The sequence below is a fragment of the Dermochelys coriacea genome, chromosome 24 (assembly GCF_009764565.3).
Source record: "Dermochelys coriacea isolate rDerCor1 chromosome 24, rDerCor1.pri.v4, whole genome shotgun sequence".
Taxonomy (NCBI): Eukaryota; Metazoa; Chordata; order Testudines; family Dermochelyidae; genus Dermochelys; species Dermochelys coriacea.
Window position 1 is genome coordinate 4,551,347 of NC_050091.1, and position 127,722 is coordinate 4,679,068.

Below are 127,722 nucleotides of genomic sequence, written 5' to 3' on the forward strand. Positions count from 1 at the left end.
AAGTTGGCCCTTATTATTACCTAAAGTAGTATCTAGATGCCCCAGTTTAAGATCACAGTCCTACTGCACCAGGCGCTGTCTGTCTAGATCAGTGATGTTCAGACTGAGGCCTCAGAGCCAGAAGTGGCTCTTTAATATGTCTCCTGCAGCTCTTTGTAGCCCATATTAAAAAACTGGTTAATGACTTAGATTGGTTAATAATTAAATTACCCAATCAGGATGCTTCTACTATGTTATTAACCAATTGTAGTTGATAAAATAATATTTGGTCATTTTGCTGTAAGAAAAATTGTATATATATAAAAATAAATAAAATGAAACAATGCATTCACACTACTGCAGCTTTTTTGGGTAATGTTGATCACTTATTCAGCACCTGAATCACTGATATAAATTGTTTCCCCTTTGGCCAGCTTATCGATTTAGGTTATAAGGCAGGAACAGAGGCACAGAGCAGGGAAGTGACATGCCCAGGGACACCCACTAGGCCAGTGGCAGAACTAGAATTCAGGTCTCCTGACTCCAAGGGCCATGCTCTGTCCCCTACACCACGCTGTCTCCTGCTCCAGATTTGGTCTGTAACAAGGACAACTTAACTACCATTTTGTCCACATACAGACGTTTATTTAGCATAAACCGAGCAAGGCGTGGGCACAGAGAAGGAAATGGAGATTCAAATACAGCGGGCACAAGCCTGGAGAGGCAGGATTAACACACTACGTACAGCAATTGAATGACAAAAAACAAAAACACAAAACAGACAAAAAGAAAAGGAGTACTTGTGGCACCTTAGAGACTAACAAATTTATTTGAGCATAAGCTTTCATGAGCTACATCCAATGAAGTGAGCTGTAGCTCACAAAAGCTTATGCTCAAATAAATTTGTTAGTCTCTAAGGTGCCACCAGTACTCCTTTTCTTTTTGCGAATACAGACTAACACGGCTGCTACTCTGAAACCTGACAAAACAGACAAAAATTCCTTCCAGGGACATAGGAACAGAGCTCCAAGACAGACAGACTTACAGTTCCCCACTTAACGCCTCTGAGACAAAATAACCCAGAGCAGCAAGACGAAACCCTGAGGGGAGTTACATGAGCAAATGTATTGGTGTGAGGGTCTGATTCTCTTTCACACACAGGGCCCTTTGCGCTGCACTGGCCAGGTAATGGAGACTTAGATTCAATATAAGTTACAGTTAAAATAGAAGACCCCAACTGTAATTTAGACTCATTTGAAGCTCCCTTTACACGGCCAGAGTGGTGCAAAGGTGGCCTGGGTGTAAATGAAGGTCAGCTGCTTGATTGCTACCAGAATCTCTCGTTAGGACCCTGTTCTGCGCGATCCCCAGCACTCACTATCCCTACTGACGTCTACTAAACCAGTTCTGCTCACCATTGTTTCCCTCTAGCCGTGAAATGCTACCGACTTCTGCAGAGTTATTCTCAGTTTACTCCAATGCAAAGAGGAGCAGGATCTGGTCTCAAGGGAACGGAGCATGTGCAAACCTGGCAGGATCAGGCCCATGTGGGGGGCTGGATCCTGGATAGTGCAGAGCGCTTTAGCCCCCATTAAGCATGGCCAATAGCCCCATTCACTTCAATGGGATTAGTCACTTGCTTAGCGGTTAAGCACGTGCTTACGAGCTTTCCCGAATCAGGGCCAGCGCACTTAGCACCCCGCCGGATTGGGCCCTAATAGAACAGGTGGCAATTGGTTGACTGTAACATCACTAGACAAAAAGGGCGTACAATGTTCTTTGGTCTGGGTTAAAATCCAACTGAAACGGCCCTTGGATGTGTTAGGCCTTTTCCGGCCATTGGGCTGGCCAGAAGTCTAAATCCAAAATGTATTATTGCATGCAAAGCAGCCGTGACAGGTTTAGCTCAATCCCTGCCTAATTATGCTCTGTTTTAAAATGGATTCCAAACAGCATCAGCTCTAACTCTAAATAACTAGGAGAGCAGCAGCCAGGCTGGATGGGTGAGCATCTCCCTTTTAGGCCACGCAGTCAGAATCCTGACGGAGCACACGTTTTGCTGTAGATCTTGCGTTTGGCCAGGTTTGTTAGCCCATCTAGCACCATCTTCATTTATATTAAGGCCTCTTTAAGAGTCTTTGGTATTGATCTGCCTTCCAGTAATGTAGTACCCAAACACCTTGCAATCTTCAGTGCACTTAGCCTCACACCCACGGGAGTGTGACTGGTTTACAGCTGCTTTAAGGCTTCTTTATGCTGTCCCAGCATCATAAAGGGAACGCGAATCAGGCCCTGCAATGCTTCAGCCTTGTGGAGAATTTCTGAGAGTAAATCCCCGCCCCACCCTCCTAATTGGAGAGCCTAGCGGTTAAGGTGCTGGACTGTGACTCAGACCGGGGTCCTCTTTAATTCCCATCTTCCTGGGTGAAAGCAGGCTCGATTCTGTTGCCTTGCAGCGGGGTGTACATTGCTACATCAGGATAGCATTTTACACCCATTCTGTCCGGGCGCAAGAGGACTCTGCAAAGATCAGGGCAACAGAGAATGAAGGCCAGGCATTCTGGGTGTGTGAATACACAAGCCTCCCAGCCCGGGTCAGCTGGCTGGGGCTAGCACTCTAAAAACAGGTTTCAGAGTAGCAGCCGTGTTAGTCTGTATTCACAAAAAGAACAGGAGTACTTGTGGCACCTTAGAGACTAACACATTTATTTGAGCATAAGCTTTCGTGAGCTACAGCTCACTTCATCGGATGCATCCACTGAATGCTCTAAAAACAGCTGTGCCAGCAGCTCAGAGTGGGCTCAGGGTGTGAAGCCCAGGGAGCAGAGGGGGCTTCAGACCCTGGGCTCCAAAAAACTAGCTGGGGGCTGTGTAAACATAGCTCGGCTCCCCATCTGCATACTGGACATGGACAAAAGTTGGGAGAAGGGGATGGTTTATCTTGCCTGTTTAGACTGAGGCTATGTCTACACTACAGCCTTCTGCTGTGGTAGCAATGTCGATTCCTCATCAACATGGCTGAGCCAGCAGAAATCCCTAGTGCCAATCCAGTTACGCTGGCAAAACCATGCTTTTAGCAGGATAGCTTGTTTCGCTCAGCAGTGGGGTGGAATAAGCGATATTGCTAATTGTGCAGGTTTGCTTAGAATAAGCTGCATCCACAATAGGGACACTTTGGCAGTATAGTGTACTGGCATAGCTATACCTTAGTGCAGACGTGGCCAAAGCTCTATGTGACAGAGATTGTCTCTTACCATGTGTATGTACAGCTCCCAGCACAAAGGACTTTCAGATCTCCTAAATTTAGAGCTGGCTCTTTCTTCACGTGGAGTATAAATCTGACAGCTGTGGGGGTTATGAAACAGCCAGTCGAGATGATAATGGATGAAGTATACCCGAGACTTCTTTCCTACTAGCTAACCTAAATCTCCTTTACTGCAGATTAAGCCCATTACTTCTTGTCCTACCTTCAGTAGACACGGAAATCAGTTGACCACTCTGATCATATTTGAAGACTGATTCCCCTCCCCTCGGTCTTCTATTCTCAGGACTAAACATGCCAAGGTTTTTCAGCCTTTCCTCATAGGTCAGGTTTTCTAAACCTTTGATCATTTGTGTTGCTGTCCTCTGGCTTCTCTCCAATTTGTCCACATCTTTCCTGAAGTGTAGCGCCCAGGACAGGACATAGGACTCCAGCAGAGGCCTCCCCAGTGCTAAGCAGAGTGGGACAATTACCTCCCATGTCTTATATACAAACTCCTGTTAATACACCCCAGAATGATATTAGCCTTTTTTGCAACTCCACCACTACATTCTTGGTGCGTATTCAGTTTGACCTACCATAACTCCTAGTCCTTTAAAAACTATAGACGATTTAATAACCCCTCACTATCCAGCTTCTGCAAAATCATTATGCCATTGGGGAAAAAAAAGGCTAATCGATATAAAACTGCTTTATAAAACTAATGCTAACTCACTATCCCAGATTCATACTCATTCAACAAGATTGAAGCTGAAATGTATTTTAAAAGGCAATATTCTCTTAGGTCACTAGGTATCATGAAAAAAAAAAAACGAGGAGCACTTGTGGCATGTTAGAGACTAACAAATGTATTTGGGCATAAGCTTTCATGGGCTAAAGCCCACTTCATCAGATGCAAGCCATGGAAAATACAGTAGGAAATAGGAACTTTCAAGCTCCACTGTATTTCCTACTGTATTTTCCACAGCATGCTTCTGATGAAGTGGGCTTTAGCCCACGAAAGCTTATGCCCAAATAAATTTTAGTGTCTAAGGTGCCACAAATGCTCCTCGTTCTTTTTGCTGATACAGACTAACACGGCTACCACTCTGATAGGTGTTATTGGGTCAGCAAAGGAGAAAAAGGAGATCATCACTGAAGTGGGACTTTTAGCTACATTTTCTGCAGCTGCTAAAGCAATTGTCCTTCATTACTATGAATGCCAAACTCAGGAAATTTCTCTTGCCTTTTGAACGCTGCACCCTTATACATGCTGGGACAGAGCCTCAACTGGTGCAAGTCAGCCTAGCTCCATTGCCAATTTGCATCAGATGAGGATCTGACCAACAGTATGGAAAGCCCATCCTAAGTTATGTATCTATTATCTAGTCCAAGATCTGTTGGGCAGAGACCTGCCAGTTTTAACACATGGCATTAACACAAGGCTTTTCATCCACAGATCTCAAATTGCTTTATACAAGTGGATAAATGGTTATTATTATATTTTCCCTGTTTTACAGAGGGAAACTGGCACATCCAAGCTCATTCAGCAGGTCCATGGCAGAGCTGTGGATAGAACCCCAGTCCCCTAGCTCCCAGGGCACTGAATCACACTGCCTTAACTACGGTGCTGTCGTCACTGCAGACTCAGGTTACGCCTCTCGAGCTAGCCTTGCTCCAGTGTGGCTGCTCACACTTAAGTTACACTCAAGCTGCACAAAGCAACTGTGGTAGCCGACGAGCCGTGATAACTCAAGCTACAGCTGATGAGCCAGCCAAGCTGAGTTAAAGGGGGGAGTGCGTGTGCATGGACGGAATTTGAGCTAGGGACAGAACTCAACTTAACGCAAGTTCACTCTGCAGTGAAGATGAGCCCTGTGAAGTGTCCCGCCCACCCGTGACGCCATATTATAGACACAAGTAATTTCAAGCATTCACTGCCTTGTTCCGTTGCCTGACTATACCAGGTACTTGTAAGCGTTCTCAGTACATGCCTCAGAATAGGCAGTGCAGTGTTACTGGTGCGAGGGTGACAAGTTTCATTAGTGTCTTAATAGGGTTCTAAAAGTTATTTAAAAGAAAAATCCAGAGCAAATAAGGTTGTAAGAAGGAGAGGGGCTTTGTAGTACAGGCATCAGCAATCCTCGCCCCTGCTCCCACAAACACATGCTCAGCTTCAAGCACTGACTCACATTAGTGGTACTTTTGATTGAAAACTCTTGGGGGCAGAGGCTGTCTTTGTGTTCTGTGTTTTGACAGTGCCTAGCACCACAGAGTGCTGGGCCACGACTGGGATGCATAGGCATTCCCCCCTGGTTCAAATCAATAGCAGCATTCGTACTTAAAACACATGCATGAGCGTCTCGCAAGACCATGGTCCTGGTTTGTACTTCCCATCCCCTTGGGATTATTCATTCTAGAGTCGCCTGTCAGATGTTAACCACTCACTTTTACCCTCTTTCCTATCCTTCAAAGATAGAGAATGATTTCCCCCACCCCTCTATTCCTTCCATTTGCTAGGGGTACAGACCACCCAGAGAACATGAAGATTTAAACCAAAAACAAAACAAAACAAAAAACCAACCAACCAATCACACCATCACGGTCTTCCCTAATTTTGACATGTCCATGCCCCCCTCTCCTAAACTTTATGACAGATTGCAATGGGTGAGCCAATCTGGCCAGGGCCCCAGGGTGAGCTGAGCTATTTTGATCCATTTTTCCCCATTGGAATCCCTTGGAGGCTTTTAAATGAAGTTAGTTGCCTTAATTAGGTTTCAGCTTCTCTATATGGCACACTGGTTTATTATTGTAGGGCTGCCAATGGGTCCCAGGCAGCCCACACACTGTGTTTATTATTATTGTAGGGTGGCTAACACTGGTGTCTTTATGGGATTTTTCTTCTTCTTTGGGAAGTCGAATTCTGATTGAGAAAACAGAGGTAGCCAGGTTTTTTTTTGCTGGAGTAGGGGAAAATAATTACAATAAAATGTATCTTTTAAAAAAAAAAAAAAAAAAAAATGTAAGAGATCAGGTCTGCAGCCTACAAACCCTCAGTGTCCTTAAACAGCCACTGGCAGAGTGACCTGAGAGAACTAAACTCATAACTCAAACATCTAAAAATACTAGTTTAAAAAAAAAAAAAAAAGGGTTAAATATACATTAAAAAGCCAGAGGCTTGAAACTTCCCCTCCCGTCCCCCGTCCCCCCCAGGTACCACCCCTTGTGATAAGAGTGGTCCGATACCAGCTGTTCAACTAGCCCTGACTCGCTGCTGTTCAGGAGGAAGAGGACCCATGTGTGATATGTAGGTCATTTGCACCCGTGGATGCAGACCAAGAGCTCTCACACGTCTCTTGCTGGTTTCATCCGTGGCGGGGGTGGGGTGTGAAAAAATGTCCAACCTTGCGCTCCTGTGGCTGAGAAGGGATAAGCTAGAGCTCAGCAACTGGATGCTTAAAAAAAGTCTCAGCCTAGTTAAAAAAAAAAACAAAAAAAACAAAAAAAACCCACGCAAAATAGAACAAATCGCCTTGTTCATAGGAAGTGGGCAGCAGCTCCGAGTAATAGTGTTTCCTATCTAGTCAAAGCAGCAGCAGCATGGATAAGGCACCTAGGAATCAGAACCTGGGGAACCGGCTCGATTGCCGCAAAGGGACTGAGGATCAGGCATAAGCCCCCCGGCTGCAGGGGGGCAGGCAGATGGGGCAGACATGCACACCAATCGTTCTAGACCACTGCAAAGCCCCCTAGGGACCATTGCATCAAAAAGGGAAACTGTAAGGGCTGCTCTACCCTATGACAGGGCATGTGCCAGCCCCTGAATAGCCTCCCCCCCCACCCATGTATGCTGGGATCTAGATTTAACCCCCAAGGCAACAAGATGAAGCTTGAGTGTACCAGTTCTGGGCAGGAGAGAGAGTTAATGGCAATGCCTCCAGTGCTGTAGTTTCCCCCTCTCCTTGGCAAGGTACCATTCAGAAGCCGGATTCTGTCCCCGAAATCTCTTTGGCAGGTTCCCTCCCCCTCCCCCCCATCCCATTCCCCCCCAGCTACTTCCTGAAGAACTTCTTGTTGAGGAGGAAAATGAGCAGATTGACGTTGACTTTGGCCTTGTCGAACAGCTTCATGACGGCCACACCTTCGTACTGCAGCTGCAGCAGGTCCTGGGAGGGAGAAAATGCCACTGGTGACAGATTTTGGATAGCACTCGAGCCAATGCCCCTGGTAGTCAAGGGAGAATCTTCCCCTCGACTTCCAGCTCTGGATCCTGCCCTCAGCTCCTTCTGAGCAAGAGCTGCCACTGCCACGTCATGCTGGGATTCTATTGCCAGAGGCATCCCAGGTTCCCTGAGCACTAGACAAACGTTCAGTCTCCCAACACCCCCGCCAATGGTAGGGATTATCCCCCTGTTTTACAGATGGGGAAACTGAGGCGGGGGAAGCAACATATACAGCAAGTCAGGTACAAAGCTGGGAATATGGAATCCAGGAGTCCTGCCCCCCCCGCTCAAACCACTAGATCACACTCCCTTCCAGAGCTGGGAATATAGAATCCAGGAATCTTTCAACCAAATTCCCTGCTCCAAACGCTCTTCCTCCACAGAGGTGTTTACTCTAGTATAAATTAAGGATTCTAGGTAGACATCTTATCTGCCTCACCATCCAGAACACCCCTGGATGTGCTCCCACTAGGGAGGTCAAAGTTAACTGGCTGCTGGGTTTGCATTCCTGGGGATACCGAGGCCCAGTGGAGAAGGTACTTCCCTTAGACTATGGAGCAAGCTGGCTGCTCTGTCAAAAAAGAACCTAGGGAGATTTCAGGTCTCCTGCTCCAAGCACCAGATTGCTCTCCCTTATCAGGAGCCCAACCCTAGCTTCTGTTCCTGGCTCGGGAAGGGAGTGCAGTCTAGTGGGTAGAGCATGTGGCCTAAGCCAGGACTCCTGGATTCTATCCAGTCCCCTGCTCCAACCAACCATTACATAGACTCCTAAGGGTTAAAGTCATGCATGCCTCTTGGATGCCAAGAGTTAAAATGTAGCTGTGTCATCTCTGCACTGATTGGTGACTCCACCTCCCTTCCTCCGAGCTGCTGTAGGCTCAGCACCGAAGCATCCCCACGGGCGAAGGCACCAGGGCTGGTTCCCTACCTGATAGTGAAGCTGGAACTTCTCCATGTCGATCCCCATAAATTTGGCCTTCACCTGGAACTTGCCAGCTTCCCCGCACGGAATGATGTCAAAAATCACGTTCCGGAACCTGGAAGGGGAGAGAGAGTCAAAAGAGGGCAACGGAAAGGCTGAGACAGCAGCGTCAGGATGCCTGGGTTCTAGTCCTGTTCTGGAAGGGGAGTGTTGCCTAATGGTTACAGCGGGGGGGGGGGGGTTGGGAATCAGGACGCCTGAGTTCTAGTCCCACCCTCTGCTGCTGATCAGCTCTGTAGCCTTCACTCTGTCTGCTTCCTGTTGTACAGTGGGATAGATGATTCTCTGCTTCACAAGGAGTATATTCCAACCACCAGCCTCAGAGGAAGAAAGCACCTGAGATTCTCCCAATTGCTCAATTTTTGGCCAGCTCGAATAATCTTCCCTCTTTCACTGCCCTGCCCGAGGCCCCTCTAGGGTTCAAAAGGAGTTTCACAGCCTGTATGGCCTCTAGGCTGAGACAGTCAGCGAAGGGGAAGGGAGGGGAGCCAGGCTGAGATGACCAGGTCTCATCACACGGGCACTAAGTGCTGTTGGACTGGGGCAGCTTTCAGACCGGAGCAGCACTGGTGGCGGTGAGGCTACTTACTGGCTGACAGGCAGGTCTTCTATCTCCAGCAATACGCCCTTCTCAAAGAGCCGTGCCGCCGTGTAATGCAGCGACTGCTGCTTCTTGCTCTTCCCATTGAGCCTTAAAAGAAAAGGAATGCGGGGGCGGGGGGAAAGCGGCGCTTAAATGAAGTCACGCAGCTGCCTGCCTGGTACACGATAAACGCAGCAAGTCGCTCTACAAGGATTCGTTCGAGTCACAGATCTAGGCCTACGAGTCTGATCTCTAGTGGGGCCAGAGGGGTTTCCAGATTAAAAGGATGCAGGGGAGAAGGCTCTTGAGCCAAGAGAGGAAGTAAGTGCTGCCTGAACAGGAGGCGGCTGACTAGCAAGAAGGCTCGTGTGGTTAACTAAAGAGGAATGTAATGCTACATACAGAGTGGAGAAGAATTCCTTCCTGACCCCTGGCTGCTGATCAGCTCATGCCCTGAAGCATGACATTCAGTTACCCTCTGCGCAGGATTGTAAGCGTTGGCGGGTATAGCTTTGAGCTCTTTTCTGGCCCATATATAGCCCAACGTACTTGTTGCTGGCAGCCAGGTTGTCCAGACATGTCCGGATGTACTGATTGTAATAGTCGATTTGCTCCTCATAAAACGAGGTCTTGGAGTTGAGGCCGTGGAGGGTCTGCCGCAGTTTCACTAGCTCCCCCTTGCGGTGCTGCCGGTAACGCCTCTGATTGCGAATATCCTGGAGCATGGGCAGGGATGAAACAAAAAAAAAACAAACAAAAAAAAAACAGCTGGAAAACCCCTTGCCTGGACCCAGTTTACTGAAGTGAGAACTACAGCTGACCGCAAGTTGAAACGCCAGTTGGATTCTGGAAACAAGATAAGGACCACGGGGCTTAAAGCATCGAATTCTCTTTCAGGCACTTAGAGGAATGTTCGAGTGGCCGCCTACAGGCCGGTTCTGGCCCACTGAACAATTCCCTTCGCCCCCGAATGCATCTGCCCCCTCCAGCAGTAGCTGCCCCCGGTAGCTCAGTTGTGCAGATCAGTATCTAATGTGAACTCCATTACAGTCACATCCAAGCACTGCACAATCAGTGTCTTTATCCTCATCCAAGGTCACGCAGGGGAGTCTATGCCAAAGTAAGGACTTGAGCCACGCTGTCTGCTGGAGCCCTCTGCTGTCTGTCTGTCCACCCAAGTGCTTAATTTGGCCCCCATCTGAACTGAACCCTTCAAACATTAGTGGGCTATATGCATCCAGCACCTTCGGCTTATCCTGTTATTGTCCCAGCTGAGCCTGTTCCTAACCTCTGGCCTTCTCCTAGGTTCTCTAAGCCGGCGTAGGCTGCAGGGGGTGGTACCTTGGCCATCTCGTTGATGATCTCCTGGTACTGATTGGCTGAGTCCACCACCCCCAGGCTCTCCAAGCGCCGCAGGTTCCGGATGACCTTCCGCTTCTTCTCTTCCATGGAGAGCTGGCTGTTGCCAGCCAGGGAGCAGTTGCGTTTCAACCTGTCTGGGGTCTGGGCCTCACGCAAGGCTCGCCGGCGCATCTGGTGGTGATGGAAGGCTTCCTAGAGAAAGAGATGGAACATTTCTTCCATCAACGTGGCACCTGCGGCAGCATCCCCGGAAGCGGGTTTCAAGACTTGGAGGCCATGTGGAGAGCATAGGAAGTCAGCCCTCTGCAACCACACACGAGCCTCAGGCCAGAGAGAAATAGGTCTCCTCCCTGAGCAGTGAACTCTGGCTTCTCAGACTGGGTGGGGCACAGGTGGGCCAAAGGAATCAACAATGCTCCCGTGTCAGGGTGCGATTGTAACAGGCTGGCCTGCCCCTTTCAAAGACCAAGAGACTACTGGTAGCCCCTGTGCCATAAATTAGCTGCCTTCCAGCCTAAGGTGGGACTAACTGAGCTCAGGTGACAGCCTGATAAACAGCTGGGCCTCAGGAGAGGGCAGAGAACAAGTTGGGCTCCTGGGGAAGGCCCTGAAATAGGGTGTGAAAGAAGCAGGGGACTCAGCTCTATCCCGGAGCAGATAGGGAGCCCAGAAGGGACTGGAACACAGCCCAGAGGGTGGGCTGAAGAAGAAGAACCTTTTGTTTGGACTTGTTACCCCAGAAGGGGTTAAGTGTTAGTTGGTGACTTGGCTGGAGAGCTAAGCCAGGGCATCAACTCCAGCTTGTGTGGGGAAGGCCAAAGGGGCCCACCTTGGAGGAGTAAATTTAGGCCAGGAGTGCCTGCAGCACCAGCATACACGATTAGCAGGAGGCGCTATGGGGCAGCTACACCTGTGGCATATGCTCCAGTTAAGCACCTCTCCTTTGCAATGATGTGTGCTTGCAGTATACATGTCAGCCAGTAGATGTCAGCATGTGCGGTAGCAAGCTCCAGGAAGGGTTTTAGCCCGTGGTAAACAAAGGAAGCAAAGTTGGGACTCAAGCTGGGTGGAAAGCCTGTTTGTTATTTGTAGCAGTTGTCTTAAGCAGGAGGTGTTTGTTAAAGACAGGCTGCGATTCACCCAGCCCCCAATATCCCTCCCTGCTGGCCAACCCCTCTCAGCTATTCTCCACCCTACCTGATCCTCTGATGCAGCTGTCTGTAAGATCTCCAAGAGGGAACCCCCCAGCTGGGACTGGATCACGTCCACTAGCATCTGTTTGGTACTAAAACAAAAGAAAAGGAGCACAAGTTACCTGTTTTGGTGGCTGCGGAGGAGGGGGATGGGTTGAGCTAGTTAGCTGCAAGGTGATGCGCCAAACAGTGGAAGATTTCCTTTCAAATGCCACTATCAGGACATTTAAACATATCAGAGCAAAGCAAGGTGCCCAGACAAGCCAAGATGGCGGTTTACTGGCTTGGCTTCTGAGTGTCAGAAAAGCTTCACTGAATTCCTTGGGCCACAGGGTCCCTTTCAAAGGAGGACGTGCCACGGACTCGCTGGATGCTGGATTGCCACGTTCAGAGGGACGCACTCACCTCAGCAGCAAGCTCCTTGTGTCTGCCTCCTCGCTACTGGCCTCCACCACATCGAACTTGTTGGTGAGGGTGAGCGAGACCTCCAGCTTGCCAAGCTGGGCCAGCACTTGCTCGGGGTTGCCATCACCTGGATTCGGAGCGCTCTCACCTGCAAGGCCAAAGAAAGTCAGGAGTAGCTACTCCGTCATTCATAAGGGGAGAGGGGTGATCAGAGCCAGAGGGGGGAGATCTGGGTTCTACATGGCACCCTGCCACTGAGGCGTACTGCTGTATGTGGGGTAAATCACTCGGAGCCTCTCTGTGCTACTGCTTGCAAACCTGAGGCTTTGATCAATAAACCATCCACTGAGTGGTACCTGGTGCCATCATATTCCTTGCTAATCAGTAATCCTCCCAGCTCAAAGGAGGAAACGGCCCTGATCATCATAGAAATAAGTAATGGACCCTCCCAACCTGATCAGAAGGATGGGAAACAAATGAATGCGACAGTACTGCCCACCCCACGCAGTCGAAAACCCACAAAAGGGGCTTTAAAAATCAGGAGGAGATCTAACATACAAGCTCTCTCTTTGCCTTCCCTCCCTTCTTTCCCTCCTGATCTAAATGCACTCAGGTCACGTGGTTGAGCTTTTTCTTGCAACCATGAGGACTAGAAACTTGGTCTTCTAAAAAGACTGTGAGCTGATGTTCTATCAGTTGCATGACTTCAGGGGTTGAGGCTTTAAGGAAAACAAAAACCCAAGGAGGTGGCAACACTAGTTACTCGCCCAACACAGTAAATTACTTGGCCCAAGTGAATGGAATTTAGCAAGGCTACTATCAGAGGTGATAACAGACAATATGCGTTCACTTGAAAGAAGACATGCAGGGGAGGGGGTTCTTGAAACTTATAAGGGGTCTGTATGTACCTATTAAAGACTGGACAGTAGGCAGCTCATCAAGGTCTTCCAGAAGCTCATGCAGAGGGTCCTTGTGATCAGGCGAAATGGAGTCCTGATGCTCTAGTAACAGCTACATCACCAGAGGGAGAACATGAGCGAGGTGGAGAGCACAAAAGGAATGGGATTAAAAACCATATTCCAGACAAGCAGCACCCCACCATTATATAAACCAATGATATGGTCCAGCCTGGTCTGGAATACAGCATGTGCACTGGTCACCCCATGTCAAAAAGGATATTGCAGAATGAGAGAGCGGTTCAGAAAAGATCTTGCTGAGATGCCTCAGCACCGTCCCGTTGCGGCAGGAGCAGGGCACACAGTCACTGTCTCACTGAGCCCACGGGCAGGAGCAGAGCTGACCCAACCTGGGCGGGGAGCAAATGGATTTGTTTTCTGACCCCACCCCAGCATTTGTCGCAGGCACTGGTTGGGTTGCTGGGCTCTACTGTTGATCTGAGGGTCCAAGGTTTCAGTCCTTGAGCCCCCCTTCCCCTCCCGATTGCAGCAAAGGGTGGGAGGCAGACGCACAAATCCTTTCCGGACCCCTTCACCTTGTGGGTGTTAATGAGCTCCACCGCCGTGATGTAAATGACCGGCTTGGCCACAGCTACCATCTCTGAGTACTCATCCACATTAAACCTTTCTTCCGGCTCAGGGACGGAACAGGCTGCACTGATGAACTTCCTATGGGGGTGGGGGGGAAAAGAAAAGAAAAGTGTCCCTTCTGTGACTGCTGAATCCAGTCCAGGATTTAGGGTGAGTAGGAAACAGGCTGCGGAACTAAAGAGCCAGAGAGAACCACTGGGCCTGCCTGTGTCCAGCAGCCTCAGTAGAGAGAATGCCATTTAGATTCATCACAGCCCAGTGCTCTCTCTTCTGTATCCTCCGGGGAGTAAAGCAGGAGCGATACCATAGGAAATTTCACTGCAATGCCTTATTGATCCAGTGACAGGAAGCAACAGCTGCCGAGCATGCAACAGCTTATCCCAAAGCTGCACGGTTTTTCGTATCTTCCTGTGGCCCAGGTCGCACTTCGAGACACGATCCTGGACTAGCTGGATCCCAGGCTGGTGAGTGCGGCGTTCCTGGCTGCAGGCTCTGCACCTGTCATGCTCTACGGTCCATTTGGCTGAGGGCGTACTCCGGGGATGTCTACATTGCAATCGAAGGGTGACTGCAGCACGTGTAGACATACCCGAGCTTGCGTGGCTCTAGCTAGCTCAAGTAAAAACAGCAGTGAAGCCCAGATAGCGTGAGTTGTACAAGTCCATCCGGGGTACACACCAGAGTGGCTGCAGCTTTGCTGCTATTGTTACTCAAGCTAGCTCCGGACTGTCTACACATGGTCTGATTGCAGTACCGTACACCCTCAGCATAACACCCTTCACAGTTACAAATCTTGGGCTATAGCAAACCTGGATTGCACCTTAAGCTCCTGCCGCTGAGCTCGAGGGGTCAGCCAACACCATCCCCTGCTCCACCTCCCAGCAGGACTCTTTCCCTAGAACGAACCCCTGGCTATAAGGAACAAATGGTTTGGCTCCCCAGGGGTTCGTTATAGCGAGGGTGTACTGTATCAGCTTACTGCCTACCTGCTCCTTCCTTTGTGTTTTTGTGATGCATTAGCTAGCGGCATGTGCTTTTGGGCACCCAAACAGACTAGAACTCACCAAAGCAACTAGGCGTGAAAGGCAGCAGCATGGTTGCGTTACCATATCCTGCATCCCCCTCTGCTGCCCCTTTAAGAACACACAGCTCTCACTTCTAGGTGCTCTTCTTGCAAAGTACCATCTTCCCTCAGCCTCCCACTGGAGTCATGGAATTAGGGGTGCTGAGCACCTCACAGGATCGGGCCCCTTCAAGCAAATCCCAGAGATCTGACGCTCTTTGGGGCAGGGACGGTTGTTTTGTTCTGTGTCTGTGCAACACCTGGCACTGTGGGTGCTTTTTCAGGACTGAGACCCCTAAGTGACACTGCTATACAAATAGGAAATCAACCCTGACAACCCTGGTCAATAATCGGGCCTCAGCCTGGGACCAGAGCCCGGTGCTGCTCCCCATACAGGTAGACCCTCTGCCATTTTTCTTCTGCTCTGCAAACTACTGCATTAGCCAAGTCCATCAGCTGTCCCCCGAGAACAAGGTGGAGAAGCAAACACATGCATTCTTCTAAGTGCCTAAAAGGTTTTTAATTACGGACTAATTTATTCACTGGGGACGACAGGAGTGCCAGGAATGCCATTTAATCATTGCACATTCGTTTTCACTCTGATCTGCTTATTGAATCCTGATGTGCCAAAGGGGCACATGCTAATTACTCTCAACTGTTGCCAAATGCTAGAAATGACAGAGGGCTGGGGAGGGACGGGGGGGGGGGGAGGGAAAGAGTTGCATGGAATTTTGACAATCTTCAGAGACAGTTGAAATTGGACAGGATAGAGGAGGCATCATTGCAGTGGGATATTGGGGCTGCGTGCGTGCGTACTAAAATTTAGAGCTGACCTGGGATCAGACCAAGACCTTGTCTACACTAGGAATGGTTTCTTGCTTTCATTATACTGTTACATTACATGTACATATACATTATACTGCTATTCAAAGTGATACAACCCCCCTGCCTAGTGTGGCTACAGTTACCAGTATAAAGGAGCGTATACTGGATAGTCAGTCACCCAGGTTTGGGGAACTAACATAAGTTATGCTGATCTAAGTACAGCAGAACCTCAGAGTTACGACCACCAGAGTTACAAACTGACCAGTCAACCACACACCTTATTTGGTATTAAAAGGATACCATCAGGCAACAGCATAGACTCCAAAAAAGCAAACACCGTACAGTGCTGTGTTAAACAAACTACTAAAAAAAAATATAATAATAATAATAAAGGGGAAGCAGCATTTTTCCTCTGCACAGTAAAGTTGCAAAGCTGTACTAAGTCAATGTTTAGTTGTAAACTTTTGAAAGAGCACCCATTACGTTTTGTTCTGAGTTACAAACATTCCCTGAGGTTCTACTGTACAGTCATTTTGGAATAACAGAGTCCACACTATGGTTTTACTGGTGTAGCTAGATCAGTTGTTTTTAAAATCACTCCCCTAATTATGATTAATTACTTGTATTGTCAAAGTGCCTGGGAGCCTGTGCCATGGACCAGGACCCCACGGTTCTGCCTGCTGTAAAACACAGAACAAAGGGACAGTCCTGGCCAGTTTAAGTGTAGATCCTCTTTTCCACCCTGTCCCTAGCTATGAAGGGAGCTGCCCTCAAAACTCAATTAAGCTTTGATGTTACCCCTCCCCCCCTTTGCAGCAGCATTAGCAAAAGGAAGTCTGGCCTTGTGGTTGAGACCTTAGCCTGGAATTTAAGAGACCTGGATTCTGGTCCCAGCACTGCCACTGACTCCCTGCAGGAGACTCAGCAAGTCGCCTTGTCTCTCTGGACCTCAGTTTCTCCATTTGCAAAAGAGGGGTGAACAACACCTCATGTCAGTCTTGTTTGTTTCAATTATACTCTTTAGGAGATAGGAGCAGTCTCGCTACATGTACGTACAGTGCCTAGTGCAATGGGACTGTGGCTACAATCGCCACCGCATGGCACCAACCTGAACTTAGAGTGGGTTTCTTCCAGGTACTGGTTCACCACCCGCAGGTGGCGGTTTTCCCCCTCGAACATCTTATTGGCCGCCGCGTGCTGCAGGATCTTGGCAATGGAGCCCAGGTTGCGCCGGTGCTCAGGGTGCAGGGCCACGCCAGCAGAGATATCCACAATATCGAAGCCGTCTGGTGCCACCACGGCTGGGTTCATGAACCGGTAATAAAGCAGGTTCCCGACAATCTAGGGGGCAGCGAGCAGAAAAAGGGAAATATTACTACTGATGGTGCCTAGCTCTTACGTGGCTCTAGCCTTGTCTGGACGCTGCCTAAATCTTTGTTCCAGGCTATAACACACTGGTAGTTTACTGTACAGCTTTACAGTACGGGGCCCATGAAACACAGTTCAGGAGTTCTGATTGCAACCCACAGGGGGCAGCAGTGCCCATACACTAGCCAGCTCATTACACTAGGACTATCCCTCTTACACCGATGGGGAAATGGAAACACAGAGCAGGCATGTGACTTGGAATAACTGGAATCCAGATCCACTAGGCCACACTGCCTCTCTGATGGGATGCCAGTGGGGAGGGCAGGACGGCTATCCAATGCCTCTCCAGACTCGACGTTTAGAGGCAGCTAGCTGCAGCTGCTGTCACCTTGCCCAGCTCTCCGTGTCCTCTACGCACCTTGCAGATCTCTTCCTCACCGGCATCTGGGAATTTCTCAGCCAGGGATGTCTTTAGGACTTTGGCCACGTAGCGCATCCCGTAGCTAAGAGAAATCAGAGAAGAGGCTCATCACGTGGGCAGAGGTCAGCCAGCAGGCTTAGAGTCACATACGCCAAGGCCAGAGCCCGTTAATGATCATCTAGTCTGGCCTCCTACACAACCTCTCCCAATGGTTCCTGAATCCAGCCCGGGACAGCAGATCTATGGGAAAGAGATCCAGTCTTGAGATGCTGGGAGAAATCCACTGCATCCCTAGCCCAGTTGTTCTAATGGCCAATTACCCTCCCTATTAAAAATCTGCTTCTTATTCACTGTAAGCACGTTGGTGTCTTTGTTCTGTGTTTGTGCAGCACCTCGCACCGTGGAGTCCTGGGCCGTGACTGGGGCTCCCCGGCACTGCCACAAAAACAGTGACTTGGTACAAGTGATGTCTCCACTGCCAACAAAGCCCAAGCCAGGCTCGACTCTCCCTGGGCCAGACCTTGCCTAAATGACAGGGTAAGCTCTTTGGGGGTGTCTTCCTGTACGTAAGGCCAGTCTGTGGTGCCATATGCCACCCTGCGAGCCTCTCCAAGAGCTCTCAAAGCCCTCTGCTCTCTCTCAGATAATCTCCATGGCACCACTCTCCTGCGTAAGGAGGTGCGGAGTATTACGCAAAATATTATCCCCATTTTACAAATTGGAAGGGGAGGGAGGGAAACTGAGGCATGACTTGCCCAGGGTCAGGCAAGGAGGAAGCCCAGGTCTCTCAACTCCCAGTCCCACATTTTAACCGCTAGATCCCACTCCCTCTCCATTACTGGGATCTGAACTGCAGAAAGGAGAGTCGCACTCCAGGAAAGGCAAGAGAGTCAAAACAGACCCACACCCCACTTCTGCATCAGCGAGTAGACACCTGCAGCAGGAGACACCTCCCACAAGACTCGTTAGATGCGTTCTGCATTGAAAGCACCTTTGGCATTCATTAAACTAGCACGAAGTCCTGCCTGACCCCTCTCCTCTACAGGTCTGAGCGCTCCATGGAGGAAATTTGGGACTGTCATCCTTGCTTTACACATGGGGCATCTGAGGCTCAGAGCAGGGACATGACTCGCTCCAGGTCATACAGCAAGTCAGGGGCTGAGAGTAAAACCCAGATTTTTAGCTCCCAGCCCAGTACCCTTTCCATTAGGCCAGTCTGTCTCACCGACTATAACAGACAGGCCCAGGGCTACCTACGGAATTTTGTCCACGGAAGAGGTGATGGCAGAGAGGAACTTGTCTGTCACTGCCAGGAGGTTGCGGATAGAGATGTCCAGGCAACACTGAACCTCGGGGTGGCTCAGGGCCTGGTCGGGGCTAACATCATATGGGAGCTTGCTGTGGACAGAAGAAAGACATCCTTGTGTCAGCATGGGGCAAGCCAATGTGGCCTCTGGGGCAAGGCTCAGCGTGGGCCAGGCCTGACCTCTTTTGTCCGCTCTGAGACTCCAGCTGGTTGATCCAGGCCTTGTAGATGTCCACTGGGTTGGTGCGGATGCTAAGGGTTTTGTCCTGCAGAACCTCCTGTACTGGGCTGCCCAGGATCTGGCGCAAGGCGTTCTGCCCGCGGGCATTCCGATAAAAGCTCACCACCAGCCGGATCACGGTGGGGTTCCCTGTTAGGATGTCGCGGAGCTGGTCGACTTTGGACCTGGATAGGGGGCGGGGGGAGGGGGTGAGAAAGGACAAAATTCTGATCTGGGCTCGAAGGTGCAGCCAGCACAAATAAATAGCCACTGAAGACAAGCAGCGCCGTTATTGTGCCATAGGGATCTGCCGAGCTGTGGAATCAGCCTACCTCCTGCTACCACTGCCTACCTCCTGCATGTATAGATTAGTCCAAGGGGATGCTGGTGGCATAACAGCTCCTCCAGAAGGTGTCCATGCCCCCCAGAGAAGTCAGTGCTCAGACTCTAAAGGCCTGGCTGCACTAAACCCAGAGGTGGGATTGCAGCCTGTGTAGACACACCTGAGCTAACTTGGGCACCAAGAGCAGCAAAGCCACGGCCGCACGGGCTCCCTGCCTGAGCGCACACCCGAGATCTCAGGCCGGCTTGTGCAGCCATGGCTTTGCTGCTCTCGATGCCCAAGCGATGTAGGTTAAAGCCAGCTTGGGTCTATCTACACGTGCTGCAATCCCACGCCTGTTTGCAGGCAAGCCATCCCCTAAGGGGGATAAGCACCACAACCTGGTCAATAGGCGTTTGGACAGGAGCTAGCCCTACGTCCTTGCCCTGACTGCTGTGGAGCGTTCTGTTAACTCCCAAGCATCCACGTGTCTCAGAGCGTTCTAGGAATACCAGAGGCATCCAGCTGAGACGGTTTCATCTGAATGCAGGGAAGAGACAGATGGACAGCTCCTTAAGACAGACAGACGTTCAAGCCCTGGGATCAGGGCAGCCCTGGTCGGCCAAGGGAGGCCAAGACGGTATGTGCCCGTAGCATTTACCTGATCTCCTCCTGCAGGGCGGTTTTGAAGAGCTGAAGGAGCAGGTAGGCCTCTCGGGGATTGGACGCGTAGTTGTAGAGCGTGAAGACCACCGATTCCATGAACTTGGTCGACTTGTTCTGGGGCATCTGGAAAATCAGCTTAGCCAGGTACACAGGGTGGGTCTGTGGACAAAGGAGAGGTGTTAAAGAGGAGAGCTATCCTGAGGTCTGAAACAGTCAGCGTGGTCTGGTGACTACAGCCCTGGACTGGGAGACCTGGGTTCTCTTTGCAGCTCTGCCATTGATCTACTGGGTGACCTTGGGCAAGTCACTTCCCCTCTCTGTGCCCTCCCATCCTTTGTCTTGCTTGATTAGACAAAGCTCTTTGGAACAGGGACTGTCTCTTGCTGTGTTCACATGCAGGCTTAGGACAATGGGGCCCTGATCTGTTATGGCCTCTAGGTGCTACTGTAATACTAGATAACAAATTAACACCCATCGCAGGAAAACTAAATGAGCAGATCTCAGCGTCACAGCCCCCTGGGATGCAAGCATGCATCCCTGCGCCTGACTGGGGCAGGTGACAAAGCATCTTGTGGTGGCAACTCAGAGGTGGCGCTTCCTTTTAAGGAGGGAGCTGGCCCAGACTGAGAACGGAGCCCCAAGGTCAGAGGAAGGAGCTGGGGAGGGAGTCTGCACAGAGCGTAAGGCCAGAAGGGACTCTTGGATCAAGAGCCCCAGGTGCCAACAGTGCCCAGGTCCCTGCAACAGCAGGGAATTGATTCAGCGAGAGATGCTCAGGTGATCCCCGCCAGCAAACCGCACCCCACGTCTGCCTCAGCGAGAAGACGCTTGCACTAGGCACTGCCTCAGCTGGATGTGGCTTTAAGAAAGGCCAAGGCAACAGAATCCAGGCCTGGGCAGGGTTTCCATCTGATTGGACATCGACCTGTTGGTAACTCCCTGCCTGAAGATGGGATTGTGTGTGGACTCCCTGAGGCCACATGTGGTCCCTTCCTGGAGCGAAGCTGAGGAAACCAAGGCAGCAGACATGTGACCAGATGGGTGGGGTGGTGGGGATGCAGACTGTCCCCATCCCCCCGCTCCCCAGAAACAAATGGCCTCCCCAAAACCAGCAGCCAGCTCACCTGCAGCAGGTAGAAGAGGTGCTGATAGGCCTCCAGCTTCTGGCGCTTCTCCTTGCTGAGCGACTTGAGCCCCTTCTGTTTGTCGATGGCCATCAGGTTCGACAGCTGCTCTTTGTTCTTCTTCGTCAGCTTCTTGCAGTGGGAAACCACCTCCTGTCATGGGGCAGGCAAGCAGACAAGGGTGAGGTTAGCAGGAGCGCCTAGGTGATTTAGGAGCATCTGCCCCATTGATATAATTGAGACCGAGTGACTTGGGAGCACAAGTCTCACTGGACTTGCAATGGGAATTGTGCTCCTAAATCTTCTGGGAAAATTCCACCCCTTTGGCCCTTGGGATTCACACAGCTTTGCCATTTACATCCCCCATCAAACCACACCCACCAACTCCACATGCACAGCTAAGGCCTGGCTCGCTCTGCATGCTGTTGGCAGGCTCCCCATTCCCCAACAGGCCTCATGGAAATCAGCAAGGTGCTGCTGACCACAGGCAGCGAGATTTAGTGCATAGCGCAGGACTGGGAGTCAGGACACCTGGGTCTATTCCCAGCTCTGCCACTGGCCTGCTGGGTGACCTTGGGTGAGTCACTCTCCTGCCCTGTGCCTCAGTTTCCACACTGGTAAAAATAGGGATGTGATATTGACCTGCTTTGAAGAGCATGGATGAAAAGCGCCACAAAATAAAAATAAATACACAGCTCTTATACGTTGACCCAGCTCATCAGGGGCTGGATCCAAAGCCCCCTGAAACCAGGGGAAAGATTCCCGCTAACTTCAGTGGGTTCTGAATTAAGCCCTGTGACAGATATGGCAAAAACCTGGACAAATGTCACCGCATTAAGTTACGTCTTATTGAATTCAGGTTCGGTATCATTGTAGGGCAGGGATTGTCTGCAATTCCATGGGGGAAGGGAAACCCCAGCCCCCCAGGGACGGGGATGGGCGGTGTGATTAGGCAAAGTCCCCAAGGTTGTAACAGCTCCCAGGACGTGTCCCCGGCTGGAGAGGCTGGCATGTACTGGTTCACTCTGGGTTCTCTAGAGACCCAACAAAGAAAAACCCTGAGTTTGAACAGACTCAGGGCCTGCTTTCAGATCCAGCAAACGGATGGGACCTTCTGTCCAAGGGGGGCCCAGTCCTTCCTGGGAAGGGTTGAAAGGACTTAGCTTATTCACAGGGGTGGAGGTGGGGCTTGTTCTTAGCTGCCAGCTGTTACGAACTAGTGACCATAGGAAACCCCCTGGGTGGGGTTTGAAGGACTGACCACCAACCAGAGCGCTTACTGGTCCTCGGGTGATCTCTGGTCAGCTTATTAGCACACATGTAGGTTTTACTGTTTTTAATCTGTGTTTTCTAGGTCTTGCTTTCACCTGAAGAAGAAATCTGCTTACTTAGAAAGGGCTGGGTGACCACTTACCCCTCTGGGCAATTAGGCTGTTTATAGCCTCTGGGGAAAAAGCAAAGCAGGACTGCTTAAACAGTCTGACTTGCTAGGGAATACGCAGTATAATCAGAGAGCTGGAGTGTCTAGATACCCTGGTCAGGAGACAGATACCGATCTCTCCCTGAGAGGGGACAACTGGGGAGCCAGGTGCCGTTGGTAGAAAACAGAGGGGGAATACAGGTGCAGTTGCCCTGAACAGAGACAAGCCCGAAGGGCCAAACTCAGTTCTGGCATAAGCAGGCATAGCTCCATGCCTACCACAAGGGCTGGATTTGGAAGGAGGTTTTCCAGAGGCACAAACAGGCACATAAAAGGAGCCTAGGGGGATTAGGAACCCTAGTTTTAGTCCAATCCAGGGGAGTGATTCCAGAATCGCACTGGCGTAATAGAGAGCAGAGCCTGGCCCCTGAATGGGAAAGTAGCATTAGCGGAGAAAAAGCCTTGGGACAGCTGAGCTACTGCCCTGATTACCCCCCCACCCCCCAGCCCATGACCTCCTGACCTGCAGCGTGATCCTGTTCTTAACCAGAAGCCCGATTTTGATGTCCATGAGGTTAAGGTCGCTCTCCAGCTGCTGGTTGGAGCGGATCCTCTTCACCACCTCCTCCCGCAGCTTCAGCAGCTCCGACTCCTCCCAGAAGTCATGCTGGCTCTGCTCCAGCAGGTGGGCGAAGCGCCGGACAATGCTCAGTGGCGGGTCCCTGGCATGGACTAGCAGGGGACGGAAGGAAATCTCCCTTGAATGTGGTTAAATGGCTACTGAGGGCTTGTCACGCTCAGGGCCAGCATAAAGTGGCCTTAAAAAGTGGGTGGAAATGGGAACCAGGAATCCCCCCTGCACTGGACCTCTCCGGCCAGCATGAAGCTAGTGCAAGGGCTCTGCGCCTGCTCCCAGCATAGGCATGGATAGGGGATGAAGCCAGAGCATGCTGCTCTGTGGCTATTTGTTGATTTCAAGCTCCCTTAGGGAACACGGCCTGAAGTTAAAGCAGCCCTGAGGCTGCTCTACCTTACACCAAGGGGCTGGCATGGTCTCTGCACAGCACCAAACTTCTGGGACTGCAAAGGTGGCTTCAGCCCATACCCGAAGTGTAGGAATGGTAATGAGAAGGCAACATCCTTGCAATTAAAGGCACATCTGTATTAAAAAAAAAAAAAAAAAAAAACCTAGACAGACAGGCACTTACCCAACATCCTGTAATCCCCACGGGCCTTGTTAGCTCTCACAAAAGCTTGGATTTTAATTACAGCATTAGTCTGCCAAGACAAACAAAGAGGAAGAGGGATGTTTCCTACAGCGACCCTATGGCAGGCAGCAAGTGTAAAGAGAAAAAAAAAAAAATACCAGCCATGCAACCAGCGAACTGATTAGCTGGGGTGTCAGGCAGAGGGAGCATACTCATTGGGATCCCTCTAGACAGTGAGCTCCTAGGGCCTAGTCAGTCAGATGCCTGAGGAAATGGTTTGAGCATGGGGCAGGGAGTCAGGACTCCTGGCTTCTATTCCCAGATGTGAAGCTGTGTGTCGTTGAGCAAGTCATTGACCCCCCTCTGCCTCAGTTTCCCCTTCATCTGCGAAGTGGGTTTGCTCTCTTCCTGGCTCACAGGGGATTTGTGAGCGTTTATACGTTTGCAGAGTGCTTAGGGTAAAATATCCAAAAGCATCTAAGTCAACAGGAGTTAGGAGCCATGGTCACTTAGATGCTTTTGAAAATTTTAATCTGGGTCTTAGCGGCTGTTGCTTTCTTCCGGAGCTGCTACATTTGGCAACAGCCTAAATGAACTCCAGACACTCAGCTTCTCAATTTTCACAGACAAAAGACTTCCCTACCCCACACCCCTTTACCCCAAACTTTCAAAGCGGATTAGTGACCTTGGGTGCCACACCTGAGTGGTCTTAAAGGGGTCTGATTTGCAGAGGCAGAATGCTCGGTGTGATGTTCACAGCACACACACAGAAGTTAGATTAAAAACTTAAATCCTTTTGCTAGAAGGTTGCAATGGTTTCAACTTTATTTCTTAGAATTCAGAACACACACACAAGAACCCAAAAACAGAGAGAGAGAAAACAGACTGCTCCCTAAGGCAGCAAGGCACCGCTCACCCCACCTTGCTTTAAACTGGTTCTTTACCAGCTCTTCTGATCAAACACTTACTCAAGAACCCCCTAGTCTGCGAGCAGGGCCAGGAATGAGGGAACCACACAACCAAATGCACTCATGCAGCTTGCAATTCCCACACCATCCTCAATACAACACACTCAGTCCTGTCTGAAATATCAGCCTTCTTGAGGCGGCTCTCATCCGGCACCCAAGATCACTAGGCACTGACAGATGAGGGCCTTTGGACATGGACACATCCTCACTTTAAGTCCTTTTTCTGGAGACTTGTATATTTCAGGTGCATACTTACATAGAAATCTTGCAACCTAGGGGCGGATTCTTGCCCCCCACCTAGAAACACAGAGCTCCTCCCTCATCCCTGGGTCCTATGCTGGAACACCACACAGTTATTTTGCTGATTCACTTTAAGAGGGCTCCTCTTTGCTCCAGCGCAAGATACAAGAGGATTTGAGGGTTTCCCTCAGGCAGAGGAAGAAGAGGGTCAAAGGACTCTCAGGGCATGTTTACACTTCGAGCTGGGGGTGTAAACACAGTTGCGCTAGCTCTCTGCAGGCTCGCTTGCTAAAAATAGCACGTAGCCACAGTAGCATGGGCGAGGCATCTTGAGTCCATACCTAGCATCTCTGATAGGCACACGCTTGGGATGGCTGGCCTGCCCGCCATCACAGGTGTCTATTTTTAAGCACGTTAGCTCGAGTAAGTCTCCTTGAGCTGGGGATCACCACCCTCTCCCAGTGTGGACATACCCTCAGTCCATCTGCAAGAGGCTCTTTTCATAGCCTCTGGGGTTACATTTTCACTTGCACTCACGGATCAGCCACTCACGTTCTTCCTGAAGTAGTGCAGTCGTTCCCGGTACCTTTTACGAGCTCGCCACATCCTCACATAGGCCTGGATCTGAGAGGAGGAAACAGAAGAGAAGAGACGGATTTGGCCATTTTAACTGGACACAGGAAGCCTTGGAGGGTATTCTCAGAGACAACTATTTGATCCATTTCCACGTAGGCTCCCTTATTCCCTCTACACAGCACTAGGAGGCGCTGGGCTCCAGCGGGTATCTTTTCTGATCACAGATAATGCCAAGATTTTTGACAACCGTGGCGCTCTCGGCAAGAATTTTGGGTGTCACCCACCTAGTGTCAACATCCAGTTTGGGAAGCTCTGTCCTGCCTCCCTAAGTCTCCCCCTGCAATTAGATGCAGTGACTTAGAACAGAAGTGAATAATGTATTCTTGTTGCTGTGAAACAGCTGCTACATTCCACCCCAGAGGTGGCTGCATCACCACTGGGATCCCCAGATTTAGATGGGAAAAATAGCTGACAATAGGATGTTGTTGCTACTAGAAAACAGAGGGGCAGGGCGGGGTAGGGGGGCTGGGATTATGGAAGCAGATAAGGCTCCAGTACCTTTATCACAGCATCTCTGGTTTTTTGCAAGTACTGTAATCTTTGCAGGTAAGCGCTGCGCTGTCTGTATCCTCTCCAGCATGACTGGATACACCAAAAAAAAAAAAAAAAAAAAAAATATCACACACAGCAATGAACTACAGCATGACATTTCTGGGGTGACCCAAGGCACCAGCTTACAGCGTGGGAGGGTCTGGTCTGTGCTCACAAGAGGAAATCCTCACACCTCTGCCAGCTGCTGGCAGCACAAGCTGCCCTAGGGAGGCTGCAGATCACTCCCACAACCTCTACTCCTCAGCTCATCCTGCCTAGGTTAGTCCTCAGAGCCTACGAAACCAGGGCTGCAAGCCCCTAAAGAGAGAGGCCTTCAGCTGTCACCATTGCATTGTTGATTCTGCTTGTACGTTCCATCCTTCCCCCTACCCTGGGTGTGTCTTCTCAGATGGCAAGCTCTTTGAGGCAAGGACTGGCTAGAACTCTGTACAGCACCTAGCACACAGGTCCCCCGTTCTTGTCTGGACCCTACCATAATAGACAGGATGAATAATAAAGGTGTTCTTCTCGCTGTAAATAGGGGGTAATACGGGAAGTGGTCAGGATGCCTGTACAACGCCCTGAAGACCCAGTGCTATAGAAATGATGCCGTGCACATCAGCGTGTGATGGGCTCAGCAGTTTGACAGCGCTCCTCACTTGGATTTTGATAACAGCTGGTAACTGCTCCTGCAACAGATGTCTGCGGGCCACGAATTCCTGGCGCACAAGGTAGCCCCTCATGCGGGCCTGCAGCCTCACGACGAATCCAGCGTTGGATTCCCAGAGGCGTTCCCGGTCGTGGGCCGCGGTCACGCCCGTGATTGTCGACTGAAGAGATAGGACACAAAGATCAGTTCAGGAAGACTTTGTATATGTCAGACACACGTACACCATCTACCAATGAGAAGGGAACACCCCCAGCTGGGTCAGCAGCTGGAATTGAACTCAAGCCACCTGGACCTAAAAAGCACAATCCGCTGCTGTTTTGATGTGAAGAACAAAATCCAATCAGCTCAGAGGTAGGGACAGACTCAGAAGCTTCTTACATGGTTGAGCCAACGCAGGGAGACAGAACCACACTTTGCCAGTGCGTTACACCCAAAAGCATATATGCTAGCAGGATTCTGAGACAGAATTGGATAATCCTGCGGCAGGAGAGCGCATAAAAATATCCCTTGGCTTTTGGAAGCCCTAGAAACCCTCATGCTTCAGGGCATGAGATCATCTCTAACGGGGTCAGGAGGAAACATTTCCCTACGGCTATCCTGTAGCAGTGGGATTCTTGCACCTTCCTCTGAAGCAGCTGGTACCGCTGCTGGAGATAGGTCACTGGATGGACCCCCGAAGCTCATCCAGTTTGGCAACTCCCATAAGCCGGATGTTTAAGAGCTGGGATTGTTGCTTCCAGTGATATGACCCAATCTCTCTTGCAAGCCTCTGGGCAGAACGAGAGGGCTGGAGAACTAATGGCTTTGTTAACATCTCTGAAGCGCTCCGACATGTCCCAGTGGGACAACAGGCTAGAACCATAGATGCAGCCAGAGCATTTAACACACAGCGCGTTAGCCTGGATGCCTCACATATCAACATCCAGGGCCCGGCAGCAGCAAGCCAGACTCTTCAGCAATACTTCAGCAAAACACGATGGCTTTGATAACAGCCCCAGCAACTGCCCTTCACCTGGATTTCCTCCCAGCTGAGGTGGGTGGAGTTAAGAACACAGTCACGCGGCCGCTCCCAGCTGCCTTCGAAGCTCTGCAAGCTGAAGTAATACACGCTGCCGTCTTTCAGCTGGTGTCGGACCCAGTGGTGTTTAGCGTTCCCTGAGCGTTGCCATTGGGACAGGATTAGGGGAAGGAGAGCGTTAATAGACACACACACACACACACACACACACACACACACACACACACACGGCAAGAAGAGAGGCAACTGCAGGGTTAAACTGATCCAGCAACAAAATGGATTTCTATGGCCTCCGATCAGGTTTTGAAACCAAGGCTCAGCTGACGGAACATTTAGGCAGCTCCTATAGCCCTGTCCTCAGTTTCAGAGTTCGGCTTTCAACTCCCTGCTCTCCCCACATACATCCAGAGCAAGAGCCTTTTCCCTCACATTAGATGTCCTTCCTATAACAAGTATCTGTCAGCCCCCTCTCTGGTTTTGACACCTGGCTTGTCCTATTTCTCCCCTTGCAGTCACCCATCTTTCTCCTCCTCCATGAGCAGGAGCTGAGGCGCAGAGAGACTCACCCAGAGTCGGTGGCAAAGCTGGGTCTCCCAAATCCCAAGCTAGGGCCCCAACCACTAGGCCATCCCCCTTGTTCAGCCAGGGGAAGCCTTGACTTCCCCACAACTGGCCATAGTGGCCAATGGTCCAGCTAGCCCAGGACACTGTGTCTCACAGTAGCTGGTACCAGAGCATATGGGGGAGTGTACAAAACAGGGCAGCAAGCGAGACCACCCCGTCTTCCCCTCTCAGCTGACGACAGTCAGAGCTTTAGGGCTGGCCAGTCTTTCCTGTGGGATGTGTGGAAATTGGGGGTTATTGACCTGGATTGCAGTAGCCCCACAGGGTCCCAGTTACGGACTAGGACCCATGGCGCTGCACGGACACAGAATGCTCCCTGCCCCAGAGAGCTATGGATGGTAGAGGTTAACCGACGCTAGCAGCTGGAGACGCAGCCCCGCCCCTGCGGTTTTCAAGGTCAGAGGAGTTGGGGCCTTTTACCTGCTTGTCTCTTGGCAGCCAGGAAGGCGGCGAGCAGGGCCTGGTAGGCCCCTGCACATTCTGCCACGATGCCATGCAGGGAGACATCCGGGTTCCGCAGCACGCGTGCCGTCTGAGCCGGCTTCCCTTCTTTTATGGCCTGGTTGATGGCTGCAATACCTAGAGCCACTATGGGAAGAGAGGAGGGAAGGCAGGGGTTAGGAAAGGAAGAGGGTGCATTCATCCACACCCCTGCAGTGAGCACAGCTTGGTCCATGCCTGCCTGGAAGGAGATCACCATGGACAGTGGTCTCCAAGCTTCCAACAGGGGGTTCCTGCTTCATCAGAAGCCCAGGTCACCTTTGCAACAGCCATTCCCAGTGGGTAGTTAGCAGCCGGTTGCAAGAAGCTTTGGAGATGGAGATTAAATCCTTTGCGCCCCTGGGGAATGTGGATTCCAGACGGTACAGAGTACAGGTTTCTAGGGGCTGCTCCGAGTCAGATTGCAATTGGAGGATCGGGGGAGAAGCAAGGAGTCTTGGAAGCATCGCGACCAGCACAGCGTTCAGTTGTGTTCACTGCTGTGGCTTATGGGACAGCATCCCAGAACTCCCGTGCCTCGCTCATCTTGCGAGGCCTACCCTGATCTCTGGGGCCGGCACCTTGGGACCTCAGATGAGTGTCTCTCGCAACCCCTGGAGAGTCAGGGAGGGTGGAAAACAAGCATCACAGGGCTAGAAAGTCTCTCCCCATCCTGCATCTCTTGGCATGCGGAGGAATAACGGAAGAGGGCCGGGTTGCAGCTCCAGCTTGAACCTGCTCCAAGTTCGCTTCCAAGCCCTTACTTCTCTTAGCTGCCTCGGTGTCCCGATTGGCCTGGGAAACCCCTCGCTGGATCTCCTCCCACCAGAGAGCTGCTCCATCATCTCCGGTCACCTAAGAGACGGGAGGCAAAAAGTGATGAGCTAGGGAATCTTTACAAAACCACACACAGAGGCCATGCTTCCATCAGGGAGATGCAGCCACCTCTGGGGAAGGGGCGGCTGGCAAAACAGCATTTAACGGAGCAGAAGGAATTTGGATTAAAAGCCCCAGGGCTCTTCTGGAAAGTGCAATGGGATCTTTTGGAACCAGGCGGAACAAGACGCAGGCAAGAGCCTGGAGAGAAAAAAAGGCAGAAATTCCCCATGTTGCACTGTGGCTTTGGGCTTCTAACCCAGGGCAAAAGGCCACAGCCTTGGAATGACAGACACGAGGGACGGGGTAGAACTAATAAGCTGGATTGTTCTCTGCCACACACTGGTTTTAATGTGTCCCAGGCAACAGCCTTTCCACCAGCCCGACAAGCTGCTGCTCTCTGTAGCGCAAAGACGACTGGCCTACCTGGGCTTTCTGCCTTAGCGCGGCGGTCAGCACATCGTGGTAACGCCTCGCTCCCGGGAGAGTCACGGCAGAGAGCCCGGCAGAGGGCAATAGCAGAGCAGTAAGAGTCTTCTCCGGGTCGTTCTGCGCCAGCGCCTCGTTGATCAGTCTGATGGTGAGGATCTCTGTGCCGGGGAGAACAAAGACAGACGGTGAGTTAGAGCTCACTGCAGCTCACGGAGCCCAACGCTCAGGTATAAAAGCCACTTACGATCGTTTTCTTCTCGCACTGCTGAGTTGGCGCTGTTCACGCAGGCCTGGATGTCGTTCCAGTTCAGGAACGCAACCTCAGCTTTCCCAGATTGGCGTTTCAGTTTCAACAAGTAGTCAAAATAGCTGAAAGGAAAAAAGACAGAGCCATTCCTTAGCCCATGACTGAAAGGTCCCGCCTCCAAGGGCTGAAAAACGCCGTCAGAAAACTTCAAAACGCCCGGCCACAGGAGGCAGTCTCTTGTTTTCCAAATGGGGAAACTGAGGCACAGAGCAGTGACAGTCATGCGGTGAGCCAATAAAAGAGCTAAGAATGGAACCCACGAGTTCTGACTCTTAGTCCCAGCTTTGGCCACACAGACCAGCATCCCTCCTGCCACAGGCAGGAAAAGAACTCAGGAGTCCTGACTTCCATATGCAAATTCACCGCTAACTTTCTTAACGCAAGACCAACATTGGTTTCTCCCCCAGGCAGGAAGCTGGGTCCAAGCGGTGGCTCCTGCAGGCTGCTGGGGAGATCTGCAGCCAGCCCCTGATGACATCTGGTAACAGAACCAGGTTACAGACAGAGTTTAACCCTTCAGATTGTGGGTTTCTGTAGGTCCTGTTTCACAGCCTCAGAAGTCTCCCCACCTCACAACTTTCAGGGGCCTGGCTCTGTTATTTTCAAATGCCACAAAGCCTTTTAACTCATTCACAGCCAAGTCACTCCACTGGAATTGGTACAAGGGGCATTGTTCCCACCAAAATCCAGCCAATTACCGCTGTACGTTTGCGTCCTCGATATCGGACAGGCCCAGGGCAGGGCTGACCAGGCTACTCCAGAATCCAGAGACATCCCCAGCTTCCAGCGCCCGGTTGATCAGTGCCACGGCCGAGAGCATCTCCACTGCAACGTACAGTTCCTCCTGCCCCAACTCACCCTGCAGAAACCGCGAGGGGGAGCGGGAAAGGAAATGACAGACACACACAACAATGATCCTTTTCTGTCCCCCAATCCCTACAGTACCCAACATGAATCAATTTACAGTGGGAGAAACTGAGGCACAGAGAGACTTGTCCCATGCTCTCTGTAGCAGAGACTGAACCCAGATCTCCAGAGCACCAGTCCAGTGCTTTGGGCACCCGAGCAACCCCCAGCCCATGCCGCAAAGCAAAGAGAGTCGCACGAAGAGGTCAGACAGCGATTCCCCAGCAGGGACTGCAGTCTGGGAAGAGCATGCCTGCGAAGGGTGGCCCCCAGGACAGCAGCAAAGAGCTGACTGTCTGAGAGCCTTTGAGGCCTCTCCTCCTCCCCAGCAGACGCTGCCCTCTCCTCACCTGTGGATGGTGTCGCTGTAGCAGGGACAGCTCACACTGGTACAGCTGGGCAGCGAAGGGAAAGGCCTCGGGCAGCTGGGCCTCAGGGCTCATCAATTCTCGCGCCGTCTCCGTCGCCTCCCCCCGGCGTATTGAAGCGTTGATGCGGCTCACGGCCTGCCTCCCTGCGTGCCAGTGGGGCAGACGAGATCGGGGCAAATTAACTGGGGGCGGAGGGGGGGGGGAAGTGTGTGGAACTTGGGGCTTGTTGAGTTCTTGCCGCTCAAGCGGCCTCGCTGCAAAAATAACACTCCAGCTGTGCGGAGCGACTGCATCCCAGCTGCACGGCTAGCTCCAGCTTCAACCCACCCTGACAGGCCTGCTATCGTAGCCCCACTGAACTCGAGCTAGAGAGCTGTGTGTATGGACGGGAGCTGGGTTAGGGGCAGCACTGCTATGATCCCACCAGTGAAGACGCAGGTCTCCTGCGGCCCCAGCTCTGGGCTACTGAGGAATTGCCCTGCCCGGTTCCATTCAGCAGCGATAATCGTGGGGTGTTGAATTTTGGATGACGGGGGCATCTGATGGCGGAGATCTGGGGCCAGGGCTCGGCCCAGGCTGCCTGAATTCTGCTCGCTACATTGGGCTTTGCAACCCAGACACCATGTGCTCCATGCTGACGGTCAGTTAACTCTTCCAGACCACACGCATTTTGACCAGCTCGCCTGCTATGTGGGGGACTCGGCAGGCGCGATGCCCTTTGCCCAGGCACGGGACTGGCCCTAGCTGCTCTTTGCTGCCTTGGCAACAGTGTGGCATTGCAGGGCAGGTGGAGGATGCGTCCATTGGGCCAGGCAAAGTCCCCCCCAAGCAGGGACACAAGTCAGGGATGGCCCAAGCCCCAGCAGCTCCCAGAGGTGCTGCAAGCTACCTCCCTTCTACCTACCAGCTGGCGCATGCCCTATCCCTAGAGTGGCCTGGGCATAGCCAGATGCCAAGCATGATGTTCAGACCCTCTCCAGCTGGGGCACTGAGACAGGAGAGAGCGAGCAAATGCAGCAAGTGAACAGAGATAGGGAGTCCCTGCAGGACAGGCGTCTCTCAACGATTCATTGGCCCCTCTGGCGAGGCGGCCAACAAAGGTGCCAGTTACAGGGGGTTTGTGGCGTGGGTCACTAGGAACTGGAGCAAGGCCCAGATGCATTAGGCAGAGGCCAAGAAGCCTAGATCTGGCCTCAGATTTATAGTGACCCTGGCTGCCCCAACTCGGTACCAGTCCCCTTCACTGCATGGGGGGGACTTGGCATGACTTACTGGCATGCTCCTGATCTCCCTTCTCATTGGCTGCGTAGACCCCTGCCTGCACCTCCTCCTGCTCCAGCAGGTCCACATAGCCCAGCTCCTGCAAGGAGGAAAGCAGCAGGAGCTCACACACAGGGGGACCGGCCCAGCCAGCCTGCTCCCCTCCCAGGGCCACGCCTGCCATCCCTCCGAGGGAAGTCGCTCACATGCAGTCCGGCTGCAGCGTTTCCTGAATGTCCACGTGTCACTGAAAGCCTTTAGAGCATGGGGCTTTCACTTGATCCAGACCTGACCCCGCAAAGGGTGTCTGGACTCGTAGGGCCTGATCCCATAGCACCGCAAGCTGCTGGCCAGAGGGACATTACTGAGCTTTGGCAAAGTGGATCAGCAGTATAAGCCTGTCTCCTCAGGAGGGGTCTCTACATCCCCACCCAGTTCCTATCCCTGCAATATTCCTCCCCTCTCTGGTATGAGGGCTACATCCCCTGTGGGGCCTTACCAGCGCTTTCTGCTCCCGATCTGTACTCAGCTGATCCAAATACCAGGCTGCGTTCTCCCGCTGCACACCACGCAGGGCTAGTACGGGATCCTGCAGGGCCTGGCACAAGGCTGGAGGGTCCTGCCTCTCCAGAGCATCGTCCACGTATTCCAGCGCTCCGTGCACTAGAAGAGAGGTGGTCATGCTCTAAGATACTTATGGCTGGTGTCGTAGCGCGCTCATCAGTAGAGCTCAAAGCTCTTCACCAAGGAGGTCGTATCTTGATCCCCATCTTATAAATGGGGAAACTGAGGCACACAGAGAGGAAAGTGACTTCTCCAAGGTCACCCAGGCAGAGCAGAGACTAGAACCCAGGTCTAAGGAAGTCCAGTCTAGTGCGCTAACCACTAGGCCACACCCACTCAAGGTGGTGCCCCATGACCTCTAACGGTGGCTGGGCCAACGTGAGCCTGCCACAGCTTCAGCCAACAGAGCTGCTCATGCACTAGAGGCTTGTGCTTCAAAAATCCAGAGATCTGGGGTTCAATCCCTGCTACCAGCCATCCACACGGGGCAATATGTATTAGGGCTTGTCTACACATGAAAGCCAATCCGATATAAGGTTGTGAATTTAAAGTGGATTAGCTATTCCTGATTAATCCACTTCCAAAGCAGAGTTAAAACTAATTTACAATAAAGGCACTCATCCTTGAATAGGAGCATCTCCACCCCGGCAGTCAATCAGGCCTAGCGATTTCCTGTTTAGACAAGCTCTTATAAGGCATTTACCCAGGTTACCCGTTTCAGGGATTCCCTTTGTGTGAGGGGAAGTCAATGCAGGGGCCATGTGGAAAACCTCAGGCTGCTCCTGGAATGAAACCCTTTGCCCCATAATGGGGAGGGAGAGATTCCCTGCCTATGGCTCCTGAGAGGACTCTGAAAACAACCAGAGCAGAGGCCATGCCCCCCCTAAAGAACCCAGCCTGAAACAAATCCTTTTGGGAGAGCTACTTAGTGTTGGGCAGATCTCCCACAGGACGGGGATGTGCTCAGTAAGCAGCATTTCCACTCCAGCAGCTCTCGAGGGGGGTTGCTTTGCTCACCGTTGACTTTGTTGATGTTCCCTTGTATTTCAGCCTGAGTCAGACACCGGTCGTAAATATCCTCACTTTCCAGGCTCTCATGCAGGTACTAAGAAGAGGGAGAAGCCACCCACCATTGCATGTCTTGGCCTAGACACATTGTGCTACCTCCGAGCATGCCAGAAAGACTCAACCCCGCACCCCAAAGGCTGCTGCAGCTAGCCCTGGCTGCTGACAGCTGCTAGAGGAGAGTACAGAAGCACACTCCTTTTCTCCAACCGCACCCCTCTATCCACCAGCTCCACCCACCCAGCATTCTTCCTGTGGTCAGGTCAGCGCTCCTGGATGATCTGGCCCACTTCCTTTCCTGGCTGCAGAGAAATCCACCCTTCGATCCATTTCAAAGACGACTCAAGCCCTGAACTTTAGGTGTCAAAGTGCGAGGAGCATCCCCTGATCACGATGCACATCACACTGCTGTGGTCCACATATAGGATAAGAGCCTACCACTACCAGCAGGTAACGGAGCTTCTCCTTTCACCGCGTGCTTTGCCCTTACCCGGTTCCTGGCATTGCCAGCTTTCTCCATCTTCACCTGGTACAGCATCTCCTGGTAGACGGCGGCAAGGTTCTCTCGCAAGTTGAGCAGCATAGCACTGGGATTGCGCAGGGCTGCCATGGTCTCCTCCAGCACCCCCTTCTCCACAGCTTCGTTGATGGCGAGGACGGCGGCGTGGACTACAGCAGCCGTGGCAAGAAAGAGACAGACACATAAAACCATTGTGTGGTCAGACGGGGAGCCAGAGGCTGGAGCGACAGGATTTGAGTCTATTTATCTGTGGCCCGGATCTACACAGTGACACAGCGTTCCAACTCCTGGCTTTCCAGGGGCTTGAAAGAAAAGTCACCAGAATTCACAAACCCTGGGTTATGTGGTTGCTCTCTACACAATGCAGGGGGAGAGAGGGGCACCTGGGAACAGGATCCACAAAAGCCAGCGCGCTAGGTAGGGAGGTGCCCAAGGTAGCTAATGAGAGATGCCGATGGGTCCCACCCCTCTCCCGGACTGGAGGCAAGGTTGTGATCCACAGATGGGATCCACTCTCCTGGAGTCGGGGGTCTAAACAGCATGCACCTAACGCTCTCTTGACAACCATTAGCCCTGTGGTTCGAGCAGATTTGGACCTAGACCGACCTGTAAAGGGGCCAAACACATTCAGGGGTTACAGAGCTGGATTAAGCCAAAAGACTGCAGGGAGGGACTCATCCAAGCACTGCTGCAGGAAAAAAACCACTGTCACCCTTTATCCTAGGGAGTAAAATCACCTGCCGCTTCATCCACAGAGAGCTCGCTGGCGAGAATCCCACCGATCTTGCTGAAGGCTGGCATCTGGAGGCCGTATTTCTCCAGCTCCCGCTTCATGTTGTTAATTTCCTCCTCTGGAACAGAGCAAGCCAAGTCAGCAAATACATGCCTGTTTGGTCCAGGGCCGGCACCAGACGCCCTTCTGACATTTCTATTTACCAGGAGGATGGCAAGCAAAGGCCCCAGGCAGGAATGGGCACAGGGGATTCCAGGCACTGTACAGATATTTAACCCCCACCCTAAACGGGGGGTGATGTCAATGGACATCAGCCAATTTGATCTGCGCCAGGAGCCCCCTGTACAGTACCACAGGCTTCCCTGGAGCTGTACATGTATACAGCGCTCCAGTGCAGAACCAGGGCCATATGGTAAAGAAACATTCAGTGTCCCAAAAGGGAAAACCTAACAGAGCTAAGGGAGCCAGCAGCAGCATGTGTTTCTGTCTCCAATGTCAACAGGGCTAAATTGGGCACATACGGGGAGCCAGCCTCTCAAATGAGACAGTGTGGTCCAGTGGGCAGGACCAGACTAAAATCCAGGTGTCCTGACTCCATTCCCACTTTTGCCACTGATCTACCCTGTGACCTTGGGCAAGTCACTTCCCCTCCCTGGGCTTCTATTTTCTCTCCCACCCTTTGTCCATCATGTCTATTTAGATAGTTCAGGGCAGGAATAGTCTCTTAATATGTGTATATACAGCACCTGGCACAGCAGGCCACTGATCTCCTTAGTTAGCTACTGAGATACAAAAAAAAAAAAAAAAAAAAAAGTCAATTTTCTATCTCAGCTTAAACAAAGCTTCTTATAAATAAAAAGCCCGCTGAAGCGTCCCCTCTGCAGAACAATTCCAGAGATACAAGCAGTAAATACAGATTGGCTGGATTTAACAAGGAAACCCCAGGAACTAGCCCAGATTTGTCCTTTACCATCCCATACCTGTAAAGTTCACTTTCCCGTATAAATCCTGGATCTGCGGAGCCAGCCCCAGCTTAAACAAGTATAAACTGAAAATTTAAAACAAACACACTTCATGGATGAATTTAACAATTCAATTTTTTCCTGACACACAGTAACACACAATGGGGTTTTTCATCCCTACAGTATAAGACACAGTAAGCTCTGTGGTCTGGTCATTAGAACACAGAACTGGGAGATCAAAGTTCTACAATGCCAGCTCTGTGACTTGCTCGCTGTATGACCTCAGGCAAGTCACATCCCTTCCCTGTGCCTCAATTTCCCCATCTGTAAAACAGAGAGGATACCCCTTTGTAAAGCATAGACACCAGCACTCTGTGACTCAGACTAGCTCTCTGCTGCCTTCCAGAGAGATGGAGGTGGTTGCTTGGACCCCGGAAGCGCTAAGTAAACTGGACCTCAGCTCTCCCTCCCTCTGCCAGTCACGTGTTCAATCAGAACCCCCCTTGGCTTAAAGGGAGGGGAGCCGCTGTCAGGGTGTTCTCCCCTTGGCTTTGGGATCACTCCACCCTTCTGCTCTGAAACAGCCCAGACCCAATGGCTTTACGGGCATGTGGCAAAGCCCCTCTTTATGTGCATTTGTGTGGGACGAAGGGGACTTAGCAACAGAGTATTTTATTTTTAAAGGGCCCTCCACAGGAGACGGGATTCGTTGGGATCAGCAGCGGGTCCCCCCCACCCCGTATTTTGCATGGATTGTATTTATAACATTTTGTCGCGGCATTTAGAGTCTGTGGCAGGCCTCTCCATGCGAGTTTCAAAACCTAGGCCCAATATTCTCAAACCTGGGTGCCTATGAATGGACACCTAGGGTACGTGGCCGGATTGTCAGAGGCACTGAGCCCCCCGCACTGCTGCAAAAACACCTTCAGGAAACAAAATTTTAAAAAGGCCAGGGGACCTAAGCATAGAATTGGATAACCTCAATCCAATCATGCAGATCCCACAGACACACATACGTGCCCTCACTTGACACGCGTGGGAGTCGTCTGTCAGACATGGAGTTAAAGGATCAGGACCCAAATCTGAGAATTACTGGCCTCAGGAGATAAACATATAATGGCCACCAGAGGGCGCAAGTATCATTGATTAAAATCCTACAGGCAAAAAGCCCCTCAGTTCCTATAACTAGGGCCCTACCAAATTCACGGCCATGAAAAACGCATCACGGTTCGTGCAGTCTGGTCTCCCACTGTGCAATCTGGTCTTGTGTGCTTTTACCCTAGACTATACAAATTTCATGCAGGAGATCAGTGTTTCTCAAGTTGGGGGTTCTGACCCAAAAGGGAGTTGCAGGGGAGGGAGGGTTGCACGGTTATTTTAGGGGAGCCGTGGTATTGCCATGTTTACTCTGCGCTGCCTTCAGAGCTGAGTGGCTGGAAAGTGTCGGCGGCCACTGAGGGCCCAGCTCTGCAGTCAGCAGCACAGAAGTAAGGGTGGCAATAGGACGGCACGGTAGGGTATTGCCATCCTTACTTCTGTGCAGCTGCGGGCGGCAGTGCTGCCTTCAGAGCTGGGCTTCTGGCCAGCAGCCACCACTCTCTAGCTGCCCAGCTCTGAAGGCAACACCGCCGCCCGCAGCTGCACAGAAGGGTAGCAGTACCGCAACCCCCTCTCCCCCCCCCCCCCCACACACACAATAACCTGGGGACCCCCATCCCACCCCAACAACTCCTTTTTGGGTCAGGACCCCTACAATTAGAATACCATGAAAATTCAAGTTTAAATAGCTGAAATCATGAAATTTACAGTTTTTTAAATCCTGTGACCATGAAATTGACCAAAATGGACTGTGAATTTGGTAGAGCCCTACCTATAATCCCAGAGTTACAGCCTGGATTTCTCACTAACCTCAAAGCATGAATGCAATAGACCACCCGTGGCATGTTCTTCTTGTCATAAATGTCCGTTGTCTCTGGGTGAAAGATCTGTTGGCAATACAGATAGCAGCCATGTAATTGCCAATTAACTTTAACTATTTAACAGCACAGTATAGCCAAGGGGCTAAGCATGGGCTGGAGACTCAAAAGACCTGGGTTTGATTTCCTGTTCTGCCCTGACCTGCCTCTCAGTTTCCCCATCTGTAAAATGGGGACAGTGATACCGACCTCCTTTGTAAAGTGCTTTGAAGACCTGAAGCTGAGAAGCACTAAGGATTATTGTTACAGTCTTTGCTGACACAGAACACCAATGCAGATCCATGTTGGCAGCAGCTTCCACATGGTCCCCAGGTGAGAACGCGATTCAACAGACCACTCTGTTGAGCGTCTGGCAGGATTGTACAGCTGTCTAGTCTTCTACCATGAATGCAGCAACCCCTTAACGCCCCCTCCTTCTATGACTTTCATCTCGGGTCACTGCAATTCACAGATGGAGAAGGGATTGCTCATGCAGACCTGACTGCACCCTAGAAAGTCTTATGCCCCTGTTGTGCAAGAGACAAAGGAAGGTTCCTTCACATCCACGGGGTTTAAAATGAAGGTTTTATTAGCCTGACCAGCTGCCTTTGACTCCACAAGGTGTTGATGGTACACCCGGCTGGGTGGAGTCACTCGAGTGGCTCCCGCTTACACGAAGGGGCTCTGCGTTTTTATCAAAGCAGAGAGAGCGTCTCATCTTTTCCGGGCTCTGCTTTTGGCCCGGACACACTGACGCGAATACATTACCGTAGGAAGCCCCAGGCGAGTCATGGCGTCGCGCCAGTGGTTGATATTATCCGTGTGTCGAAAATGAAGTCCAGTTGCCTGGAAAAAAAGAGGAGAGATTAAACAAGGGTTAGAATGACCCTTCCCTTAGGGGTGCGTTATGCCGCTGTTGACCACTGGGGGGGGTTCTTGTGCTTTCTGCTGACACAGCTGTTCCTGGACGCTGAACCGAAGGCACCAGCTACATCTAGTTCTTCCAAACCCATTTAAGCCAGCACAAGCCATGAACAATGCAGCGGTGACCCGGATTGACAATCAGCTCTGCATCGTCAGGGTCTGGAGCAAGCTCTGTCAGAAGCATCAGATCATGCCCCCCCCGCAAAAAAAAACAAAAACCATCCATCCACCTTTGACGCAGGAGAGGCTGATGCAACGCCAGTTTCACGCGGCGCTCAGCTCACCCATAGACACAGCATAGCAAAGATTTGGCACGTGAGCCATTTGAGAGCCACAGGGGAATCAGACAGATCTTGCAGCATTCACCAATATTACCACCTAGAATTGAAAGGATTTCTTATTCATGCCGAAATGCATCAATCAAGTGAAGGCCCCAATCCTGCAAAGACTTATTTGTTTGTACGTACTGTAGTAGCGCATAGGAGCTTCAGTCAAGGGCCAGAGCCCCATTGTGCTAGGCACTGTAGAAACACAGAACAAAAAGATAACCATAGTCCCTACCCCCAAAAGAGCTTAACTTTAAGCACAGCAAATAACCCAGTGAAATCAACCGATCGGTTCCGTTGCAGGATCGGAAACTAACGTGACAAGGCTTTTGTTAGTTAATTTCATTTTCTTTTTAAATGTTCTGCTTTTCAAATAATTTTACAAACCATCATATAGGACCAAATCTTCCAGGGACTTACACACCTGAATAACTCTCACATGAGTCAAATTAATCACATGCTTAACTCTTTGCAAAAGCATCCACCCAATAAAGATTTTCCCATTGACTCCCACAGGATTGGCCCCTACAGCTCTGGATTCCTTATGTTTTATGCACCATCACATGCCACATGGGCTGCATTCATCCAAAAAAGTCTTTGATGCGTTGGAAATAGAAGGTGACTTCAAAGGACCTCATGGTCTAGAAAGAATCACCAACAACCTTTAAAAAGGAGCCTTTTTTCTGCCTTGATTCCCATTCACGCCATGTGTCTGGAACAAGGTGCAGAGATTTAATAAGCAGCAGGGATAGAAGCTTACAAAAAGGGGGATGGAACCCACATGCTCCTGTGTCAGCAAAGAAATAAATTGCTATAGTAAATAAATTCCATTTTAGGTCATGTATAACAAACCTGTCACACATCCTACACGGGCAGAATCTCCCATGCCAGTTGCATACTGTGGCTAAAATGTTGCTGTGTTAAGAGAAATTGAGCATTTAAGAGAAAGTCCTTGGACCTAGCAGAGTGGATTTAGGTTAAACCTATTAGGGGCCTTAATTCTCATTCATACCAAGCTCCCCCCGGCTTTTTAACAGCGCTCTGGCAGAGTAAAGTCTTCTATGCACGAATGGGTTGAAATTCGCCCTGTTACAGAAAGCTAGCAAAAATGCCGATGTGCGTAAAGTGGGATTTTCATCAGCAGTAAAACTCCCTTTGACTTGAACGGGTGCAGAATTAGGCCAACGTGGCCGGCTTTTGAAAATCCCAGACGTACAGATTTTAAAGTCCCAATTTGAAGACTTAAGTAGCTCATTAGCCTCTGGCACTGGCCTTTTTGAAGGGTAAATTTCTGCTTTATACTAGCGAGACAGGGTGAAAAGCTGTGAACGCTTGCAATATATCACGTCATTGCATCACCATATGCGGTTATCCAGTTGAGCCACCCAGCCAGCATTTCTGAAGGGTTTTATTCTGCCACCCATCATCACAGTATTTGAGCATCTCAAAATCTTTGATGGCAACACGTAGATTTCAACCAGGGATCTCCTGATCTGCAGAGAAATGGTCTTCTGCTGATCTATACCTCCTCTACATGGGTTGATAATGCTACCCAGCACTCGAGAGAGCTGGATGGGCACTAATTAACCTTTACAACACCCCATTTAATTTTCAGGGGGATGGATTTTATTCAGATTATTAAGCGAACATAGGCTGGTCAGTTTCATTCATGCCTTTGATCAGTTTCACTTCCAGCATTTCCTTCAGAGAAGGCTCTGGTTTGCACAAGTGCTGAGCAACTGCAGGTCCTGTCAGTTCCAGTTGAAGCTGTAGGTGCCAGCAGCTTAAGGTATTTGCCCAAAGCCACACAACAAGCCAGGATCGGAACCCAGGTCTCCGAAGTCCCAATCTTAAACTCACTCCCTCTAACCCAAGCAAATCTCTTCACCCGACTCCTTTACCTTGTAGCGCATCTGCTCACAGTCATAAATTTTTTTCAGCGGGACAACATCTGGTGCAAAGCAGTGTCCCAGCTTGGCGAGGATGACCCCGTTCCGTAAGCTCTCCTCCAGCTCCGTAGGGGAGGCCAGCTCCTCATTCAAACAAGCCTCCATCCATCTGGCACAAAAGACAGAAAACCAGTTAGGGAGACAGTTGTTTTTATAAGACCAGTATGCCGCTACCACGTCAAGTGCAGGTCTCCCACCAAACCTACGGGGCATTCCAGACACAGCATAGCCATGGGGTTGGGCTTCAGGATATTGAGATGTGTAGTGATGAAAATATTTTGCATCTGTTCAAATAGTTCTTTTTCTTCCTGGGTTTCTGCATTTTACAGACAGGAGACAGCAAGGCACAAAGTGGAAAGGGCAGCAGTCAGGATTAAAATCCACTTGTCCCTGAGCCCTCTGCTTCCACATATTGTTTGCTGGTAGTCTAACAATGCTGCCTCCAGCTTGTCAGGCTGGCCACCCTTCATTCACAGACAAAAAGAAGTGTCATTCCCCGCCTTTACATTTATTATAAAAGTCAGAGTAAAAAAAAAAAAAAGGCATTGTTGATGGCTATAAGCCTATCTAGTTTGGGGGGGGGGGGGGTGTTTTGAGAGACTGACAGCGAAGACAACCTTGAAGGGTCAGGGTGCATGAGACTGTCTTTGCTTTAGATTGTAAGCAGTTTTCAGTTATTCCTCCCGACTCCCCCCACCCCCATTGCCTTTCATGTCCCTTCCCCCCCCCCAGGGGTCACGACCCACTTGTCAAGAAACATAGATCAGCCCATGCATGCCAACATTGGAGGAAATGATGCTTTAAGATCCAGACTCCTCAAGGAGTGAATTCAGAAGTCCCAACCGGTGTTTGATTTAGAAGGCAAAACCTGTTATACAGGAGACAGTTAAGCTAGGTCAATATATCCCCGACAGGGCCCCTCTAATGAATCAGTCCTATTGGAATGCTTTCTCACCGTTTTGCTTCCTCTAAGCGACAGAGATATTGATAGGCGACATTCTGTCTCCTCTGCTCATCCATCTCATCGGCAGTGAGACGCTCATCTGGACAATTCAAGAGACGCGATGCCAGGTCAAGCGCAGACAAGAGTTTAGGTTTTGTTAAAAATCATCATCAAAATTAAAATATTTCGATTAAGATTTCATAAACCTTAGTGAAAAATATTCCCCGGATTTCCAGTGCCAGCAGCCTCTCAGCATCTCCTGCGCTGTTTGCGGCACATATTTTGTACCGCTGTGCTAACGCAGGAGAACCGGCGAGTGACGTCACTGGGTCTCTTCTCATTGTCAACGCTGAAGGAAATGCGAGACAGAACCACAGCATTGGCGGTGAAGGACAATTTTTTAAAACTGTCGGTGGCAGTAAGCATAAGGCGTTTGCCAAAAATCAGAGTTTTTAATTATGGTTTTCTAACCGCATTCTCCCATTTCAGCTCTTAGATTTATGCAAAATTACTTTTTAATATCAATAACAGTATGAATTTTATGTTTTGGTGGCCACAGCAGCAGACTCTGCCCCATTCCCATGTCCTGCCTAGCTGAGTGTTAGCAGAAATTAAAAGCAACACTCTTCTATCCCCACCATGGAAAATACCAACTCAGAGACTTTAAGGTCAGAAGGGACCATTATGATCATCTAGTCTGACCTCCTGCACAACACAGGCCACAGAATCTCACCCACCAACTCCTGTAACAAACCCCTGCCCTATGTCTGAGCTACTGAAGTCCTCAACTCGTGGTTTAAAGACTTTGAGGTGCAGAGAATCCTCCAGCAAGTGATCCATTCCACACACTGCAGAAGAAAGCGAAAAACCCCAAGGGCCTCTGCCAATCTGCCATGGAGGAAAATTCCTTCCTGACCCCAAATATGGTGATCAGCTAAACCCTGAGCATGTGGGCAAGACTCACCAGCCAGACACCCAAGAAAGAATTCTCTGTAGTAATTCAGATCCCACCCTAACTAGTGTCCCGTCACAGGCCATTGGGCATATTTACCGCTAATAGTCAAAGATCAATTAATTGCCAAAATTAGGCTATCCCATCATATCATCCCTTCCATAAATGTATCAAGCTTAGTCTTGAAGCCAGATATGTCTTTTGCCTCCACTCCTCTTGGAAAGCTATTCCAGAACTTCACTCCTCTGATGGTTAGAAACCTTCATCTAATTTCAAGTCTAAACTTCCTGATGGTCAGTTTATATCCATTTGTTCTTGTGTCCACATTGGTACGGAGCTTAAATAATTCTTCTCCCTCCCTGATATTTATCCCTCTAATACGTTTAGTGACGTCATCTAGGGTTATAAATCACAAGCTGGGTGAGGCAATGCACACACTGCAGAGAACAGTTGTACATTGCTAGAAGGGGGAAGGACTATCACATGACTTAATAACCCTTTCCATCTAACGGCTACTATGCTCTGGCTGGCTACTTTCTTTTTTACATGTAAAAAAATCTGGTTTTCCCTTCCCTCGCTGCATGGCCAGCCAAAAGAGAGAGCGCGAGCTGGGTTAACAAGTCCCTGTTGTACTCAATCCATAGGTCATATTTAAAACGTCTTCAGCCAGATTTGTATTTTTTGCATTCACATGTTCAAATCTTCCCAGAGACAAAATCAGACATACTCTAAAGTCAGGGTTTTGCCATATGCCCTAGAAATCTTGCCAGCCTTTCCCTCCCATCTCCTGCTGTGTATTGGCTACCATCTGAAAGGGCTCTGCCCTCACTGACATCCTACCCACAAAATATTACCCCTACCCCAATGCTCCTCTCTTTTTGGCCCCATTTCCATAGTATCCAAGCACCTCACAATACTTATTCTCTCATCACCCCCGTAGAGTGCTATTGTCCCCATTTTACAGATGGGGAAAACAGAGGCTCAGAGCAACTAAGTGACTTGCCCAAGGTCACACAGGGGGTATGTGGCAGAGGAAGGAGTTGCCCATGGGTATTCCAAGTTCTAGACTGACCACTAGATCGTTGCCTGACTCTAAGGAGAAACAGGAATCATCCAACAAGACCCACAAATTGTACCCTAACTGGCAACCGTCAGTCTGTCCATCTCAGGGCCAGCACTCTTTCCCCCATCCCCAGATTCCTTTCTGATTGTCCATTCTGGATGCCATTTATCCTGTCAGCCCTCTCAAGCCCTGTCCACACACCATGGGATGGCTGGTCCAAACCCACCTCTCTGCCAGATCCCAGCCTGCCTGTCCATCCTCTGGCACCAATCCCTGCAGCACCCCAATTATCTGTGCCCTACCTACAGCCAGGTCACTGGTCCCTCCCCCACCGGTGTGTCTGCCCCCTCCTGCACACCCAGACCTGTCCCCTGTCTGCCCCAGGGTTGGGACCACACATCCCTACAACCATCGGTTCCCCCACCCCATTGTCTGCCCCCACCTGTCTGCACCCACCAGCCGCTCCCCTGTGTCTGTCTGCCCCTTCCACCACACCCCTTCCTGTCTGCCCCCCTGTCCATCAGCCTGGCTCCTTGTCCCTTCTCCTCCCCTGCCCCACACCAATGTCTGTCCATTGCCCCTCCAGCAACTCCCCACAACTGCTGTCCATCAGTCTGTCCCCAAGCCTGCCTGTCCCCTTCCACCCCACCCCTGTCTACAGCCCCCCACTGCTCCCGTCCATCAGCCTGGCTCCTTGTCCCTTCTCCTCCCCTGCCCCACACCAATGTCTCCGGTCCGCCCGCCCGCCCGGTCTCACTCACAGCCCACCCGGGCCTGCCCGGACTCGGCCGCCGGCTCCATCCCGCGGCGCTCGGCTCCGCCCGGCTCGGGAGTCGGGATTTGAATCTCCCGCCGCCTCCGGTCCTCCCCCGCCAGCTGCTTCGGAACACGTGGCTGCGCCGCGGGGGAGGCTGGGGGATGTAGTCCTGGGGGGGGGGCTGGGCACAGAGGGGGGAGGGGCTCCTCGGGCACTGCCAAGGGAGGGAGGGTTCTCCTGGACACAGGGGGGTTCCCTGGGCACAGCTGGGGGGTTCCCCTGGACGGGGCAGTCCCGGGGCACAGCTTGGGGTACCCAGGGCACTGGGTACAGCCTGGGGGTGGGGGTAGTTTTGCAGTCCTCCCCCCCCAGGGGCTCATCTGCTGCCTGGCTCCACAAACCAGGCTCCAAATCTACCCCTTTCCCCGCTGCACCTCCCTGCCCCATGCACCGCAGCCAGGGGCCCATAGGATGTGTGAGGAGGGGAGGGGGGGGAGTGCTAGAAAGGGACAAAGAGACTGTCCCAGCCCCCACTCTCAGGAGCCCTATAGCGTGTAGGGAATGGGGGGGCTGTCTCTCCAGGGCAGGCCGGGTGGAGCAGCTTGCATAATGCAGCTGCTGCCACTGCATCTCTCACTGGCATTTGAGTCCCCTGCAAAACAGCCCTTACATTAGTGGGGAATAGAGACCTCTCTCTCCTCTAACATCTGCACCCCTAATATAAAGCAACAGAGAAGAAGCAGATCTAGTGGCTAGAGCAGGAAGAATGGGCAGCAGGACTCCTGGGTTCCAGCCCCACCTGTGGGAGAGTGGGGTGTAGTGGCTAGAGCAGGGGGCTTGAGAGTCAGGACTCCTGGATTTTGGGACTAACTCACTATGTGAGTTTGGGCAATTCTCTTCCCCTTTCTGTGCCTCAGTTTCCCCATCTGTGAAATGGGAAGGATGAGAGGGTATCACAGCCACAGCCACTTAATTCTTCAAAGCTGTCACTAATGCTGCGCCCCATGGGGCCACTCAGAAGCTTGCAGGGACAGAACTGAAACATGGGCCCCCTCTGTTCTAAGCGCACAGACCCCTGCCACTTGAACTACAAGAGAAGCTTCATTAGCTTTTTAGCAGTGTAGGACCTGTGACACACAGCTGAGCCCTTCTGCAGTAGAGGGCAGCAGACCGCACATGCTAGCCAGTTCCTTGCAGCCATCACCTACCTCCCTGGGGCGTTGTGAGGTTTAATTAATTAATGACTGAGGAGCACAAGTGAGAATGGCAGGGTGTTATGTTCGCTCTCGTAATACACCCTAAAGGGCTCCGATGTTGTCAGGGTTATAGCGGAGGCAGGTGATTGTGCAGCTTTGTCAGGTTGTTTTGTGCTATTAATGCAACCATGACCTGGAACAATGCGCAATGCAGGGCCAGATCCATTCCTGGGGTCAATTCCACTGGAGCCCTGGGAGTTACACCCGGATTAACTCTGGCCTGTGATTCTTTGCGTCTACTTGGAAAGGGGCCTGTCTTTGGCACTGTCAGGCATCATGTCCCTATTTGAATGAGCTTGAGCAAGGAGTTGGCCTCCTTTGTTTTACAAAGCACCCTGCAAAAACCACTGATTAAGTGACCCATGCTAATCCTGTTGGTTTGCACAGTAAATTTTGCAGCTGCAAGGGCTGTGGATATATTCCTAACCCCCACACACCCTGCCCAGTGCTGGAAGTCAGGATGCCAAAACTAAAGAAGGAGAAGAGAACAGCCCTACAATTAGACTGAGAGGCAGTGTGGTCCAGTGGTCTGGGGCTCCGGAGGTTTAGGGGTCTGTTCCTGACTCTGCCACTGACTTGCCAGGTGATCTTGGCCAACTCACTGCAGCTCTGTGCCTCAGTTTGCACACTAACCCTTTGTCTTCTCTTGTAGAGTGTAAGCTCTTTGATTCAGGAACCTGTCGCTCACTGTGTTTACAGACAGCACTGTGCCTTGCTCAATGGGGCCCTGATTTCAGTTGGAGCCTCTACGTGCTAATACAAATGATCGCAGAGCTCGGCTGTTGTGCAAATCTCTTAATGCCCTTTGATGGTGGCGGAAGACAGAGATATGCAGCGGATGGTGTCTCAGGAGAAGAGCTACCAGCTCCCTTCCAATGGCGCCAGAACAATAGTCAGACCCAGCTGAAACTCCCATAGAAATGCCGGGGAAGCAGCACCCGATGGCAAATCGGTTGCTTATTTGCCGTGAGTTTGATGGTCGCAGCCATCCACAAAACCAGCCATCTCATTGTTACTAACAGGCTCCTTTGCTGGCTCCAAGATCGAATGGGTCGTGAAGAGCCAACTGTGGGGGAAGTGATACCAGGGCTGTCTCCCTTCTGTGAATAAAGAGGACTCCAGTCGCCAGGGCGCTTGATCAGGCACCTTCCACCTGTGCTCCATTCACCCAATTTTTATTCCTTTAAAATCCATAAAGTGTGATTCATAAACACCCACCCTAACCGAGAGCCCTGAGAGGCTGATTTAACCATCCATCAGGTGACATGCTCCAGCAGGGGAGGGCCCAGCATTATTGAAGCCGGTTGCCATGGGGCGGCCCAATGTGTCTCAAGCAATCGGAAGGACATTGAGAAGAAACCAGACCCCTAAGTGCCATCATGGGAAAGCATTCCCGAGAGGAAGAACCCCAGAGCTCACTAGAACCATGCATGCGCACCTGCCTGGGTTTCGCTCATTTCATTAGCGCTTTCTTAACACTCAGAGGCACAAGCAGCCTGTTGCAGGCTTGAGTACAATTCACAGGGAACTGGTCTGATCAGAGCACGTAGCACCAACTTTCTGGTATGTTGCAAGGTTGGGCATTGAAGCAGCCTGGCCTAAGGATGATTTCAAGGAGCCTTAGACATTTCTGAGCACCATTCATGGTGCTTCTTTGAGACCACCTGCATTTTGGCATAAGAACCGTGATCTGCACCTGCCATCTAAGACCTTTGACACACTCTGCAAACAATCATGAAGCAATAGGTAAGTAATGTTATGGATTATTCCTGGTTTGCAGCTGGGAAAACTGAGGCTCAGAGAGGGAGATTTTTCATGGCATTTAGGTACCTAAATCCAATGGGAGCTGTGTCTTTGAAAATCTACCCCCGCAAAGTTAAGTGACTCACCCAATGTCACCTGGCAAGTCAGTGGCAGAGGCAGGACTATTAACCTGTAGGCTATATTCCCTCAGTTACTGTGCCGTAAGCTACACCCCTCCTTTTGTCTTCCACAAGCCCTCCATGTCCCCTCCTCACCTCAATTCAAGTAGGAATCTGCAGAGGGAGCAGAAAGATTAAGGAACTCAGAATGTTGATGTTCTGTATAATTAGGGCTCTGATTCCCATTTACACTAAGGCCCCTTTACAACACTTTGGCAGTGTAAAGAGTTGCATCCACTTTAAGCCCCTTCATGCTGCCAGAGCAGTGTAAAGGGGCTGTAATGCGAATGAGAATCAGGCCCAGAACAGAGTGTAAACAGTCGCTGCTGTCTCTCCATTTGAGTCTCCATCTAGCTAATCTAGGTATATTTAGTTCTTTTAATTGATCTTCCAGTCCCTTAAACGCTGTTGTTAACTCCACTTTGACACGTTTCCCAGTCACCCTGGTACCTGAGCCCTGCCAGGTCAGTACGATTCTTGCAGGTCTGATCAAAATTTTAAAAGCATCAAAGTCACGACGTCCCTGCAGCCACTCTCGCTCAGTTACGCCACACATGGATAGGCAGGAAATGCTAACACGGCAACCAATGACCCAAGATACGATGCACAGATAACTCAGCTGTGGTGTAAACTCTGCTGATTTAGCAGCAGTAAGACCAACCCCAAGGGTTCAAAAGTCTCCTCCGAAATCATGAGATTTTAAATAATAATACATTTTAGGCTCTTTTTATTTCCCTTTTGGATTTTTTTTTATTAGTCTCTAGGGCTGTGCCCAGGTTGTGTTTTCAAGCTTTTTCGCTTCAACCGTAAGATCTAGAAACTTAATTATTTTTGAAAAAATGAAAGCTGAGATTGTCATGTCATCCCCTGACTTTCGGAGCAGGGGCTTTCAGAAATACATCAAGTATCCCAGGGGCTGCATTTGGCCCCATATGCAGCAGACGAAGCATGGTGAATGGCAAAATATTAGCCATCATGGCTAGGAACTTAGGAATTGATCAGACCAGGGGTCCATCTAGGCCACTATCCTGTCTCGAACACCAACAGCTTTAGAGGGAGCCAGCAGAAGGCTGCTATGGGATAGTCCCTACTTTGCACCATGACCCCACACCTGGGAAAAATTCCTCCCATCTCCCATGAATTAGACATTGGCTGAGCTTGGTGTTAAATCTGCACCCTGTATATATCAATGGTTGGATATTAGGGAAAAAAATTTTACTAGGAGGATGGTGAAGCACTGGAATGGGTTACCTACGGAGGTGGTGGAATCTCCTTTCTTTGAGGTTTTTAAGGTCAGGCTTGACAAAACCCTGGCTGGGATGATTTAGTTGGGGATTGGCCTTGCTTTGAGCAGGGGGTTGGACTAGATACCTCCTAAGGTCCCTTCCAACCCTGATATTCTATGAATGTGTAGATTCCTTCCAGAAGGGACCATTGTGATCATCTTCTCTGCCCTCCTGTGTAACACAGGCCAGAGAACTTCCCCAAAATAATTCCTAGAGCAGATCTTTTAGGAAAACATCCAGTCTTGATTTTAAAATTGTCAGCGATGGGGAATCCACCGCGACCCTTAGTAAATTGTTCCAGTAGCTAATTACCCTCACTGTCAAAAATTTACACCTGATTTCCCGTCTGAATTTGTCTAGCTTCAACTTCTGGCCATTGACTCACATTAGACCTTTCCCTCCTCACATGCGGCTTGCCTGCAAGGAAATGCTGGTGATTGCAGCCGTGCAATGAAATATACCACACAGATGTGAGGGGGATAATGGTGGACTGGAACAGTGGCCTGACTAGAGGCTAACCTAGTGTTACTTTTGGGTCTGAGTCAACAGCCATTGTAGTCAGTGGGAAGACTCCCATGTTGGATCAGTCCTGGGTGGACCCATCTGTGTGACCCCTCCTCTTGTCTTCCGCAGGTCTTCCATGTCCCGTCGCCAGAACCGTTGATGGCTTCGGTAGAATCCACTGGGTCAGAAGCTCCACCTGTGGACCCAGATCCCCCCGCACCTCTGGCCTCCAAGAAGAAGAATTGGAAGGAGAAGGCCAAGGCTCCTGGGGAGGCAGGAGACAAGCCTCTGAAGAGCCAAGCTGAGATTGCAGGCCTCACCAAGGCAGGCCACCGGGCCCTGTTGCTTGGAGAGGCTCAGGAGACCTTGGCCTGCTTCAAGAAGGCCTTTCTCTTGTCATTGGAAACCCCGAGCACGCAGGTCCAGAAGGCCTGTGCTTTCAACCTGGGGGCAGCCTACGTGGAGACCGGGAAGCCAGAAAAGGGCCTGGAGTTCCTACTCAAGTCCCAGCCCAAGGAGGGGGAGGCTGGGGAGCACTTGGGGGACCTTTACTTTAACATAGGGGTGGCCCATGAGGGGCTACAGGACTTCCCCAAGGCCCTGGAGCATTTCCGCAAGGCCTTGGGTCACTACTGCCCAGCCCAAGCTGGCAACCAGGCCGGCGCCTATATGAAGATGGGCTACTGTTACTTGGGGATGCAGGACCCTTCCCGGGCAGCCCAGTGTTTCCAGGAAGCCGGGCAGGCCTACACCATGGCTGAGAAGCTAGAAGATGCTGTGGTGGCCCTGGCTGAGGCCAGTAATTACATGCTGCAGAGCCAGTGGTATGGGGCAGGGGAGATCATCGAGGTGCTGAACAAATGCCAGCTGCTGTGTGAGAACATCCCAAACAAAGCTTTGCTGGGTAAGAGGACAGGCTGGGTGGTTTGGGATTACCATGCCATGTGAGCTGCAGCTCAGTGGTTGAAGCCTATAACAAGCCTGTAGTGCCCGGACCTGTCCTTTCTTTGTAAGGCACTTTTACATTCCTAGGAACCTAGCTGGAGGCAGGCGCCATTTTGTGTCCCTTGAAGCACAGTATGTTACAGTGGAGACACACATGCTGTGCTCTCCCTCACGGAGGCTGCAGGCTACGGATCAAACCCGGTACGGATCTGTGTAGCTGGTGTGAATGTGGTTTCCTTTGTATGGCACAGTAAGTTCCTTGGAGCTCTCTGCTGCCACTTTGTGTCCCATCCAGATGCAGCTTGTTGTGAAGGAGCCACACACACACTTTCTCTTTCTCTCTCTCTCTCTCCCTTTGTCTAAAACCAAAGTTGTTTAGGCCAAAGTACATAGTGGCTCTTTTCATACGGGAAGAATAATAAGGTTGATAAGGAGTGAAAATCATTGCAGCCCAACCAGCAGTATACGGACCAGAAGAGATGAGAAGAGAGTAGCTGCTTGGGGGCCTCTACCCAACAGAGCTTGGTGGGTCTGAGTGTTCCACCGGCCACTCACCACATCACAAAAGCCCCCAACAAAGTTGACCTTAGTTGTCTCCTTTCAGCAGAGGATCCAATGGGCCATGGCTAGAGTAGCTCCAGTGATAAGTACTCAGGGATGTTTGTACTGTGAGGAACGATCCAGTGCCTTCCCCCCGACCCCACGGGATGGACCAGTCGGTCGTTCCTGACTTCTCTGATAAGGTCATTTGGTTTATGCTGCTCACTTAGTCATGCATCTGAAATCTGAGTTCGTGCCCCTTTCACTTGTCTTCCGACCTTTCATCTGTTTCAGAGTAGCAGCCGTGTTAGTCTGTATTTGCAAAAAGAAAAGGAGTACTTGTGGCACCTTAGAGACTAACAAATTTATTAGAGCATAAGCTTTCGTGAGCTACAGCTCACTTCATCGGATGCGTCGGACCTTTCATCTGAGAGCCCAAGACCACAGCCCAGTTCTCTCTCTCTCACTCTACAGGCAAGGTCTACAACGACATGGGCCTCAGTTACGCCCAGCTCAAGGTCTTCTCCCTGGCAGCCGAAAGTTTCGAGAAAGCCCTCCCACTCTGCCAAGCCGACCAGGCAGACTGGCGCAAGGAAGCCATGGTGCTGCAGAACCTGGGCGCTGCCCACAACACCTTGGAGAACTTTGGCATGGCTCTGGGGTTCCACCAGCGAGCGGCTTTGCTGCACGGTAGGTAGCAGCGGGGCTGGGGAATGCAGCTGGAATCAAAGGCTCTGGGACTCTCCCTCTAAAACCTTTCATGAACACTAAAAGGAGAATTTTGGTCTCTGGGCCTCTCAGTCCAGAACCTATTGTGGGGGCTAGACTATAAAAAGGAGAAGGAGACCAATAACCTTTTGTCTTCCATCCTTTAACAGCACACCCCCCCGGCTGCTCATTCAGCATGGAGAGTGATGTCACCCATTTTGGATACCCCAAATTAAACAGCACCCCTCTCCTCCCCCCCATGTGCCTTTCTCTTTGACATGCAGACAATGGGACACAGCAGACGCTCACAGGACTTCTATAGCTGGTGTTCACTTCTGAGCTGATGCAGCATTGATGGTCTCTGGCTCATTGACGTTGGCAGTTAGAACACCCTAGGAACACATACATTGTCACAGGGTATCTGACCCATGGCTAGGACCCACTGGTTCGGAGGAAGGTGAAAAAAAACCTAGTGGACAATTATAGAATAACCAGAAAGTCTCTTCCTAGCCGCTTCAATTAGTGATGAGACATGTATGCTGAAGCATGAGTGTTTATAACCCAAATGATTTCTTTTTCTTATCTAATATAATCATGGATGATAAATGCCTAGTCCTTTTTAAAATCGTGTCCTCACTGTCCTGTAGCTGTGAGTTCCACAAGTTAAATAGGCTTTGTGATTTTTAAAAACTATCCTTGGGATGGAGCAAAGGGAATTATGGGAACTTGATCTCAAGCGTCCAAAATTTCCCATGGGGGGGGTTGCTATCCCACGATACACTGCAAAAAAATCCCACAAGACTGTGGGCCAAGCGGTGGCGCAGGGGACACTGGGATGCCTACTACTTATTTTGCCAATAAGTGCAGCACTAGCAAAGGCAGCCAAGTGTCCACACACTTTTACAGCAGTGTGTCTGTGTCCGCAGGACGGTGGCGTGGGCCAACATCCCGAATGCAATCTGCCCAGGGTCCAGGGTGCAGCCTATCCAGCGCACAGCCTGTGATGCCATGAGCAGCTGCTGCATCGTCCCTTGAGCTGACTAGATCAAAGCTAATTCAGGTGTGCCCACATGAGCTGCAGGCACACCTCCCGATTGCAGTGTAGACATACCCAGCGTGATCCAGGGAAACCGGCTCTGAAAGGGGATGTGTTTGTCTGTTTCCAGGTATGCTGGGGAACAGAAAGGCTCAAGGTCAGTGTTTTGGCAACTTGGCCTATGCATTCAGCCAGCTGGGGGACCACGAGGCTGCGGGGGAGAACTATCTGCACTCTATGCAGGCCTTCAAGGATTCGGGTAAGGGGAGCCAGGGCTCAGGATGGGGTGTTCGCCATCGCTAGCCTGTGGACAGGTTTTTCTCCCTAGGAGTGTGCTGGGGGCCTGGTAACAGCTCGCGCTGCTCAGTTCTGTTATCTTAGCAGCCCTCTCAAGCTAAGCAGATTCAGGCTGGATCAGCCCTTGGGCGGGAGGACGCCAAGGAAGCTAAAAGAAGCAGTAACTGGGTTGGTGCTGCTTTTCCTTCGGAGTCGGCACTGCAGCAATGGGCTGGCACAGCACTAGGGAATGCCGGGATGATGTCTGATGACAAGGGCTGATCTCCTCACTCTACTGCTCTGTCTTCTGACCCCGTCTCCCCCTCTGTGTCCAGATGACCTGCCTGGACAGTGGCAGGCTTGTGAAGGGCTAGGAGCCACCCGCTTCCACTTAGGAGACCCCGAGAAGGCGATTCTGCATTATAAGGAGGCACTAACGTTGCTCTCTAAATGCCGGGTAAGGCATCTGGGTGCGTAGACCAATCCACACCCCAACTAGAGGTTGATTCACATTGACCGTAAAGCTCTTGATTACCACACTGGCTGGACGGCCCCTGGCATTCAGAAGCGTTGCTGTCAGTGAGAATGAGGCCCTTGATGTCTGTGCTGCAGAGCCGAGAGGGAGCGTTGTCTAGTGGTTAGAACCCAGGACTGGCACGCCAACCTGCTGGGTTCCATTCCCAGCCCGGCCCTGGGCTTGAAGCCGGACCCTAAAGCCAATGGCCACCATCCGTCAGGATTAAGGCCCTGGCTGGGCAATTCGGGGTGTCTGCGCCCTTGTAATGAGCAGCTCCGTCCTCCTCAAGTGGCGGCTGGGCCATATACAGAGGACAAGCCTGCTACGACCTTCGCAAATGGAGCAGGGTCTTTTAGCTCAGGCAGCAGCGACTTGTGCTTTAACGTCCCGGGGTCCAATCCCCGCTGCCAGTGACCCAGGGTAAAATGGAAATAATGATACTGACCAGATGGATCAGTGGGGGAGGGTGTGAGGCTTTTATTGTGCTTGTAAAGTTCTTGGAGAGCCTCAGGCCTGGGCGAAATAGGGTATTATTCATTCATCCAAACGATTCTCGCTTGAATGGGGATCCTGGCTAGGAAAGCAACGTGCGGGCCAAGCGGTTCAAAAGCGCAACTGTACCATGATTTAGTCAGACTGGCGACCCAGACCCACGTGCGGGATTGTAGCACCGACCACCCTGCCTCCCAGTTCGGTCTAACAGGGCCATCTTCCACTTCCCGGCAGAACGTCCCCGAAACGGCCCAGGAGCGGATCGTCAACAAGCTCACAGATGCCATCCAGTACCAGCTCTCCCTGAACAGCCGCTTCTCCCACGGGGGCGGGATAGCCATGGCTGCACCTCTGGTGAGTAAAGAACGGCTTCCCTTTGGCCTCTGGGGACCTAAATTAGCCCTGCTCTGCGTAATCAGCAGGTGCAGGGTGTTTAGAGCAGCAGTCCCTGGTGGGTCTGTGTGGCTGACCCTGGCACATTCTTGAGGCTTGATTCTCAAATGCATGAAGGCTCCGTGTGCTGCGGTGGCTGCATAAAGTTGGCCAAAACAGCCCCCTGAAAACCTCCAGGCGGGGCAAAGCTAAGGCATAAGGGCACAACACGATGCCACCAATGGGGGCAGATTGGGGCATTGCCAGAGAGCACTGTGCTCCAGCTCTTCTCTCTGCTTCCCTGGGCCCGCAGGGAGCAGAGCATAGGTCTGAGCAGCTCACAGGCAGTGCAGGGAACTGGATCCAGGTCTTCTAAGTGCCAGGCTAGTGCCCTAACCAGTGGGTCGTCCTTCCTCACGGTGCTGCTGTCAGACAGGGGATCCAGCTGCAGCTGGAACAAGGCTGTTGTGAGTGTCTTTTCCCCACGTCACGTCTTTGATTCTATCCTTGGCGGGGGTTTTAAATCCACTGAGCTCTGCGTTATTCAGCAATAGAGCCAATGCCCTGAAGGTAGCGTTTTGCTGAAGCCTTTACCGCCCCTGCCCAAGCCTTATGGGCCCCATGGTGAACATTTAATGGAATTGTCCTGCTAGGGACGTTGGGGAAGCCCCATCACTTGGATCCCTTTCGGCCTGGGTTTGCATCCCTGACTCACCTGAGCAGTCCTGTAGGAATCTATGGAATCAAGGCCAAAAAACCTCACGGTGCTACAGAATATGCTTCAGCAAACACCCTTACCTTGGCCAAGCCAGAATGTGGAGGAGGGGGTAGACTAGGGGATTTAATGCAAAATCTGCTCTCAGTTACAGCTGTGCAAGCCCACTGCCGTGTAAGGTTGCATGGCTGTAACAGAGAAGAGATGTCAGCCAAGCGGTTCAAAAGTGTGACTGTATTTTCCATCTTTAATGCCTGTGATTCCATGAAGACTAAAGGGACCTTTGAATGTCCCTGAGAACTTCCTTCTAGTGCTCCCCATGCTGAGAAATTCGGCATGGAGTCTTAGACTATAAGACCAGAAGGGACCACTGTGGTCATCTAGTCTGACCTAGTCGACAGTAATGGCTCGTAACGCTGATGTTCTGCAGGGGTCTGGATTGTTAGTGGAGAACACTAGAGGGTAAATACTCAGGGCCTGATTCTTCCCTGCCCTGCACATTGTGCAGTTATTTACACCAGTAAAAAGAGGGTGAAAAATGCTACTAGATCAGCGAGGTCAAGTAACAGAAGGCAATACAGAGCCGACTGGCCACTTCAGCTGTATCCCTAAACAAGGAAAAGAGGTTTGTTTGCTTTTCCTGAGATTGATCTATCTATCCTATTGACACCCATCTATCTATCTATTTATTCCATCGAGGTGGATCTCTCTACCACTCCTAATGCTGTAGTTTCTAGGCTCTGACTCTCTCTCTCTCTTTGCACAGAAGCACTTTCCTGGGAAGTTACAGACCTCCAGTCAGGTCCGATTTTCCACGGCACTGCACCAGGGGCATGGGAACAGGCCCCAGCCATTGCAGCAGGGAAGTAATTCGTAAGTAGGACAGCATGGACCATATGACACCCATCAGTGTGGGGGTCTTTCCCCTTCCTTTCCTGTCTTGTTGACCACGGTCAGTACCTTAACCGGAAGGCCAACCTTCTTCTCCATGGCTATAACAGGTCCTTTGTGAAGCACGTCCCCCCAGCAGAGACCACAGAGGAGCAATATGACTCTGTGCTGGGTGCTTCCATGCATCTGAGACCTTCTCCACAGCGAAGAGCATGGGGCGGCTCGCAGCACACAGGGAGGCAGCCTCTGCAAGGACCAAGTTACAGGTCTTCAGGTAAGAGGCTGGGTGGACTGGAATAATGTTTGGCACGACAGCAACGTGTTGAGGTCTCAGCTGTGATCTAAGCCCTGTTCTCATAGACTTGAAGGTCAGACGGAACCAGCACAATCATCTAGTCTGACTTCCTGCACAGGCAGCCCCAGCCCTGAAAAATGTATATCTAAATGACAGAGGATTATTATATGGAGTGTAGCGGTAGCCGTGTCGGTCCCAGAATGTTAGTGAGACAAGGTGGGGGAGGTAATAGCTTTTATTGGTGGTTATAGAGACCAGCTTTCGAGCTGACCCAGAGCTCTTCTTCAGGTCTGGGAAAGGTACTCCTAGCGTCACAGATATAGAGTGATCACTGTCTATCGCTATCAGTCCTCATTCTCAAAGGAAACCTGCACACCACTTTCAAAAGACAAGCCTGGGAGCTTAAATTCCTAACTCCACTAGACACGGAAAATCATGGACTGAACAGACACACTGGATTTATGGCTTATTACAACCATCTGTAACCTACTAACCTCCTCTTTTTATCCTATGACTGCAGAAGTTTTAATGGTCCCTTATTGCCTTGAATGGTCCCTTACAATATGAGCTAACTGCTTATGCTAAACAAATCTGTTCCACCTGGCATTTTGCTGTGATGCTGGGAGTTCCTTTCTCAGACCCGAAGAAGAGCTCTGTGTGCTCAAAAGCTTGTCTCTCTCCCCCCAACCGAAGTTGGGCCAATAAAAGCTATTCCCTCACCCATCTCGTCTCTTTAAAGGATTATCTCCATTTTATAAATGGCAAGTTACAGCACAGAGAAATATAAGGGACTTGCTCAAGGTCACACACACAGAGTCCGTGTCAGAGCCAGGATTTATACCCACTCTCCTGAGTCCCAAATCCAGGGCCTTAGGCACAGGATTCCTGAGTTCTGTTACCAGCTCTGCTACTGGGTGACCTTGGGCAAATCACTTCCCCGCTCTATGCCTCAGTTTCCACATCAGTACAATGGGGATAATGATACTGATCTCTTTCATAAGGCGCTTTGAGATCTGATGATGATGAAAAATGCAATATATCTGATAAGTAATAATTATGATGAATAATTTAATGCCTAACCCTTTAAACTTCTTCTTTGAAGAGGTGCGTGCTGCACAGACAACGGTCCTGGCAGAAGGATCCATGCTAGATCACAGAGACTCACGCTGCCACCCAGTGCTAGCGCACAATCGCTGCAAGGAGCTCAACAGCCCTATCATGGCTTCAGAATATCACAATCAGCCCCAGGCTAATAGGTGGGTAAAAGAGAGAGACTCAAACTAGGTGCTGGCTGGTAAAACTGCCCTAGAAAATGGTTCAGCATGAAGTTGTGACACTGATGGTGCGGCGGGACATTGCATCATGAAGTGGTGTAACTATAAAGATACTCAGTGATGATGCATCATGATACAAATTTCACAAGAAGACTGAGGCGGACTTGACAGGCTCTTGGAGAAACACAAAGTTTAGTGTCCACGTAGTATGTTAACCTAAGTTATGCATAATTGTAGATACACTTGTCCCGGGTTCACCTGAGCCATCTTGCAAAGCAAGTGTGCCTTAATTTAATAGCAATAAATTGATGTCTAACTCAAGATAGTCGCCTGGCCTTGAATTTCATAACTTAAGAATTAGAGTCCTTCAGTGGCCCAACCAAAATTGTGAAGTCAAAAGTAGCCCCAGTATTGTCTGCTAGTTACTGCAACGGACAAGGAGCCTGGACTCCTGGGTTCTACTCCCCACTGTGGGGAGCAGCACTCTCCAATGGCCAGGGAAAGGACGACTAGGAAGATGGTTAGGGGCCTATCTTGGGACTGGTTTCTTGCATTCAAAACAAAACAAAAAACAACCAACAACAGGAGAGATCCTTCCTTCTCTGTCCCAGTGCCCCTATAAAAAGCAACTAGCCCTTTTTATCTTCCATGCTGGGCTCTGATTGACTTTTGCCTGCTCCTTGCCTTTCTACCCAGTGGAGTACCAATTCTTGTTGGTCCTACCAGCAACCGACCTCTCTAGGCAGTTCTTGGAGGTCTGAATTCACTGCTCTTTTTCTTCAAAAGGATGCCTTCTTTGAGGGGGTTGCATCAAGGCAGTGGGGTCTCCAGTAGGGGGTAGCAAATGCCTAGATCACCCATCACAACACTGATGGAAAAATACGATAACAGGAATTGTAATATAGTAGTTACTATTGCTTAACGTGTGGAGAGAGGGGTTACCATGCGGTGCACTTCAAGCACCATTTTATCAAAGTGGGTGCTCCCAGACTACAATAGACCCCCTCCACAAACATTTTTTTCCGCCCACTTTAAGCACTGATCGTTCCCACACTTATAAGACTCAAAATGAAGGGATAAAACAGGTATAAAAATTATAATTGATATTAGCTAAAATTACACATCCTATTAGATAAAAGATACATAACTCCAAGAGGGTGTAAAAATAATTGTAATTGGTATTCTGATTGGAGTCAAGGATGGGGTGTGATTTAGTGAAGGTAAAATACACGAGTCTTGATGTTTCATTATGCAGAAAAATTAACAATTAAAATCTTGCCTTGATATTTCTTATTTTTTTATAGCTTGAAAAATGAGAAATGACCAATGAGAGCAACAGTAGCTCGGCTTCTACAGAGTTTTTTTGTTTATGAATTAGACATGAAGATCTAGGTGTGAATTTTCATTGCAACAGCAACGTAAAGGGGCCAAGTGTAAATGAAAATTCAGGCTCTAATTTAGCCTGTCATGTTTCTGATTATCCTGTCACTATCATACCAAAGTGCCTTTGCTTTGTTCTCCTAGCAATTTGAACAACACATACCTGCACCCGGATCCTTTCTACTACAACTGCCTGCAGAATGGGAGACTCCATTGTTCATCGAAAAGTAAGCAGGAAAACAAAATATTGATCCCTTATAAAGAAAGCAATGCTAGGTCTCGATTCCCCATTGGCCTGCACATTGTGCCATCCTTTGCAGCGTGTCTAAAGCTCGCGAGTTATGATATTTGGGGTTTTTCTTCAAGCCCCAGCTGCTGGAGTCAGGAGATTGCATGAGAATCTCAGCTCTCAGGTTTTTTTTTAAATTATTCTAGCCCTTATGACTGCAAAGAAAAGCTTTGAAAACATGAATTGAGTGTAACACTAGAGGGTAAAAAAAAAACAAAAAACCCAAACTAAATAAAACAACTCCAACCAGTATTATTCATTATTTTAAATTTCATGATTTTAGGGGGGCTGATGCATTTTGAACAGTTGGGGGTGGCAATTCTGCAGGCATGCCTATGCAAAGTGGATGTAGTATGCTACCAAATCAGAGGCAGCACCTTCCAGTGGATAGAGCGCTGAACTGGGTGTCAAGAGACCTGGGTTCTCTTATTCCTGTATAAGTCTTTAAAATGGGCTATGGGGGCTGTATGTTATTAGACATGATCCACTGGTTTGGATTAAGTGTGTCTCAGGGATCGGACATTTATGCAAGTATCAGGAGTAGACGGATCTTTCATAATCAATGACAGCAAATTCTGGAAGGAGTAGCTCATGCTCCAGGGCTGAAGCTGAGACCTATTAAAGATCAGCATGAGATCTGCGTAGGGGGCAGATAATCCCCCCCATCTGCCCACTGCAGGGGTTGCACAGAGTTTAATGCATAGAGTTTAAGGTCAGATCATATAACACAGGCCTTTAAATTCCACCCAGTCACCGCAGAACTGACCCCAAGAACTTGGGTTTGGCTAACGGGTCAGGCAGCCAGGCTTGCTCTGAAGACCTAAAGAAATGGAAGGTTCTTACACCTTCCTCTGACCATGCAGCTGGCCACTGTCACAGACCAGGTATGGTCTAGGTGGACATTGGGAGCGATACATTCGGCTGTTCCTATGTTTATCGGGCCAGGTTCATACCTGGTATAACTTCATTGTCTTCCACTGAAACTGAGCTGCAAAATAAAAGCAAACGGACATATTTTGTATCAACAGGAAATAAATGTTTCCACTTGGGGCGTTGCTGAGTGTTGCTCTTTTCCATCAGATTTCACAGGCCCTCACAATGATGAAACCCTCCAACTGAGAACGAGGACCCTGGAGCGGTAGGTGATGCTGCAGTGGGAACAGTTCCCAGGCCATGGGGGCAGGATCATTTGTCAGGAGTAGGTCCATTGAGAGTTTGGTTGGAATCATGCACTGAATTCACCCCACCAACTTCTCTGCAGAACCCAGCAAGGAAATAAGGCCATTGCTTGGGTACTGAGTAGAGCTGGAAGAAGTGTGACCTAGCAGTGGGAGCTTGGAAAGAGAAACTAGAACTGCTAGCTAGTGAAATCAGCTGCCCAGCCAGCTCACCTGTCTGATCCCCTGGCGATGCGAGGAGTCACTGCAACTCCTTGCTCTGCATCACAGCTGGAACACCTAAAAACAATATTAATTGCTCTCATCATGTTTGCTCCCCTCCTAGAGCGGCTGCCAACCCAGCTGAATGTCTCCCTGGCGAGAGACCGGAGCCCTGGCCACAGCAAAGGAGACGCAGGTTCGAGTCCATCATGTGCACGCTCATGTGATGGTGAATTACAGAGGCTCAGCTTTGCTCTGCTCTGAGTAAACCAGGGATGCTTAGACATTGTATCATAGCAGGGTGCAGGGCATGTTTACTCCTCTCTGTCTACAAAGCCCTCCCTTCCCCTACAAAGCAGACTTCCCCTCAACCTCTTCCCCTCCCTGGTCGTAAGGCATCGTCCTCCTCTTTGTCCCTCCACCACTGGTGCAAGGGCCTTCTCCTCTGCATCCCTCACTCTTTGGAACAGCCTCCATCTTGCCGAATCCCCAGCTCATTTCAGCTGAGACACAAGACAGGATGTCTTTCCATAAGCTGTTAGGCTCAGCATAGGAGCGGCTGAGTGCAATCCTCCAGCCTTGTATTAGCCAGACTAAATGACCACAGTGGTCCTTCCTGACATTAAAAATCCACAATGCAAATTTAGATGATAAACTCTTTGGAGCCGGGACCGTCGTTCTGTACAGCAGCACGCACCATGGGGTCAGGATCCATGACTGGGGCTCCTGGGTGCTATGGCTGTACAAATAATAAAATGCAAATATCTTTCCTCCCTCCTTTCTTGCCTTTTTCCCCCCCTTCTCTACTGCTGTTTGGCTTTGCACACTCTACAAATAACTGGCAATCAGTCACCACTGTACATTGCTTTGCAATAGTTTGGCTATAAGCTACTCTCCAACCAGGTGCTGTATTTTACTATATATAATGGGTCTGCTTCAAAGGCACCTTGGCTAGGTACCACTTATTGCCCAGGTGTTACTCTGTTGTAAATAACGATGATCTCTCCTGTCTGTAACCTCTGCTGCATGTAAGATGCTCCTGGTCAGTTGATATAAGGGAGCCCTGGTTAGTGTGAGAAGGTCTAATTTACACCACCTCTGAGTCTGGCCCTTGGCCACATGGATTATGGAAAGCGAGGGGCTGCTGATTTCATGATTCCCCCCTCCCGTTTCCTGGGTCACAGTGGGGCCAGTGCAGACTTCCACTGGCTTAAGATCAGGCCCTGAAATCATGAGCCTTCAGCACTTGAGCTAAAGGAGTAACTCCCTTAGCTGGAAGCTATAGTAGACTCAACCACCTCTCTGGGTCAGCCACTGCAAGAAGACAGAGACCCACACTCCTCTACTGTGTACACCACTCTTAGGCCACTAGATAGGGCTGTGAAGTCTTCCTTCTGAGTCACCACTAGCACTAGATAAAGGGGACTAGGGTAAAGGATCAGAGGGTGGAACAGACACCTACAAGGAAGGAGTGGGCAGAGGTGGTATCTCATTCTTGGGTACTCAGTGGAAACAGTTACCAACAGAGTAACCAAATCCTGCAGGAAAAACCCTCACTGGGAAACTCAACTGAGTGAGGACCCCAGGGTTTGGTCCCATATAAACAAATAGAGGTACAGGATCAGGGCCTTAGATTGTGAGCTCTTCGGGGCAGGGACTGTGTCTCACTGTGTGTACATACAGCTCCTAGCACAATGGGCCTCTGATCTCAGTTGGAGCCTTGAGCTGTGACTGTAACATGAATTATAAAGTTAGCAATAGCTGTTTTTTTCATTCTCAAAGTAGCATTTGCAGTAATATCTGCTTTAAATTCACATTCTTTAGGTTGCCATTTCTTGCTGTAAAATATTATTATAAATAAATCTGTATTTTGTACAAGGTGCCCCAGTGTCACAACTTTGTGTGTCCCTTTCTGCTGGATGTTACTTGGCACCCTGCACACTACAAGTGCTCACCAGAGGTGAGGTGCACCCTCTGTGCACCACAAAATCCTTATGAAATACACCTCTGTGCATGGGATCTATGAAGCACTAAATCCAGGTGAAATTCACCCCCATGCATGTGATCTATGCACTACCATGTCCTAGTGAAATACACCACTTACATCCTACTTAACCCCCTTAGGTGCATGACCCTTTGCACAGGGGCAAGTTTTACCCACAGAGAAAATAGCGCAGTAAAAAATCTACCCTCAGCTGATTTGAGTGTTTTTCACCTGCTTTGCACTGGTGTGAATGATTGCACATGATGCAGGATGATGGTGCATCAGGCTCTGTAGCATGGTGGTGCACTCACCGGCATGGTACCTCCTGCTGGTTGGTCTGGGAATTAGCTTTTTCAGCTTCTGAGTGCCTCATACTGACTAGTGTCTCACTTGCTGCTGCCTGCTTCTCCCTTTCTTCAGGTAGCATCCTTTAGTTCAGGCCCCCACGTCTCTCCTGGCCCACAGTGCCCCTTCTGTAGGGTACTGCCCTGCAGCAATACCCCCATACCAAGGAATACTCCCTGGGGAACCCCAGTTCCCCAAGCCCACCTTGCCTCAGTGACCAACTTCCAGTATTCATCTAGCCCCTTTTCTCAGGGGCAAACTGCAATCTGAAATGACCACTCATCATTGGAAAGGGGCTTGGACCTGCTGTCTTTTCCTGGCCTAGCTGCACCCTCAGGCCCTTTTAGCACAGCCTCAGCCTGGGAACTCACCTGACCAGAACTCCCCAGCACTGCTCTATTTGAGATACCCTTCTCTAGCCAGATCCTTCCCACTCCACCACTGGAGTGAGACTACCCCCTACCTAGCTCCCAGCCCTTTTATCAGGGCCAGCTGGACCCTAATTGGGTGTGGCCTCACCTGCACTGCCTACCCTGTCAGCCTCCCTTGGCTGCTGTCAGCCCCAGGCCTCTCCAAGGGCCGGCTTTTAACTCTTTCCAAGACGGAGCAGGTGATTGCCCCACTACAGGCTCTAACTGCTCATTGACTTGTTTAAGAACCTTAACATTTCATGCATAAAGGCCCCAGCCCTACAAACGCTTAAACACGTGTCTGACTTTACTTGCATGAACGATCCCATGGACTTTAATGGGAGAGGGAACATCCTCATTTGAGTTCTCTCCTAAGGCCACGATTAAAGGATCTCGCTCATAGAATGAAGGAGTTTCGCTCTCTGTGGTTTAGCGGTGGTTAGAAACCACAGAATTGAGATTTTTGAACCCTTGCACCCTCCAAGGTTCCAGAAGGTTTGGATTCAGGTTATTAGTTTCTGGGTCATCGCAAGGTGTTATTTCATAAGACATTCAGGGCCTGAACCGAAATAGTCCATTTAAGCCAATTGGTTTCAGTACATAAGGCCCAGTCATCTCACTGTGAGCTAACATAAATATAAAAAAAAAAAGTTTTACAAAACCTAAATTAACAGAGAATTTATTTTTATTTGCATAACTTCTACTGTGCTTGGATGTGAACAGTCCCCTGCAACTCAAACACTGCAGCCTTTTCCTACATCAGGTGGCAGGGAGGGAGGTGAAACTGACAAGACACTGGCTAGAAACAAAAGTGAAACTGATTAAGCCCCTGATATGGGATCCCAGGAGAAGATCTGGAGTCCCATTGCCATGACAAAGGTGTCCTGCACAAAACAAGTTGCAGAAATGGTCTCCTAAATCCCAATCCTAACCTTGTGATTAAGAGGTTGACCTGGGACTCAGGTGATGTAGGTTCAAGGCCTAACTCTGACACTGTCTCCCTGGGTGGGTGACCTTGGGAAAATCACTTAATCTCTCTGTGCTTCAGCTCCCTTCTGTAAAATGGGAAGAGTGGGCCACAGTGTGTCTCTGACTATGCATCTAGCGAGCACCCAACACAATGCAGCCCTGATCTGAGTCAGGGCCTCTATGTGCTACCTTGATACAAATGATAATAATCAGATCCATCCATGCACAACCTCACCACCATAGTATCTGCCTGCAGCAACAGGGCCTTAATCTGTTTCCATTTGCCCTGATGAGTGAAGTGCAAGATAATAAAGCAAACCACATCTGTGGTGGAAAGTGAAGTAGATGGTTTTACAACTCTGTTTGAATAATCTGAAGCATTACTGGCACCCAGGTATAGGATATTTGTGGCTTTTATTTACTGCATCATTTCTGTAACCCTGACAATGTCCCCTTTCACATTTCAATCAGGCGCTCTAGAAATATTTTTTCATTTGCTCAGAAGGTCACTGTCTGAGTCAAACCCAAGTTTAAGCACACACAAGATGCCAAGCCTTAAGACACCTGCCCTTTAAAGGGTCATGTGTATATTCCATTGGGTCTTTATTGCTTTTTCTTATCACTCCAGCACATACAATCCCCCTTGCACCTTCTGAGGGCATTACACGTGCTGAACCTCACAAGCCCTGAGTGTTTTGTAGGGGTTTCATCGTTTAGGGTGGACAGATTCCGATGTTCAGACGGCTTAGAATATCCAGAGGCAGGGGAGCTTGCATAGCCAGATGCTGTGGGGTTTGCACTGCCAGTTGTGGCGCAGTTTTTGTACCCACAGGCAGCAGGGCTCCCATACCCAGAAGAGATTGCATACCCAGAGAGACCAGGGCTTGCATAGTCAGGTCTGTTTGTATTCCTGGCAGCAGGGGAGCTTGCATATCCAGAGGCAAAGGAACTGGTATATTCAGAAGTATATCCATATGCTGAGGTTGAAGGACTGGCATATTCAGAGGGGCTGGTATATTTAGAGGGGCTGGTAGATTCAGAGGCGAAGAGGCTGGTATATTCAGAGGGGCTGGTAGATTCAGAGGCAGAGAGGCCGATATATTCAGAGGGGCTGGTAGATTCAGAGGCGGAGAGGCCGATATATTCAGAGGGGCTGGTAGATTCAGAGGCGGAGAGGCTGGTATATTCAGAGGGGTGGGTAGATTCAGAGGCCGAGAGGCCGATATATTCAGAGGGGCTGGTAGATTCAGAGGCCGAGAGGCCGATATATTCAGAGGGGCTGGTAGATTCAGAGGCCGAGAGGCCGATATATTCAGAGGGGCTGGTAGATTCAGAGGCGGAGAGGCCGATATATTCAGAGGGGCTGGTAGATTCAGAGGCGGAGAGGCCGATATATTCAGAGGGGCTGGTAGATTCAGAGGCGGAGAGGCTGATATATTCAGAGGGGCGGGTAGATTCAGAGGCGGAGAGGCTGGTATATTCAGAGGCGGAGAGGCCGGTATATTCAGAGGGGCGGGTAGATTCAGAGGCGGAGAGGCCGGTATATTCAGAGGGGCGGGTAGATTCAGAGGCGGAGAGGCCGGTATATTCAGAGGGGCGGGTAGATTCAGAGGCGGAGAGGCCGGTATATTCAGAGGGGCGGGTAGATTCAGAGGCGGAGAGGCCGGTATATTCAGAGGGGCGGGTAGATTCAGAGGCGGAGAGGCTGATATATTCAGAGGGGCGGGTAGATTCAGAGGCGGAGAGGCTGATATATTCAGAGGGGCGGGTAGATTCAGAGGCGGAGAGGCTGGTATATTCAGAGGCGGAGAGGCCGGTATATTCAGAGGGGCGGGTAGATTCAGAGGCGGAGAGGCCGGTAGATTCAGAGGGGCGGGTAGATTCAGAGGCGGAGAGGCCGGTAGATTCAGAGGGGCGGGTAGATTCAGAGGCGGAGAGGCCGGTATATTCAGAGGGGCGGGTAGATTCAGAGGCGGAGAGGCCGGTAGATTCAGAGGGGCGGGTAGATTCAGAGGCGGAGAGGCCGGTAGATTCAGAGGGGCGGGTAGATTCAGAGGCGGAGAGGCCGGTATATTCAGAGGGGCTGGTCGATCCGGGGGAAGACGGGGCGCGCTCCCCAGCGCGGCTAGCAGGGGCTGAGCTGGCTGCCGCTGGTGCCCGTCTCTTCAGCGGGCTGCGCAGAGCCCGAGGGGGCTGCATGGCCCCAGAGGGGCTGGCACAGCGGAGCCCGGCGCCGGGGGGTGCGGAGAGCCGGAGGAAGGCCGGGCTCCAGCCCGGGATCCACCCCCCACGCCGGGGCGCCTCTGCGCAGCGCCTGCTCCGTGCGCTCCGGGGCGGGGCGAGGCCGGGCCAGTTGCAGCCGGAGCTGGTCCCGGGCGGCCCCCCCTGGATGTCCGGGCTCAGGGCGCTGCTGGGACTCGGCCTGCTGGTCTCGTCGGGCTCCCGGCTGGTGGCGGCGGGCGCGGGGCGCTGCCCGGTCCCGCGGTGGCCTCCCGCGGCGGCGGGGCCCTGGGGCAGGGGCGCAGGGCGGGGGCGCAGCGGCAGCGCCATGCAGAACCCGGGGCGCAGCGGGGTCAAGTACCTCAGGTAGCCCCTGGCCCTGCCTTTGCGGGGGGGCTGCAAAGAGGCGGGGCTGGGGGAGAGGGGGAAATTTGGGGGGACGCTGGGAGGAGATAGGAAATGAGGAGGGGGCTGCGGGGGAGGAGCGGAGAAATTGGAGGCTGCGGGGGAGGAGGGGGAAATGGGGGCTGCGGGGAGGAGGGGGGAAATGGGGGCTGTAGGGGGGGCTGCGGGGAGGAGGGGGGAAATGGGAAGCTGGGGGGGTGATGCAGGGCACCAGGAGAGGAGCTGAGGGAGGTGGTTGGACAGCAGGGGATGGGGAAAAGAGGGAGGGTAGTAGGGGTTGGGGAGTGTGGGTTCTGCAGGGACCTGGGGCACCTTTTGGGGATGGGGAATAGCCCATTTATCAGGGACTGAGAGGAGGGGGGACAGGTTGTCTATAGTTGGTTGCTCGGCGGAGAGAAAAAGTCTTAAAATTAATTAAAAATATGGAGAACAAGAGGATGAAAACACCCCTATTGGCATCCGTGCAGTGTGATTCTCCCTCTCTCCTCCCCCCCCCCCCCCCCGTGTCCTGAATAACCCCCACTCCCTGCCTTTTCAAATTGCCTTTGACTTTGATTTTACAGTTTGGTAAAACAAACTCCCAGCCCTGAGGCACTGAAGCTCCCTGCAGATCAGTGGCCAGGCTTCAGCACTGGGGGTAAAGAGAATGCCTAGACTAGTCCGTCTGACATTTGGTGGCTTCATCGCCTGAGAGGGGTGGCAATGCCCCTTGAGACAGTGGGTCCCTGGAGCAACTTATTGCTGTTATGAGAGGGAATGTAGAAGCTGACCAGCCGGGTAACTGGAGCAGCACCTGGATCTCGGTGGGATTGGGACGGGATTCGACACACACCCCAGTACATGTGGAATTTAGCACGGGCATTCCACCGTCTTCTGAAGCTCGAGCATTGCCAGGGACAGGATGCTGGGCCTGTTGATCCAATTTCCAGTTAGTCGAGTGGTCAGGGCTGGCAGGGCCAGAGACAGGTGGCCGGAATGGCTGGATCAGTGATTATGACAAGGTGAGGCTGGAGATGCGATACTCCATGAGCGTCGGTGAATCAGCGCTCTGATCTGGTGTGGCAAATCTGGTGTCCTGTGAAGGAAACGGATGTGTGTGTTCACGCAGGGGTTGTTAATTAGAGTCGGTCAATACATGGAATTTGCATCCCACAGGAAACGCCAAGACTTCGTTTTTACCCCAAATAGAAATCTTGGCCTTTTTTGAAAAATGAAATATTCTGAAACATTTCCTGTGGCCCACCTTGAAACATTTTGCGTTCCCACAAACATTTGATTCAATTTGTACATTTTCATATAAAAGTGGAAAGGGTAAAGTTAAAAGGAAATGCTTTGATCACTTCCCAGCCAAAATATAAGCATTGTTACGTTTCCACAGAATGCTCCGGTGTCTCCGAATCAGCATTTTTCCCGACAGAAAAACGTTCTGTTGGAAAATTTCCAACCAGCTCTGTTATTCTTATGTGCCTCCAATCTCAGCAAGAGCCAGTCAGGAAACCCTAGGCACACCCCAGCACGGTCAAGATGTTTGATGGTGGAGATCTCGATGAAGATAGGCATGATGTTAAACAGGAGAGATTGAGAGTGAGCCAGGGATGGTGGACGATACTTGTGGTGATCGGGAGATTAGAGCTGTTACATGTGTAATTTACGGCCTGGCTTCACTGCAGAATTATCTGGAGTGATCTACGACTCTTCTCGAGTCAGCCTAGCTCAAGCAAGAGCTGCCACAGTGCAAAATTACCCTTGCATTGCGGTGCCCATGCGGGCACTGCACTCACTCATGGGTGATGCAAAGTCTTCGGGGCTCCTTAGTGCTGCAGATTTCAGAGTAGCAGCCGTGTTAGTCTGTATTTGCAAAAAGAAAAGGAGTACTTGTGGCACCTTAGAGACTAACAAATTTATTTGAGCATAAGCTTTCGTGAGCTACAGCTCACTGCATCCGATGAAGTGAGCTGTAGCTCACGAAAGCTTATGCTCAAATAAATTTGTTAGTCTCTGAGGTGCCACAAGTACTCCTTTTCTTAGTGCTGCAGGAAGCTGAGCTACTTTCTGAATTCTTTCCCAGTGAGTTGTGGGAGATCTTGCCTGTCCTTTTGGGCTGCATGGGGGGAATTGCGGGACGGTACTGGAGGACTAGCTGGTCTCGAGTGGCGGTGTGAACTGGGTGGTTGTGTCAGCTGCTGAGAGGCAGCACCTGTGCTAACTGCAGCGAAGACAAGTCCTTTGATCACACAGGCTCGGCGGCTCATGTCGTTTGCTTCTCCTCTCAGCCAGGAGGAAGCCCAAGCCATCGATCAAGAGCTCTTCACGGAGTACAAGTTCAGCGTCGACCAACTCATGGAGCTGGCGGGGCTGAGCTGTGCAACGGCCATTGCCAAGGTGAGCACTGGGTCCTAGTGCTTTTGCACACCTGGGTTCCCCCTGCTCTCAGAGAGCCCTTCCTGTCCCGATCCAGCCATGATCTTCTGGGGAGGGGAGGGAGCTCCGTGCAGGGCCTAACGGCAGCGGCATGGCCCTTGCAGCTCCTGCAAGTGATCGCTTCAGGGGACCCACGGTTGCAAATGAGGTTCTTAGATTAGTTTGCCCTGGGAAGCAGCTTCCCGGGTTTATAAGGCTGTATCTGCCACCCCAGAGCGCAAGACTGTACACAGAAGGATCATCTCTCTCTTTCTCACACGTGCGCATGCACACCACTAATGCAGCCACTGCTGGGGTGGAGGCCGCCAGCTAGGCAGAGAGCAGGAGGCAGTGTGCATTGTTATCCAGGCTGATGGCAAGCAGCGCAGATACCTTGGGGGTGGTGTTACCGGTGCATCTGTCTGTGGTCGGTTCCAGGGCTCCGATCCCTGCTACCCTCAATGGAGTTTCTACTAATTGCCTATTGTGCTAATTAACCAAAGCCTGTTCTTTTCTCCTCCTCCCCCCCCAGGCCTACCCGCCCAGCTCCTTCACCCGAAGCCTGCCCACGGTGCTGATCGTCTGTGGCCCAGGGAATAACGGCGGGGACGGCTTGGTCTGTGCCAGGCATCTGAAGATGTTTGTGAGTAGTGCTGGCAAAATGTGCCAGCTCTGGAGACTTAAGTCCCCTCTTCCCAGAGCAGATACAGCAAAGGCAGCTGCCGAGCAACACGCTCACGCAGGAGTGAGCCAGACGATGCCTGGGAACCAGCCTGGTCCATTCAGATCTTAGCTCTTGGGCTGAGATGTCCCATAGAGGCCCGTTCCTTTAGGACGGACCAGCCTCCCTTCCTCACATACGGATTTTTCAGTGACCAGCCCTGGGTGAAGTTCTGCCGATGTGCTGTGGCAGGTGCAGCTGTTTTCCTCGGCCCTGGGCACAAGGGAGTAGCTCTGGACGGGAGAAGGAACTAGGAGAGAGGAGGTGCTTAGGGGAACCATAGGGACAGAGAGGAGGCTGAAGTGTGTAGTGTTTGTTTGACTTGATACATGCAAGCCCCAGGCAGGTGACACTAGCTGTGGGTCTATGCTGGGACTGCCTGGTGACCATATTGGAGCGTCGCTCGGAATTGTTCTGTCCCTGCAGGGCTACGAGCCGACTGTGTATTACCCCAAGCGGCCCAGTAAAGCTCTATTTGAAGGGTTGACGACTCAGTGCCAGAAGATGGACATTCCCTTACTCTCGGAGTTCCCATCGGAGGTAGGGCGCGTCACCGTGGCCGGTAGACCTAGAATATCCAGTATTGTTACTTTTGTGCTGTCTTGGTACATTTCACGGCTTCAGTTGTATACACCTCACCGCACAAAATAGGGGCGAGAGGCTCACGTGCCAGACGCAGACCAAGAGTTCCTTTCCTCGTCCAGGTTAGATTCCGAAGGGACTATTGTGATGACCTAGTCGGACTTCTGTGGCGAGATTTAACCATTAATATTTACCAAGTGCTTTGGGATCTCAAGGAAGAAGGGGAAGCGAGGTATCAAAGGGGAAAGGCTACAGGATGGAGCGTTATTTTGTCCTGGGTTTGTACAGCACCTAGTACACTGGGGAGCTGCTCCATGACGGGGCCCTCAGGTGCCACTGCAGTACCAATAAATCCAGTTAAAGTGGAAACGAGCAACGTGGGTTTATTGCTTGTTTATGGGCATCTCTGTGGTGCTTATCACCGCAGCGTCTGGGCATCCCCTGCATTAGGTAACAAATGTGCCTGGTGCTGCTACCGAATTATCTGGAAAACAGAGAGGGTGTTGGTAAATGACTGTGCCGTAGACTGCTCTGTTATGCTGGTGTAAATCAGGAGTCACTCCACTGAAGTCAGTGCGCTTACACTGGTATAGCCATGTTCTCTTCCTACAAAGATACTGGGCTCGACCCTCCTCTCCCGTACACAAGTCTAACTTCACTGAAGCAACTCCTGCTTTACACATGTTTGAGGTTAGAATAAGGCCCTTTGTATTTAGCTTGTCACCCCGGATTTACCTGGTTTGAGCTCGGCCACCCATGTAAATCCATGGAGTTACTCCAGATTTACACTAGTCTGAGACCAGGATCTGGCCCAGCTGGAGATGCTGGAACTTGAGGATATTCTTGACCTAGATGTACCCTGTAGTGTATATGTGCTGGGGTGGGTGCGTGGGATCCTGCTGTTATAATCTCCTGACCCGTTTGCTTGCAGGCCATGCTGATTGATGAGCTGTATGGCTTGGTGGTGGATGCTATTTTCGGGTTCAGTTTCAAGGGAGCTGTGCGGGAACCTTTCGGCAGCATCCTCAGGACCTTGGAGCAAGTCACTGTACCCATCGCCAGCATCGACATCCCCTCTGGTTCGTTCTGTCCTGCCCCGGTATTGTCCAAGCTCTTTGGCATCCATTCACTTTTCTCTCTTGATCACATTGGCTGCATCAGTATGGTTCTTATGTTCCTAGTGGGCCTCTAAGGTCCTGGGGACATGCTGAGCTTTGCAGCAATGTCAGTGGTCGGGACAGCAACAGACCTGCTGGGTTATCCCAGGCTTCTGCTGTGAAGATTTGTACTATCGATTTAAACTCACTGGGCCACCCAAAACCCAGTCCCCAGCTGTGGCCAGTGCCTGAGGCTTCAGGGGAAGGTTATTGTCTCTACCCTAGTAACACACTTGGTCGATGGGCAGTGCTGGTAGGGCAGGGAAAGTGAGAATTCCTTCTCAACCCTTGCCGGCTTGTGCCCTGTGAGTGAATTCACAAGCTGGCTTTATGTTGTGTCAGCCGGTATTTGCTTTGTCAGCCATCTTGTTCATCAGCATTAGGTTACTGTGCTGAACTGGGAAAAGTGGGTTCAAGTCCCAGCTCCATGTGACCGTGGGCAGATCTCTCTGTGCCTCAATTCCCCAGCTATAAAATAGGGGTAAATACTTTTTCTCCCCCACACTCTTCTGCAGCACCTAGCACAGTGGGGCCCTGATCTCATCTGGGGTTTCTAGGTGCTCCCGTAATACACAGAAGAGACATTCTAGGAGCTGTTACACCCCCATGGATTCGAGGGCCACTGAGGGAAGAGAACTGAGCCTTGCGTATTCAGTGGGGAACTAGTAATGCTCTTACGATTCATGCTGGGGAAGCTCTTCAGACGTGGAAGGGAGTTTGCCTAGAGTGGAAATGGCTTGGCTCTAACTGCCTCCCCCTTGATTCATTTCAGGCTGGGACGTGGAGCAAGGCAACCCCGACAGCATCCAGCCCGACATGCTCATTTCTCTCACTGCCCCCAAGAAGGCTGCGCAGCATTTTGCTGGCCGCTACCACTTCCTGGGGGGCAGGTTTGTGCCAATGGCATTGCAGCAAAAATACTCACTTAATCTGCCGCCATACCCCGAGACTGACTGCGTCCTGCAGTTACCCTAGCAGGGGACAGGCAGGATTGGCGTCATCCAAAATCTGAATGAGAGGCGGGGATTTGATTGTGAAGCAGAGACGAGTCCTGCCCAGTGTTTGACTGAATCAAGCAGGTGTTGGAGAGGGGGGTATTGCTGGTTAGTAGGGGAGGGGCCTAGCTGTGCTGTACAAGCAGGGCCTGGTTCTGCAAAGTGTCTTTGATGTGTGCTGATCTCACAGGTTGGGGGCGCTCAGCACCTTGTGCGGTGCTAGGAAGTCCCCAGCATAGCTCTGCCTGGCGCATGCAAAGTCAGCGGTGGTTGGCCCATGGGCACCAGGGATTGTGCGTGCTCTGACCCAGTGCCCTTTGCAGTCAGTGGGAGGCTTTCCACAGGCTTTGGATCAGAACCGAAGAGTTCAAGTTCATTAAAGGGGGGTTGTATTTGTTGGGAGTTACACATGGGTCTAGAAGCGGCGCTCTAATACTAACTCCGTTTCATATACCACACAGGGAAAGGCCTGCGTTCCACGGGCTTTACAGCTGTAGCCGCCTCTGCTGTGTGTATAAAATCCACCTTGTTTTTTCTCCGCAATAAAAATTTATTGACACTAAAAATCTCTCTGAATTGGCCTTTCCTTCCCTCTCTTCCCATCCATTCTTATGCAACTGACCTATGCTGCAAACATACAGCGGGTGAAACCCTGGCCCCATAAAGTCCGCGGCAAAACTCCCACCGCACCTACTGATGCTTCAACCCCTGATGGGAAGCAACAGCCAGAAATAAGATTTCTAACGACACAAAAGCTGGAGAATTGAGTTATTCCCCAGTGGTGTGATCAGCTGATTCCCTTGCAAGGCAGAGCCATGCTCAGTAGTTGTGATCAGCGCTGCGAGTGGTATGTTTAGTCTCCTCTTGGCTCTGCCTTGTCCGGGGTCAAAGGGTTTGTCTACACAGCACGTTACTGTGTGGCAAGCCCGGGTGTGAAGCTGCTGCACTGTAATGTCCTGTGTGGACGCTGCTGCAATGCACTGAAAGTGCCTCACGCAATAACCTGCCGGGTGGACAAGCCTTAAGAGCATCTGCTTCCAGCTGGGCTCCAGCAGCATCAGGGCATCCTCAGGGTTAGATCCTGGAAGAGAAAAAAAGCCACCCTGGCTGTAAACTCAGTGGCTCTTTTCAAGCAGTCGGGACGCTAGCCATGTCTTTCCACCCATGTACTTGTGCGCAGAGCGGCCCCCTTGGGTAAGAGGGCCGGCCCGTTAACCCTGCAGCCAAAGCATGGTGGGGAAAGTGGGCTAGAGAGCGGCTGCGGAGTGGCTGGGAAGAGGCCCCGCAGCAGGAAGGGCCTCCGTGTGGCGGGTCCACAGCAGCCCTGAGGGTGGCACCCCCCTCAAACAGGATGAGCCCTCATTCACTGCACCTTCCCCTTCTTCTTCTTCTTCTTCTTTTTGGCCCTTTCTGTCACCATCAGCTGCTCTCTTGAGTCTGGCAACTTGTTCTCCAAACCCTCTGCCACCTCCTTCTCTTTCTTTTTCTTCTTCCTGGCCCGCCTCCCCTCCTCCTCCTCCTCCCCTGGTTCTGGCCTCCCATGAGCCTCGGCACAGCCCCCCTCCTCTTTGGATCTCTTCCGCTTTTTCTTCTTGGCTTTCTGCCGCCTCTCAGCCAGGTTGCTGCTTTCCAGGGCCGAGGCACCTGCCACTGCCTCCTGCTGACGCTGTGGGGCATCGCCACTCCGCTCCTCCTGGCTGTACTTAGCCAGGAAGGCTCGCTCTTGCTCCTCGAGCCGGGCCAGCTTGGCACTCATGGTCAGACCGTGACGGGCTCCCCTGGGAAGAACACACCAGACAGGGCAGGTTAAGGACAGCCTGAGAAGAGATCACGTCTAGGCCAGGGAGACCTGCAACCGCCCTCTCGTAAGTCACCCCTGCAATGTCTCCTCCCTGCTTCCAATACAGTTGCATCCGACAGACTCAGCTGGATACTGGCTGGTGCCTTAGGATGCTGGGGACTAGCCAGTTTCCTAGTGCTTGTGGCAGCCACTAGGGGGGTGCATGAGCCACACCCCACCTTCCTTGGGCCTGAAGTGGACTCCAGCTATCCCCTTCCTCCAACTCCCGGGTCAGGCTAACAAAGCAGGAGTGAGGACCAGTTCTGGAGACAGGGCAATGCCTGGAGCGGGGGTAGGCTGTCTCCAGCTTGGGGAGTGGAGGGGCAGCCTGGCGGTGCTCAACGGAAGCAGCAGGAGCTGGGGGACAAACTTACTCGGATCAGTGATGGGTGCTGGGGCCAAGTGTTGGAGGGGTTAGAACAGGTCCTGCTGGCAGGGCTTTCTCATTAGCAAGGAGCCGGGGCAATGTGCCACCCGGGGGCACAGCACAGGGTCTGAGCTCCAGCCCCACAGTCCCACCGCACTCAGAGGCAGGGATGGGTTCCTAAGATGTGGAATCAAACATCTTTTGATTTCATCAACCTGCTCTGGATAGTCCCCCAGCCCAGGACACTACAGTCTAGGAGCCTTAAAAGTCCACCTGAGCTACGGGAAAGGCCGGTCATTTAGTGGAACTCCCCCACCCACACCATGCTGGATAAATAGAAGGCACCGGGGCTGGAAGGGATCCTGGTGCAACCGGGGGGGAGGTGGTGTTCCGAGACAGCACTAGCCATGTCATTCTGCCCACTTACTTGTGCGCAGTGCGGCCACCGCAGGCTCGGACCAGCTCCTCATCCGTCAGCCTGGGGGAAAGAGACAAGACAGCTTCCTGCAGGGACCCATCGGGTGCTAACTGCTAGTGTTTCTGTAGGCCGAGCTCTCTCCAAGGTGTAAGGCAACAGCAGGGGAGAGATCCCACCAGTGGAAACCAGGCGTTTCCAGTTTTCCAGGTGTCCCCAGGACTGAATGAATTAGTCAGAGGCTGGCTGGCGAGTGGGGAAGGTCACTCCACTGCAGCCACCACCAGAGGTGGGGTGGGAGTAAATAGGGCACGCTCCCCAGTGCTGTTCTATTCAGCGGGCCCATGGGCCCACGCTCTGTGTCCTACACTGCCCCTACCGCAGGGGGCACTAGACAGAAAGGGACAGCTGCCCATCTATGCCTCATGGTGCTTGCAAGTCCCAGCGAGGAGGGGAGAACTGGCCATTTCGCTCCTAGGGTGCCACCGAGAAGCCAAGTCCACCGCTCCCCTGGAGAAATGGTTCACTCCCCGAGCAAATACTGAGCTGTCCAGCAAGTCGGGGTGGGGAAGAAGACCCATCAGGGATCTTGACCCCCTCCTTGCATGCGGCACAAGGACTCCTCCTGCAGATGGTGGGGGGAACGACAGCTCTGAGACAATGGAAATCAACTAGCCATGAGATGATACAGCAATCACAGGGACTACTGCAGAATCAGATCACGGAGTAGGACTGCCCCTCCCCCAACCTCCTTGGAGTACAGTCTGTTCTCACAGGATCTGGGCCTCTGCGCAGGGGTGTGTCCTGTGGCTGGTGGCCCGGCTCAGAACTGCCCCCACGCCCGGCTGGGCACTTACTTCCTAGCACTAGACAGGTCCAATTTCTCCTCCTCGTCTTCGCTACTCTCAGAGGTGGCAACCTGCTTCGTTGGCTCCTCCCCTCCTGCCGTCAGCGTGGCCGCCTGGGACGGAGACAGGTTCAGTCAGAAATCAGCGCGCTGGAGACACACCCACCACCCCACGGGCCATGCTGCAGGTGTAGGGAAAGCTGGTGGGGGAGCAGGGACGACGTTAGTCCAGAGAGGCAGTGTTGCAGATTAGACTGAAAGTGAAGACTCCTGGGTTCTATCCCCAGCTCTGCCTCTCCGGGTAGCCTTGGACAAGTGACTGTCTCTTTCTGGGCCTCAGTTTCTCCATCCCCACATCTATGCACAATTCAAGGAGGATGGTGAGAAATTGGAGAGGGTTCAGAGAAGAGCCACGAGAAGGATTAAAGGATTAGAAAATGTCCCAGATAGTGATTGAGCTGCTTGAGTCTACCTATTTAGCTTAACAGAGAGAAGGGTAAGGGGTGACTTGATTACAGACTAGACGTATCTACATGGAGAACAAATACTTAATCATGGGCTCTTCCATCTAGCAGAGGAAGCTCTAAAATGAGCTAACAGCTGGAAGCTGAAGCTAGACAAGGTCGGACTGGAAATAAGGTGTACCTTTTGAACAGAGAGAGTCATTAACCACTGGGACGATTTACCAAGGGGCACGGTAGATTCTCCATCACTGGCAGTTTTTAAATCAAGAAGGGATGTTATTCCAAAAGATCTGCCCTAGCAATGACTTTGGGGCAGTCCTCTGGCCTGGGTTATCAAGGAGGGCAGACTAGACAATGACAGTGGTCCCTTCTGGCCTGGGAAATCTATGAAATACTCCACTACCCTCTCTTGAGGGGCAAGCACAGGGGTGTGAGGAGGTAGTGCTCTATATATGAGCTGTGTGTCATTAGCCTTAAGGTTAAACTCGATAAGTTTATGGAGGAGATAGTATGATGGGATAACATGATTTTGGTATCAGAGTAGCAGCCGTGTTAGTCTGTATTCGCAAAAAGAAAAGGAGTACTTGTGGCACCTTAGAGACTAACAAATTTATTAGAGCATAAGCTTTCGTGAGCTACAGCTCACTGAAGTGAGCTGTAGCTCACGAAAGCTTATGCTCTAATAAATTTGTTAGTCTCTAAGGTGCCACAAGTACTCCTTTTCTTTTTATGATTTTGGTAATTAATTGATCTTTAAATATTCATGGTAAATAGGCCTAATGGCCTGTGATGGGATCTGGAAAGAATTTTCTGTAGTATCTGGCTGGTGAATCTTGCCCATATGCTCAGGGTTTAGCTGATCACCATATTTGGAGTCGGGAAGGAATTTTCCTCCAGGGCAGATTGGAAGAACCCCTGGAGGTTTTTCACCTTCCTCTGTAGCATGGGGCACGGGTCACTTGCTGGAGGACTCTCTGCTCCTTTAAGTCTTTAAACCATGATTTGAGGACTTCAGTAGCTCAGACGTAGGTTAGAGGTTTGTTACAGGAGTGGGTGGGTGAGATTCTGTGGCCTGCGTTGTGCAGGTCGGACTAGATGATCATAATGGTCCCTTCTGACGTTAGTATCTATGAATCTAGGCCACAGTCCCCTCCACGCAGCTTCAGTTGGATACAATAGTCTTCTTACTGCCCCTAACTACTACAGTGTTACAGGGCAGGCGTCAGAACCGCATACAGCAACAGTGAGCATAGCGGTCAGACTTCTGCCCTGTTTTACCCCAGAGACAGCTGCATGTCAGAGCTCAGTGAGCAAACCCTAGGCTGCATCCTCATATGCTGTCCAGCTACCACGTTCCACCCCAGAGGGGGCTGCATTTCAACACGGGGTGGGTAATGCCTGCGCAGCGTCACTCTGCGCTGCCAAACAGTTGACTTGTTTCACTCCAAAGGTGGCTGCAGTTCAGCAGTCGCTGAAACATGTGCGTAGCTGTGGGATCTTTCAGGATAGAAGGTGCTACAGAAATGCAAGACGTGATAGCTGACCGCACAGGAGCCTGTCTGCAGTGAAGGGGAATCCCGAAAACCGACCCTCGTGCCCTGTTACCTTCACAAAGCGGCCGTACAGCATGCTCCTGGCACTGGGTGCTTTGCGGGGCTTCTTGTTGCTGATCTCCCCGTCCTGCTCAGAAAGCTTTTTCATTTGGACGCCATCCTGGGAGATTTAAACAGGCATCATGTGATCAGCCAGGCCGCTAGTTAGTTTAATTACATGCTCCATATTTCACACTTACATACTGTTAATTGTAGAAGTGTAGGACTGGATGGGACCTCAAGAGGTCATCTAGTCCCGACCCCTGCACTCACAGCAGGACTATGTAATAACCATACAATTCCTGACAGGTGTTTGTATTTGTATCTGTATTACAGTAGTGCCTAGGAGCCCTGGCCCAGGGCCTCATGGTGCTAGGCGCTGTACAAACACAGAACAAAGAAACAGTCTCCATCCCAAAGAGCTTCCAATCTAACCAGTGGATACACTCAGAACCGGGGGGGGGGGAGGGCGGGCAGGAGAGTAGAGCAAGCAGATGATAAGACAGTACTGATCAGTAAGATGGATACTGGCTGCCTAACAGTTCTGGAGTTTTTCTGCTAGCATCACGGCAAAGGAGAGTGATCAATCTCAACTCACTTTGCCAAGATGGCTCGGTATGATTGGCTCTGTTTTAGAGATTGCATGCCTCAGTTTCCCAGAGGAAGAACACCACGCCCGAATCAGTGGCTGTGGTAAAAAGAGAAAGCCGGTGTCCTGCCTGGTTAAGGTACAGGTGGAGCCTCTGGACTCCTGGGTTCTACACTCCCAGCTCTGGCACCATGACCCTGGGCAAGTCACAGCACTGCTCCGTGCCTCAGTTTCCCCATCCTTAAAAGGGGATGACTATACTGATCCTCCTTTGTAAAGCCCAGCATCTCATCAGATGGGGCCCATGACACATGGTCCTTAAGAACTTATGTGACAGTCACCACCAGTACTGAACCAGGGATCCCCCAAGCGAAAATCATGAGTCGTTAGAGACTGAGCTAAGGAGCCAAGCCCTGTAGCAGGGGCTGTAACAGACACCTAGCGTCAGAGGACCGGACACAGAGGGAGACGCACACTGAGTGGCGAGTTCCAGGAGCTCTATTCATTACAGCTTTGGCCAGGGAAAACACCCAAAGTGCTTTTGGAGAAGTGAGCAGGGCTTGGCTTCATTCTGGGAGGGTGTCTCCTGTATAGCCACATCTGTAGCCTGGCGCCGGCTGCTCTTTGTCAATCCCATCTAGCTCTTATCACTTAGATCAAGATGTCCAGGCTTCCCTGATCCCCCCAACCCCTAATCTCCCCCTTTACCTGCCCAGCCTCCACTGAGATGTTCGCAGCCGACTTGTTGAAGAGGTGATCCCACCAATGGAAAGTGAACTGCTCTGCTGGGTCGTGACCCACCTGGTTTGGAAAAGAAAGGGTTAAAAAACCCTGCCTTGCTCCCCATCAGGATCTGCTGATCCAACAGGGCCGCTCACGGCTGTTGGGATCCTTCTCAACTCAGTCAGGCTCTAGGTCCTCCTTTATTTATAAAGCAAAAAGCTTTTGCAAGTGTGGGACATTCAAGGATCTTGGGGCGTATGCGTGTGTAAGGAAGGGCCTTGGGCTGGATATGGGGTGGGACAGCTCAGCCCGGGGGAAGTGAGTTTAAATCCAACCTCATCTGCTGGCTTAGCAGGGGCTGGGGGAGGGGCACAGGCAGCAGTATCAGCTCTGGGAGGGGAAGCAGCAGAGAGAAGGAGCAGCTGATTCTCTTTTGCCAATCCAGAAGCAGCACTGATGGAGCGGCATCAGGTTTGGCAGAGAGCCTTTGAAAGATACAAACAAAGGGGGCCCAGAGGGCGCCTTCATCATCCTCAATCTCCCCCACGCACACCAAAAGAAGTCTTGAAGGGGAGAAAAATAAGACAAACCCACAATTTCAACAGCCCTGCCCCACTAGGAATTGAGCTGAAACCCATTAACCTCATTTTATGCAGGCCCAAAGAGCAGCCAGATGGCAAATGGGCAGGATCTAAATCAGCAACTCGGGGGGCCACAGCCTGTTCGCATTCCCCTGAGTCATCCAGCCCCCAGAGCTCTCCACCTATGTATAAGGCCAAGGGGGAGCTGCATTATACAGCCTAGGTGTACTGACGGTCAGTTTTGCTTGTATAGACCAGGTCTTCCTTACCCCAGCTGTGTCGCATTTCACTTTCACCTTGATGGCTTCAGAGATGCCGTTCTCTCGCTTCCCCAGCCCTTTGCCTAGAGAGAGCACAGCAAGATAAAGGCAGGACTTCCCTCACATTAATGGCTCCTGGAGGGGTCATAGGTGGGGATCAAACCCACAACCTCTTGATCCAAAAACACAAGCTCCAACTTCTTAAGCTGAAAGACTAACCAGCAGCAGAACCATAAACCTCTTACATGGTTCAGGCACTAGAAGGGGACAAAGCTCCAACAGCCCCTTGCAAGGAAATGGAAAACCCAGTACAGCCAAGAGACACAATATTGTGAGCACAAGAATCACCAGATTGGATCAGCACTGAGATCCTTCTAACCCAGTTTTCTGTGCCCAACACTGGCCAGCATCAGCTACTTCAGAGGAGAGTGCAAGAAATCCTGCACTGTTTGGATAACCTGTTCCTGGGCAAGGTTTCTTCCTGACCCTCATAAATCAGGGATTGTCTTAAACCCTGAAGCATGAGGTTTAATATCCCTTCAAAAAATTATATCATTGACTTATTATAATTTTGGCCATTCTTATTGTCTACATACACACTCAATCCCTCGTTGAATCTGGGCCTCAATGACATCTTGTGGCAAGGAGTTCTGCAGTCCAATGGCACGTTGTAAGAACAAGTTATTTGCATATATCAGTTTTGAATGTGCCAGTTTTCAGTTGTATTGAGTGTCCCCTGGTCCTTGTGTTGGAAGACAGGAAGCAAAGGAGCTCCAGATCCATCTCTTCCAGACCAGTCGTTATTTTGTGTACCTGATTTTTGGATGCATCAAGCCTGTACCTTGTTTCCAGCCGTGCCTCTGTAACTGCTGCTCCGCAAACTTCATCCCCCTGGACTTGTTCTTGGGAGAGCTGTTCATGATGGACTCAGGTTGCTATTCTAAAGCTTGATGCTACTTGAACACTGCAGCTTCCAGGCCTCCCTGTGCATCACTCTATTATAGGAAGATGGCGCATAATTACATGTGCTGAAATGACCATTTGCACTGAGCAGCACCCATTGCCCATGGCCTATAAGCCTAGAGGCAGTGTGGCCTACTGGACCGGGAGTCAGGAAATCTGGGCTCTATTCCCAGTTCCAACACTGGCCTACTGTGTGACCTTGGGCAAGTCATTTCATCTCTCTGTACCTCAGCTTGGGGACAAAGACACTGACCTCCTTTGTAATGGGTTCTTTGCAAGAAACCAGAAGGGAAACACCTGTCCCACCCAGTGTCCCCCATCCCATGTGAACAGTTGACCGCAGCCCAGCAAAACTCATCTGTTGTATTCTGAATGGGAGATCAAGTCCAGGGAAAGCACGACAAGGGGAGCCAGATAAAAGCACCCAACCCTTTGAATCCCCTCCTCATGCCTCTCCCTCCAACCCCCTATATACAGCCACCAGCTCTCCATTCCCAAGGATGGCAGCTCCCCAACTGCCCCCGGATTCCCATCCAACCCCCCACCCCCGAGATCATCCCCCAGCCCCCCACCCTCAGCTCTTCAGCTCCCCCGATCCCCATCCAGCCCCCCACCTTCATCTCTCCAGCCCCACATCCAGCCCCCCCACCAATGCCCATCTAGCCACCCCGCTCCCCATCCAGCCCCCCAATCCCCATCCAGCCCCCCACCTTCATCTCTCCAGCCCCCCACCAATGCCCATCTAGCCGCCCCGCTTCCCATCCAGCCCCCCACCTTCATCTCTCCAGCCCCCCATCCAGCCCCCCACCAATGCCCATCTAGCCACCCCGCTCCCCATCCAGCCCCCCACCTTCATCTCTCCAGCCCCCCACCAATGCCCATCTAGCCGCCCCGCTTCCCATCCAGCCCCCCAATCCCCATCCAGCCCCCCACCTTCATCTCTCCAGCCCCCCACCAATGCCCATCTAGCCGCCCCGCTCCCTATCCAGCCCCCCACCTTCATCTCTCCAGCCCCCCACCAATGCCCATCTAGCCACCCCGCTTCCCATCCAGCCCCCCACCTTCATCTCTCCAGCCCCCCATCCAGCCCCCCACCAATGCCCATCTAGCCACCCCGCTCCCCATCCAGCCCCCCACCTTCATCTCTCCAGCCCCCCACCAATGCCCATCTAGCCACCCCGCTCCCCATCCAGCCCCCCACCTTCATCTCTCCAGCCCCCCACCGATGCCCATCTAGCCGCCCCGCTTCCCATCCAGCCCCCACCTTCATCTCTTCAGCTCCACATCCAGCCCCCCCATCCCCATCTAGCCCCCCCACCTTCATCTCTCCAGCCCCCTTCAGCTCTCCAGGGCCCCCCGATCCCCCGCCAGGTCTCCGTCCCCATCGGCTCCCCATATGCAGCCACTCACTGTTACACCGGACTCCTTCCCCGCAACCACGTGTCCGGCTCTGCATGGAGGCCGCCATCTTCCCGGAAGTAAAACCTTCCCCCTCCCCGGCGTTCTAGGTTTGCGATGAACCATAGAGGAGAAATTGCCCCTAGTGTCTAAACCATAGAGTTGGAATCCTCCAGGGATCTTGCCCTGCGAAACATCTTCCACCCGCACATCCCTTGTCGCCGCTGCATCGTGGAGCCCATCGCCCCAGCTGATCTGGTCCCAGTGCAACTAGTCACTGGGGGAAATTTCCCATAAAACACTGAGGGAAAACAGAAAAGGAGGACTTGTGGCACCTTAGAGACTAACCAATTTATTTTGAGCATAAGCTTTCGTGAGCTACAGCTCACTTCATCGGATGCACGAAAGCTTATGCTCTAATAAATTTGTTAGTCTCTAAGGTGCCACAGGTCCTCCTTTTCTTTTTGCGAATACAGACTAACACGGCTGCTACTCTGAAACCTGAGGGAAAACGGGTGTCCTCCTCCCGCCTCCCTGAAAAAAAAACAAAACCCCTTTATTGTTGTTTCACTCGGATTGGTTTGGTTTTTGCAGCGTAAAACCAAAATACAAAACAAATCAACATACACCATCCTCCCCCGAAGCCTGGCTTGGCTTTGTTTTGTTTTCCCTTTTGCCAGTGGCAAAGGAGTAGGGGGGGCGGGGGGGAAGGGGAGGTGGTGTTCCACAGGCAATTTTGGAAGAAAGGTTTAAAAAAATGTCCCAAGTGGCATTTTGCTGAGTTGAACAAGGAGGCCGAGACGCCTGGGTTTTCCAGTGAGCCAAAGCCGCTTGCATGTAGCTGCTTACTTAGACTGGAAGCTGAGGTAGGGCCTGGTTTTGTTCTGTGGTTGTGGTCCACAAGCAATGCTGCAATACGGATAATATGAAACTGCAGCTTATCCCCCGCCACCGTCTCCTCTCCCCTCACCTACCCGCCCCATCCCCATTCAACCTGTCTCGAATCAAGTGACCTTCCCATCTGACTAATAATGAGACTAATAAATTTGTTCGTCTCTAAGGTGCCACAAGTCCTCCTTTTCTTTTTGCGAATACAGACTAACACGGCTGCTACTCTGAAACTTCCCATCTGAGTTATTCTGTCACCTTGCCAGTTATTGCTTTGCCTTTGAAAGGTTGGAGGAGGACACAATTTTAAAGGGACACGCAATAACATGACAACACCACAACAAAGAGCTCGGATGGCTGCCGAGGGGGCTGACAGAGAAATGCCTCCCTCCTTGCAACCACTGTATGCCATAAAAGCGTTGCTATTACAGAACAAAACCCCCAGCGCTGGATTGCATCACCCAGAGACAGACCCTGTCAGAAAGCTTTCTGTTACCGTGGCAACCGTCACATGGCACTTGGCCCCTGTCAGCTGGAGGATGTTTATTTCTTCATGCGACTGTACATAAAAAAGATGGCCAGATTCCACCCCCCACCCAGCGTAAATCAGCCTAGCTGCATTGGAATTAATGGACCAGATTTCCACCATCCCCCCCCCGGTGTAAGTCAATGTCACTTGACTGTTGGTTGATTTACACCAACTGTGGATTTGGCCCCAGACTCCAAATGCTACCTTAAACAAAGGCAGGAGGAACTGGTGTCCACCCTACCCTCCCAAGCTAACCACCCTTCCTATTGTAGCACTGTAGTTTCAACAGACGCGTACAGCTTGATGGTAAAAATCATGTCAGTCATGTAGGGAGAGATCCTCAGTTGGTGTAAATTGTCATAGCCCCCTTAATTTCAATGGAGTGATGCTGATTTACACCATTTGGGACTCTGGCCCATTTGACACCCATGGAGCTATGCCCATTTACACCAGCGTGGGATCTGGCCCATTGACATCATGAGAATTTCTGCCTCTCTCTGAGACTTTAATGGTCTAGAGCATCTCATTCTAATTTTCATCTGGATTAAAGAATTAGGTCGCGCTCCAACCACAGAGCACTAATCTGAGCTGAGCTCTTTATGAAAGGTGCTAACTCATCGTGGGCCCTGGAGCACCTATGGGCATCACATTACAAGAGAGTGAACAATGATTTGGCCTTCACCCCAGCCTGGTCCACCCAGGCACCGAGGGCAAGGATGGCATGCAGCCCACCTGCAAGGAGTACTTCCGAGGGGGGAGAGTGCCCACGTCTGAGCAATTTAAAGGAACATGGGAGACTATTGTGGGGGTGGACACAGATGCCTCCCCCCAGTATTTCCATTGTAGAGATGCTAGCCCTCCCCTGCCCCAGTCCAGCCATCTCTGCCCCATCCAATATTTCAATGAGAAATAGGTCCCCTTTAGAGGACTCGGAATAAGGTGATATAACAGGATACGAATAAGACTCCACCAGCCCTGGGAGAATTACCTATCACTGCCCCTCCATCTCCCTCATTATGAGCTGTGAGCAAATGACAATGCCACACTAAGAGCATTGCCTTCAAATACTTGGCTGCTGCTGGACTGAGACCCCCAGTGTCTCTTGCTGACCAATACTGTCTCACAGTTTCCTTGTGCTCCCCCATTGAGCTGCCTCTATCCAGCTGTTGTCTCTTGTCTCGTACTTAAATTGGAAGCTCTTTCGGACAGGGACTTATTCTGTGTTTATACATAGCACCATGGGGTCCTGCTGCATGGCTGGGGCTCTGAAGCACACCACAATACAAACGGTAACTCATAACGATGCAACAATTCAGCTATTTTGGCTCCCTATTGCAAAAAGACTGAACTAAAAATGTAATTAATTACATTAATTAATTAATTAATACTAGTCTGATATTCTTCATTAATGGCATTGGTAGGGTCTGCTAAATCCCCTGGGATCTTCTGAGGCCATAACAAGCATCCTTTGCATGTTTAATTATCTCACCCTGCACTTTTCTAACGTCTTCCCTTTCAGGATCTCAAAGCACTTTGTAATTGTAATGCGTAGCTCTTTTCATATGTAGATCTCCAAGTGCTTTACCAAGGAGGTCGGTATCCTTAGCCCCAGTTTACAGCTTGGGAAACTGAGACACAGCAAGGTGAAGCGATTTGCTCAAGTTCATCCTGTGAATCGCACTGGAACCAGGAATAGAATCCTACGGTCCTGGCGCCAACTCCAGCACTTTGACCCATCTGCCCTGCAATAAAAGGCAAAACTGAAAGATGACTCCAGATCGCTCGCTGGCTGTGTTGTGTGTCAGAGAATCCTCTAAAGGCAATTTGGCATCATGGCTGGGGTACTGGCAGGGTAACAAGAAATACAGAAACTGCTATGCCAGTACAGACCATCTAGAGCTTTCTCTCTAATCCAGAACAATCTAGAATAGGTCATTCAGAACAATATCGCTAATCCGGTCAGAAAAAGCCATCTAGAACAGTCCACCTAGCCTAGTATCGTTCTCCTTCTAGTTTGGAGCAGCCTAGAACAAGGCCACTTAGAATCACCCTTCACCCTAGAATTGGCATCTAGAACAATTAATCTCATCCAGATGAACTAGTCCAGAAAATACTATCTAGAATATGTCGTCTATATTGGTCCATCGAGTCTAGCTGAGAACAGACCATCTAGACTGATCCATTTCATCTCATGTCTTGAACCCAACCCCAGCCAATGTTGGATGCTCCAGAAGCAGGTGAAGTATCCACAAGGTTGTACATATTCCCCCACCCTCCCAGTGTCCCATGACAACATGGCCAGGAACCCAACCCAATCTGGCAATCTGCCACCCACGAGCAGGAACCACTTGACTAGCAGTGTCAGAATCTCACACAGAGGGATGCAATGGTTGTTGCCAAGAGAAGGGAACACACACACACCCCTATCCCTTACCGCCAAGCTATGTTAATGAGATGCTCTCACCTCTATTTCACTGGGCCCTCAAGGCGCTCCATGAAGCCATTTCTTTCTCATAACGAGCAGGAAATGAGCTCTCAGGCTAATGAGCCATGGGCAGAGCAAAAGGGGGAGCAGGTTGTTTTTTTATACTTCACTTATTTAAGCTGTCCACTGACTCTTCCACACTTGTTTGGGTGTCATGGTGACAGCTGCCATGAACACTAGTGAAAACCACTAATGAGCTGCTAATATCCTGGATGCTAATTAAACCCCTTTGGAGAGATAGTAGCTGTCAGCCCAAAGCAGGATTTGTGGAGGCTTGGAAAGAAGGGATTTTGTGGGGAAAGTTCAGAGCTCTGTGCTGGCGAGGGGACCTCAAGCACCCCAAAGGGGTCAGGGTCACCCTTCAAGTTCACAGATGAGTTTGGATTCCCATCCCTTCCAAAACTGGGGGATTCAGGCTCAGCAGCTAATTGAACTTCACAGCCATCCCCCAGAAAGTCACAGGCAGAGCTAGGAAGAGAACCCAGGCATCCTGACTCCCAGCATCCATCCAGTAGATGACACTCCCTCCCGCCACAGCCAGGATTCTTGGGTTCTATTCCTAGTTCAGGGAGGGGAATATAGCCTAGTGGCTAGAGCAGGGGACTGGCAGTCAAGACTCATTCAGTCTATTCCCACCTCTGACACTGGCTTGCTGCATGACCTTGGACAAATCACACCACTGCTCTGTGCCTCAGTTTCCCCACCTGTGAAATGGGAAACACTTTGGAATGGGGGTGGGGAACCTTCCATTAACAATAGCAAATCCTGCTAATCCTTTGGTAAAACTGCTACATAATTACTTCTAAACGAATTTCTTCTCCAAAGCCCTCTCCCTCCTGCCCCCCCCCACCATTTCACCTTTTAAGAAATACAAGCTCACTCGTTTGCCACTGGGGATTGAATGAAGCAGAACCAACGCACTCAGGCCCTATTGCTAAGAGACAACTCTCTGGAGCACAGAAGAATCTCCGGGCTGAGATATAGTGACTGCCATACAATTGCTTCTTTTCTTTCCATCATCCAAGTGACTCAGGATTCGGATGCATGACAAGGTTAGCAACTTATCCCTGGGGAACGCCAAAATAATATAGTTAAGCAGAAGCCGAGGTGTTTAAAGGGACATTTTCCTTAGAACAGGCTAAAATCTGACCTGCCTGCTTTTCCCACCTGTTTACAAAGTCCTTGTAAATCGTGTGTGTGTGTGCATGTGTGTGTGTGGAGAAAGGCTGTTTAAACCAAATGCTTTGAAGTTGGTTTTCATAATGAAAAATAAAGGTCGCCGTCTCTCCGCTCATTATCAGCAGCCCTACCATAAACAAACCAGCGCACGCACCTCAGTCTTCATGAGCGATTCCACAACAACAAATTAGCCTGCGCTATTCAGCCACCCTGAGCAGCCCTATCATAACAAACTCATGTCGTTGTCTGACGCCAATAAGCAACCGTACATTGAACAAAACTCGTGTACCCCAGGGCTCATTAACAACCCTACAATAACAAGCCAGTAAGAACTGCAATTTTCACCCACTTTCAGGCCTCTTTATGCTTCCAGAGTGGGGCAAAGGGCCTTCAGGTAAATGAAAAGCAGGGGCAAACATTAGCAGCATGTTTTCAGTTCAAGCCCAGGGGTGCTCCTAAGGCCCGGTCTCTATTAGGGAACATCACTGAGGTTGATGAGTGACACAGATGCAAACCCCTGGGGTTGATGTGTTGTGCTGGTACGATGCCAGTCAGTGCGAGCCCTGATTTGCACGGGTACAGCGTGTCATACCCCACGTTTCAGCTGCCATCTTGGCCAACACACCAGGGATTGAAGCAGGGACCTGCAGAGTGAAAGGCCGCTGAAGGTCCCAAAATGGGGCTGTAACAGATTCATCCAGCACAAATTGGGACATAACGCACACTGCCCAGTGGGGTGCATCGACATGACAGGCCAGAGCCTCCATGGCATTTAGGTGTCTGACTTCCAATAGGAGTTAGGCACCTAAGTACTTCTGGGCCCAGAGCCTCATTAGCACTGAGGTGCCTTTGCGCTGGCAGTGTAAAGGGGGCCTGAACGTGGGTGTGACTCCCAGAGCCAGAGTAATGCAAAAGGGTCTTGGTGTAAATGAGAATCAGTGCCCATGGGATCCCCCCCAGACCCGAGTAACAGCACGGACACTCTTACACTCCATGCATGTTTCTTCTAACGCAGGCGGAGCCTGAGCGGGGTGGTGGGACTTTGCTTCTATCAGGCACATTATCTGTCAAGGCCCTTTGCCGTGCAAGGGTCCCTCTGCCATCAGCTATCTGGGATTCCTGACTGCAGGACTTGATAAAGGCGCAATATTTTTAGACCACAAGGCTGGGTTTATCTCACTTGTCAGGCTGCTTTTATGTTGGTTCAGGAGGGTTTTTTTTTTCAGCCTGAGAAATGGCGTGACTCTGAACATCTGCCCTTCCCCGCCAGGAGCTCTGAGCACTCACACTCACAGAGCAAGTCACTGGTATTCTCCAGGAGTAGCAGCACCAAGAATGGAACCCAGGAGTTCCAGTTGCCCCCACCACTGTAATCACCAGACCATACTCTTTCCAGGGGTGAGCCCAGAAGCCCTGGTTCTAAGTCCTACACCCTAACCACCAGAGCATCCTCCCCTTGCAGGCTTTAGAACCCAGGCATCCTGACACTCTGAGCTCATTGCAACCACTAGACTCCCATTTCTCTCACAGAGCTGAGAAACGACTCGAGGAATCCTGACCTCTTAGGCTTCTGCTGCAACCACTAGATCATGCTTCTCCCCCAGACCTGAACATAGAAGCCCAGAGTCCTGGCTCCCACACACCTTCACCACTATGTCACACTCCCCTTCCAGAACTGGGACTAGAACCCAAGACTCCAGTTCCCCATTATGCAATTCTTCCTTGCTAGTGATCCAAAGCAAATCTTCTCCTTCTCCTACACTGGAGCCAGCAAAACTCAGAGGGCCCGATTCTCATTGACACTCAGCCCCGGTCGGCACACAGATTTGATCTCACTATAGCTATGTCAGTTAGGGGTGTAATTTTTCTACTGATACAGTTATACCAGTACAACATCTAGTGTGAACCCCATTATATCAGGTGCCTTATACCATTACAGCTTATTCCCCTTCTCAAACAGGTATAAGCACCTTTATATTGTTATAACTGGGTCCACACTGGGGGGGAATGGGTTGTACTGCTTTAACTAGGCCAGTGCAGTGGCTTGTGTCAACTAGGCTTCCAGCCTGAGCTGGCTACATAAAGGGGTCTGGAAGTAGGCACTTTTAGACCCCTTTATGCAGCCCAAGCGAGTACAAAGGGGCCTTAGCATGCCTGAGAATCCAGCTAGGCCAAGGGAGGGGATTGTTTTGCTTGCCGACTGAGGCAGCGTTCAGACAGTCTATCCCCGAACTGCAGCCCTGACCCTCAGAATCCCTTGATCGCGACGGCATCTGCTGCAAGGTGGGGGTTGCAGAGAGGGGTTTAATCCACAGCCTCAGGGTCTTTAAGCCATAGGCGCAAGCATTCCCCCCACCCAGAATCCTTTGCACATACAGGCGCCTCGCCCCTTGGAAGCACTGGGACAGCAACATGAGCTGGCCGGCAGGTCTCCTGAGTCCCGACCCAGGGGCGCTGGCCCTGAAACCCTCTCGAGCCTGGGCCGATCCAGAACAACACTGTGTAGACTCGGCCAGTGGGGGCGGAGGAGCAAGGAGAACGCGTCGAGCTATGGGAGGCAGCAGGCCGGCTCCTCAGCTGGCGTAAAGGGGCCCAGCCCTGGAGATGCCCCACACCATTACACCAATTGGCGCTGGCTGAGGATCTGATCTGATGCGAGAAGAGTTCCCTGGAGGAGGGATGTTTGCTCCTTCCCTGGCAAAGCGAACGCCCCGCTTCCCATGCTGGCTCGCAGGATCAGGCCCCTCTAATCCAACACCCCCTCCACACATACCCCTCTACCCCAGAAGTGCCCCAGCTACCAGGGAGGTGGGGTGAGGAGGGTGTCTCTTTTTGGGGAGGGGGAGAAGGGGCTGCATCAGTGCTCAAGACGACATCACTCACGTGGATGACAAGCCCCCACCCCTGCCTCCCTCCCGCTCGCTGATGAAGACAGCTCCATCCCCTTCCCAAGGCTGCCACTCAAGCTGTCACCAAGGCCAGCCTATTCGGAGAGCAGTCCTGCTATAAGATTCCCCCCCGAGCTGCCTGGGGTTCGCCCACGCACACAAGGAGGCTGAGGCTCACAGCTCCCTCTCCCCGGGTGTCGGCTGGAGGGGGGCTGTGCAGGATTTTGGGAAGGAAGGGGTCGATCTTGTTTCTAGGCGCCCAGAGTCCCCTTCTTCGTGAACTGAGAGGGGCTGGGTGTTGAAGGTGCTTCAGCTTTTGGGGGCAACAAGGAACAATATGAGATGGACACAGACCAGCCTGGTGGGTAAGTGGCTCTGAACTCTCTGTCTGATCAGCTCCACTTTGAGTCATCCTGACAGTGGAACAAACCTGCTAGCAAATTACAAAGCAAAGGAGCGTGTGTGTGTGTAAGAGACAGAACATGTGTTGTGTGTGTGAGGCAGTCTCACAGAGAGAAAGAGAGAGAGAACGAGAACATGTATTGTGAGGCAGTGTGTGTCTGTGTAAGAGACAACACATGTTGAGTGAAGCAGTCTGTGTACTTGTGTGTGTGTAAGACAGAACATGTACTGTGAGGCAGTGTGTGTATAAGAGACGTATGTGTGTGTGTGTGTGTAAGAGACAGAACTCGTGTTGTGTGTGGCAGTATGTGTGTTTGTGAGACCTGGGTGAGACTCTTATCTCAGGTACCCCCCACTGTAACTCCACTGGCTTCAGAAGGTGGAAATAAGTTGTTGATTTCCACCGGAGTGAGAAACTAATCAGACCCCATGTGTGTACACGAGGGAGTGCGAGACACCGTGTGTGTGTGTGAGACAGTGTCAGTCTGTGGGAGACGGTGAATGAGATTGTGTGCATGCATATTTGCGGGATTGGGCTAATTCACATTTACACCAAAGCCCTTTTGCATGGCCCTGGCAGTGTCCAAGGGCCTGAAAGCGTGTGTCACTGTAATGTGTGCCCATTCTAAGGGCTCTTTGTGTTGCCAGGGTGGTGCAAAGGCAGTGTTGGTGTAAATGAGAATCAGGCCCAGGGTTTGGGTTTGTGAGACAGGGTCTGCAGATGCGTGCAGAGGAGTGGGGAGAGGTAATAGGGAGGGAGAGAGATTGTGTGTAGTGTCTTTCTGTGTGAGTGTGCATAGAACCAAAGGTGTCTTCCAGCTGTCTGGAAGATGAAGGACCTGATTCTCCCCTGTCCGGCACCCTGTGCAATCATTTACCCCCAGTGCCAAGGGCAAACGCTGCCCTTTCTGATTCAGTTGGATTTCACATTCACTTTGTACCAGCGTACGTGACTGCCCAAGGTGCAGCATGGCAGTGAACTGGGTTAGCAAATGTCAGAGACCCCTCTCCTCTCTAACGGTGCCTTCATAGCTGTACACGGTCCAGGGCCAGATTCTGATCTCAGAGGGTCCGTATACGCAGCAATTAAACACCCACAACTGGCCTGGGTCAGCTGACCTGGGCTCACAGAGCTGTAAAATTTCTGTGTAGACCTTCGAGGCTGGGCAGGAGCCAGAGCTCATGAGGCAGGAGGGTCCCAGAGCCCTTGCTCCAGCCCAAGCTTGAACGTCTATAGAGCAATTTTTAGCCTGGCAGCTCAATCCTGAGTCAGCTGCTCCAGGCCAGCTGCAGGTCTTTTATTCCAGTGTAAATGTACCCAGAGACTCCAGCATCAATTCCAGCTTGACACCGTGGACCACACTGGAGTTACTCTGGCTTTTACGCCAGTGTCATTGAAACCGGGACCCAGAGCAGGGGTAGGACGTAATATTTGAGACCTGAACTCCCTCTCCATCTACCCACTAATTCTATCAGTTTTGCTCAGTTTCAACCCCCAGCCCCAATGCTATTCCAGGCCTGGGCTCCTGCCTCAATTCTGCCAACACAGCCCAACCCTGACCTGAAGTCCTGGAAACTACATGAGCTCTAGGCACCATGGAGCAGTTTTGTAATGTGGACGAGGAAGAGGTTTCCCAGCCATCAAAACCATTGTCACTTGAACCTCAGCCTGGACAAGTGGTGCAGTTGTTACCTCTCGAGCTGGTGTTGGGACCATATAGAGAGTTGTGGCTAGATTTGGTGTAAATCAGCATAGCTCTATTGACTTCAAGGGAGCTACACTGGTTTATACCAGCTGATGATTTCGTCTCATTTCTGAAATTGCCAGTGTTAATTAGGTCATTCATTATGATATATTATTTGTATCACCATAGTGTCCAGCAGCTCCAGTGGTGGACCTGGACCCCACAGTGCCAGGCATTGTACAAAGCTTGCCCCATCCCCCCACGCATCTACCAATCCCCCGAAATCTACCTGATAGAAAATCAATTCTTTTGCCGTCTCTTGATCACCATCCCCTTTGCCAAGCAAGTTTAAAAACTAAATTATCCATATGGATCTGACCTTCTGAGCACTGAGCATTTTGTCATTGACTTCACCGGGGCCAGAATTCCTCTGCCCCGAACCAGAATAGATTCATTTTACTCTCAGTTTGCATTAGCGTAAATGACAGAACAGGGGGCAGCACAGCGGAGAACCAGACCCCCCCGGTCTGGCATTGCTTCTCCTCCCCAGCCCTCTTCACACACTGCGCTTCACAATGGATGCTCCCCCCTGCTTAATCTGGGAATCCAGCACCTTGCAGCACGGTCATTTGAACAATCCATCCAAGCCCTAATGCAGCACTCAGGTTAACACAGCTGCTTTGATTTCTTCTGTCAGATCTAGGGGACCCTAAAAGTTGCTAACTGGGACCCTTTGAATTGGCATGTGAGGCACCTCTCCAGATGGCCCGGTGCCCACATGGGGTTTGACTTGTTGCTGTGTCCTTTGATCTGTCCAGTCCCATCTCCCCCTGGCTGCCTCCTCCTCTTCCACCCAACACTTAATAATTAAAGTCATTCCCCTCTTGTTGTCTCCAGGGCTGGAAACGAGCTGAGCTTTCAGCCCTGCATCCATCGGGGCAACATCCTTGACTCTTTCATATTTCTTCGCTATCTGGCTCTGCTCTGTCTGCTAAGATAAAAATAAAATAACCTTTGAGAAGGAGCCACGACTGGCCAAGTTTCTTCTGCCAGCTGTCCCTATAACAATCATCATCCCTGGAATTTAACTAGCGCCTTTCCATGGGAAATCAAAGCCCTTCATAAAGGTGGGTGAGTATTATGACCCTTGCTTTACAGGTGGGGAAACTGAGGCAGCAACAGGGCGGAGGAAGTAGGGTGACCAGACAGCGTGAAAAATCAGGACCGGGCTGTGGGGTAATAGGAGCTTAAATAAGATAAAGACCCAAAAATTGGGACTGTTCCTATAAAATCGGGACTTCTGGTCACCCTAGGAGGAAGTGTCTCATCTAAGGCACTCTCTCTAAGGTACACTCTCATATACCAAGACACTGGCAGAACTGTGACTAGAACCCAGGCTCTCTGTTCTATTCTCACTAGTAGGCAACATTTCCTCCCAGAGTTTAATGCAGAACCCAGGAGTCCTGCAGCCTAATGCCCTGGTCTAACCACTAGGCCACACTCTTCAGGAGCTGGGGAAGAAACCAGGGGTCCTGACTCTGTCCTGTGTCTTAAACATGAGCCAACACTCCAGCTGCTGGGAATAGAACCCAGGAGTCCTGACAGACAGCCCATGAGACAATACAAACATCACTAAGTGGCCTATAGGAGCTGAAGATGTTAGTCTGTGCTCTGGCAGGCAGGCATACAGGAGAAACCAACCTGGCTCATTATCAGAAGATGGTACAGAGCCTTGGCCTTCGTAAAATTGGATGGAAGGTGTCTCACTCAAATCTGATCATTGTTTGGTGGCCTGTGTGTAATGAGTTTGGTTATTCTCAGCCAGTTTCCAATGGACAAGTGTCTGCATCACCACAGTTGACATCCGCTGGCTCCCTTCGTCATCAGCCCAGCAGAAAGGCCAAGGATGACGGGCTGTAGAGGCTGAATGCCCCTTTCAGCAGCAGAACGGGGGCTCCTCTAGGGCAGGATTTGGGTGTGGGGAGGTTTGCGACACACATATGGGGCTTGGGGAAACTAGCCCTGCTGCTCCCTGTTCTGGGGCTAACCAGACGGATTCAGCTGTCTGGGTTTTGAATCCGGCACCTTGCCCTAGCCCCTAAAAACCAACCCCAGCTTGTTGATAAGGGAGGAAGAGAAGGAAGGGGCCAGGTGTTTTCTGAAGGAAAGGAAAGGAAAGGAAAGGAAAGGAAAGACTTACATCAAGGACCAAGATACAGAAGCTTCTGTCACCGGGATGTCCCAAATGCCTGAAAGGAATAAGGGGCTCGACACCTAGCTGGTGTCAATCATCTTAGGGACAGGACTAGAATCCAACAGCCCAGCCCACTGGACAAGCAGTTTGATTACCATTGTCCCTGCTACCTCCAACCACTAGACTAAACTCCCTGCGAGACCTGGGAACAAACCCTAATAGTCCTGGCTCCCAGTCCCCCCCCCAGCCACTAAATGCTCCCGCAGAGTTAGGAAAGGAACCCAAGAGTCCTGACTTCCACAGTATCTCATAGACCATACTTCCATCCTATGTGGGGCATTTTTCCCTCTTTTTTGGGGGGGAGGGGGGTTCATCAATTATTAAGTAAAGGAGAAATCTGTTCCGTTAAATATTTTTAAAAAATTGGAGCCAAGCAGCTTCCATTTTCCTGTCCCTGCCTGGTGTTCAGTCCGTTAGCTCAGAACAACCCATGAAATAGCTCACACCGATTTAGCATAAATACCAGGGCTTGGCTGGGTTTTGGGGCGAAATGTAAAAGGCCCATCATCAGGGCTGGGGTTCTTGTACTTCCGCCCGCAAAGGCGGAGAGACCTAATCTAGCTCTTGGGTATTTCGCCCCCTCTCTTCAAACCAGGGCTGCCCCAGGCTGAGATCTCCAATCGCAAACGTTCTGGGTGAGCCCCGGCCCTCCATGGTGCCAAGAGGGGCTTAGGGACCCAGAGTCTACCCACCCCCCCACCAACAAGCACCATTATCTCTCCACCCTAGGAAACTGGCCGCCAGGCAGCACAAGAAGACGGAGCAAGACAGGCGAGGCCATTTTGATTGTGGTGGTTGCCTTGGCAACAGAAGAAGGCCAAGGTCTCTGTGCAGAGAACGGCAGCATGTTCTTCCCTGGGTCCCAAATAAAGGGATCAAGAGGATTTGCTGATAACACTTCACTTCCTGTGTGTGGGGTGGGTTCTCAATGATCAAAGAACAAACACCTCAGGGAGGGTCTGAAATTATCCCAAACAGGAACCCCACGTTCAAACTTGAGGGCACCCAGGGTCTGAAACTGAGTCTAGATTTGCCGTTCCAATCCACAGAACAGATCTCACCTATGCAGAATACTCCTAACCACAGGAGTATTTGAAACCTGGGTGCTGTGACAGAGGGGCATCAGACTTTCTGGAGCAGAGGGCTTGGATTTCTTCTCTGATAATGATTTTGTCCTTCGCTAGGACATTTCCTCTGAGGATCTCAACGCACTTATTCCCTCAGAGCCCATGAGGACGATCAAGGTGGACAAACTCTTAAGTAAGAATCTCTTAACTTCACCACCATGGGGAGGATACCTGTAGACCAAGCTCTTTGCGAGGGGCTCCCACCTAGAGGGGATAGGAGCTGATTCTCACAGTAAAGCCTTGTAAGGTCTATTTAGAAATTAATTTGCATGCATCTTACTGCTAGAGTGGTGTAAAAAGGGCCTTCGTAAAAATGAGACTAAAAGCCCAGGGTCTCAAGCTGTCTCCTTACCACCAGGCACTGGGAGAACCAGGAACCAGCTGCCTGGGTCAGAACCACTAATAAAAGCAGCCTTTATGGAACACGGCTCCCATTCTCTGTGTCTCTTTCAGCTTCTCGTTAATGTGATGTCCCTGAGCCAAGTGACCCGGGGAGATCTTCGCAAGGGGAAGATGCTTCTCATTCCAGATCCTCGCGACGCTCGTTTCTGGGTCGGTCTGGAAGACTTGTGATTTTGTTGTTTCCGGTGTCAGGGAAGCGAACAACAAATCCCAGTCTCCTCACAGCCCCAGGACTGGCCTCCAAGAATCCATCCATGGTACCTTCCCTGGGACCCAGCAGCATGAGGAGGAAAGACGGTGAAACAATACTGTTCTTCCTTTAGCAGTAGGAAAACACACAGCCACAATCTGATTGCCACAGAGATTCAGCCAACGATTGGATATTTATAGGACTAACCAGAGCAACCCGAGTTATAACAGCAGGGGTTAAAAAAACCAAAGCAACTTAGAAGGACTATAAACTGTCCTGCTTCAGGCCACGAATCAACTTCTAACCAATATGGTCAGGAAGGGACTTTCCTGGGGTGGTGATTATCCTCCCACTGCAGGGTTCTCTGAAGCCTCTGGTGCTGACCATGGCTGGAGACAGGTTAGGTGGACCATGGGTCTGATTCAGCTATTCCTCTGACTTTCAGCACAGATCTAAGCTGGCCAACTGTGGAGTGCATGCAGGGGAATCCACATGGTTCAGGGAGATGAGAATGTCCTACGGAGCCTTTACATCAGGAGTCCAGGTCTGTAATGACTGAAAAGTCTGTCCCTTTCCAGAAGCCATTTGAAACAAGCTGGGGGTTCACATGCAAAGTTTTCAATTTAGGCTTGGGGGACCGGGGGGGAGGGGGAGGGAGGGCTTTCCTCCAAAAAAAGGGAGAAATGTGGGGGACTGAAAAAAACTAAACTAAACATTTCAGTTAAAAACTGAAATAAAAGTCATTTACATCAGACAATTCCATCAAACATTTCATATGAAACTGGATGGATTTCCCAGGAAATTTGTGTTTCATTCAGAAGGTTCTTTTGCTGAAAACACTTACCATTTTTTGATGCAACTTCTAGTTTTCAACCTCTCTCTGAAACAGCTGGAAATATGCTTATTTACATCATCTGAGAATCCGGCTTCAGGCAACTGGATTAGTAGCATGATAGATCTGATCAGGTTTAGCAACCCTTGTGTTCCCAACACACAAACAACTTTAGGGAAATTCTCTTTGTATTAAGTATAATCAGGTTTAAGGGAATTAAATCTATTTACCTGAGTAAAGTCTGATGGGCACTAATAACAGAACTCAGGGCAGCAGGCAGCACTTTAGGATCTGCTCCTATGGGAAGGAAAAATAGGAAGAACATAATTGTTCCTTTAAGAAAGGCCCCTAGAATAGCACATTATTGAGTGTTAAGGCTGATCCTAGCTCCCTTGAGTGGCTTAGGTCTTACTTAAAAGCTCCCTTCTTCAAAGCAGCCTCCTTGAAAGCATCAGCTAATTAAAGGTGAGGGCCACACTGGCTTCTCTAGAGAGAACAAGTGCGGCTGCTGTGTCTTAGAGACCTCGCCTGTTCTCAGATTGTCAGCAAGACTCAAATATAGAACAAACATGCTTAGCAATAGCTCTTGCTCCATTGATAAGCCATGTGTTATACATGATCCCAGGGACTGGGAAGGGATCAGACTAGGGGCCCCTCAGATCCATGCCTCTCTGCATCCTCTTCCCAGCTGTGGGATCCTGGGCTGGTAGCCTCTCTTAGGCTCAGTCTGGTCCCTAGTGCAAAACCATCCACGCTCCCAAGGAGCTCCTTTGTCAGGCAAGCTCAGCAGAAGACCAGAACGGAATGGGCCATGGAACTGAAATCCCTTCTCATCTCAGAGAGGTCATGGGTAAGATACGCTGGTATGGGGGAAAACTTTCATTACCACTGCCTGGGCCATCCCTGCCCTGTGGGTAGAGGGTCTGGTTCTCAGCTACACTCATGCATCAATAGGGCCTAAAAGTAGGGGGAAATTGGCCCAGAATCTCCCCTGCATAGGGGTGCCTTCAGGGGTGGTAGAGATGCTCTGCACCCTCCCAGCTCCCAGGGTGCATTGTACTGCAGCTAGTTCTGCTTCCCAGAGACCACAGAGGACCAGAATATGTTAAGTTTCAAGGAGGGCCCTGCAGAGGCCATGAATCTGAGCGTGCAAAGGTGGCGTGACATAACCATCCTTCCCCTACACTCCGTCCCTGCCCAAATACGCGAACAGAGAATACAGCCCACGCAGTCTCCAGGGCTCCTCCCCCCCCCCCCAGCACCCGGACACGTCTGCGTTACTGTGCACCCTGGCTTAAACTTCTGCACGCGCTGACCTAACAAGCACAGTCCAGCATGGAGGAAACCTATTGGCCAATCTCGACCTACCACGGCTGCCAAAGGCCAACCTTTGCATTGCTGAAGGGACAACACAAGCTTCAAGCCAAGTAACACAAACACACGGTGCAGTGGCGGTGCTGCTCTGCTGGACAAATAAAAGCACCTGCTGAGCAGCAGGAAGTGGAGTGCAGGGGAAGGGAGCCTTGCCAAATTAGCCACCAGAAAGTGAAAAGCTGGTAAACGAACACAGGACACAAACAAGGGCTGCAAAGGGAGATAGCGAGCCGCCCTATTATCTGTATTTTAGCAGCTTGGATGCTGGGCCAGCAACAAGTGAGTGATGGCTTCCTGCTGATGTGATGGCAGATTTTGCAGTCAGGGAGAGATGAGAGATTTGTGTTTTCTGCTTAAACCAGCAAAGAGCCATCAAGGACTGCCTGGGCGGTGGAGATTGAACCCCTGGGAAAGTGGGACAGATTGCTGGCTTGGGACATAGGAGGGCTCTGTGAGAGAAAAATTCTATGAGCTCCAGCCTACAGCCGGTCAAAAAGTTGTCCTGTAGCAATGTTTTTTGCCAGTGGAAAACAACAATTTTGTCCAAACAGAAGTGTGTGCAGGAAACATTTTCAATTAAATGATTGAGGTTTTCCTAAAGAACGTTCAACCAAAACATTTCAAACAAAAATAATAGTCATCTTTGTCTAAATTATTCCACCCGAGCGGCAGTAAGGGGGATAGACCTGTTTCCCAATCAGCTGTGCTATAGACACATGTGGTTTCTACACAGCTCGAGCCCCAGCTATGTCTCTGCTTACCAGAGACCACCCACCCTGCCCTGTAGCATTCAGAGACATCTGGTGGTCAAACAAACAAACAAAAAAAAAAAAACCCAGAGTAAATATATTGCTCCCACTTCATTCCTAACTCGCTGGCCCCTGCACACAATGACCCACATAGAACTCAATTTATCTGCCTAAAAATGATACAAAGCTAGGCTTGACCCTGCCAGAATTTGGATCTATGCTTACAGACGGCCTAGGGATTTCAGGACACCAAGACCTTAACCACTCAGATTCTAGACTATTGCAGCTGTACCAGGGCAAAACCCTTGTGCAGACACGACGTACATCAGTGCAGCTTAGCGTGGTAAACTAGGGAGAGACCGAGGCTGATGTTGGCAGCTGGACCAGGGACAATTAGGGCTTTTGGCTTTAACTGGATAAGTAGCAGAACCATCTGATTAAAGAGATCAGCAGCGAAACACTTAACAGCACTGACATGTAATCATTAGGCTTCAGAATCAACACCCCAACAGAGATGCACAGGGGCAGCTCACACCTCTGTTTCAGGCTGTCTGCAGATGCACAAGGTTGTGGTTGCAGAGGCTTAAGGCAATCTTTGGCTCTATAAAAAATAGGGACTAATTTGTTTTTAAGAGCGATCCACGTCTGGAGCAAGAGAGAGATTCTGCAGCACACACTTCCTGGCTTCTAATCACCCACCTGAAACTAGATGAATTTAAGTTCCCTCCAAACCCCCTTATCCTCTCATCCAATACATCTTGCCACTCCACTCTCCTTCCTCAAATCCTGCCGGCATATGCTCCTTTGCAACTGCTGGTTCAAGCAGAGGATATAAACCCCATGCTGAGTGATCAGAGCTCCCTGCAGATAAAAGTCCTGCCTTGCCCCAGGAAGTCTGCCCCATTCCTAGGCTAGATCGCTGGCAGAGCAGAAAATCCCTCCAAGGACTGTGCAGACTCTCTCTCCTTCTCTCCCAGCAGCCACTGCCCCAGCTACACTCTGACAAAAGGATGTAGGGTGCTCTCATCAGACTAATGGAGATGGACTCGCCTGGAATGGTTTAATAGAAGCAAAGGAATCAGGAAAGCTCAGGATCACTCATCATTCCGCACCCCCCCAAAAGAGAGCTGACTTGATACACGTCCACCACCAAATATGAAGCCATGGGCAAGTGCCCATGCTAACTTCTGAACAGCTGGAGGCCAAGTCAACAGTCTGAGATCAATCACAACACAGCCCAGTGGGTTGCTTTCAGATTCTGTATTCACCTGTGTATGGAACTGACCAACAACCCGTACTCTTCAGGATCGCCTCAGCCCTGGAGGAAGCTAGACAAGAGAGGCACTTGTTGGGTGGTGGTTCTGCTTCCTACCAGAAGTTCTGACCCACAGCCCATTGAAGTCAGCGACAAGAGTGCCGCTGGCCTTTGGTGAGCTTTGGATCAAGTCAATGGAGGGAGGTGGTAAAATTAAACCTGCTAGAGAGGAGATGCTGACGAGGTATTAGTGCCTGTCCTACACACTCTCAAAACTCTAAGTACATGGGAGGTTTCTAACAAGTCACCCCGGCATCTGACATTAGTCAAGTTGCTGGCATGGGTTTCCTGGTGCATCTCGGCCAGCATCAGAAAGCTCCTCACCACAACTAGAGCAAGGTTGCCCCAAAAGGCAGGCCGACGGTCATGCAAAACCCAGCACCATCTCGGGGACAAAATCTGATTGACTGCAGGTCACTCAAGGGCCACAGGGTCCCAAAGGGTAACTGCGGCCATCCAGGAAGGTATGTGGAGCAAGGGGAGACAAATGGTTGTGTGCATTTCTTTTTGTTTTTCAATAAGAGTGGTATGCAAATGTAGATGCAAATAAGGTAGCTGCATTGGTTCCTGGAAAGCTACCCCGCTGGTCCTCAGGAGGGTGGAGTCATCGTGAGGTTTGAGCACCCCTGAACTAGAGAACAGACATACAAACACAGAAGAATGAGGCCTTCCAACATTTTCCAGTGGAGGGAAAGATCTTTGTTAATTTTTTTCTTTCAATTTTGCTTTTACACTTTCAAAAACCAGACAGCAGAGACACAAGAGCCACCCCGCCCCCCGACCCCAAGGCTACAGTGCGAGAGAACTGTAGTGCTTGGGGAGAAAACTGCTTCTTGAAAGCTCCCCTTGGCAGGGTACACTACTTCCAAAACTTGGTTTGAAAACAATAAAATAAAATAAGACGATGGATCTGATTCTCAATCACATCAAGGCACGTTTACACCACTCTGGCAGCGGGGGGTGGGGGTCTCAAAGCAAATGTAATTTACACTCAATGTTAAGTCCCCCTTTACATACTTCCATAGTGGAGTAAATGAAAATCCCACCCAGTGCGTCTGATGGGAATATTTGAAGACAAATGACATCAGAAATATCCAAGTCATTTCAGTTCCTCTTTTGATTCATTCCTGATAAGATGCTGGGGAGAAAAACTCAGCCTAGGTTTAAATATTTGCCTGCAAGGAGGAATAATGTACAGTTAAAAATCAAGCTACTCAAACACAATCATTCAGGTAAGTAACTAGAAGTATCACCTCTACCATCTAGAGAGAGAAGAGTGTCTGAGATACAGAGGGCATATTTAGGAAAAATACACATCTGAAGTCTCTGTGGCCACTTGCTGAGAATCGGGGTCCACACACAAGCCAGTTAAAGAGCATTTCAACATGAAATCTTAACTTAGTAGGAATGTCGGGGTGAAGCTGTATCTTTTTTTGTTTGTTTTAAATACATGGACAGCTGTCAGAGGATATGAAAATGATGGTGGGTCTTCCTGAAAGGCCCGTGTGTGGGTGTGGGTGGGTGTTTGATTACTGTGGGACAGCATGACTGAGTTTAAGAAGGCTGGGAGCCCAACAGTCTCTCAATAGCTGCGTTGATGTCCCCACCGGTGGCGATGAGCGCTTGGAGGTTAGCCTCGCGGTTAATGAAGCCCATAGCGTTCAGCTGCTCCAGCTGCTGTTGGAATCGCACTTCGGGGCTCTGCACCTGCCAGGGGAAGGGAATCAAAGATCTTAGATTGGGCCAGATGCCCAGCTGGTGTAAACGGAAGTAGCTCCATTGAAGTCAAGGGGCCAGCAAATGAAGGCAATGGAGTTGTACTCATGCACAGCAGCTGAGGATCCTGTCCAGTTAAAATCTATTAAGAATTGAGAGAGGTTTGTACGACCCCCATCACTGCAGTGTACCAGTACCTTGGTAGATGTAGGCGTATATATAGTCAAACCCTTTCCTGTGGGTAGCAAACCCTTGTTCATTATTTGACGCTTTTCATTAGAGGATCTCAAAGCACTTTGGCAGAGGCGAGTTTGCCCCACCACCCCAATCCATCCTCAAGGCACAGAGAGAGGAAGTGACTCGCCCACGGTGCCTGCGTGGCAGAACTGGGAGGAGAACCCAGGTCTCCTGAATTCCAGGCTGGTGCCTGAGCCTCCAGGCCAAGCTCCTCTCCACAATCATGCTGTGTAATTGTCACATGCTAAAATCTCTTCGCTCCAGCTGAAATACAGCCACTCCTGGGCTGGCACGTTTCATAGGGCACGGTGTTGGATGGGGAATACCATGCCCAAGAAAAACTTGCTGCGGGCACTCGCAGTCTCCAGTTGGGATGTGACCAGCAACACCCCTGATTCATGTAAAAGATGGCACACTATGAGCCGTTTTCAGAAAGATGGCACCACCAGTGGCATCGTGCCTCCTAGCACGACACTGCGGTGTTGAGCAGTGTGACCTAGTGGATAGGGCATGGAAATGGGGCTCAGGTGACTTGGGTTCTTTTCCAGGATCTGCCACGCACTTGCTGGGTGATCCTGGACAAGCTGCCCCTCTCCGTGCCTCAGGTTCCCCATCTATAAAATGGGGATAGTGATCCTGATCTGTTTTGTGAAATGCTTTGATATCTATGGCTGATAAGAGCTAGGGAATATAAGAATTGCCATACTGGGTCAGACCAAAGGCCAATCTAGCCCAATATCATGTTTTCTGACAGTGGCCAATGCCAGGTGCCCCAGAGGGAGTAAACAGAACAGGTAATCATCAAGTGATCCATCCCCCCGTCACTCTTTCCCAGCTTCTGGCAAACAGAGGCTAGGGACACCATCCCTGCCCATCCTGGTTAATAGCCATTGATTGACCTATCCTCCATGAGCTTATCTAGTTCTTTTTTGAACCCTGCTATAGTCTTGGACTTCACAACATCCTCTGGCAAGGAGTTCCACATGTCGACTGCGCGTTGTGTGAAGAAATACTTCCTTTTGTTTGTTTTACACCTGCTACCTATTCATTTAATTTGATTACCCCTAGTTCTTGTGTTACGAGAAGGAGCAAATAGCACTTCCTTTTTTACTTTCTCCACACCAGGCATGATTTTATAGACCTCTGTCATATGCCCTGTTAGTCGTCTCTTTTCCAAACTGGAAAGTCCCAGTCTGATTAATCACTCCTCATATGGAGGCCGTTCCACACCTCTAATCATTTTTGTTGCCCTTTTCTGAATCTTTTCCAATTCCAATACAACTTTTTTGAGATGGGGTGACCACATCTGCACGCAGTATTCAAGGGACTATTATTGGGTCAATGTTCACAGGGAGTATTGCAGTTTGGCTCCTAATCTCCTACAATATTTATCATGCAGCTTGCCGGAATGGGCTGAACTAATGACCACCTGGCTTATGACAACAGCCTTGATGATCATATGGTACTAAGAGAATCCCAGCTGCATGGATACAACCAGGTTGTGCATTACGTACTTGAGAGTTTCCTCCAGCCAAGAGTTGGATCATCTGCTGCATGAGCTGTTGCTGGGGGTTACTGCCCCCTGCTGGAGAGGCACTGGCAGGCGTCGAAGTGGAGGATATGGGGTTCTCTGGGATTGTGCTTCCTCCTGCAGAGGGTGGGGGAATTCGAGGCATTCCAAAGGAACCGAGGCTGAGAATGAAATCAGAATGCTCACTGCAGGAGAAGCTACAAGGTTGCCCCTGCCTGTCTCTCTGGGATTGCATGTTACAAGCGTTCTAGTAATGGGGTGTGGAGCCTTTTCTAAGTCGCCAGTTCGAATCCAGCCAAGGGCAGGAGCAACTGGCTGCCATTATCATGGGACAGCTGTTCCATGGGCTCTGTGAAACGAGCTGGTTGGTCCCAGTCCTGGTCCTATTGAGCAGGTACCTACATCACTAGACCATGAAGAACTGGGATTATCAGGTTCCCTTGCTGGCAATCTGGGCAGAGGACAAGAACTAAAGGGGTTGTGAAGACTGAACTCCCCCCTCGCCCATACAGGGAATCCTCACCCTAGGGCAGGACTAAGGAGCGCTGGCAGGATTATTTACCCCGATGTACCTATCCAGCTCCTGGGCTGTGCATCTCAAACCTCCCGAGTGCTAAATTCGGGCGATATTAAGTACTCTGTACTGCAGATCAGAAGGGGGCTCTTGTAATTCCTGAAAGAGAGCAGCAGGGGGAGTGTAAGCAGGCAGAAGGAAGAGCTAATTCGACAGAGGCTACACACAGCTGTGCTGGAAAGTAGCTGGGGATTTGCCAGGGCTCTCCCAAGGCAGACCTGCACTACAGGTTTTGCAGGTTTGAGTCTGATCTAAGGACTCCTTACCTTGGCACTAGTCCCGGGGCCTCCGTTTGCAGCGTCTGGAGTCCCTGCTGGATCTGGAGGAGTGCCTGCATGGCTCGGGGGTTCGTCAGGATTGAGAGGGAGTCTGGGTTCTGCATCTGGGAAACAAGGAAGGTAAAATTCAACTGTTACCAAAGATCCACAGTTTCCTTCAGTCTAAGATCTGCATTCAAGGCAGGAGGGCCCTGGCCAGACAAAGCCCTTTAAACATGAGCCCTAGGGATCATCATCCAGTGGGACACAGCGGCATCTAGAAGCTACAGCAAGAGAGCGGATTCCTGGATCTATTTCTCCTTCAGCGCTCTATGCCTTAGTTGAATCACCTACCAAGGCAAAGTCTCTGTTCTTTCAGCATCACAGCCCACCCCGAATAGGACTACACACTTCCTGCGAGCCTTTGAATGAAGGACCAAAGGCCTCCCCTGCTGCGAAAGCCATGGGACAATTCTGGACCAAAGGATGGCCAGCGCAGAGCGAGGGACGAAACTCCTTACCTGCTGCAGAAAGACGGGGAGCTGAAGCCGTAGCTGTTCCTGAAGCTGCGGGTTCCCGGCAAAGAGTGGGACATTTACCATCATCTGCCAGGAGACAGCACAAACAGCATGAGTCAATGGGGTCATTTAACTGTCTTCCTGGCCTAGTTCCATAGAACACGTTAACGAGGTCCTTAACACCCCTTGCCACCGGTGGCTTTGGTATGTTCCACTTCCAACAGGAACTGGCAGACAGCCTGATCCTGCCTTTAGAGATGAATGGGAGCAGCAGCCAGCAGAAAGGGTGGGAGTGCTTTTTAGTGAAGACCCCCCATGGTTCCTTTAGAGAGGACTGCATGGCTCCGGGGTGCTGAGATGCACAACCTTCCCCCACCCCCACCCTGATCCAAATCCAAATGCAGGCCAGTATGGCAGCCACTGGAAGCTGTCACCCAGGAGAGTTGGTGGCTCTCAAGCCAGGTGCGTCTGACTCCCAGTAGCCACTAGCACTGGCTGAGCCCACCTTTGCTGGCAGTCTGCGCAGAGGGACTGAATACTGAATGGGCCACTGGAATCTGAATTCCCCCTCATCCCACCCAGGTCAGGAAGACAGCGCAGTCAGGCTGGTGCCTGCCTTCCCTCTGTCCGGGTTGTACACACTGTGTGGCTATGCAGAAGACTTTGCTCGTCTGGGATCTCAGTGCCGTGGCTGGGCTCATGCTACTAAGAAGCACAATAGAGCTCCGAGCCTGGTCTATCAGAATTCTGCTTCCTTAAAACGAGCAGCGCCTCATGCTGTGGTGACAGAACGCCTGCGTCTGGGCTAGGACCCAAGGCTTGTATCTGACAGAGGAAGATGCTGCTACATTTTTACCTGTGCTGCGAAGTCTGGGTTCTGGGAGAGAGTCTGCATCATATGGCGCATGTAAGGGGCAGAGATCATGTTCTGCATCAGCTGGGGGTTCTCCGAAATCTGCTGCAGGAGACCCTGCATCTCTGGGCTGTTAAACATCCCTGCAGCAATACGGGAGAGAGCAAAACTTACAAGCCTGACTGCAGCTACACAGGAGCTAAAATCAAACACGAATCCCAGAGAAGATGGAGGCCGTGTCTAAACTTAGTGTTGGTAGAAGGTGGAACACGCAGCAACATTGAGCAATCTCACTGTTCATTTCTCACCAGCTGGTCTTCGTAAGAGAAAGGGTCAGAGGGTAAGTCAACATGTGCTCCTGACAATTTGAGATTTTTCCAGTGGGACATGGGGGTGTGGATGCTGGAGAGGAAATCCAGCAGAGTAGCGGTTAACCCTTTTCAGGCCGGGTAAGTAAATAAGCCAGGGATGGACTAGACCAATACATGAAAATACCCTCATCTTAATCAACAGCAGCTAAGGGAGACTACAAATCCCAGAATTCAATGCTCCATCTTGAGCAGCCAGGCAGGGAGTACTTTGTCTCCATGGCCTCCCCCTACAGCTGCTCATCCTATGCACATGGAGAACCCCAATGCACCTGAGCTCCCAAGGCAGCCCTTGGTCAGGGACATGAGGAATAACCCATTCTAGTTTGCCACAGGGCCAGAATGGCCAATCTGATTAACTCAGCAGCTACAGAAACATACAAATGCTGGAAGTAATCTGATGCCATCTACATCTGACTGGTTTGTTCTGTCACCAGCACCTCGCTCCTGGGTACGTACCAGTCCCCAGGTTGGCAGCGTTGATCCCAAAGGGATTAGATACAGTGGGTGTGCTTTGGGTTGTCGTTGATCCGGTACTCCCTTCGCTGCTGGGTACCTGGGCTTGGGAGGCAGGTGGCGTGGGGCTCCAGGGGTTGGGTAAAGGCTCTCTATTTTCCGTCCGTAAAGGTTGGGAGCTCGAACTGTCGGAGTTCCCAGCCAAGGATGAGAAAGGATTGTTGCCAAACTAGAAAGAGAAAGATCACTGAATCAGACACTGTAAAGGAGAGGATCAGACTAAACCAACCAGCGCACAGGAATACCAGGCTCTTATATAGCGCTTTTCACCAGCAGAGCCAAAAGTGTTTCACAATCTTTAATGTGAAAAGGAGTACTTGTGGCACCTTAGAGACTAACAAATTTATTAGAGCATAAACTTTCGTGAGCTACAGCTCACTTCATCGGATGCATTTAGTGAGCTGTAGCTCACGAAAGCTTATGCTCTAATAAATTTGTTAGTCTCTAAGGTGCCACAAGTACTCCTTTTCTTTTTGCGAATACATACTAACACGGCTGCTACTCTGAAACCAATCTTTAAATGTGTTCAGCCTCACAGGGCAGTGCTATTCTACTCGGTTTTCACTGAGGCACAAAGAGGCTAAGTGACTTGTCCAAGGTCATACAGGGAGTCTGTGGCAAGCAGGGAATTGAACCCAGGTTTCTCAAGTCTTAGGCTAGTGCCTTAACCATCCTGCCTCTTCTGCAGATGCCGGTGGAAAACACGGAGCACAGATCACATTCACCAGGACTTGCGACACCCTCTGTGCAGTTTCCCTGTTGAGGAATCTGCCCCAGACCGTACAGACAGTTGGACAAAATAGCTCTATCACCACCTGCAGACCGGAGGGATAAGACCCACCAATCTACCCCAACTGGAGCAGGAGTGCATCATACCTGCTCCCTAGCTGCGCTAAACATGGGCTCCTGGATGTCGGTGTACATCCGACGCAGCGCATTGTATCCTCCTGGGATGCTCTCTAGGTTACTCAAAGCTCGGTCCTGGTTCCGCATCATCTCCTGCATCATGGCGGGGTTGCGGGCCAATTCCATTGTCTGGGGAAAAGAGAAGAATTTGTGGGAGATCAGGCCCGTTTACACCATAAAAGAGTCCAGTGAATTGAACTACGGGTGGCACAGCCCCCAGCAGTACCCCACTGTTCTACATCCAAGCACTGAAAAAAATAAGTCTTGATCTCCTGAAAGAAAAGCATAAATAAACCCATTTTACAGACAGAGAGCGGAAATCATTTGTCCAAGATAATGCACAGCAAGGGAAGAGAACCCAGGATCTTAGCCCCTCAAGTTCCCTGCTATCACTGCTAAGCTATGATGCCTTGCTTTTTTTACAATCTCAATTCACCTGGTTAGGATCATGTAGTTTCTATGCAAGATCAAGTCACCTCTGCACACACACCTGGCTAACATCCTCGGGATGGACTGCATTTGAAAATTGTCCAAGGGTTGACGAGAAGATAATTCCCTCACATTTCAGTAAAAATAAAATCATCTTGTGGCTCCAGACCTCCAACAGGTCCTCCAGATCTCCCCAGAAAGGCAGAACCTATCTGAAAGTCCTGCTCCAACTCAAAGAACCAAAGCACAGGGGTAAGACTAGGAGTAACAGATTGAAACTGGGCATAGAAAACATCTGGCCAAATACCAAGAAACATTTGCCAACAATGAGATCTCTTCTTCTCCCAAGGGACATGATGGAAGTCTTGCCACTTGCCGTATTTAAAACTAGAGTTCTCATTGCTTCCTGGTGCTCCCGTCTGACTCCATCTGTTGTCTCTTGTCTAATACTTAGATTGTCTTTTGGTCTGTGCGTGTGCAGCACCTAGGATCAGAGGGTTCTGATACAGGACTGGGGCTTGTAGGCACTATGATAATAAAAATAATGAAATGAGCTGCCCTGAAGAACACACTGTAGAGAACAATCCTACACTGGCCGTGGGAGATGGACCATGAGATCTTTCTCTGCCATCTCTAATTCCTATGAAAAGCAACGTCTTTTGCTTCTGGTCCCTGCAATAGAACAGGGGCCAGTGTTCCTTCTATAGTGTACCTTGGGCAGCTCTGAAGATCCTTTTTGCCTCTATGCATGTGGTCTATTCAGCAGCACTGACACAGGTAGAAGGATTGGAAGCACATGATGTACGACTGTAGTTCACACAACATGCATGAGTTTACATACAGACTGCTATGTGTCTGGGAGGAACCTGCAGCAGTAGATAAAGAATCTGATCTCTGAATCAGCTGGATCTGGACTCCACTCACTCCCTTTACAGAATGGACACCAATGCAGAGGGACCAAAGAGAAGTGAGAAGCTGGGGAGTCCATGCTGATGATCTGAGGCACCTGAAACAGGCTCCCAGGTGTAAACTCTCTCACCCACCTGTCTCATGAGCTCGGGGTTGTTCAGCATGTGGCTTATCTCAGGGTTTCGTTCCATCAGCTGCTGCATCTGGGGATTGGCCATGATCATCTGTCTCATGAGGTCAGGGTTGGACATCATGTTCTGCACAAGGGGGTTCTCCATAATCTGAGAGAGCATCTCCGGGTTGGACATCAGCTGCCGTTGCATCTGCTGCTGAAGCTCCATGAAATTGGCGGAACCCATCCCGAGGCTGCCGAGCCCAGTGACGCCACCAAAGCCAGCTGGAGAGGGAACAAGACATGGAAAGAGACGCATGCCAGTTAATGCAGTTATCTGCAACCGGAAAGAAAGGGGGGGAAGAGGGGGTTGGCTGAATTCTATCCACTGCAACCCAATGATACTTCATTGCTAATACCACCACCTTCCAGTTCTGTAACAGCCGGATCTGACAGAAAGCTTCTTATCCACAGACCTCCAGGTGCTTTACAAAGGAGGGCAGTACTATTAGCTCCATTTTACAGATGGGGACACTGGGGCACAGAGTGGAGAAGTGACTTGCCCAAGGTCACCCAGCAAGTGGCAGATTCAAGAATAGGATCCAGAAGTACTAATGCATGGCCCCATTCCTTTAACCACTGGGCAACTCTCCCTTCACAGAATAGGCACTGGGATGCCAAGAAACCAAAGTTGTCACCTACAGAGGATGGATGCAGCGTTGCTGGGTGCTCCATCTCCGGCACCTGCCGTGGTCCCTGCTCCGCTGCTCCGCCTGCTGCTGCTCCCAGTGTCAGAGAGGGCGCTGCTGGAGGTGGAAGGCTGAGGTGGCGCAGCGGGAGAGGAAGGGGTTGTAGTGGGGACGGCGGTGGCAGCAGGAGCAGCAGGGGCAGGGGTAGAAGCAGCTGCAGGGTCTTGAACCCTACAAAAAAAAAAACAAAAAAAAAACCACAGGTCACAGCTGGGGCTCAGTAATCTAAATAGCGCCACCTGCAGCTCATAAGCGGAACTTCGGAATAGCCATGGGACATCTGCTCTGGATGCTTCCATCCAGTCCTCTGTGTGTTCTTTCAAATCCCCCCCCCCCACAATACCCAGCTGGTGACAAGGCATCTGCAATGATCTACAACATCCCTGGCCAGTGTAATGGAGGCACTAGTCTTATTCTGAATGAAGCCTAACGCCTTCTTGAATCATGCTAAGCTATTGGCCTCAATAATACCCAGCAGCCGTTCATTCCAAGCAGGGAAAGCCTCCTGCTGCCTCATTGGAAACCTCAGCAGGTTAAATCATGCTTACTGCAAGGGGTAAATAATAATCATTTGCTTTTCTGTAATGCCTTCCATCTGTAGAGCCAACTTGAACTGGTAGCTTAGAACCATGATTTTTTCCCCCATGTGTCTCTTTTTAAACTCCCCTGGAATGTTTACAACTGCAACATTATTGGGCTAGTGCATGAGAGGTTTCAACTGACAGTGGATTACAAACAAGCATAATTAAATCATCTTCATTCTCCCAGCTAGGCAAAAGCAAATATGTCACTGATGTTAATTTTAAAAATCATTTCAGATTCAATAACTGAAGCCTTTATCCAGGAAAGAATTTGTTTTTTAGCATATATATACACTGAACTTTGGCAATGTCTCTAATATTAAATATTCTCTAGTTTGCTTCCCATTTTGGTTTAACAAGTCACAAACTTTAATGTTTAATATTACATTGTTTAGTTACCAGTGTTTTGATTGCTAAATAGACACAGTCAACTTACACTGTCTGATTTTCTCTTAAACCTACTATGCTGGTTAAAATCAACTGAAGATAACTACAGCCCCCATCCTGCAAATGTGACAGCCACCATCTTCGCTGACACTCCAGGGACTGAACCAGGGACCAGCAGAGCTAACCGCATGAGCTGCTAAAGCCCTGTAAACATGGGGCTGTAACAAGCCATATCCTCTGTGGACTGGCACAAACGGGTACCTGGAACATACACTCACCAGTGAATTACACAAACACTTATACATGTGTTTAACTTTAAGCACATGAGTGATCCTGCTGAAGTCAAGGCTACAGTTAAAATGCGTAAGTGTTTGCAGGACTATAGTTAAAACTACAAGATTGGGGGAAAGAGTTCACTACTGCTTGGGCTTTAACTTTGCTCATTTGACAGGGCTCTGTGTCTGGTTTCCCCTCTTTGTTTGGGTCTTTAACAGCAGCAGGAGAAAGAAACATCTTTTAAAATAGGAAAATCTACAAAGGCACAAAAATCAACACGGGGATGCAGGGCCAAACTTGAAACTACTCTGAACTTTCTTCAATTGACTAGATTTCCAGCTGCTGCAAGCCTTACGCTTTAACAAGGTATGCCGGGAAGTGACTCAATCATGTGGATGCCAAATGATACCACTTGAGCTGAGCAAACATGAATGCAGATTTTTAAGACAAAAATATTCTGGGAACATCTGAGAATGGGGGAGGGGAGTGACCAGACCAGGAAAAAGTAATCTGGACTCATCCCCCTTCTAGAGATCAGAGGCTTGAAGCTTGCAGAGATAGTCATTCTCTAACGCCAAACTGGCCAGCTATTTAGAGATAAACTATCTGTAGAGTCCTTCTCCACACAGCCCTCCAAAAGCTTCCTGTGCTGCCATCTACCTCTGTTTAATAGGCATCTCATTTCCTGCCACTCAAACACAAGCAGCTGAAACAGAGTGGGCCTAGACAGCTGTTATAAGACACTGGATTCAGAGACCTAGCAGAACCAGAGCTAGATGCATAACTCCCCAGGTAGCAAGCTCAAGGCTGCTGGGAGGGTAGGAACTGTCAGATGTGTGTTTTTAAACTAATACAGAGCACCTTTTAATCCCCAAGCACTTTACAGAGTCATCTGACTGCTGCTGGAAATCAGCCCTCACTCAGAGGGAGGCAGGGCAGAGTAGGAAGCAAAGCAGATGGGAAACAGGAAGTTTAAAAAAAAAAAAAAAAGGAAGAGGGGTAGTTGGATAGAGATCACTTGATCCTCTCTGCACAGGAAGAAGCTGTAATGTTTGCAATAAGCACTATAGCACCTTTACCAATGACCATCACACAGAATAAAATGAATGACACTGGCCAGATGTTTACTGTACCCTCTGAAATAGTTTGTGAGCACTGCAAAGACAGCAGTAAATGGCATCAACCTACCACTCTACACAGAAATGCAGAATTTAGCATATGGCCCTTCTGCAATGGCTGACAATACCCATGCTTCTTTTAAAAAAACACTGATCTTTAATAAGCCAGTGAGCAAGGACTCCCAAGGGGGCAATGCAGCTTCAAAAAGAGACGCAGCCCTGTTTGTTCACCAGCACACGGCTGCTCAGGCAGCAATGGGAACCCACAAAATTGTTGCGAAGGGCATTTAGAAAGCAACACCAAGTGTTCACATCAAAAATGCAGCAACTGCTCTTGGAACCATTTGACATCTAGGACATTTACTTAAGTTTCATCTGGTAGCATCTGATATGTTGATTTTCATATATGTTTCTTAGCTGCCCGAACTATGTACTGTGGTTAAAGCTTTGAACTCGCTGCATGTCTTTCATCAACAGATCTCAAAGCACTTGAGACATCACGAACTAAAGGTCAAGGACCAGGAGTCAGGAGAGCTGGGGTCTGGCCCTTGGCATCAACGCTGACACTATGTCTGACTTTAGGAAAGTCACTTAACCTCTGTCAGTCTCTCCATCTGTAAAACGGGGGTGATACCTACTTGCCTGGGTTGGCACAAGCATTAATCAACGCTTGTAAATCGTAAATTCTCGTCAAATGTAAAGCTCTACCTAATAATTATAGTGACGAAAGCTCAAACTCCAAGTAGCAGGAATAACCATTCTACAGATGGTTAAAATGAGGCAAAAACAGGTTAAATGACTTACACTCAGTGTCACAAAGGGGAACAGAACCCAAAGTCCTAATCCCAGTTCCCCTTCTCTAAACATAAGATCAAGCACCACCAAAGAGCCAGAAATTGAACCCAGGAGTTCTGACTCCCGGTACCCTGCTTTAGCCACTGGACAAAACACTGCCTTTCTAACATACTTTCTTCACAAAGTAAATTTCTGACAGCAGCAGGAAGGAATGATTTCTTACTTCTGTGGGGTCTTAATGACCAAATGCACAGTCAGCCCATCTTTGATCCCGTGTTGATTCAAAGTGTCTCCATCCTTCAGGATCTTTCCAGCAAAGATCAGAACCAGCTGATCCTGTTTGGCTTTAAACCGCCTGGAAATCTCTTCTTTGAACTGGAAAACAGACAACAAGGCGATATATGAACAAACACACTGGGTCATACCAACGGTCCATCTAGCCCGTATCGCGTCTTCCGACAGCCGCCGATGCCAGATACTTCAGAGAGAATGAACAGAACAGGGCAATTATCAAGTGATCCATCCCCTTCATCCACTCCCAGCTTCTGGCAGTTAGAGTCTGAGGACGCAGAGCATGGAGTTGCATCCCTGACCATCTTGACTAATAGCCATTGATGGAGCTATTCTCCAGGAACGTATTTAATTCTTTTTTGCAGGCAAAGGACTGAACGCAGAGATTTTAAAATGTCTAAGTATCTGCAGCAGAACATCACACTTACTACACAGACACTACAAACAGCTGACATATCTATAGAGTCTCTGCCTGAGCTATTTATCATGAACAAGAATCCTGTATCCACTTGGGAAGTGCAGCTCAAGTTTGGGGAAGGGGCAGGGAGGGAGCCACAGTGCAATTACCTCAAACAGAAATGAGGGCTGACAAAGCTAGACCAGTTGTCCCTTTTTGATCTCATCCAAAGACATTGTTTATCCTCTGAATGTCTACAACCTTTTTGTCTCTCTGCTCATTTGAATTTCATAAAGGGAAACCCAGTTCTTCAGTGATTTTAAAACAGGTCTAGAAACCAGGGAACAATTCTGCAATAGCCAAGAGAAACAGACTAAATGGTCTTTCCTAGGTCTAACTTCTATCATCATATTCCTTTTCAGCATGCCATATCGTAGAACACTAGCTGACAACTACTCTTTGGGATGGTGTGGGATTATCCCTTGCAATGAGAAGTGCATGGCTAATGCCCAGCCAGTGGGCATTCCCCAGCTTTGCTTTTTGGTAGCCACAGACTATGGGGGAAGACTTCGCAAGGGAAAGGGTTGTTCTCAAAATTCAAAAAGCCAGCTGCACTGCATTGATGCCCAGCCCCTGAGCTCAACTCCCGCAAACATACAGCTCTGAAGCCTGAGGCCACCCAGGGCACAGCTAAAAACACGTCCCTCATACCCTCCTCTGAATGCCACATTCACTTAATGCCTTGTTTGTACCGAGGGGCCACTAGGAATTCAATACGGGGAAGTGGACGTCTCAAAGGGACCAGAAGTGTCTAATTCTAACACCGAGGACTCTGCTACAGTCATCACATCCACTACACCGTAAGCTCAGCTGCCATATCCTACACCAGCATTCAATCAAGGTTGCCACGGCCTCTGCTGCCACAAGCAGCACCAAAGATACTTTGCCCTGGTGGCCATGACCACGTTTCTGTAACACCGGAAGTTCCTTTTAAATCCCTTCACAACCGGCTCTTCCGTAACCCTAAAACCCTGTCCGCCCCCAGTCCCAGCGGAACCCCAGCCACTCTTCTCCCAACCTCACTGCCCAGCCCAGGGTTCCCCCCACTGCCCAAGTTACGATTCCACTCTGGGCCCTGGGTCCCACTCAGTGGGCCTCGCTGGCCCCCAAATTACAAGCACCCACAACCCAAGTCTCAGTCCATCCCCTTCTCTTCCGTCCACCCACCCAAACCTCTCCACACCCATCCCCCCAACCTCCCCACTCCAAAACCAGCCCCCCAACCTCCCCCCCACTCCAGATACAGCCCCCCCAACTTCCCCTCCACACCCAGACCCCCCAACTTCCCCTTCACACCATACCAGCCCCTCTAACCTCCCCAGTCTAGATCCAGCTCCCCGAACCCACCAACCTCGCCCGCACTCCAGATCCAGCTCCCCTAACCCACCAACCTCCCCGCTACTCCAGATCCAGCTCCCCTAATCCCCCAACTTCCCCACTACTCCAAATCCAGCTCCCCAACCCCCCAACGTCCCCCCTACTCCAGAGCCAGCTCCCCTAACTCACCAACCTCCCCCCTACTCCAGAGCCAGCTCCCCTAACCCACCAACCTCCCCCCTACTCCAGACCCAGCTCCCCTAACCCCCCAACCTCCCCCCACTCCAGATCCAGCTCCCCTAACCCCCCAACCTCCCCCCCACTCCATATCCAGCTCCCCTAACACCCCAACCTCCCCCTACTCCAGATCCAGCTCCCCTAACACCCCAATCCCCCCAAACTCCAGAGCCAGCTCCCCTAACCCACCAACCTCCCCCTACTCCTGATCCAGCTCCCCTAACCCCCCAACCTCCCCCTACTCCAGATCCAGCTCCCCGAACCTCCCAAACTCCCCTACTCCAGATCCAGCGCCCCTAACCCCCCAACCTCCCCCCCACTCCAGATCCAGCTCCCCTAACCCCCCAACCTTCCCCCTACTCCGGATCCAGCTCCCCTAACCCTCCAACCTCCCCCCTACTCCAGATCCAGCTCCCCTAACCCCCCAACCTCCCCCCCACTCCAGATCCAGCTCCCCTAACCTCCCAACGTCTCCCCTACTCCAGATCCAGCTCTCCTAACCCCCCTACCTCTCCCATACGCCAGATCCAGCTCCCCTAACCGCCAACCTCCCCCTACTCCAGATCCAGCTTCACTAACTCCCCAACCTCCCCCCACTCCAGATTCAGCTCCCCTAACCCCCCAACCTCCCCCTACTCCAGATCCAGCGCCCCTAACCCCCCAACCTCCCCCCTACTCCGGATCCAGCTCCCCTAACCCCCCAACCTCCCCCCCACTCCGGATCCAGCTCCCCTAACCCCTCAACCTCCCCCCCACTCCGGATCCAGCTCCCCCAACCCCCCATCCTTCCCCCCCACTCCGGATCCAGCTCCCCTAACCCCCCAAACCTCCCCCCCCACTCCAGATCCAGCTCCCCTAACCCCCCAACCTCCCCCCCACTCCAGATCCAGCTCCCCTAACCCCCAACGTCTACCTCACTCCAGATCCAGCTCCCCTAACCCCCCAATCTCCCACTACTCCAGATCCAGCTCCCCTAACAACCCAACCTCCCCCCTACTCCAGATCCAGCTCTCCTAACCCCCCTACCCCAGATCCAGCTCCCCTAACCCCCCAACCTCCCCCTACTCCAGATCCAGCTCCCCTAACCCCCCAACCTCCCCCATACTCCAGATCCAGCTCCCCTAAACACTCAACCTTCCCCCTACTCCAGATCCAGCTCCCCTAACCCCCCAATCTGCCCCCTAAACCAGATCCAACTACCCTAACCCCCCAACTCTCCCTACTCCAGATCCAGCTCCCCTAACCCCCCAACTTCCCCTACTCCAGATCCAGCTCCCCTAACCCCCCACCTCCCCCTACTCCAGATCCAGCTCCCCTAACCCCACAACCTCCCCCCTACTCCAGATCCAGCTCCCCTAACCCCCCAACCTCCCCCCTACTCCAGATCCAGCTCCCCTAACCCCTCAACCTCCCCCCTACTCCAGATCCAGCTCCCCTAACCCCTCAACCTCCCCCCTACTCCAGATCCCCTAACCCCCCAACCTTCCCCCTACTCCGGATCCAGCTCCCCTAACCCCCCAACCTCCCCCCCACTCCAGATCCAGCTCCCCTAGCCCCCCAACCTTCCCCTTACTCCGGATCCAGCTCCCCTAACCCCCCAACCTTCCCCCTACTCCGGATCCAGCTCCCCTAACCCCCAACGTCTCCCCTACTCCGGATCAGCTACCCTAACCCCCCAACCTCCCCCCACTCCAGATCCAGCTCTCCTAACCCCCCAACGTCTCCCCCACTCCAGATCCAGCTCCCCTAAACCCCCAACGTCTCCCTTACTCCAGATCCAGCTCCCCTAACCCCCCAACGTCCCCCTACTCCAGATCCAGCTCCCCTAACCCCCCAACCTCCCCCTACTCCGGATCCAGCTCCCCCAACCCCCCAACCTCCCCCTACTCCAGATCCAGCTCCCCCAACCCCCCAACCTCCCCCTACTCCGGATCCAGCTCCCCCAACCCCCCAACCTCCCCCTACTCCAGATCCAGCTCCCCCAACCCCCCAACCTCCCCCTACTCCGGATCCAGGTCCCTTAACCCCCCAACCTCCCCCCCACTCCAGATCCAGGTCCCCCAACCCCCCAACCTCCCCCTACTCCGGATCCAGCTCCCCTAACCCCCCAACCTCCCCCTACTCCGGATCCAGCTCCCCCAACCCCCCAACCTCCCCCCCATTCCAGATCCAGGTCCCCCAACCCCCCAACCTCCCCCCTACTCCGGATCCAGCTCCCCAACCCCCCAACCTCCCCCCCACTCCGGATCCAGCTCCCCCAACCCCCCAACCTCCCCCTACTCCGGATCCAGCTCCCCCAACCCCCCAACCTCCCCCTACTCCGGATCCAGCTCCCCAACCCCCCAACCTCCCCCCCACTCCAGATCCAGGTCCCCCAACCCCCCAACCTCCCCCTACTCCGGATCCAGCTCCCCTAACCCCCCAACCTCCCCCTACTCCGGATCCAGCTCCCCCAACCCCCCAACCTCCCCCCCATTCCAGATCCAGGTCCCCCAACCCCCCAACCTCCCCCCTACTCCGGATCCAGCTCCCCAACCCCCCAACCTCCCCCCCACTCCGGATCCAGCTCCCCCAACCCCCCAACCTCCCCCTACTCCGGATCCAGGTCCCTTAACCCCCCAACCTCCCCCCTACTCCGGATCCAGCTCCCCCAACCCCCCTACCTCCCCCTACTCCAGATCCAGCTCCCCTAACCCCCCAACCTCCCCCTACTCCGGATCCAGCTCCCCTAACCGCACAACCTCCCCCTACTCCAGATCCAGCTCCCCTAACCCCCCAACCTCCCCCTACTCCGGATCCAGCTCCCCTAACCCCCCAACCTCCCCCTACTCCGGATCCAGCTCCCCCAACCCCCCAACCTCCCCCCCACTCCGGATCCAGCTCCCCCAACCCCCCAACCTCCCCACTTCCCGCCCGCCGCCCCGGCCCCCTCCCCCGGCCTCACCTCCCGCACGGAGGCGCCGTCCCCGATGACGATCTCCTCCTTGTCCTTGGGGGTCTTCACCGTCACCCGGATGAGGAGCCCCCCGGGCCCGGGGCCGCCCAGCTCCGCCTCGCCCTCCCCGCCGGGGCCCGGGCCGCCGCCGCTCAGCTCCGCCATCTTCGCCGCCCGCCCAGCCCGCCTGGGCGCAGCCGGCCTGGGGAGAGCGGCGCCCGGCCGCCGCGGGGGAGAGAGCCCGGCGCGCAGCGCCCCCGGCGGCCGGGCGGGGAAGCGCAGCCTGGGGGCGGACTCGGGCGGGCGGGGCTCCCGGTGGGGGCCACGCGGGAGGCGGACCGGGGCGGGAGCGGCAGGAGGCTTCGGAGCGGAGTGGCAGCTGCTGGGCGGAGGGAGCGGGTAGACTCACTGTGCGCGGGGGGGGTTCCCGGGGGGGCGGGGGCGGTACCCCCTGGCATTCTTCCCTTTGGGTTCCTAGTGTGACAGCCGGCAGAAGAGATGGGGTGATGTCCCTTGCACCGCAGAAGCACAGAAAGTCGGGATCCGAGGGTTCCCTGGCAGCTAGGGACAGGGGGCTGCTGGAGCAATTTGTATAGTGCGGGGGTGAGAGCCACTGAACCAAACTGCAAACCCTGATATGTGATGGAAACCACTTCAAGCCGGGGGGTGCGGCATCACCTCCAGCAGCCAGCCCCCCTACTTCCAGCACCTATGCCTAGGGACGGAGTGTCGGGATCAGAGGGTCGCTGGTAGCTGGGGCGGAGTGTCGGGATCAGAGGGGTCCCTGGTAGCTGGGGGTGGAGTGTAGGGATCAGAGGGGTCCCTGGTAGCTGGGCTGGAGTGTCGGGATCAGAGGGTCCCTGGTAGCTGGGGACGGAGTGTCGGGATCAGAGGGTCCCTGGTAGCTGGGCTGGAGTGTCGGGATCAGAGGGTCCCTGGTAGCTGGGGGTGGAGTGTCGGGATCAGAGGGTCCCTGGTAGCTGGGGACGGAGTGTCGGGATCAGAGGGTCCCTGGTAGCTGGGCTGGAGTGTCGGGATCAGAGGGGTCCCTGGTAGCTGGGGGTGGAGTGTCGGGATCAGAGGGTCCCTGGTAGCTGGGGACGGAGTGTCGGGATCAGAGGGTCCCTGGTAGCTGGGGGTGGAGTGTCGGGATCAGAGGGTCCCTGGTAGCTGGGGACGGAGTGTCGGGATCACAGGGTCCCTGGTAGCTGGGGGTGGAGTGTCGGGATCAGAGGGTCCCTGGTAGCTGCGGGTGGAGTGTCGGGATCAGAGGGGTCCCTGGTAGCTGGGCTGGAGTGTCGGGATCAGAGGGGTCCCTGGTAGCTGGGGGTGGAGTGTCGGGATCAGAGGGTCCCTGGTAGCTGGGCTGGAGTGTCGGGATCAGAGGGTCCCTGGTAGCTGGGGTTGGAGTGTCGGGATCAGAGGGTCCCTGGTAGCTGGGCTGGAGTGTCGGGATCAGAGGGTCGCTGGTAGCTGGGGGTGGAGTGTAGGGATCAGAGGGTCCCTGGTAGCTGGGGGTGGAGTGTCGGGATCAGAGGGTCCCTGGTAGCTGCGGGTGGAGTGTCGGGATCAGAGGGGTCCCTGGTAGCTGGGCTGGAGTGTCGGGATCAGAGGGGTCCCTGGTAGCTGGGGGTGGAGTGTCGGGATCAGAGGGTCCCTGGTAGCTGGGGGCGGAGTGTCGGGATCAGAGGGTCCCTGGTAGCTGGGGGTGGAGTGTCGGGATCAGAGGGTCCCTGGTAGCTGGGGGTGGAGTGTCGGGATCAGAGGGTCCCTGGTAGCTGGGGGCGGAGTGTCGGGATCAGAGGGTTCCCTGGTAGCTGGGGGTGGAGTGTCGGGATCAGAGGGTCCCTTGTAGCTGGGGGTGGAGTGTCGGGATCAGAGGGTTCCCTGGTAGCTGGGGTTGGAGTTTCGGGATCAGAGGGGTCCCTGGTAGCTGGGGGTGGAGTGTCGGGATCATAGGGGTCCCTGGTAGCTGGGGGTGGAGTGTCAGGATCAGAGGGTCCCTGGTAGCTGGGGACGGAGTGTCGGGATCAGAGGGTCCCTGGTAGCTGGGGGTGGAGTGTCGGGATCAGAGGGTCCCTGGTAGCTGGGGACGGAGTGTCGGGATCAGAGGGTCCCTGGTAGCTGGGGCTGGAGTGTCGGGATCAGAGGGTCCCTGGTAGCTGGGGCTGGAGTGTCGGGATCAGAGGGTCCCTGGTAGCTGGGGGTGGAGTGTCGGGATCAGAGGGTCCCTGGTAGCTGGGGGCGGAGTGTCGGGATCAGAGGGTCCCTGGTAGCTGGGGGTGGAGTGTCGGGATCAGAGGGTCCCTGGTAGCTGGGGGTGGAGTGTCGGGATCAGAGGGTTCCCTGGTAGCTGGGGTTGGAGTGTCGGGATCAGAGGGGTCCCTGGTAGCTGGGGTTGGAGTGTCGGGATCAGAGGGTCCCTGGTAGCTGGGGGTGGAGTGTCGGGATCAGAGGGTCCCTGGTAGCTGGGCTGGAGTGTCGGGATCAGAGGGTCCCTGGTAGCTGGGGTTGGAGTGTAGGGATCAGAGGGTCCCTGGTAGCTGGGCTGGAGTGTCGGGATCAGAGGGTCGCTGGTAGCTGGGGTTGGAGTGTCGGGATCAGAGGGTCCCTGGTAGCTGGGCTGGAGTGTCGGGATCAGAGGGTCGCTGGTAGCTGGGGACGGAGTGTCGGGATCAGAGGGGTCCCTGGTAGCTGGGGGTGGAGTGTCGGGATCAGAGGGTCCCTGGTAGCTGGGGTTGGAGTGTCGGGATCAGAGGGTCCCTGGTAGCTGGGGACGGAGTGTCGGGATCAGAGGGTCCCTGGTAGCTGCGGGTGGAGTGTCGGGATCAGAGGGTCCCTGGTAGCTGGGCTGGAGTGTCGGGATCAGAGGGGTCCCTGGTAGCTGGGGTTGGAGTGTCGGGATCAGAGGGTCCCTGGTAGCTGGGGCTGGAGTGTCGGGATCAGAGGGGTCCCTGGTAGCTGGGGCTGGAGTGTCGGGATCAGAGGGGTCCCTGGTAGCTGGGGTTGGAGTGTCGGGATCAGAGGGTCCCTGGTAGCTGGGGACGGAGTGTCGGGATCAGAGGGTCCCTGGTAGCTGGGGGTGGAGTGTCGGGATCAGAGGGTCCCTGGTAGCTGGGGACGGAGTGTCGGGATCAGAGGGTCCCTGGTAGCTGGGGGTGGAGTGTCGGGATCAGAGGGTCCCTGGTAGCTGGGGGTGGAGTGTCGGGATCAGAGGGTCCCTGGTAGCTTGGGACGGAGTGTCGGGATCAGAGGGTCCCTGGTAGCTGGGGGTGGAGTGTCGGGATCAGAGGGTCCCTGGTAGCTGGGGACGGAGTGTCGGGATCACAGGGTCCCTGGTAGCTGGGGGTGGAGTGTCGGGATCAGAGGGTCCCTGGTAGCTGGGGGTGGAGTGTCGGGATCAGAGGGTCCCTGGTAGCTGGGGACGGAGTGTCGGGATCAGAGGGTCCCTGGTAGCTGGGGGTGGAGTGTCGGGATCAGAGGGTCCCTGGTAGCTGGGGACGGAGTGTCGGGATCAGAGGGTCCCTGGTAGCTGGGGGTGGAGTGTCGGGATCAGAGGGTCCCTGGTAGCTGCGGGTGGAGTGTCGGGATCAGAGGGTCCCTGGTAGCTGGGGACGGAGTGTCGGGATCAGAGGGGTCCCTGGTAGCTGGGGGTGGAGTGTCGGGATCAGAGGGTCCCTGGTAGCTGGGGGTGGAGTGTCGGGATCAGAGGGTTCCCTGGTAGCTGCGGGCGGAGTGTCGGGATCAGAGTGTTCCCTGGTAGTTGGGGGTGGAGTGTCGGGATCAGAGGGTCCCTGGTAGCTCCGGGTGGAGTGTCGGGATCAGAGGGTCCCTGGTAGCTGGGGGTGGAGTGTCGGGATCAGAGGGTCCCTGGTAGCTGGGGCTGGAGTGTCGGGATCAGAGGGTCCCTGGTAGCTGGGGACGGAGTGTCGGGATCACAGGGTCCCTGGTAGCTGGAGGTGGAGTGTCGGGATCAGAGGGTCCCTGGTAGCTGGGGACGGAGTGTCGGGATCAGAGGGTCCCTGGTAGCTGGGGGTGGAGTGTCGGGATCAGAGCGTCCCTGGTAGCTGGGGGCGGAGTGTCGGGATCAGAGGGTCCCTGGTAGCTGGGGGGTGGAGTGTCGGGATCAGAGGGTCCCTGGTAGCTGGGGGTGGAGTGTCGGGATCAGAGGGTCCCTGGTAGCTGGGGGCGGAGTGTCGGGATCAGAGGGTTCCCTGGTAGCTGGGGGTGGAGTGTCGGGATCAGAGGGTTCCCTGGTAGCTGGGGTTGGAGTTTCGGGATCAGAGGGGTCCCTGGTAGCTGGGGGTGGAGTGTCGGGATCATAGGGGTCCCTGGTAGCTGGGGGTGGAGTGTCAGGATCAGAGGGTCCCTGGTAGCTGGGGACGGAGTGTCGGGATCAGAGGGTCCCTGGTAGCTGGGGACGGAGTGTCGGGATCAGAGGGTTCCCTGGTAGCTGGGGACGGAGTGTCGGGATCAGAGGGTCCCTGGTAGCTGGGGGTGGAGTGTCAGGATCAGAGGGTCCCTGGTAGCTGGGGCTGGAGTGTCAGGATCAGAGGGTCCCTGGTAGCTGGGGACGGAGTGTCGGGATCAGAGGGTCCCTGGTAGCTGGGGGTGGAGTGTCAGGATCAGAGGGTCCCTGGTAGCTGGGGGTGGAGTGTCGGGATCAGAGGGTCCCTGGTAGCTGGGGGCGGAGTGTCGGGATCAGAGGGTTCCCTGGTAGCTGGGGTTGGAGTGTCGGGATCAGAGGGTCCCTGGTAGCTGGGGGTGGAGTGTCGGGATCAGAGGGTCCCTGGTAGCTGGGGGTGGAGTGTCGGGATCAGAGGGTTCCCTGGTAGCTGGGGTTGGAGTGTCGGGATCAGAGGGGTCCCTGGTAGCTGGGGGTGGAGTGTCGGGATCAGAGGGTCCCTGGTAGCTGGGGGTGGAGTGTCGGGATCAGAGGGTCCCTGGTAGCTGGGGACGGAGTGTCGGGATCAGAGGGTCCCTGGTAGCTGGGGCTGGAGTGTCAGGATCAGAGGGTCCCTGGTAGCTGGGGACGGAGTGTCGGGATCAGAGGGTCCCTGGTAGCTGGGGCTGGAGTGTCGGGATCAGAGGGTTCCCTGGTAGCTGGGGGTGGAGTGTCGGGATCAGAGGGGTCCCTGGTAGCTGGGGGTGGAGTGTCAGGATCAGAGGGTCCCGGTAGCTGGGGACGGAATGTCGGGATCAGAGGGTCCCTGGTAGCTGGGGGTGGAGTGTCAGGATCAGAGGGTCCCTGGTAGCTGGGGCTGGAGTGTCAGGATCAGAGGGTCCCTGGTAGCTGGGGACGGAGTGTCGGGATCAGAGGGTCCCTGGTAGCTGGGGGTGGAGTGTCAGGATCAGAGGGTCCCTGGTAGCTGGGGGTGGAGTGTCGGGATCAGAGGGTCCCTGGTAGCTGGGGACGGAGTGTCGGGATCAGAGGGTCCCTGGTAGCTGCGGGTGGAGTGTCGGGATCAGAGGGTCCCTGGTAGCTGGGGCTGGAGTGTCAGGATCAGAGGGTCCCTGGTAGCTGGGGACGGAGTGTCAGGATCAGAGGGTCCCTGGTAGCTGGGGGTGGAGTGTCGGGATCAGAGGGTTCCCTGGTAGCTGGGGGTGGAGTGTCAGGATCAGAGGGTCCCTGGTAGCTGGGGACGGAGTGTCGGGATCAGAGGGTCCCTGGTAGCTGGGGACGGAGTGTCGGGATCAGAGGGTTCCCTGGTAGCTGGGGACGGAGTGTCGGGATCAGAGGGTCCCTGGTAGCTGGGGGTGGAGTGTCAGGATCAGAGGGTCCCTGGTAGCTGGGGACGGAGTGTCGGGATCAGAGGGTCCCTGGTAGCTGGGGACGGAGTGTCGGGATCAGAGGGTCCCTGGTAGCTGGGGGTGGAGTGTCGGGATCTGAGGGTCCCTGGTAGCTGGGGTTGGAGTGTCGGGATCAGAGGGGTCCCTGGTAGCTGGGGGTGGAGTGTCGGGATCAGAGGGTTCCCTGGTAGCTGGGGTTGGAGTGTCGGGATCAGAGGGGTCCCTGGTAGCTGGGGGTGGAGTGTCGGGATCAGAGGGTCCCTGGTAGCTGGGGGTGGAGTGTCGGGATCAGAGGGTTCCCTGGTAGCTGGGGTTGGAGTGTCGGGATCAGAGGGTTCCCTGGTAGCTGGGGTTGGAGTGTCGGGATCAGAGGGGTCCCTGGTAGCTGGGGGTGGAGTGTCGGGATCAGAGGGGTCCCTGGTAGCTGGGGACGGAGTGTCGGGATCAGAGGGTCCCTGGTAGCTGGAGGTGGAGTGTCGGGATCAGAGGGGTCCCTGGTAGCTGGGGTTGGAGTGTCGGGATCAGAGGGTCCCTGGTAGCTGGGGACGGAGTGTCGGGATCAGAGGGTCCCTGGTAGCTGGGGACGGAGTGTCGGGATCAGAGGGTCCCTGGTAGCTTTGGGTGGAGTGTCGGGATCAGAGGGTCCCTGGTAGCTGGGGCTGGAGTGTCGGGATCAGAAGGTTCCCTGGTAGCTGGGGGTGGAGTGTCAGGATCAGAGGGTCCCTGGTAGTTGGGGCTGGAGTGTCAGGATCAGAGGGTCCCTGGTACCTGGGGGTGGAGTGTCAGGATCAGAGGGTTCTCTGGTAGCTGGGGACGGAGTGTCGGGATCAGAGGGTTCCCTGGTAGCTGGGGGTGGAGTGTCGGGATCAGAGGGTCCCTGGTAGCTGGGGGTGGAGTGTCGGGATCAGAGGGTCCCTGGCAGTTGTGGGTGAAATGTCGGGATCAGAGGGTCCCTGGTAGCTTGGGGTGGAGTGTCGGGATCACAAGGACCCTGGTAGCTGGGGTTGGAGTGTCAGGATCAGAGGGGTCCCTGGTAGCTGGGGCTGGAGTGTCGGGATCAGAGGGATCCCTGGTAGCTGGGGGTGGAGTGTCAGGATCAGAGGGTTCTCTGGTAGCTGGGGACGGAGTGTCGGGATCAGAGGGTTCCCTGGTAGCTGGGGGTGGAGTGTCGGGATCAGAGGGTCCCTGGTAGCTGGGGGTGGAGTGTCGGGATCAGAGGGTCCCTGGCAGTTGTGGGTGAAATGTCGGGATCAGAGGGTCCCTGGTAGCTTGGGGTGGAGTGTCGGGATCACAAGGACCCTGGTAGCTGGGGTTGGAGTGTCAGGATCAGAGGGGTCCCTGGTAGCTGGGGCTGGAGTGTCGGGATCAGAGGGATCCCTGGTAGCTGGGGACAGAGTGTCGGGATCAGAGGGTCCCTGGTAGCTGTGGGTGAAATGTCGGGATCAGAGGGTTCCGTGGCAGCTGGGAAGGAACAGACAGGAAGGGACAGTTCTGACTGATAGCTGGAAATAGGCATCTGGCCTCAGAAGGAAAAGTGTGAATGAAGTGTGGTGAGAGCCTTGTCTATACCACAGCGTCCATTTCTAGCGCTGCGCGGGTGGTTAATTATGGCTGTGCAGTCTGCTGTTGTTGGCAAGGCCTAGGGATATCAGCAAGGGATAGCATTTTATTATTATTATTATTCAAGATCCAACCCATAAGTTTGCAGATATGGCAACAAAAACACAGAGAGAAACACAAGTTGCCCTTTTAGGATATGTCTACCATAGC

The 127,722-nt window shown here is 51.8% G+C and overlaps 6 protein-coding genes and 3 long non-coding RNA genes across 10 annotated transcripts; 5 read left to right on the forward strand and 4 right to left on the reverse strand.

Moving 5' to 3' along the window:
- Window positions 1–4,255: 4,255 nt before the first annotated feature.
- On the reverse strand, window positions 4,256–45,617 carry IQGAP3 (IQ motif containing GTPase activating protein 3). The gene is made up of 38 exons (XM_038383218.2): window positions 45,495–45,617; window positions 42,731–42,818; window positions 41,728–41,884; window positions 39,345–39,422; window positions 38,530–38,606; window positions 36,640–36,707; window positions 35,664–35,777; window positions 34,897–35,075; window positions 34,359–34,446; window positions 33,277–33,440; window positions 32,790–32,877; window positions 31,497–31,660; window positions 30,939–31,099; window positions 30,178–30,302; window positions 29,928–30,091; window positions 29,390–29,480; window positions 28,566–28,733; window positions 27,516–27,658; window positions 26,493–26,663; window positions 25,801–25,884; window positions 25,219–25,290; window positions 23,459–23,528; window positions 22,774–22,982; window positions 20,831–20,983; window positions 19,702–19,865; window positions 18,679–18,903; window positions 18,450–18,590; window positions 17,190–17,274; window positions 16,512–16,744; window positions 13,461–13,593; window positions 12,877–12,979; window positions 11,969–12,116; window positions 11,568–11,655; window positions 10,350–10,562; window positions 9,558–9,724; window positions 9,015–9,116; window positions 8,372–8,480; window positions 4,256–7,386 (listed from the first exon to the last, which is right to left on the reverse strand). Exons 1-38 carry the CDS (start codon window positions 45,532–45,534, stop codon window positions 7,273–7,275), a joined length of 4,941 nt encoding a protein of 1,646 aa, XP_038239146.1. The 5' UTR covers window positions 45,535–45,617; the 3' UTR covers window positions 4,256–7,272.
- Window positions 45,618–50,617: 5,000 nt separating this feature from the next.
- TTC24 (tetratricopeptide repeat domain 24) lies at window positions 50,618–55,720 on the forward strand. The gene is made up of 6 exons (XM_043502275.1): window positions 50,618–51,362; window positions 52,418–52,633; window positions 53,818–53,946; window positions 54,299–54,420; window positions 55,207–55,326; window positions 55,658–55,720. Exons 1-6 carry the CDS (start codon window positions 50,618–50,620, stop codon window positions 55,718–55,720), a joined length of 1,395 nt encoding a protein of 464 aa, XP_043358210.1.
- Window positions 55,721–56,765: 1,045 nt separating this feature from the next.
- On the forward strand, window positions 56,766–63,402 carry LOC119847991. The gene is made up of 6 exons (XM_038383306.2): window positions 56,766–56,932; window positions 57,061–57,224; window positions 58,348–58,501; window positions 60,044–60,126; window positions 61,269–61,326; window positions 61,692–63,402. Exons 2-6 carry the CDS (start codon window positions 57,131–57,133, stop codon window positions 61,792–61,794), a joined length of 492 nt encoding a protein of 163 aa, XP_038239234.2. The 5' UTR covers window positions 56,766–56,932; window positions 57,061–57,130; the 3' UTR covers window positions 61,795–63,402.
- A 3,966-nt stretch (window positions 63,403–67,368) lies between these two features.
- NAXE (NAD(P)HX epimerase) lies at window positions 67,369–74,321 on the forward strand. 2 transcript variants are annotated; one of them, XM_038382465.2, is made up of 6 exons: window positions 67,378–67,861; window positions 70,174–70,282; window positions 70,833–70,943; window positions 71,448–71,561; window positions 72,535–72,682; window positions 73,533–74,321. In XM_038382465.2, exons 1-6 carry the CDS (start codon window positions 67,473–67,475, stop codon window positions 73,733–73,735), a joined length of 1,074 nt encoding a protein of 357 aa, XP_038238393.1. In that variant the 5' UTR covers window positions 67,378–67,472; the 3' UTR covers window positions 73,736–74,321. The 2 variants fall into 2 exon arrangements, with proteins under 2 accessions (XP_038238394.1, XP_038238393.1); XM_038382466.2 differs by lacking the exon at window positions 71,448–71,561 and having other exon boundaries at window positions 67,369–67,861.
- Window positions 74,282–83,900, reverse strand: GPATCH4 (G-patch domain containing 4). Its single transcript, XM_038382470.2, has 9 exons — window positions 83,807–83,900; window positions 82,275–82,428; window positions 81,443–81,516; window positions 80,578–80,670; window positions 79,294–79,401; window positions 77,235–77,338; window positions 76,390–76,440; window positions 75,128–75,533; window positions 74,282–74,836 (listed from the first exon to the last, which is right to left on the reverse strand). Exons 2-9 carry the CDS (start codon window positions 82,351–82,353, stop codon window positions 74,813–74,815), a joined length of 939 nt encoding a protein of 312 aa, XP_038238398.1. The 5' UTR covers window positions 82,354–82,428; window positions 83,807–83,900; the 3' UTR covers window positions 74,282–74,812.
- A 7,893-nt stretch (window positions 83,901–91,793) lies between these two features.
- Window positions 91,794–96,968, forward strand: LOC119847583. Its single transcript, XR_005290126.2, has 3 exons — window positions 91,794–92,128; window positions 94,748–94,977; window positions 96,834–96,968. It is a non-coding gene; the product is annotated as an uncharacterized LOC119847583 (long non-coding RNA).
- Window positions 96,445–98,879, reverse strand: LOC122457334. The gene is made up of 2 exons (XR_006276823.1): window positions 98,668–98,879; window positions 96,445–97,899 (listed from the first exon to the last, which is right to left on the reverse strand). It is a non-coding gene; the product is annotated as an uncharacterized LOC122457334 (long non-coding RNA).
- On the forward strand, window positions 98,840–102,956 carry LOC122457335. The gene is made up of 2 exons (XR_006276824.1): window positions 98,840–100,308; window positions 101,759–102,956. It is a non-coding gene; the product is annotated as an uncharacterized LOC122457335 (long non-coding RNA).
- UBQLN4 (ubiquilin 4) lies at window positions 102,770–120,364 on the reverse strand. The gene is made up of 11 exons (XM_038382463.2): window positions 120,172–120,364; window positions 115,149–115,300; window positions 111,722–111,939; window positions 111,042–111,304; window positions 109,540–109,698; window positions 108,607–108,832; window positions 107,783–107,922; window positions 106,930–107,013; window positions 106,418–106,533; window positions 105,561–105,738; window positions 102,770–103,800 (listed from the first exon to the last, which is right to left on the reverse strand). The coding sequence occupies exons 1-11, from the start codon at window positions 120,325–120,327 to the stop codon at window positions 103,648–103,650; spliced, it is 1,845 nt and encodes a 614-aa protein (XP_038238391.1). The 5' UTR covers window positions 120,328–120,364; the 3' UTR covers window positions 102,770–103,647.
- Between the last annotated feature and the right edge of the window lie 7,358 nt (window positions 120,365–127,722).

Excerpts from the sequence above, each read along its gene's own strand:
- IQGAP3 (XM_038383218.2), bottom strand. The coding sequence starts at position 45,534 with ATGGAGCCGGCGGCCGAGTCCGGGCAGGCCCGGGTGGGCT. Across the intron at positions 33,441-34,358 it reads GAACATCAACAAAGTCAACG|TGCACGGAGCGCTGGAATAC; the intron begins GTGAGCAAAGCA and ends CCTCTCTTCTAG. Across the intron at positions 12,117-12,876 it reads TACTGTCCAGTCTTTAATAG|GTGAGAGCGCTCCGAATCCA; the intron begins GTACATACAGAC and ends TTGGCCTTGCAG.
- TTC24 (XM_043502275.1), top strand. The coding sequence starts at position 50,618 with ATGGCTTCGGTAGAATCCACTGGGTCAGAAGCTCCACCTGTGGACCCA. Across the intron at positions 51,363-52,417 it reads CCCAAACAAAGCTTTGCTGG|GCAAGGTCTACAACGACATG; the intron begins GTAAGAGGACAG and ends CTCACTCTACAG. Across the intron at positions 55,327-55,657 it reads TAGCCATGGCTGCACCTCTG|GGAGCAGAGCATAGGTCTGA; the intron begins GTGAGTAAAGAA and ends CTGGGCCCGCAG.
- LOC119847991 (XM_038383306.2), top strand. The coding sequence starts at position 57,131 with ATGCATCTGAGACCTTCTCCACAGCGAAGAGCATGGGGCGGCTCGCAG. Across the intron at positions 57,225-58,347 it reads ACCAAGTTACAGGTCTTCAG|AGGTGCGTGCTGCACAGACA; the intron begins GTAAGAGGCTGG and ends TCTTCTTTGAAG. Across the intron at positions 60,127-61,268 it reads ACTCCATTGTTCATCGAAAA|ATTTCACAGGCCCTCACAAT; the intron begins GTAAGCAGGAAA and ends CTTTTCCATCAG.
- NAXE (XM_038382465.2), top strand. The coding sequence starts at position 67,473 with ATGGCCCCAGAGGGGCTGGCACAGCGGAGCCCGGCGCCGGGGGGTGCG. Across the intron at positions 71,562-72,534 it reads TCTCGGAGTTCCCATCGGAG|GCCATGCTGATTGATGAGCT; the intron begins GTAGGGCGCGTC and ends GTTTGCTTGCAG. Across the intron at positions 72,683-73,532 it reads CAGCATCGACATCCCCTCTG|GCTGGGACGTGGAGCAAGGC; the intron begins GTTCGTTCTGTC and ends GATTCATTTCAG.
- GPATCH4 (XM_038382470.2), bottom strand. The coding sequence starts at position 82,353 with ATGAACAGCTCTCCCAAGAACAAGTCCAGGGGGATGAAGTTTGCGGAG. Across the intron at positions 77,339-79,293 it reads TGTACGGCCGCTTTGTGAAG|GCGGCCACGCTGACGGCAGG; the intron begins GTAACAGGGCAC and ends TCTCCGTCCCAG. Across the intron at positions 74,837-75,127 it reads AGAAGAAGAAGAAGGGGAAG|GATCTAACCCTGAGGATGCC; the intron begins GTGCAGTGAATG and ends TTTCTCTTCCAG.
- UBQLN4 (XM_038382463.2), bottom strand. The coding sequence starts at position 120,327 with ATGGCGGAGCTGAGCGGCGGCGGCCCGGGCCCCGGCGGGGAGGGCGAG. Across the intron at positions 111,305-111,721 it reads CAACGCTGCATCCATCCTCT|CTGGCTTTGGTGGCGTCACT; the intron begins GTAGGTGACAAC and ends TTCCCTCTCCAG. Across the intron at positions 107,923-108,606 it reads CGCTGCCAACCTGGGGACTG|GGATGTTTAACAGCCCAGAG; the intron begins GTACGTACCCAG and ends GTATTGCTGCAG.